The 144,179-nt window shown below is 31.1% G+C and overlaps 13 protein-coding genes and 1 non-coding gene across 22 annotated transcripts; 8 read left to right on the plus strand and 6 right to left on the minus strand.

Annotated features, from left to right (window-relative positions):
* Positions 1–8,013: 8,013 nt before the first annotated feature.
* Positions 8,014–11,810, minus strand: LOC114183652 (basic leucine zipper 61-like). Of its 2 annotated transcripts, XM_028070741.1 has the most exons (5): positions 11,621–11,810; positions 10,820–11,527; positions 10,164–10,254; positions 9,702–9,828; positions 8,014–8,896 (listed from the first exon to the last, which is right to left on the minus strand). In XM_028070741.1, the coding sequence occupies exons 2-5, from the start codon at positions 11,434–11,436 to the stop codon at positions 8,748–8,750; spliced, it is 984 nt and encodes a 327-aa protein (XP_027926542.1). In that variant the 5' UTR covers positions 11,437–11,527; positions 11,621–11,810; the 3' UTR covers positions 8,014–8,747. The 2 variants fall into 2 exon arrangements, with proteins under 2 accessions (XP_027926542.1, XP_027926541.1); XM_028070740.1 differs by lacking the exon at positions 11,621–11,810 and having other exon boundaries at positions 10,820–11,614.
* Positions 11,811–24,747: 12,937 nt separating this feature from the next.
* On the minus strand, positions 24,748–30,098 carry LOC114185499 (pentatricopeptide repeat-containing protein At1g06270-like). 6 transcript variants are annotated; one of them, XM_028073250.1, is made up of 5 exons: positions 29,804–30,098; positions 27,837–28,980; positions 27,665–27,725; positions 26,861–26,986; positions 24,748–26,010 (listed from the first exon to the last, which is right to left on the minus strand). In XM_028073250.1, exon 5 carries the CDS (start codon positions 25,954–25,956, stop codon positions 24,928–24,930), a length of 1,029 nt encoding a protein of 342 aa, XP_027929051.1. In that variant the 5' UTR covers positions 25,957–26,010; positions 26,861–26,986; positions 27,665–27,725; positions 27,837–28,980; positions 29,804–30,098; the 3' UTR covers positions 24,748–24,927. The 6 variants fall into 6 exon arrangements, with proteins under 6 accessions (XP_027929051.1, XP_027929053.1, XP_027929049.1 ...); XM_028073252.1 differs by lacking the exons at positions 27,665–27,725; positions 27,837–28,980 and adding an exon at positions 27,119–27,157; XM_028073248.1 differs by lacking the exon at positions 27,837–28,980.
* Positions 30,099–32,200: 2,102 nt separating this feature from the next.
* On the minus strand, positions 32,201–43,321 carry LOC114184832 (shikimate O-hydroxycinnamoyltransferase-like). The gene is made up of 3 exons (XM_028072171.1): positions 43,169–43,321; positions 33,131–33,535; positions 32,201–33,055 (listed from the first exon to the last, which is right to left on the minus strand). Exons 2-3 carry the CDS (start codon positions 33,527–33,529, stop codon positions 32,201–32,203), a joined length of 1,254 nt encoding a protein of 417 aa, XP_027927972.1. The 5' UTR covers positions 33,530–33,535; positions 43,169–43,321.
* A 6,514-nt stretch (positions 43,322–49,835) lies between these two features.
* LOC114185326 (rac-like GTP-binding protein RAC2) lies at positions 49,836–52,410 on the plus strand. The gene is made up of 7 exons (XM_028072987.1): positions 49,836–50,279; positions 50,372–50,459; positions 50,649–50,758; positions 50,916–50,979; positions 51,087–51,151; positions 51,275–51,340; positions 52,065–52,410. Exons 1-7 carry the CDS (start codon positions 50,181–50,183, stop codon positions 52,161–52,163), a joined length of 591 nt encoding a protein of 196 aa, XP_027928788.1. The 5' UTR covers positions 49,836–50,180; the 3' UTR covers positions 52,164–52,410.
* A 1,268-nt stretch (positions 52,411–53,678) lies between these two features.
* On the plus strand, positions 53,679–53,751 carry TRNAR-CCU. The gene has a single exon. It is a non-coding gene; the product is annotated as a tRNA-Arg (tRNA).
* Positions 53,752–57,038: 3,287 nt separating this feature from the next.
* LOC114185324 (ras-related protein RABA1f-like) lies at positions 57,039–59,024 on the plus strand. Its single transcript, XM_028072986.1, has 2 exons — positions 57,039–57,393; positions 58,433–59,024. The coding sequence occupies exons 1-2, from the start codon at positions 57,182–57,184 to the stop codon at positions 58,869–58,871; spliced, it is 651 nt and encodes a 216-aa protein (XP_027928787.1). The 5' UTR covers positions 57,039–57,181; the 3' UTR covers positions 58,872–59,024.
* Positions 59,025–66,005: 6,981 nt separating this feature from the next.
* On the minus strand, positions 66,006–68,141 carry LOC114183022 (proline-rich receptor-like protein kinase PERK10). Its single transcript, XM_028069853.1, has 2 exons — positions 67,440–68,141; positions 66,006–66,458 (listed from the first exon to the last, which is right to left on the minus strand). Coding segments are annotated over exons 1-2 (597 nt in total). The 5' UTR covers positions 68,036–68,141; the 3' UTR covers positions 66,006–66,457.
* A 9,594-nt stretch (positions 68,142–77,735) lies between these two features.
* Positions 77,736–79,090, plus strand: LOC114185015 (fasciclin-like arabinogalactan protein 9). Its single transcript, XM_028072491.1, has one exon. It carries the CDS (start codon positions 78,146–78,148, stop codon positions 78,884–78,886), a length of 741 nt encoding a protein of 246 aa, XP_027928292.1. The 5' UTR covers positions 77,736–78,145; the 3' UTR covers positions 78,887–79,090.
* Positions 79,091–79,625: 535 nt separating this feature from the next.
* On the plus strand, positions 79,626–83,653 carry LOC114185013 (prohibitin-1, mitochondrial). Its single transcript, XM_028072490.1, has 6 exons — positions 79,626–79,887; positions 80,157–80,341; positions 80,577–80,693; positions 82,150–82,320; positions 82,672–82,884; positions 83,260–83,653. Exons 2-6 carry the CDS (start codon positions 80,165–80,167, stop codon positions 83,449–83,451), a joined length of 870 nt encoding a protein of 289 aa, XP_027928291.1. The 5' UTR covers positions 79,626–79,887; positions 80,157–80,164; the 3' UTR covers positions 83,452–83,653.
* Positions 83,654–95,926: 12,273 nt separating this feature from the next.
* LOC114184019 (glutaredoxin-C9-like) lies at positions 95,927–96,729 on the plus strand. The gene has a single exon (XM_028071245.1). It carries the CDS (start codon positions 96,106–96,108, stop codon positions 96,532–96,534), a length of 429 nt encoding a protein of 142 aa, XP_027927046.1. The 5' UTR covers positions 95,927–96,105; the 3' UTR covers positions 96,535–96,729.
* Positions 96,730–111,644: 14,915 nt separating this feature from the next.
* Positions 111,645–115,322, plus strand: LOC114186108 (zinc finger protein MAGPIE). The gene is given in 4 exon segments (XM_028074133.1): positions 111,645–112,271; positions 112,441–112,837; positions 113,845–114,655; positions 114,657–115,322. Coding segments are annotated over 4 exon segments (1,374 nt in total). The 5' UTR covers positions 111,645–112,150; the 3' UTR covers positions 114,702–115,322.
* Positions 115,323–120,844: 5,522 nt separating this feature from the next.
* On the plus strand, positions 120,845–123,468 carry LOC114185618 (protein N-lysine methyltransferase METTL21A). 3 transcript variants are annotated; one of them, XM_028073459.1, is made up of 2 exons: positions 120,845–121,631; positions 122,686–123,468. In XM_028073459.1, exon 1 carries the CDS (start codon positions 120,937–120,939, stop codon positions 121,627–121,629), a length of 693 nt encoding a protein of 230 aa, XP_027929260.1. In that variant the 5' UTR covers positions 120,845–120,936; the 3' UTR covers positions 121,630–121,631; positions 122,686–123,468. The 3 variants fall into 3 exon arrangements, with proteins under 3 accessions (XP_027929260.1, XP_027929259.1, XP_027929258.1); XM_028073458.1 differs by having other exon boundaries at positions 120,846–121,625; XM_028073457.1 differs by having other exon boundaries at positions 120,847–121,608.
* Positions 123,469–123,662: 194 nt separating this feature from the next.
* LOC114185617 (NAC domain-containing protein 73-like) lies at positions 123,663–125,898 on the minus strand. The gene is made up of 3 exons (XM_028073456.1): positions 125,443–125,898; positions 125,023–125,215; positions 123,663–124,650 (listed from the first exon to the last, which is right to left on the minus strand). The coding sequence occupies exons 1-3, from the start codon at positions 125,554–125,556 to the stop codon at positions 124,118–124,120; spliced, it is 840 nt and encodes a 279-aa protein (XP_027929257.1). The 5' UTR covers positions 125,557–125,898; the 3' UTR covers positions 123,663–124,117.
* A 4,918-nt stretch (positions 125,899–130,816) lies between these two features.
* Positions 130,817–134,516, minus strand: LOC114183892 (receptor-like protein kinase HSL1). The gene is made up of 2 exons (XM_028071064.1): positions 131,567–134,516; positions 130,817–131,462 (listed from the first exon to the last, which is right to left on the minus strand). The coding sequence occupies exons 1-2, from the start codon at positions 134,172–134,174 to the stop codon at positions 131,068–131,070; spliced, it is 3,003 nt and encodes a 1,000-aa protein (XP_027926865.1). The 5' UTR covers positions 134,175–134,516; the 3' UTR covers positions 130,817–131,067.
* Positions 134,517–144,179: the final 9,663 nt, after the last annotated feature.

Genomic DNA, 144,179 nt, shown 5'->3' on the forward strand with positions numbered 1-144,179 from the left:
AATCAAGACTACAGAGGTGTGTAGCGTTGTCTACTATAGAGGCAAAGTTCATTGCTATTACTGAAGCATGCAAGGAGTTATTATGGTTGAAGAAATTCTTGCAGGAGCTTGGTTTTAGGCAAGATAACTATTCATTGTTCGTTGATAGCCAAAGTGCTATCCATCTTGGTAAGAATCCAACTTTTCATTCTAGATCCAAACATATTGATGTGAGGTATCATTGGATACGTGATGCTTTGGATGCTAAGTTGTTGGAGTTGGAAAAGGTTCATACAGATGATAATGGTGCTGATATGATGACTAAAGCATTGCCAAGAGGAAAGTTTGAAGTTTGTTGTGAGATCGCTGGTTTGGCGGTTATCTCCACATAGTTGTGAGGGGGAGATTTGTTGGGTATTGGGCTCCCTTCCTATGTGGAGAAAATGCCCAAAATTTGAGAAGCCCATGTCTCACTTAACCTAGTGGAGAGGAGACTATAAAAAGAGAGAGGCAGAACAATAGAGTCAGAACACACTGAAAGCCCTAACACATAGAGGGAGAGGGAAAATTCTGTTCACGTTTTTCATAGAGCTGTCGCAGTAAATTTGGCGCTGCGGATTCGTTCACCGTTGGATCGGGCTGAAATTTTTACAGTAGGTTCGGAACTCATTGCTCTTCATTCTGACCGGTCGGATCTTTGATACGAGGTCTGAGTTGGGAGATATTAATTTCGCACTGCAGCAGTAATTTGTAGAGGTTTTCCCCTCTTGTTCTTCTCTATTTGAAAGCTTTGTTGCTTTGTTATTTGGTTGGGTGTTAGCACTAATTTGTGCTATTGATTGAGACTCTTTTGTACTCTTGTTGATCATAGTGGAACTATTTCTTTGGTCTGGACGACTCGTGGTTTTTACCCTTGATTTGAGGGGTTTTCCACGTTAAAAATCTTGGTGCCTTTATTTGTGCTTTTGGTGATTTATTATTGTTGCTCTTTGATTATTGCTCCTCATAGATTCTTGCAAGTTAGGGAAAATTATATCCGCTGCATTCTCTGGTATATTATTTGTTGTTGTTTTCCCCATCAACCCTATCACATGAGTGGATGTGTTCTTATCATGTATATAACTTTTTTGTGGTGAAACTTAGAAAATGTAGTATGACAGATGCATACTCATCTAATTCAACATAGTTGTCGACAATATTTTTCAATGCATATAATATTGATGTCAATGTTGATGATATGAGATGTAACTAGTTGGATGAAAGTCAAACATTTGATTCTAATATATCTTGAATGAATGAATTGATTATATATTCATAAAATTGTATGGATGAGATATGAATGAATTGTGAAAATATATTGAATTCCTTGCTAGAACTGGAACCGCATGAAAGAAAAAAAAAAGAGGGAGGTGGCGGGCCAATCCCCCAGTCTAATAGCCTGCCCATTGGCGGGACGGGTGAAACTGTTCAATCTGCTAGCTTGCCAATTGAGGGGCAAATAACGGGTCGGGCCAAAATGGACCAGGCTGACTCATTTTGACAAGCCTAGTTAAAATGAGGTTCTATGACCTAGTTTATGGTGTGAAAAAGAATTATGTTTGATAGGTCATATAGATTCACCCTATCACATGAGTGGATGTGTTCTTATCATGTATATAACTTTTTTGCGGTGAAACTTAGAAAATGTAGTATGACAGATGCATACTCATCTAATTCAACATAATTGCCGACAATATTTTTCAATGCATATAATATTGATGTCAATGTCGATGATATGAGATGTAACGTAACTAATTGGATGAAAGTCAAACATTTGATTCTGATATATCTTGAATGAATGAATTGATTATATATTCATAAAATTGTATGGATGAGATAGGAATGAATTGTGAAAATATATTTATATGACTTAGATATATGCATGCATGTTATCCTATTTGGGTACCTATGTTTTTTTTTCTTTTTCTAGAGGATATTTTAGGAGAAAAATCTTAGTAGAAATACCTAACAAAAGGGAAAAACATTATTTTTTTTGTATTTATTTAATTTTTTTCTGGAGCTATTTATAAATTGTAATTTCTCTAAGAAAAATTATTTTATGAAGATTTTAAAGGACAATGTGAAATACACATACAAATATATGTTTGTATTTATGTATGTATGTGCACATGTGTATATTTGTGTGTGTTCGAACCTGCATTTTTATTTATCTTGTGGTAATTTGCTTTATGAAGACTTTAAAGGATAATGTGAAACACACACAAGTATTTGTATGTATGTGCATAAGTGTATATTTGTGTGTATGCTCACATACATGCTTATTTATCATGTGGTAATTAATAGTATTGTAATGGTTTCGAGGCTGTTACACATGCAACTAGATTTTTTTATTATTAATGTCTATCATAATTCTTTGGTCAATTTCTTCAACATTTTTTATCAACTATATCAATGTTATTTTTTTAATAGTTTGTTAGGCTTTTTCTTAATTAATGTCTATCATAGTCGAGTTCTTGAATTCTTTTTGAGAAAATTTTCGGTTAACACTAAGATTGAGTTTTAGTGGGGGAATCCTTCGACAGACATCGATCAAAAGATTAATAATAAAAAAAAAGCCTAAACATGTTATAAAAATAACTCTAGTTGATAATCTACATAATTAATTATGATTGACATCAACTAAAAGCTATATCAATCGATACTAACCGAAAAAAAAAAACTTTGTCAGTGGTAATTAACAATTTTTTACTAACTTCATTGAAAAATAACATTAATCAAGATAAACTAAGAAATAATTTTCATCAATATTGATATATTGAATTATTAAAAGTTATTTAATATTTAAATAATTAATGTATTTAAATCTAATGAAAATATTTTATCTAAATAAAAAAATAAAACTCATAAATTTAAATTATATTATTTAATTAACATATTTATAAAAAATGGTTTAGAATGAGATTAATTCAAATTTAATATTTTAAAAATGATAACATTCTTTACTCAAACACAAAATTAAGTTTTGTTTGTTCAAGTACCAAATTCGGATTGGAGCTTATTTGGATTGTTTCATTTCATTTATTTGGTGAGAAATGAAAGAACGATTTCGAGAGCCCACTGCTTTTTCCGCTCCTCCATAAAAGAGATTCAAGATTCAAATAATGGAAAGATAGGTGAAAAAAAAATCTAAAATATTTTATTTTAATTCTACAAAATTTGCATATGTCATTCTTCTCCGTTGAAATTCATCTCCTTTGTCTCCAATAAGGATGACAACGAGGCCCGGGTATCAAAGTTTTATCTCATCCCATTCCCACCGGGTAATGGGTATGATATCGTACCCATACCCGTACCCGTTTCCTTACTACTTCAATATAAATTTTAATTAATTTTTATAAAATAATAAAAAATTACGGTAAAAGAAACATAATATTATCGAATATTCAATATTAGGAGGAGGATGATTGTTTCTTCGATATCAAATACTTTGAAATAAATTATAATTGTTTATATTTTAGATTGGAATACCAAATAAAATTTTATGAGAACTAAAACATTTATTAAATTTGCAAACTGCAAACATTAATGAAACCTAGTTGATAAAATTTAAAAAAAAAATTAAAAATTTAAAGGAAAACAAATATTGAAATTAAAATATATTTTAAATGTTTGTTTACTTCAATTTTTTTAAATTCTAATGAATCTATTTTTTTATACACTAATAAAAATGATAATACATCACTTAATCAAAATAACACAAATAATAAATAATAAACATAATAAAATAAATTTAACATGATTATTGTATCTTTTGAACTCCAATATATGTTGGATGGTGATAAAAAAATATTCATGACAATTACATTAAATTTTGATATTGTAGTAAATAAAAGTTATTTATACAATTATAGTGAAAAATTACAGTATGATTGATATAATGAGTTAGAAAATAAAAAATAATTAGATAAAATATACTGAAATAATATTCTACATGATGAAAATAAACAACAAATAAAAATATTAAAAAATTAACAAATGTATGTCTTAAAAACAATTTGAGAAACTATTGAAAGAAATTATACAAAGGAAAAAGAATTTATAATTAAGGGTATGATAAGATGAAAAATACCTTAGACATCTAAGAACACTTTTCAAATATCAACATATATACTCAATGGTTGAAAAATAATTGTTTTAGCGAAACAAAAGAGTTCTTCGAATAAAACAAAAATTAATAAAAATAAGTAAAGAGTTTTTTTTTATATTACCTAGTAAATGAAATATTTATTCTGTTAAACACTTAACACTTAAATTGAGAGTATTAAACATACTCATGTGAAAAGAGAATATACAATAAATAAAAATATTAAAAATAATAGAAATATTCAAATACGAGACATAAATAAAATTTAATTAACATACATCATTTTAACATAATTACATAAATATTATGATAAGATGAAAAATATATTGGAGATGCGAATGAGTTTCATGACAAACCAAATAATTAGAAGAAATAAAAAATTGAAAATATATATATATATAGGCGGGGACGAGTATTATGGCGGGGATATGTAGATACCCATAACCATCCCCATACCCAATTTAAAAAGTAGGAGATTCCCCATACTCATACCCATACCCAGTCAATACGGAGATTTTTCGTCAAAACGGGGACGCGTTCGGACAATACCCACGGGGACGGGTTCATTTGCCATCTCTAGTCATCAATTATGTTGAAACGTGTGTGTTTCTTCTTCTTTCTTCTCTTGATATAGAATGGAAAATAGCGTTCAACGGAAATGTGGAAAGAAATTGTATAAATAACAGATTTTCTACTGTTTGAATAATTTTAGCAATTAAAGAAATAAAATTACAGTACTTGGATCGCGTTTTCGTCAATGTACATAGAATTAGACTATGCCAAACGAGTGGATGATTTTGGGATCATGTTAAATTAACACATGCTCATGTTTTTGCTGTAGCTGCATGGTAGCTACATAAAGAAAAAGCAAATGCTGTATATCTAACTTTTTCACCATGAAATCTTAAGCATGTAATACAACATATTATTTGTGTCATTTTCTTACTACAGTTAAAGAAACACGGAATTTCGCTATCTGGGAATACAACCACCATTCTTCAAAATCGTGGACTTCAGAACATGTAAAAAAAGAGTCTATTTTGCTTTTCTGATAGCTTCAACGAGAAAAGAACACAGTTGAGGCCCATTTTCTGTATCAGACGAAAACTGTACAGTGCCTAAGACTCTCTAAGCAATTCAACATGGATCTTGCTCATTGATATTGAGTACTAAGTGTATGACAAAATGACTGAGTCAAAGATAAAAAACTTTCTCACAAATATTCTTTTCAAAATCATCTCTAGTTTAAGACACGGGTGAATATAAAACAGTTACTTAATCACTACAAGACACAGGTCACTATAATCGATTCTTTCTGTTAGGATAATATAAATATTTAAAAGTTTCGTATTGAATAGAATAAAAAAATTATAATACATGAAAAAAATTCAAACACTAAACCTTAAACTTACTTTATAAACTTAATAATAGGGTATGGTAAATGTGTTCTAAAAATGTATGATAACGATTTCTAAATCATTTTTCTCAATTACAAAATCAGAATTGTAAAATGGTTTTGAATACTATAATTTGGGAGTTGTGGACCTAATGAATCTCGATCTATGAACTAATCCATTTATAAGAAAAATCTATATACTTATTTTTTTTCAAAATTCTCTTCAAATATGAGTTTCCACATCTTACAAAGACTTTGACATTAATTCTAACTCAACTTTAAATCAATAAGTTTATAGATTCTTTTCCTTACATATTACTCACCCATTCATATCCATCTAATGTGAATTTTTCGATCATACTTTTTTCATAATTTCTTCATTAAGTGTGAGTCTCAACACATTGCAAAATTTTCAAGTATCAAGAATAAGATTTATAAACTCATTTCAAGTATTGAGTTTGAAGTGACATTAAGTTTCTGGTATGGCTTCAATCCTTTTTATTGGATATAAATGTTTTCGATTCAGCACGCTATAAATTGATCAGAAAACAGTCAAACTCACAAACAAGGACCACCCTTTAGTTGGCCACCACCCCCATATACTAGTAAAACTACTACTATTCATAAAAACTGCAAGTGTGGATGGTTTTAAAACTTTCAGGACAAGACTAACAGTTGGGGGTTGAGGTTGAGCGAGTGAAATTGATCACTCAATCTTTCTACTGCTGGAAACAAATTTATATTTGAACACTGAAATGGTAGAGAGAGAGAGAGAGAGATTAGAAAAGAAAAATATAGATATGGTAGATGTAATAATGAATACTAGAAGTAGAGGGTGATGTTGTAGTTGTTTGATGAAGTTTGAGGCATGCATATGGGTTTGTCTTGTGGTTGTGGCACTTGAGTAGGATCCTTTGGTAGAACAGTAAAGTAGATGGTAGAATAGTAAATGATGAGATGTAGAGATCAAACACCAACAGTGGTTAAGCATGTTCACAGACACCTAATTGGTTTAATTTTAAAAGTTATGGCACATGGACTTGAATTCACTGAGTGGACCATTTGTAATTTCATGACAGCCAAAAGGTCACACTCATGCCATTACAAATGTCATAACATACAAGCCAAAAAGAAAATAGTCCATGTCAATTCCTTATAAATATGCATTCAATCTACTTCTAGGGAAGACACTTTGTACATTTTGCATTTGGACTCTGCATCAACTCCCCCCTATATGCATCTTATTGCTTTCCTATTCCTGGAAAAAATATCCTGCTTCAACTAGATTCCTCTTGTTGGATTAGCTTAAAATAGCCTCCATTAATGTGACATCATACAAATTTATTCTACAAATCTAATTTCTTCCAATTTCTTACTCAGTTAGGTCTCTTTTTGACAAAATGAGTCAATTCAACTCACACATAACTTACACTAGTTTAAATTAAAAATGAACTAGTTCAATCAGATCCACTTTTCGATTTACCACGGGTTAGTGGATTAATGAGTCAAACGAATAAAAACATATTGAGTTGACCCATTATTTTATGGCAGTATAATCGAAGTATTCATCTATTTTATCAAACATTATTATATAGTTGTTGAAAATTATAGTAACGTACATGACTTGACAATAAATAAATTAAATATTCAAACTATTAAAATAATATTGAACATTATTATTATAGTATTTAAAAAGATCAAATTATCGCCTTACACAATTAAATGTAGTGAATGATTATAATAAAAGAACTTGTAAAATAATGGTAAAAAAAATAGTAAAGAATTGTTGTTGGTAGGTTGTAGATTAACTCACATTCAATTCAATTTAAATTTGTTTAACTAAGAGTTATGTAAATTGGTCTTATTTCATCAATACTTAAATTAAATTTATTCTATCCGATCTAATTCAAACATGTGGTAAATAAAAAAGACTCACGGATTAAAATACTTTTTATGAGTAAATTTATTATCTTAGATTTTTAGATTAAAAATAATATCAATCTCTTATGATTTAAACTTAGATCATATTTAAGATCATATTTATATAAAAATTCTTCTTAATCAATCATTCAAGACCGGTAAATGATATCAAATGTGTTGGTGAGAGACGTAGAATATTTATTTTCAATATCCTTTGCAAGATATATTAGCAAGAGCAACTTTGGATTCTTTCTCTATCAAAATGTATGGTACGATTTTTAATATTTGAGCAAAATAACATCAAGTACACTTTAGCTATTCATGGATTTGATATGCACAGGGGTTTTACACAAGTACATTGAGTAGTATATAAATAAAGAATACCGATAAATCTCTTATATTAAGATTTTGAGTTAATCACTCACCCATTGCAAATTAAGACTTTCCCTTTATTTTCTCGTTAGAGTCCACACATCACAGTAATAAAACAAAGAAAGTACAAAAGAAAAAGGAGAAAAGGTATATCTTTGCAAATATAGAAAAAGAGGTAAGAAACAAGAGAATAGGAAACGGATAAAAAACATTGTGAGATTGAGATATCATACATGCACTTTCTCCAATGCAATTGAACGTCATTCAATTTCATAACACAAAGTTGTGAAACAGTGAAAACAGAAAAAACTACACTATTATTATATATACAGGGCAAATTGTGTGAAATGACTATTTATTTACATTTTGGGTTTCTGAAATTAATTATGTGAAATAATAAAAATGATTACAAAATATAGAAAGTACAGAGCCAAACCAGAAAAAACCATCGAAAGACTTGACTTTTTCACAGATACACCTTCATTAATTTGATGCATCCATGGGCAGTGGTGTTTGTTTTCCAACATGCATTGAAAAACATGAAGCAAAATAGAAAAGAATGATAGAGAAGAAATAAAGAAGTGAAAGAATGTGAAGATATACCACACTCCTATCTATCAAGTTAAAGCAGACAGACACAACTGTTTCTTGGACCCTTTGTTTTGATGCCACTGCTGCACATGTGGTTCCCCTGCATTCTAATCATGCAAGCTTTCAGTGGTCCCCTTCTTTTAAAGTAAACACATCACGTGCCTGCGCTGTTTCACACCACAACCCTACCACCACTCACTCCACTTCATCAACTCACTAATAAAAATTCTCACCATTCAACTCAATGCACGTTACAACCACAACAACAAAATTTTTTAACCTTTCCTTTCTCCCATGCATCTCTCATCCACTCTCATCTCATTAACTACACAGTTACCATCTTCTTCAAACGTTCAGAACTTGTATTTCCTTTTCTGTTGGTAATGGCAATGGCAATGGAGGTGACTCTGCTGCATTTTCCATCTTCTTCAGCCTCTGTTGCTCATAAACTTGCCTCAGTCTCTCTATCTCCCTCTTCAGTGCCTCTTGATGAGCTGCATTTGTATCATTACTTTCAATCATAAACAATTTTAACTACTTCCACACCTCACACATGATCACACACAGACTTAAATACGCGTGCACACAAAAAGTTTTCGCTAAAATCAATATAACTCTGCACTTTCATAATTGGTCTTTTTCTGGCAACTACATTAAAATAATTACTTCTCTCTCACAGTTACATTCTGAAAACAAATGTTCTTTTTTTCCTATTTGTGGTTTTAGAACATAACAAATCAACCAACACAAAGTTATACGATAAGTTGATATTGATTTCCATCTTTTAGAAACTAAATATCCCTATTTATGTGTATCTTTCTCGAACCAAATTGATGACATATATTTTCAGAAACCAGAACTGCAGTTTACTAGTGATGATGATATATAGAGGTAGTGTTTCTCTTTATATCTTTCTATTTAAACCACACTGTTTTACATTTTTCTTTGTTTCTCTCTCTTGGTATTAAATACAGTTTAGTGATTACCAAACTTTTCAGAGAAAAGAGAGAGAGAAAATAAGAGCACATGAGGTTAGGTTCAGTTGGCAAAATGAGCTTCTTTGTGGACAAATACACTTTTCCAAAGTATGAGGAATTTTTATTTCACTTACATGGAAAAAGTAAATGGAGGGTACATTGGATCAGACAAATAGCATGGATTCTAAATGCCATAAAGTGCTAATTAATGACTCCATCAACCTCATCTTAACAGGGTTATTAGTTATGTCATCCATTAAACAAAATTAATAAAAATTAAACTTAAAATTAAATGATCTTTTAATTAATTAAAGAAAATTACCATCTTTAAAGATCTTGTCTTGAGCAAGGGCTGCGATTCTTTGCTTGAGAGCACTATTGTCCACATTTAGAAGCAAACGCTGGTGATCCAAAAATGCAACCCTTGGAGACAGCACTGAAATTTCAGCCTTCATTTGTCAACGGATTGGGAAAAGGTCAATATTTTATCTTCAACAATGCTATTTCAACCACATGTATTCAGAAATACTATTCATAACAATAGAAAAATATGAAATAAAATAAGTGGTAGGTGATGAAAACAATTAAGAAAAAAGTGAATTTTAAATATTGAAGAAAAATTATGTTATATATTATTATGGCATACAAAAATTAACTTGAAAAAATAATTATTTATTGTGGCTATTAAGGAAAAAAACAAAGATTTTTTTTTATAAAAGCAAAGATTTTTTTTATCAGCACAAAGCAAAGATTTATTGTAGTCACATCACGTTACGACCCAAACCTGTAATGAAGTTGCACTTCTCTCAAGCTCTGATATGTATTGCAGCTTCCTCACTCGCGATCTTTGTGCAGATTGTCTATTAGCCAAGATTCTGATGCAAGACGACAATTAGAGACAGAACTCAAAAAATACAAAAATTCTTATTCATGGTTCATTTTCAGTTTCAGTTTCCGAAAAAGAATGAAACAATTTGCAGAAGCCAATAGAAAAAAAAAACACCGTGTAAGTCTCATTTATCCACTTTTTCTTTTACGTTTCTCCTATCTCTTTCTTTTATTTTTTCATCATATATTTTTTTTCTTCTTCCTTCACCCATCCACCTCAAAATTAGAATAGACATTCATCATCTTCTTTCAAGAAAAAACTGGTTGACATCTCTTTAGATATATACTCCAGAAGAAAATAATAAAAAAGAAATAAATAATTGATATGATTGGTTGTACAATACATCTAAAGGAGGAAAATAATACGGGAGATGATAACAAGTTTGATTCTTTGATTCCTATCTGGGTGGTGAAGGACTAATTACTCTGAGAATGATTCTGGTAACATGAAGTTCACTAAATTTCTCTAAGAAAAACACTGAAATTCTATGTAATGGTTTGAAACTGGAGCAAGAAAAAAATATGAATGCTTAAAATCAGTAGTAGACGTACCTTTTGACTCTCTTGGGGTCAGTAATTTTCTCATTGGAAGAAGAAGTGTTGGTGTCATTTGGAGGCTGCGCAATTTCCTGCATGCACTGGCTTTCAACCTCATCTGCTTCATTTTTGAATTGGTGGCGGTGCTCCTCTTCCTCCTTCTGCACCTTCCTCTCCTTCCGGCAGCTCTCTTTCTCATCGTGGAAGAAGTTCTGATCGGAAGGGCTAGAAGGGTTGGAAGAGGACAAGGTAGTTGGTGGTGGCAAGGGGACCCCAGAGAGCACTACTTCATCGGTGAACATGGACATGAATTGTTCATCATCGAACCTGTCAAACTCATTCCCATTGCCGTTATTATTGTTGTGGTTGTTGTTCTCGCCACACCTCATTGGCGCGTCCAAGTAGGTGATGGAGTCGCTCACCGACCGCCTGTGAGCGCCGCGCCGGGCGGAGGAGAAGTCGAGGAACTCGTCCACCCAAGAAGGGTTTTGATTTTGATGATGCTGATAATGGCCTGTGTTGGCGGTGGTGGTGTCGTTGTTAAGAGGTGGCAATGGCATCTTCTGGTGCTGAGAAGAGAAGTCCGGCCAACTTGGTGAGAGGTTTGGGATCTTTGGAGGTAATTGCGCCATTTGAAACACACACACACACAGAGACACCGAATCAGAAAGTGTTAGTGCAGATTAACCTCGGATGTTAATGTTGTTGCAGTTGGACATGTCCCTGTGTGAAAAATACGCACATTATTGTATCTGTAATATTGCATATGGCATGCAGAGAGAGAAGAGATGAAAGAAATGAGAGGCTTTAACACACCCCTTTTATAAATATATATATGCATGTTCCCAGCAAGCACAGGGGAATGTTGTTAGAGGTGAGAAAGGCACACGAACAAAAAACAACACAATCATGGACTTTCTTAATATCTTCTCCTTTTGAGAAAAAAGAAAAAGAAAAAAAAAAGGTATAATTTTGAATAGTTGTATTTTGTTCTGGGGTTTAAAAATCGGAAAAAAATCTCTGGGGTATCTGTATCTATGTGTTTGTGCAGTGGGGTCACATGGGGATGGGAAGGGATTGGACAGCTATGAACAGCTGGGAAGAGGGGTTGGGTTTCAACGGTGTTACTGGAAAGTCGCCACTGGATTAATAAGTAGTGGGAATCAGCCACCACGTGCCCTTGTGTCCGTCTTTTTAGTGGATGCCCTTATTTTTCTTTATCTTTCACAACCAAATTTTTATTTCTTTCACTTCATCAATATCAAACTTCTGATTGCATGTGTTTAAGAAATACAATGGTGGAGGATGATGTTCTTATAATAATATAGTTTCTTTCTTTCAAATTTGGGCTTTAGAACATTCCAGCACACTAATTTTAACCATTCCATCATCGTGATGACACTGCAATTAGCAACATCGTAAATATTAAGGAATGGAAAAAGAAAGAGTCCAACAATGGTCAAAAACATAGTTGACCATATTTAGGTGCATTTTGAAAAGAGAAAAAAAATTATCTGAAATTAGAGTTTTGTGCAGGTTAAAATGGAAAATGAGAAGAGATATAGGATTTGATTGTTTGAATGGTGATAAATTTGAAAAGATATTGTCTTAGACAAAAGGTAAGACATTGTGATATCTTTATCTGATAGAAGAAGAAAGAAAGGCCATGTGCATGGGATTATTGTATAATGGTGTAGTGGTTATGCATGGGGTGCAACGTGTCTCATTAATCATTTCGTTAAAAGGTAGAGATAGCACAGTAATTAAGATAAGAAAAATTGTTTGGAGAGAGAGAGAGAGAGAAGGATCATGTTATGTTATGCTCCCATGTGAATTCTTTGCACGCACTATATATGCTTTCTTTGCTTTGTCCCCAAACCATTCCCACATGTAGGGTATATGCCTCTTATCTCTCAGTGTCTATTTCTTTCTAGGTACCTTCTCCCATCGGAATTAATTAATCTAGTTTTTAATTAATTACAAAGTATTTCACAAAGCTCAAACATGATTAGGACCATCTTAATATGGATGAACTTTATATAATTAATACAATCTATATACTTCTTTATTAGGCCTTGCCTTCCCCTCCTACTACTTTAATCATTATCCCAATCCTATACTATTATTTTGTTCTTGTTCATACCCCACCCTACAAATTAATACTATATACCTACAACTTATAATAATAGGCTTCACACATGCATTTATGCCCTTAACCACTTCATAGCATTGCAATTCAAGCTAAATGATAAAGATAACAAAGATGTACACTAACAAATTTATTGCATCGTAACAGGTTTGGTATTAAATTACCTTATGTTAGTATGTTTTGTTAATTAAATTAAAGTCTATAATATATAGTATGACACAATTATATAGATATTACTAAGATTTTGTTGGCATATATTAAAAATTGATATGTACTATAAATGTATCCATTGTTAATGTAATACGTTAGATTATGATTACTCAAATAATACTAGTAATAATAAAAATATGAAATGATTTAATAATAATTATTAAATAAATAATAATACTAAGACATATATATAAAACAATGAATATTAATCAGATATCAATAATTATAATAACAATAAGAGATAAAAAATAGATGAGAAAAAGAGTAGAAATATCTTGGGTTGAGGCAGGACGTATAGCGTTATCCTTAGAGAGAAACATCCCTATTGCACAGGGCAATAAATACACAATACACAATCATATGTGTTTTAAATCATATGCGTCTCTCTCCCAAGATACAACACCCGTTAGATCGATCGAGTGCAGCGAAGGATCTCCGAACCTTATGAACACCATTGTCTTAAAGATAATATAGAGAAGGAAAGAATAACACTTTTAAGAAAAACTCTAGTATTTGTTGTTTCTGTTGTTTTGTTGTTGTTGTATCTTTCCCCATGCACCTAGGTGGTATTTATAGGTAGAAAAGGAAGACAAAGAAGTAAATTGTAATAAGAATATAGCTGTTAAACATAAAAAACATTAATCCATAAATTAAAGGTCTATAAAAACATGAGTAACAGTAAGTTTTTTATTTTTATTATTTATTTTTTAAATTATATTAAAATATTTCTAACAATCCCCCACATAATTTAAAAAAATAAAATAAAACAAAAAAAGTATTATCTTTTAAAACAAAATATTGTAGTTCAGCGTAAGGAACCTTCCGGGTCTGACCCTTACACCTAATGCTTATGAACTTCCACCCAATAAAATGCAAAGACTTAATTGCCTTGAGCTACATCCCCTGTGACCGGGTTTTAGTAAATAACACATATAATATCAATGTTCATTATAGATTCTAATCAGTGGGTGCACGTTACAACCTTGTGCATATATCTTGTTTCATGAGTGTCACTTAGAGACTTGCCCATGTCTCACAATGGCGGCCCCACCATCACACTCACTAGGTAAACCCTCAAAGGGTGGTTTGTGACTCACACCCCTACAATAATTGTCATTGGATTTATTAAGAGGTATTTTATAAAATAATGCACATACCTCAATCATTGGGTTTATTAAGAGGTATTTTATAAAATAAGCATAATAATGCACATACCTCAACCTAATTATTGCCACAATTTATAGTATACCTCGTCATAGGAATGAGACATAAAGAACAACTTTTTAACATATTTCCATGATAGGACACCTTCATCCAAGGTTAAAACATAACCATAACACTAGTGCAGAAATTGATTTTTACCTCGCCTTATATGCCTCGGTTACCCAGGAACCGAAGCATATAATGGCACGGTGGCATTTTTGCAATTTCAGACAACTTTTATGTCTCGGTTCAGCTTAACCCGAAGCAAAAGAGAGGTATATGTTTCGGTTCGCCAAAAACTGGTGCGAAAGGAGGCTCATATGCTTCGGTTACACAGACCCGAAGCCAAAAACCCACTAGCCGTTACCTCTTTGGCCTCGGGTGGGTTTGAACGGTGTCAAATAGGGCTATATGCCTCGGTTCAATTAATAATCGAGGCCATATGGTTTAATTAGGGCACCAAATTCCTGAGCCCCCTTTCTCTTCTTCTTCCCTGCGCCCCTCTCTGCAATAATACCTTTTCTCTTCTCCCTCCGGCATGGCTGTTCCAGGCGCAGTGGTGATGGTTGGATGCGCTGCTGCCGGTACTTCTTCTTCTCCTGTGATGTGGCTGTGCGACGGAGATGGTGGAGTTGCAATGGCTAGTGCAGGTTCCATGGCTCGTTGACGCTGTTGTTACAGGTTGTGTGTCGCGGCGCAATGAACCTTTGCGTGAGCGTTAATGGTGCAGATCAGTGTTGGAGCGTTGCGGAGAATGCATCTTGCTCTCGCTGTTGCAATGGAGGTGTTGGTCGCAGTTGCAGATCTGCGCAGCGTTGATGATGGTTCGAATCTGGCTCGCGTGCAAGCAATGGATCTGTGTTGATGGTGAATGTTGCAGGTGCTGCCTTGGTGGTTACAGGTCCAAACGGTGTTGTTGTTGTTACGGAACATAGGTTGTTGTTGCGGTGCCGGAACTCGCGGTCACGGTGGTGCTGCTGAGCATGACGCGGTGGCTTCCATGGAGGTTGGCCATGGTTATGGTTCGTTGTAGGTGGCGCGGTGGCTAACAACGAACATATGCAGATCTGGTTCGCTCATGGCACTTGCTCGAGCATGGTGCATATGCATGGAAGAAGATGGTTGTGGCTGCTGCGTTTCGCCGGCGAGGATAGTTGGTGGGCGAGGAAGCTTCGCGTTTCCGCTGCTGAAACTCACGGTGGTGATGGGTGACGACGCTGCAGTTGCGTTCGTGTGCGAGGAAGATGGTGGCACTGGTACGTTTTAGTTGCAGGTGAGATGGCTTTGTTGCGTTAATGTGAAGCTGGTTGGATGTGTTGCAGGTGCAGGCGCGCGTCGCACAGTTGATGGAGGTGCAGCTGCGGCTGTTCCTGATCCAATGGTTACACTGCTGCAATGGCTTCCTGGTGCGTTTTCCAGCGCTCTAGTTCGTGGTGCAGTTTTACTATATGGCTTCGGTTCTATTTTGACCCGAGGCAAAAATGGAACACTATGGCTCTGGTTCATTTAGAACCGAGGCATAAAAGGAACTCTATGGTTTCGGGTAACAACTGAGGCCAAAAGGGGTGCCTTTTGGCCTCATCCCAATATGCCTCGATTCCAGACCCGAGGCAAAATGAGGAAAATAACCGGGGCAAAAAGCCCTTACTGCACTAGTGTAACCAGTTGTTGGTTTTGTGTCACCATAATCAATATCCAATTTACATTATCCTTCAATCATCTCAAGAAATTTGACATATTGTCATAACTCGGAAAAACACAAATAATATTATCACTAGATGGCAAAACAGTACTAGAGGTATCACAAACAAATTTAGATAATTTATCATTTAAAAGAAACACCTCTAGATACTTATCGATATAAATAACCAAAGATTTTCTTTTCTCATTAAAAGGTATATTAACCTTTACAAGACACCCCCACATTTTGAAATATTTTAAATGTGGTTCTTTTTTCTTTCATAACTCATAACAAGTTTTATCACAATATTTTGTGTTCAAAATATGATAAGTAGGATATAAAATTTCATTAATATAATGTTAGGTAAGCTAGAACTTGAAGCATAACATTTACCATATCAAACAAAAGCAGTTTTCTTTCTTTCTTTCTTTCGCTGCACTGTCATATTAACACCATACACTATATGAAGATGTTACATAATGAATAATACCATGAGTTTCACACAGAACAGTCATTTATAAAGACATGTATCATCACTTCTCTATTTAATTAATTTTGTACCTCAAAATTTTATAATTTGAATGATCTCTAACCAGAATTTCTCAACAATTATAATAATAGCATTTTATATAGCATAGCTTTCAACATTTGTAATAATCAAAGAAAAAGTTACTAAATATTTTATTACAAGAAAAAAAAAGCACTTAACTCAAACAAGCCATCACAAGTATATCATTTACATACCAAAACACATGTCTTGAATTAATAATTTATTGTAATAAAAAACTACTTCATAACATTGTTGAGTAGTAAGGAAGTTTCTAAATTCAGAAACATGAAAAAATCCTTTTTATTCATAAATCTGATAATTTATTAGTCATTTTTTTTTCATATAAATATCAAGCTAATTTTTTTCCTTTGCAAATGCAAAGTTTAGTTCAAGTGTTTTCCATAATACAATAGTTTTAGTATGACAAATTATTTGATAATTGTTTTCATACAAAACAGTTAAAATATATTCATGATATGGAACATCTTTATCAATGGTAAGAGTAGATAATATTAAAGCATAAATTAATATAACAGCAAAAACATTAGCTTTAGACATCACAAAAAATTATTCAACAAGCAAGAAATTCATTTATCCATAATTTCATTTATTGTTACCAATAGAAGTAACCCCAATTGTACACATAAATTTTTAGGTTTAGTTGAAATTGATTTAATTATAACCATAACAAACACTTTAGTTAATAAAATGTGTTTTCAGTCTTCAGATCTATATTATTTTTAATTTTAGAAATGAATACAAACGAGTAATCAAAAATAGAACTAACAAAAAATTTTCTCTCTAAGAATGTTAGAAAATGATTACTCAAATAATACTAGTAATAATAAAAATATAAAATGATTTAATAATAATTATTAAATCAATAATAATACTGAGACATATATATAAAACAATGAATATTAATCAGAGATCAACAATTATAATAACAATAAGAGATAAAAAATAGTTGAGGAAAGAAGTAGAAATATCCTGGGTTGAGGCACGCATAGCACTATCCTTAGAGAGAAAAGGCCCCTATACTACACAGGGCAATACAAATACACAATCGATCGAGTGCAGCGAAGGATCTCCGAACCTTATGGACACCACTGTCTTAAAGATAATATAGAGAAGAAAGGAATAACACTTTTAAGAAAAAACTCTAGTGTTTATTGTTTCGGTTGTTGTTGTGTCTTTCCCCATACACCTAGGTAGTATTTATAGGTAGAGAAGGGAGACAAATAAGTAAATTGTAATAATAATATAGTCGTTAACCATCAAAAACATTAACCCATAAATTAAAGGTCTATAAAAACATATGTAACAGTAAATTTTTTATTTTAATTATTTATTTTTAAATTATATTAAAATATTTCTAACATAATATTCATATTAAAAATTTGATTATATATTAGATAAAACTACAGTGATACAAGTAATCCTAACATCTAACGTTGTTCCATCGAATAACTTTCTCTGTATTGATATAGTTAGTTCATCTTTATTTTATCAAAACAATTAAATTTGTAAGGATTAATAATATTGCAAGCAAGGTTACTAAAAATTCTCGTATTACATGAGATTGTTTTTGCAAATTTGTTAAAAATATTTACAGGAAAATATTTTTTTTTGTTATTTTTTTAAAAAATCTTAATTGACAAGTAATTTTTTCGTAAATAATTATTTCCTATAAAATTATAAAATTTATAAATATTTCCTACAAAATTTGTTGTGAGAAGTATTTTATACAAAATATTTTGCAAAAAAAATAATTGGCAACAATTTTTTGTAAATTTTTTTCATAACAAAATTTATAAGTATTTCTTAAAAGAAAAAAACTTAAAACAAAATTGACAGGAAATATATGTTTTTTTAAGTAGTGCAAGATTAAAAAATAAAAATAGATCGTTCAAAATTGAGTTAAAATTTAAGTTTTATTAGAAGTTAAAATTTGCATTTAAAAATAATAATAATAATAATAGTACAAGTTTGATTCTCTATTTAGTTAAATTATTACTTCTCTATTTTTTCTTCTATAGCTGATCAAATTCTGTTAAATTATGATTTTAATTTGGTCAGTTTAGTATTTAATAAAAATTTAATATTTAGGTGATAGCATGCAAATAAAAATACCTATTTATGTACAAGAGAACCTAACACTGTGTTTGGATATCTGGGTGAATTCTGTTTCCATATTTTGTGTTTTACAAATCATCAACCCAGAAAAGTTTTAATTATTCAAGATTTTATTACTGTATATTTTTATATGGAATTATTTTGGTCAACTAACGTAAAATTATGTCATTACATTATTTTACACCAAAATGTTAATGTACATATATAATGTTTGTGAATATAATAATATATTTTACATATACGTAAACAATTTTTTAAGGTAGACTTTCATTGAAATTAAACCATATGTTTTCATGTATCTACCCTATGTATCAACACTTGCAATTGTATTGTATGAAATTTAACTGCGATAGTTATATTCCTTCCATACTCCACTTTAATCATTACAATAAAATATAAATTTCAAATATTAGTGTCAACTAAAGTGTAACGTTATATTAAAATCCGTTAAGTTATTACGTTAACTTTTTACAATAAAAAGTCAAGAAAATGTAAAATCATTTTTAAATTTTTGTATTAAATAAACATTTGTGTTACCATGAGTTTAACACCTACTAACTCAAATAAATATTAAAATTAAATAAGATTAATATTGATTTAATAAACGTTAATTTTATTTATTTTTAATATTTATATTTATTTAAATTAGTGTTGACGTAACAAATGATAATTAAAATAAATAAGTTAGTGTTAGGGATGACAAATAAATATCTTCCTAAATATTAACCGAAGAGATAACAAATAAATTTGTATTAATTGAACTCATGTGTGTTCGAATTAACCCAAAACCTGTCATCAATTTGCACATAGAACATGCAAATACAATTCAAAATATTAAATGATCCCAAATTATTATAAACTAACTCTAACTATAATTGGCATCTAGACAAAAAAATATTTTGTCCACGCTTGTTGAACATAAGCTAGTACTTTTGAATTCATTAGACTCGGGTTATTAATTTTACAAAAGTTAGTTGAAGTTAATATTAGTACATACGAAATTTATTTGAAGTTAAAATTAGTACATATGAAAGTTAGCATATTATCTCATGCTTACCACTTTGATAACCGTCTTGCACGATTGTTTCCATCCATTGTTTATGTAATAGCCACACATATTCCCTGTTTGTTTATTACACTACACTCATAGCCACACTCATAACTTATTATCACCATTTTTAACCTTACAACGTGACAAACCACACTTAAGACAACTTCTTAAGTCTGCAAACTCTTTTTTATATAAAATACATTCATTAGGACATACATGAATATTTGATATTTCATACCTATTAGACAAAGTATCTTCTTTGCTTCATACAGTATATTACTTTTAGGAAGCATTTCCTTCAACAATTAAAGCAATTCTATGAAGCTTTTATTAGTCCACCCATTCAATGTCTTCAAATTTTTTCAACCTTAACACGATTGATAATCGTGTAAAATTAGTTGAACTAAGATATAACGAGGTCTTTACATCGGTAATCATAATTTCATATACAGCTTCAGCAAAGATTTGTACTCCAACATCACAAATCATGTCCACTAATGTATCGTTCATTGTCCAATCAACATATTCATGTGTTTCAGTCACACTTGAATGTTTACGAATTCACCATGTCACATCCATATTGTATAATTCTTCAAAAATTCATCCCACAAAAGATGTTCTCTAATTTCGACAGAAACTAATCTTCATCATTCAAGCAATTCACACATGAACACCTCATCCTTACTTTGTTTTGTACACTACCAGTATTACGTTGAGCGAACTGTAAAAACTCTTCAACCCCGCTTTCGTAATCATGACTTAAACGCGATAAATTAATCCAACTTTGATTCATCTATGTTCTGTAGATAGTGACGAAATTAGTTTGCAATCCATGCATGAAAATCTCACTTTTTCTCATAAAAGGTATGGTCATATCCCATTGAAGACTCAACACAATTATTGTCAATACAACCTCCATTACGTTTAAATAAAGTTTACATTGTCTAAAATTTGAAAAGTACTAGAGAACTCATTGTAATCTAAGGATCGCTCAATGTTTACCAACAGTCAAACACCTTCGGACTCAATCCAAACACATTTAACAATTCAAATTACAAAATAAAATGGATAAATAATAAATACTAATTAAATTAAATAAACTAAGTATTCATACAAAATGCCACAAGATTAAGAAATAAAGCATTTATAAAAACAACTCAATAAACTTATTTTATCTAATTTAATAAGGTTAAATATGTTTTTAGTCTCTAAACTTTAATCCAAAATTGGAATTCATCTTTGTCTAAAACTTCACTACATTTTGGTCCTAAACTTTAAAAATGAATGAATATAGTCCTTTTAACCTAGTTACGTTAATTTTTTTGACATGTTGAATGCATTTCATAATAGTATTGGAGTTGTTTACTTCGTTTGACACATTCTTAGTTCAATAGCAGCTGGGAAATGGGCTTGAAACCTCAAAAAAAAGTTAGCATAATTAGGTTAAAAAGAATATATTAATTCATTTTTAAAGTTTAGGGACCAAAATGTATTGAAGTTTCGAACATAGTCAAATTCCAATTTTGGGTCCATGTTTAGGGACTAAAAACATATTTAATCTAATTTAATACTACTACATTTTATAAAAAAAAAATTAAATCAAATAAAAATTAAAAAATCAAAAACTAACCTAGAAGGAGAATACCATAGAGAAGAAAGTGAGATTCACGACTCTATGGAGTGTTCCTTTGCGTCACGAAATGGCAAGCAAAGAGGGCTTGGAGAGGCGACGTCGGCGGCAGAAAGAAGGGGCGTAAATGAATGAAACATGAAGCCTAAAGGTGACGTCTAAAACCGATCAAGAACAGCCTCGAAAAGTGGCGTAGGAAGCAAAAACAACGACCAAGAACAACAAGGAAAAGCGGTGATGCAAGGAGCAAAAACAACGATAAAGAGCAGCCACGAAAAGCGGTGGTGCGCTAGAAAAATGGTAGTAGTGGCGCGGCGAACATCGGCATCAAAGGCCTACCAAGGATGAAAATGAACAGCCAGCATGAGACAAAATTGATGATGGTCCGATGAAGAACAACGACATCCAAAATTAAATTGGTTGTGCTAGGAGAGTTGCACCGACAACGGTGAGCGAAGAAGACAAAACTATTCATGCACAGGCAAGTGAAAAGTGAATCCTTCTTTAGCCTTGGCATGTATTTTTTGATAGGTTTTTACCGTAAATATCGTTATTTAATTGTCAAAAACTTTATAATGACGGTTTAACATCAAACCATCATCAATTTTCATATTTTCAATGACAAAGCTTAGACTAGTGTGCATTATTTGGCAATTTATGGTATATAGCAAAAGAATAGAAATTGTTGTTATAAAGTTCGCTTTAATTGCAAAACTGCCCTGCATTTTATTTCACTACGCCACCTCATTATCCATTGTCAATTCTTGTTGTCATTTGAATATTATATATATATATATAGATAGATGGATAGATATAATATATACTTTCTTTCTTTTCTTCTGATTGTTTGACTTTTTATCAAGGACGATCCTTTTAAAGGACCGAAGGGAGCCACGGCTCCCACGTTTTCTTTTTTATTTTTTTATCTATATATATTTTAAAAATACATTTTTAATTTATTTTATTATTTATATTAATTTAATTTAGAAAAGTCTTTTAGAATTTGAAAACTACGTTTTCTTCCTCTTCTCTTATTTTTTGTTTCCTTTATTTGGTTTTTTTCTTTTCCATATCTTTCTTTCTTACTTCTTCTTTCTATCTTAATTTTCACCCTCAATCTCTCATTATTTTCAAAATCAAATTGCACTAAGGCGAAATTAATGAGTTAAGAAATATTTTAGATCAAACAATTTCTTCTTTTTAGTAAATGTATTTTTTACCCATTTTTTAATTAGAAGCAATATGTTTTCCTCTTGTATGTGGTTTTTCTACATTATAGGCATATCTTTATTTGTTACAGATTGTTGGAAGTCCCACATCTACTAGAGATAAGGACAATTATCTATATATAAGTGGGGGTCAAACCTCACCTTACAAGCCGATTATGTGGGGTTGAGTTAGGCTTAAACTTCACTACTAACACAGATAATAAAATCATGATCAAATTATTCTTTGTGCAAATGGAGCTTTAGTTCTAATTCAATTATTGAAGATTTTAAGTCATTGAAAGAGCGTATAGCAGCACTCTTACTAAAGGTAATTTTCTCTTTTTTTAATATATTATTATTGATGTTAAATTTTATGTTTCACTTTCATATATATTAGTCATTTTTGTTAGATTCTATTATTATGTATGTTTGTTTTGAGCAAAGAAAATGATGAGAGAAAATGAAAAAAAAAAATTAATTAGAAAAAAAAATTTATAAATAAAAAATATAACTTGACCCCCTTAATTTTTTGTTCAAGTTCCGTCACTGCTTACTATAAAACTCAATCACATCTTCAATATACATTTCCTCTTAACACAACAATTGTGCAGTTATGTTCAAATGATGTATAACATCTCAATTTTTTTTATGTTGCACATTTGAATATTTCTACTCCTTTTTAATATTTTTATTTATTGTGTTTCTTTTCTGACATGAGAATGTCTAACTTTTAATTCAAGTGTTCAATAGTTTAAACCCTTCATTTGCTAGATAATATGAAATAAAAAATCTTCTTTACTCCTCTTATTATTAAATTTTTGTTTCATTTGAATAGCCTTTTTGTTTTGGTAAAACAATTTTCATTATTTATCAACAATTCAACTAGATTAATATTTGAAAATTTTTCTTATTTTTCATCTTATTATACTCTTAATTATACATTTTTTTATGCGATTTTATTTAATGCTCTATCAAATTGTTTCTAAGACACACATTTGATTATTTTTATTTATTTTTTAATATTTTTATTTTCTATTTATTTTTATCATGTAGAATATTATATATTTATGTTTTTTATATAATTATTTTTATTTTCTAATTAATTGTGCAATGTTATAAAGAAATTTTTACTATAATATAATAATTTAATGTGATTGATATGAATTTTTTTTATCACTATCTAACATATATTGAAGTTCAAAAGATCATAGATACATGATAAATTTAAATTATTATTAGTTTAATCTTACTTTGTATGATTTTGATCAAGTAGTTAATTTTAACTTTTAATCATGTATGAGAAAAGATATTTCCTTAGAATTTAAAAAATGAAAGTAAAGAGACAATTTAATTTTTTTTAATTTGAACATCTATTTTTCATTTATAATTTTTTAAAAATATTTTTAAATTTTATCATCTAGATTTCATTTCTTTATAAATATTTAATAATGTATACCTCCTTTTAATATTGAATATTTGATAATATTATCTTTTCATGATCAGAATATTTTACTATTTTATAAAAATTAATTAATTGATATTACAAGAAAACGAGTACGGACATATATACATGTTACTCGATAGAAATGAGGATAAAACAAAAACTTAATATGAATCACATATTTTTAATATTTAATTTTATTTAAGTTAACATCGTCAACGCTAAGTTATATCTTAATTCTAAATTCGTATGCATTCTTCACGATTAATATGAACCATATATTATTTTAAATTTAAAACTTATAGATTTAGATATGACAAATCTCCTCACCCATAATTTTCATATATATATATATATATATATATATATATATATATATATATATATATATATATATATATATCATTTATATTCATCCTCCTTCTCATCTTTTTTGTCAATACTCATCTTCATCCAAAAAAATCTCTTTCATCTATACTATTTTTTTTTCTATCCACACATATCTTTAATTTACATTTATTCCATCATCTCCTTCATCTAAATTTCTCTTCTTCTCTTCTTCATCTACACTTATCTTTTTCATCAATTATATTTTTTCTATCGTTTTTCACTCAATTTTTTGTTCATATTTTTTTTTCATTCACATTCTTCTCATTATTTTTTATTTTTTTTCACGTTATAATGTTTTTATGAAATCATCGGTTAATTCAAATAAATATTAAAAATAAATAAGGTAGTGTCAGCTGACGCTAACCTTAACAATTAATATGAATGGTAGGACACCCTAATAAAAAAGTCACAAGTCTTAGCATGTCACCCCATCGGCATTAAGCATTGTACTTGCCCCTCCAAATAATTTAACAACTAAGATTTAAGTGCTGCAAATCTATGTCTCATAGCACAAGCTATCTTCCACTCCTTGATACTGGCCAAACCTTCAATAATCTTCTGTCTGACCCTTATATATGGTACAAACCCTCTTTCTGTCATCCCTGTTGCAACCTTTGCAGCCAAAACATACTCACATTTCTCCAAACACCCTTCAATCACTAACTCATAACTTTCAAATCCGACAGAGTTACCCTCTTTCTCCATGAATTCAATCATCTCAACAGCATTCCATATTTCCCTGTTTGCCCGTAATGCTGCCAACAATTTCACCAGTGTTCCCTGCCCTGGGGTTAAACCATATTGCACCACCATTTGCTTCATCAAATCATGTGCCTCAGTAGTCTTTCTCACTCGGCTCATGGCACCAATTACAGTGCCATAACTATTTGAATCTGGTATACATCCAGCCCCTCCCATGCCCCTAAGGACTTTAACGGCTTCCACTAGTTGGTCAACAGCACAGAGAGATGATAATAGATAATTACAAGTCCCACAGTCAGGAGTATATCCAATTGTTTGCATCTGAAGTAAAATATCAGCAACAGATTGGGAGAGGCATCGCCTCTCCAACCAAGCCGATGAGAGGAGAACACGAGTCTGAGAAACCGGAAGGCAACCAGACCGTAGAGTTCGTTGTAGGACAGCAAGTGCAAGGGGGAAAGGATGAGAGCTTTGAAGAGTGTAAGAAAGAAGATAGGAATAAGCTAGTTGAGGCTTGGAACGTGGTCTGATAGGTATAAAAGATTGCAAAATTTCATCAATAATTTGCACTCGTAAGTTATGAGGAAATGAAGAAAAGAAAGAGAAAGGATTTGAATTTTGGCACGACTCCAAGGAAATGAAAAGGTCAGGAATTTTAACATAGTTTTTCGCTTCTACTTCCTCTCTTACAGCATGCTCAAGCTTTTGCAATGAAGACACTGAGCGAGCTGAAGGACATCGGCTCAAAAAAGGCCGGAAATGAAGAAGAAATTTATGCTGAACCGTTGCTCCTATTACCATTCTTGATCAGCTAATATTGTATTGGAGCGCCTTCTGGCATGAGAGAAATGAAACCTGAGGAAATTTGCAGAAAATAACTTAGTGCATTAATAGGGCAAAAGGGTGTGAGAAAAAAAAATTGATAGATATGGCCACGCATTCACAAAATAAAATATAAATATCTTTTTCTGTATGCTTTACAGAGAGGTTCCTTCACACGGGGGACATGAAATAAGGTTTCACTAGAAACTACCAACTGAACGTTACCAGTGGTTAAAGAAAGAAGTGAAATGATTAAATCACGAAATTGTGGCACGCCAAGCAGTAGATCATGACCAAAAAGACAACACATCGGCGTATCAATGTATAGAATCCAAATTGAAATTAACAGATATAAACATACAATGCAACGATTAACAATAAACATATAACTAGGTTCAAACATTATGATGCAAACAATGCAAAATGAGTAGGGAATCAAAATACCTCTCCTTGGAACATGCAACTGAAATAAACTACCCAAATGTAACTATATCAGACAACCATAAAGTATTTAAGGGTGTTGCCAAATTGAGATGCAAATTGTGGTGTTATGCTGGACTGTGGTGCAAACGGAAGTTGAGGTGGATTACTAGGCCTTGGAGTATGGGTATGCCCTGGAGTATGAGTAATTCATTTTCCTTAAAATTTCCTAAGACTTTTCAATGCTTACTGCTGGTGAAACCCATGGTGACCTTTTCAATGCAAACTATTGTAACCGCAAAACCACTTAAAATACAATAGACAAATGAAAAGTGATGAGAAAAATAGAAGGGGAAACACATGCAAATAGCCCAAATTCAAAAAAACTCTCGATATCTTTATTAATGAGCCTATCAACATCAAAATCTACACCCAAATCAAATAGTTTTTTTATTCAACTTACTTGGGCAAGATGGATGAAGCGCAGGTGGACACAATGTAGATGGTGGTTGGCCACTTCTACTTTGGGTAGGAGCTGAAACTTGGTCATTAGTCTTCTTCATGGATATTTTCTTCATCGTCAGGAATTCTATAAACAATAACATTATTACAAGTCAATTCACATTCATTAAATCATGATTAACTAATATAATTCATGCATAACTAATATGGATGATAACGTAAACAAAACTAATATAGAAATGTTTAATTCCAATATGACCTTGTTAATGGTATATTCCCTTCTCCATCTGGTATACTCCTATTTTTTCACAAGCAAAATAAATAAAATTGGATTAATTGCTATTTTGTTCATGAGAGGATTTTTTCTACAAAAATCATTACGTCTTTTATTAGTTCCAATTATCAACCTGCTTAAACTACCAATTTCTTCACAGGCAAGGAATGTCTTACAAGCATAGCAAGTTAGATGTGTGCGACTTATATGCACCAACTTAAAAGACTATCATGAGATTATATGTAGATAACGAGATTGGAACAAGTTTCTTTGTAAATTTGATTGATAAAAGCTGAGAATACTGAGTTGTTAGAATATTTGTTGGTTGCTGTAAATATCTCCTTTAATTAATTGTTCATTATATACATAATTAGGCTCAAATATTTTCCTGATTATGTATGACTCTTTCCATAATTTTTGGGATCTACCTTGTCTTAGTCTATTTATATAATTACAAGCCTAACTTGCTGACTCTCAAGCATGTTTTTCCCTCAATTCTAAGTCTCTAATTTCTGTACCAAGTTAACTTACGTAAAAAATCACGTCGGATGAGCCATAAGAGCTTAGCAGGTTCAAATGCAACATCTTGACCCTATAAAATGTCCAAACATTCAAATATAAATCAATTTATCAATGACAAAGTTTGCTTTATAAAAATACAAACAAAGGAATATTAGATAACAACTCTAAGGCCTTGGCTTACCTTCACATTTTTCAACACACCGGGGTTGCGAATTTAGGATGAGCAAAATTTGCAAATTAAACAAACAAGTTAGTAACTATGACTTAACCCCAAAAGAAGTTGTTTTACAAAGCAATATTAAAGGGACAGGGAGAGCAGCATTGATAATTCAAGATAAAATTATTAATAACAACTTAACAAGCAAAAAGTTTATCAAGATGTAGAACTCCCATAAAATTCTTCAGCTAGCTCAACCGCAAAAGAGAGTCTAGAGATGTCAGCTTTACTTATCTTAACACACAAAATTAAAATTTCAGTCTAACCTAAAATTGAAGAGTTCAAGACTATTCAATTTCTAACAAGTTGAAACTTGATATCAGAAAATTTTCTTTAAAAGAAAACTGATCTGTGTTCAATGGTTCAAAGACAAAAAGCAAACCATAATTTGTTACAAATTTAGAATTGCAAATACCAGGTATATTTATTCTGCCCACATTGGACTAAGGTAATTTGTAGATGAAAGTGGACCAAAAAATGGGTGAACAGAGATACCTCGTTAGAAGTCACAAAACCGGAACCCAAGAAGGAAGGAGAGAATGACACCTCTCTTTCTCTCTCTCTCTGGTATTTCAAAGTGTTTCACTCTTGTACTTAAATGTACATTGCCCAAAGTTCTAACTAACATATTATCAATATAGTTCTCAACACATTGGCTATATATTCAAAATAACAGCTGATATTTGGGAATTGGGTAATTTCTAGCTTTAGTTTTTATTAGGTGTCTAGAAATTCTAGCAAATCTACTGAAGTCTAAACAGTGTAAAGCCCTAAAAATAACCAATCTAGCACATCATAGGAGTATTTATAATATTAGAAACAGTCATCAAATTATTAACAGTGAGGTAAGTTGTCTACTATTCTGTCTTTCACAAATTATTTAATGAGCGCACATGCTTCAATTTCATGGGTTTCCAAATCCTTTCTCCAACCCATACTCAGTATCCTCGCTTTAAAAGCATCCCTTATACCAACTCTTTTGTGCATTTTACATTACAAGATAAACACCAGCCAAAAACAAGAAATTGGGAGATGACAGCAATTACTAACCGTCTTAGGAAAATTATATATAAGTACAGAACTCAAGACAGTTACCAGAGCAAATATGCTGCAAACGAAAATACAAAAGAAATCCAATAAAAAAAAATCAACATACCATTCAACACAGAAAACAGCATGCATGCCAAAAAGCAATTACCGATCATCATATACATTGGACTTCCCCACACTTTCAAATCCTTCGGTGTCAAGGTAAAAGACAGAAGTTCTTACTCCATTAATATTTAGGCACAGAATAAGGTATATGTACACATAATATGATACTGTTTTTCATTCATTATTGAATTTGAATCATGATTTGCACTGTCTTATTATATGCACAGAATAAGGTACATGTCACATTTATGTATTACTAATAATAATCCAGTGACTCCTCAATTTGTAGAAGAAGCTATATAAAATGGTCATAATTCAAACACACTACCTCTTGGCTATGGATTGAAACAAGGGCTTTCAGTTGGGCTCACCTAAATAATGCATGATTATGTCCATGTAAAACATCAAGAAACCATAATTGTAAAGATATACAAAAGGCACAGTTTGTTTCAAATAAAAATGTTCGCTATTATGAACTATATAGAATATGCCTTCAGAAAAAAAAAAAAAAAAAAAAAAAACTAACTGGCTATACGAGAAATAAAACTAACTGGCTATACAAGAAAAGCAAGAACACCCCTGGTAAGCATCAACGAAATGTTATATAAAGCATCTCAATATTGATGCGAAATCAAAACTCATTAAGTATCTACTCGAAGTCACACCAATCTATTATTATTTCCTTTATGTATTTTTGGTGACAAATGAAATTAAAAAATACAATCCCTAACAGTGGTTCTAAACGAAATTCATCCAAATGGAGAAGAAAACCTAACCTTCGTATTGAAGAAAACGAAATTGAATTCCGGCCTCCGCAATGATCGAGTTTAACGATGTAGTGGATCCAGCGCCTCCGCAGTGGCCGGCCTCCCAATGCAACGATGCAGAGCAGGTACAGCAGTGCGATGTCGGTGCAGCGGAGCGGTTCCACCGATGCAGTCCAGGTCCGATGCGATGCAAGTCTGGTGCGGTGGCGATGGAGTTAAGTGCGACGAGATTCCTACGACAAAGATACTAAGGTTTAAGGGAAAACAAACAAATGGAAGAGAGAAAAATAAAATAAAACAGTTTAAATTGTCATTCTATATGGCGATTAATATAAGTTTGGTTCTTAAGTTTTGTTATATCTCAGTTCTTTTTTTTTTTAATATTTAATTTAATTTTTATTATGTTAAAGTCAATATTATTATGGGTTAATTTTTAATTTTTTTAATTTTAATTTTTTTTAATTTTTTTACATGTGTCACTTTGTATTTGTGTTATGTGTCAAAATGATTAAATTTTATTTTTATATTTGTTTTTAATTTCAATTTAATTTCAATTTGTGTAAAAAATAAAACAATATTATCTCTCTTTAAATTAATACTCTATTTATTTTTTTATAAATTTTATAGTAATATTTTAACTAAAATTAGCGTGTTTATTAAATAATTCTAGAAATATTTTAAATTATCTTTAAACTATATACAAAGTATTAAACTTTCGTTTTGTTTTGAATGTGAGATTTAGTTTCTAATTTTATGTGTGACAAATTATTTAACTTTTAATTTTCACTAAGTTTGTGTAATATAATTATAAATTTGACATTAGGTTTAATTATTCGGATGATACTCGCTTTAGTACATGTATGTCAATCTGGTATCCGCTTTTAAAAAAATGTCAATTGCATTCTAACTTTTGAAAAAGTACTTCAATTAGGTCTCTTACAAACGGAGTTGACTAACACCGTTAGTCAACGTGCCACGTGTCACTCTGTGATTTTTTTTATTTTTTTTAAAAAAATTGAAATTTTTTGAAATTTTTTGAAAAAAATAAAAATAAAAATGTCATGTGTCAGGTTCTGTGTGTGACACGTGACATTACTTGACAAATACAAGAACCAGAAAAATAATTTAACCTAAAATAAAACAAAATTAATCTTTTAATTATTTTGTAATTATTTGATTAAAAATATTTAAAAAATATTTAATTACATATATTTACTGAAGTTTTAAATAAACCTAGACTAATTTCATGAGGTTTAGAAATAAATCTTTGGTACTTAACCAAGGTTTTTAACAACCTCTGTTACTTAATTTTATTGTTGGGGATATTTTAACTTCTGATAAATAACCCCGTTAAATCCAAATCTTTTTGTAGTGAGGGTGTGAGAAAAAAAATAAAAGGAGGGAAATTATCTTTTGACAAACAAAATTTTGACAAATTAACAAAGTTTCTAAAAGTAGAATTAAAGTTGATTAATTTTTTATTTTTTAATTAGAATAAAATAAAAATCGATAGATATGGCCAAGCATTCACAAAATAAAATATAAATATATTTTTCTGTATGCTTGACAGAGAGGTTCCTTTACACGGGGACATGAATCGAGGTTTCAGTAGAAACTACCAACTGAACATTACCAGTAGTTAAAGAAAGAAGTGAAATGATTAAATCACAAAATTGTGGCACACCAAGCAGTAGATCATGACCAAAAAGACAACACATCTGCGTATCAATGTATAGAATTAATTGAAATTAACATAAACATACAATACAACTGTTTTTCAATCAAGATTTATGCTCTCAATAAGCAAATTATATAACTTGATGAAAGTAAGATTAGATCAGCAGAGAAAAATTCATGCTTTACAAATTTATGTCACTCAAGGCTTCGAATAACGAATGACATTGCAGAATCAGATTCAAAGGTAGAAGCTTGAAATAATCGATAAGAATTATGTGATAAACAAAGAGGAACTTAAGGGTTCCTTTGCATCAATTGAACTGACAATTGTAATGTCCTCGACAATCATTTTGATGAAATGCCTAACACCAAGCTATCTTTAGTATGCCTATTTCAAAAATGTTTAAAAAAAGAAAGACAATTAGCTCCAGCAGAATACATTCGTGAAACAAAGTTGTTTTCATAACTGACTAGAGAATTTATTACATCTTCCTGCAAGTGGTTGGAGTAGAGATTTGATTACATCTTCCTGCAAGCGGTTATTTTTAAAACAAGATGCTCACTTATTCAAGACAATTATATAAATAGTTGCTGATTTAAAACCAAAAGAAATCCACAAAGAATACTAAAGGAAGGCGTGCGTCGACAAAGATAGGAAGCGAGAATTGGAGAAGGGTAGAAGCTGATATCGAACCCCTCATATGTCATAAAAGAATTGTTGAAACAACTTCATATATGATGTGGCGGTAGGGCGATTGCCAAATACAAAGTGCCATCATTTTCTGAGCTTGGAATTATGATTGCTAGACCCTCGTGTGCAATCCAACCAGGTCTCATGAAGATTGGTCTCCCCCAACCAAAGTCAGCATCATAGATTGGAAACTTAGCCCAGCTATTGATACCAACATTTGGAGTCCCAAAAGTATGAGGTCCACGAACAAGAGCACTTAGATCAGGCTGTAGCTGTAGATAGTCAAGAGCCGACCTCAAATATGGGTTGTCCATTCTCATAATTGCATTATGGATTTTGTTTGCAGCATAGCATGTAGGTTTCGACAACAGATCTCCAACCAGTGCTGTGGGAATGGTGGAGAAGATGACATTGCCAAGGTAACCAGGAGGAAGAGCAGGTTCCAGCCTTGACCTTCCATCAATTGGAATATACAGTCTCGTTTCCTCCTCATCAGGAAGCCCTCTTGCTCTGCACACACTTCTCCATATATGTGCTGCCAACATCTCATAACTGCTATACTTCATTGTGTTGCCATCTTCTTTGTATTTGCCCTTCAGGATGTTGACATGCTCACCACTCACTTTTAGAATAGAAGCAACCACATCGGTGTTGGTGGTGGTGGTGGTGTTAATGCGGGGTCGTGAGAGCTGGTATTCGTGGTGAGGAAAAGCTGGTTGAGGTGGCTCCCTGGCACGAAGTAAGGTCCTGTCAATAAATGGAGGAACAGAAATGTCAATGCCACGAGCCACATCGGACCATGCATTGATGAAGTGAAGACTCGATGCTCCATCTACTACATGGTGCTGTATACCGACTCCTAACGACACCCCTCCACATTTGAAATATGTTACCTGAATCCATGCAGTGCAGTGCGGTAAATATGAGTTTTATGTTATCCTTGAATAAGAGAAAGAAAAGGCACGCACCTGTAATACCACTATCGGATATGTTTCGATGCCGGCACAATAATCCACCGCGGGAATAAGGTTGCGATGGTGAAAGGTGTGAATGAAGTTGTCCATGGCAACGGTGGCATGAGCCTCGACGAAAAGTACACCCTGACCGTCACAATAAATCTCCACACGGTGGTCTTCACCGTGACGGAGACGGGCGGCCATTGGGTTAAAAAGGACGAGGGTCTTACTCAGAGCTTGTTTCAGAATGTTGGCGTTGAAGAAATTGGAAGCCCCGTTTGGTTTGTAGAAATAGACGGTGGGAAGGTGGTAATTCCCCACCAGCAAATCTAAGTCTGAGTTCCACAACACCTTTCGCGGTGTCGCCTCCGCGGGTTGCACCATTATCGACTCCTCCACACTGATCGTCATCAGTTTCTGCTTACAACTATATGGCACCTTTATCATGAAAAAACATGCATATGATAGCCGTAACATCTCTGTCTAAAATTATCATAATTCAATCAACAAAAAATGATATTCTAACATAAAATTCGAACTCAATTTTGACATGGGGACGTGACACCCTTTTTTTCTTTTATTTTTATTTTTTTTAAATCAAACAGAACCCATGATCACGTGCGTAGAGGTTATGTGCTGTAAACAGACGTGGAGAGAGAAAGTAACACAAAATGCAAAATTTGGTAGTTTTGGTGAGAGAGGGAGAGGAAGGCGTTGCCGGAGAACAGGTGTCTGACCAGAACTCATCAACGGCGTAGTATTCAGGGTTAGTGCTATTTTCAGAAGACGACCACTAGGGCTTCCACAAATCGAAGACTTCCGGCACACAACAACGAGCACGGTGGGTAGAAACCTTTTTCTGGCCTTAATGTATTTGTTAATCGTTGATTTTTTAATAACCGCTTATATGGCAGAAACTGTGCGATTTGAATTCCGTTTTACTTATCTGTAGGGTTTCCCAATCATGGAATCATGTATTGAGGTTTTGGTTGAGTAAAGTGAACTTTCCAGTTGGGTGTATTGGTGCTTTTGATTTTATCAGTGTACAAAATAGGGCAGTTTGGATGTTGAAATAATTGATTGAGGTGGTCAAATAATTGTTCATTTAATGTATATAATATTTGTGAAATTCGTAACATTATGATTTTTTACAGATATGTATTTTCGTCATTGCTGTAAAGCGAAGTTCATTGGTGCTTTGAACGAAAAGTTAACTATGGCACAAAAGGAGTATATTGCAAGCACCCCGTTTTGGTGGTTTCCGATGTTAAAACAATCATTGAAGATAAGTAGAAACGTTTTATCTCAGTTATGTATTAAATGGGTTGAAAGAAGGGGTGGTTTTGATGTTGGTGGTGAAGTGGTGGACTTTAGTTTATTAGACGTTTGTTTAGGGTTAGGATTGAGGGTGGTCGGAGAAAAAATTGATTTAAATAGGAAGTTGTGGAGAGTGAGACGTGGAATACTTTTGGGCATCAAAGAGTTGATGTTAAATTGATATATAATTTTTTGATGAAATTTGATGATGATGTTGGTAATGTTGAATTATTTTGCAAGCTATATGTTGTGTTAGGAATATCAGAGGTTCAAGAGTGTTGCCACAAAAACACCATATTCTGTTTATGGAAAGAAGAAGTTGAAATCACTACAAATTGGTTGATTTTGTTAATTTGAAAACACCATTGCTATTTAATTTTGAGTTATTTAAGAATGTTTGTTATGGATTGATTTTACAGGACAAAGTATGTCCATGATTCTGTTATGTGTTTTTGTGTTTGAAAATGTATGTTGCAGGTTTTTAGATGTTTTGCATTTATTTTGCGCAGCAGTAATATTTTTTTGTTTTTTGTGGGTGGTAGAACCAAATTATATAACACAACACCCCACTTCATTTCCCTTCACCCCTCATTTTGCTGTGAGATAAAAAATATGTAATAGAAGTCCTTAGTGAATGTTGTGGGGAATTAAATTTTGGAGGCCAAGAATTATGATCCATATAAAGTTGACTTTCAGCAGTTTGTTGTTGGCACGTATTTGTCATTGCTTAAGCAGATTGGGGCTGTTCACTTGAACCAGAATATATAACAGCACTCCCCAATTTGAGTACTTGTACTCCCCACTTGATAACGTAATTGATACTTTTAAGAACATTTTATTTCCTACATAAAATAAAAGTTGTTATTAAAACTGTTTTTCGCATTTTGGATTGGTCATAATAAAATTAAAAATTTAATTGCTTAACATAATTCAGAAATTTAAGATGGTTATTAAAGTTTTTACTGTGAACCAGAATATATAACACCAGTCCCCATTTTGGATAGTTTTATTCCCCACTTTGTAACGTTGTTGAAAGTTTAAAGAACATTTTATTTCCTTCCAAAAATAAAATGTTATTAAAAATGTTATTTTAAATTTCAATTGGTTGTAATTAAAAATAAAAAATTTAATTGCTTAACAAAATTCAGAAATTTAAGATGGTTATTAAACCTGGTACTGTGAACCAGAATATATAACATCACTCCCCATTTGGGATACTTTTACTCCTCACTAGGGATGTCAACGGGGCGGGTAGGGTACGGGTAGTAGCTCCCTCGTACCCTACCCGCTGGATAAATATTCGCCCCGTACTTGTACCCATATCCGTCGGGTATCCGTTATGCGGGTACCCGTCTATTTTTTTATATCCGCGGGTATCCACGGGTACCCGCGGATATTTACAAAAATATTTAAAAAAATAAATATTTAACCATAATTAGTTCTTAGATCAACTAGTCCCCTTTCTCCGATTAATTCTTAAAAAACAAACAAATAAAAAATCACTATCAATTTATATTGTAGTTTATTTTTGAATAAAATATTAAAGAAATTACTAACTTCATCAATGTCTATCTCTTGCAACATTGTATAAAGTTTCATGGTTGTCCAATTTTAATCTAGAAGAGCCTTAAAACATAAGAAGTTCAGTAAAAATTTCTAACAATCACTTAATTAAAATATCTAAGTAAAAGTGTTAATTTCTTTACCTTCCATATTGGTCCATAACCAGTCTTAGAGACACATCAATGCCTCCACAATATATGGAAGTAATTTACTCATTTGTGGGGTAAGAATCTGACCACCATTATTGAATGAAGACAATATATATATATATATATATATATATATATATATATATATATATATATATATATATATATATATATATATATACATATATATATATATATATATATAAGGGTAAAGTTTAGCGGGTACGGGTATCCACGGGTATGGATACTATGATACCCGTACCCGCCCCATTAACATGCGGGTATCAAAAATACCCATACCCGCGGGTAGCGGTTATCCATTTTTAATATCCATTTACTATCCGTTGCGGGTTTTATCTGCAGATACCCGCGGGTACGGATTTTTTTGACATCCATACTCCCCACTTTGTAACGTTGTTGAAAGTTTAAAGATAATTTTATTTCCTTCAAAAATTCAAATGATATTAAAACTGTTATTCTAAATTTAAATCGGTCATAATTTAAAATAAAAATTTAATTGCTTAACAAAATTCAGAAATTTTAGATGGTTATTAAACCTGGTACTGTGAACCAGAATATATAATATCACTCCCCATTTTGGAAACTTTTACTCCCCACTTTGTAACGTAATTGAAAGTTTAAAGAACATTTAATTTCCTTCCAAAATTAAAATGATATTTAAACTGTTATTCTAAATTTAAATCGGTCATAATTTAAAATAAAAAATTTAATTGCTTAACAAAATTCAGAAATTTTAGATGGTTATTAAACTTGGTACGGTGAACCAGAATATATAACACCACTCCCCATTTTGGAAACTTTTACTCCCCACTTTGTAACGTCATTGAAAGTTTAAAGAACATTTAATTTCCTTTCAAAATTAAAATGATATTAAAACTGTTATTCTAAATTTAAATCGGTCATAATTTAAAATAAAAAATTTAATTGCTTAACAAAATTCAGAAATTTTAGATGGTTATTAAACCTGGTACGATGAACCAGAATATATACCACCACTCCCCATTTGGGAAACCTTTACTCTCCACTTTGTAACGTAATTGAAAGTTTAAAGAACATTTAATTTCCTTCCAAAATTAAAATGATATTAAAACTGTTATTCTAAATTTAAATCGGTTATAATTTAAAATAAAAAATTTAATTGCTTAACAAAATTCAGAAAGTTTAGATGGTTATTAAACTTGGTACCGTGAACCAGAATATATACCACCACTCCCCATTTGGGAAACTTTTACTCCCCACTTTGTAACGTAATTGAAAGTTTAAAGAACATTTAATTTCCTTCCAAAATTAAAATGATATTAAAATTGTTATTCTAAATTTAAATCGGTCATAATTTAAAATAAAAAATTTAATTGCTTAACAAAATTCAGAAATTTTAGATGGTTATTAAACCTGGTACGGTGAACCAGAATATATATCACCACTCCCCATTTGGGAAACTTTTACTCCCCACTTTGTAACGTAATTGAAAGTTTAAAGAACATTTTATTTCCTTCGAAAATTAAAATGATATTAAAACTGTTATTCTAAATTTAAATTGGTCATAATTTAAAATAAAAAATTTAATTGCTTAACAAAATTCAGAAATTTTAGATGGTTATGTGAACCAGAATATATACCATCACTCCCCATTTGGGATACTTTTACTCCCCACTTTGTAACGTAATTGATGGTTCTACTACCCCTTTAAAGTTCATCTTTCTAACCAGGAAATAAAATTTACTTAGTTTCATAGTGTTCATTGCTTGAGAACACAAACACTAGGAGACGAAAACCAAAATATTCATGACCACTCCACATCAAATTATTCTTGACGCCTCAGATAGGACATAATTTGTGGTACTGTTGTTATTTTTGTTTTCCTCTTAATTCATGATTGCCCACATCCTAATGATTTTGCACCTAATGTGTTGGTCATATTAGTATCTAATAATTCACAACTATCCGCACATTCAAACATGAAACAGATGTTTATTACAATAGGAGGTGCACAACACTATGGTTGCAATAGGAGGTGCACCTTCTCATCAGATTGTCCTTTACCCGCCATCCTTTCCTATTTTACAACTGAAAACATTTAACCTTCAATGACATAGTATCAAATAATTACACAAACCAAATAAAATTCCAAAAATAACAAACAATAACAACAATATCAAACACCAAAGCCCATCCCCTGAAACATAAAAAATTCCTATTTTCCATATCTAACCATAACTTAGTAACATTCGGCCACCCAAAATTAAAAAACCCCCAAATGTGCTGCTTTGAAAATTTTGGTGTTGTCCAAAGGCACAACATTGTCAAACACCACTACATGCCACTACAAAATCAAGACTACAAAACCACACCACAATGCAAACCAGAATATACCAACGACTCTGTCAAACAATGTTGCACCAAACTCGAAAATAAATGAAACGTTTTTCCCCCAAAGATTAAACCTTTTCGATTGGTGAAGAAAAAAACACGAACCTTACACTAAAACGGTGTTGTGGAACGGCTTCCGGTAGGTTGGTTGTCGTTGCCGTCGACTCGCTTCCACTGGATTCGATCCCCTCCACTATCGTCGCTGTCGCAGGTGTGTCCTCTCACAGTGACCGCCTCCCGCCTCGCTTCTGTAACACCACAACTTCTCTGTCTCGGCTTCCTCCGACTATCTCAGTCTCTCTCGGCCGTTCCGCCGACTTCCTCACGCTGGCTTCACCTTTCCACACACTTAATCACCCTGTCTCCGCCTTTCCTTTGAGTTGCTCACGCTGTCGCTGCCTTTCCGTCGACTTTCTCACGCTGTTTCCACCTCTCCTCCGACTTGCAGAAACTGTCTCCACTTCCTCCGACTTTCTCCCTCCCTGTCTCACGAACACTCTACAAATTTTGCATTTTGTGTTACTTTCTCTCTCCACGTCTGTTTACAGCACATAACCTCCGCGCACGTGACCATGGGTTCTGTTTGATTAAAAAAAAGTAAAAATAAAAGAAAAAAAGGGTGCCACGTCACCCATGCCAAAATTGAATTCGAATTTTATGTTCGAATATCATTTTCGTTCAATCAATGCTCTACCAACTTCAACTTTCAACCTACTTTCTATGCTAGTGAGACTGATATAATATATATATATATATATATATATATATATATATATATATATATATATATATATATATATATATATATATATATATATATATATATATATATATATATATATATATATATATATATATATATATATATATATATATACACTTTGTGTTCAAATTTTGTTATTTTATTTTTATTTTTAATTATTATTTTATAAATTAATTATTTTATAAATAATTTATTTTTAATCGTTATTTTAAAAATATCTTTTTGTCTTTAATAATTATTTTAAAAATTTCTTTTGTATTCATATTTTATTTTTCTATTTTTATATTTATGAACTATTTTAAAAATTAATTAGATACTTTTTATTAATCTTAACTCAAATTTCTATGAAAATTAAAAAATACAAACACATAAACATGATAGCGTTTGTGTTTTCAATAGTTTATTTTAAGTTATTTTTTGTTCCTTTGGTATTGTTGAACTCATTCCTATTTTGATGGAAAATTTTTACATTAACAAGTTATACCCAACTTTTTCAAGAATTTTGTAATTGGGCATGGGATGGGATGTATATATCCATCTTGTACTCGTTTCCATATCCGTAAAAGTTCTCGTATTCGTTTAAATTATTAAAATAATTATAATTTATTAAATAATTTTATATATATATATAATTTTAATATAATTGCACAAAAGATTGTAATAAGAAGAAAAATACCTTGGAGATTGGAGATACGATTGAAATTCATAACATGCTAAACAATGAGTAGATAAAAAATACAAAGTATGTAATATAATATATATATATATATATATATATATATATATATATATATATCAATTAAATGTTTTTTATTTCTCACATTTGTATTCTTTTTTAATATTTTTATTTATTATATATTTATTTTTCATATGAGAATGTTTAACAGTGTCATTTTAAATGTTTGATAGCATAAACCTTTCATTTTATTATCTCTCAATTATTCAACTAGGTTGATATTTGAAAATTTTTCTCAGATCTTTAAGGTCTTTTTCATCTTATCATACCTCTAACAATACATTTGTCTTCTTTTTGTGCAATTTAGTTCAAAGGTCTGTCAAATTGTTTCCATCTGATATTTTTTTAATATTTTTATTTGTTGTTTATGTTTATAATGTAAATTTTTGTTTTGATGTTTTTATATAATTATTTCTATAGTAATTTTATTGTTGTATAAATAAATTTTATTTACTATGATATCATAATTTAATGTAATTGTCATGAATTTTTTTATCATCGTTAGACATATATTGAAGTTCAAAAGATGAAAAATCTATATTAAATTGTAATTATGAAATATTAATTTTAATCTCTTTTTTTTAGATTTTTATTAAGTGATGTATTATAATTTTTATTAGTATTAGAATTTAAAAATTGAAATAAAAATACATTTAAAATAATTTTTAATTTAAATATTTATTTAAGAAAAATACTTTTAAATTTTATCAATTAAGTAACATCGTTTGCAAATTTAAAAAATATTTTCATTCTCATAAAATTTTATTTAGTATTTTAATTTAAAATAATTATAATTTATTTATAAATATTTAATATTAATAAAAAAATACCATCCTTTGAAAAAAAAAATTTGGTAACTTTTTATTATTTCAATACCTATCTACGAATATCATAATTCAATCAATGCTCTCATCAACTTCAACTTCCTAATGGTATGAGTTATTTATGATCTCCTTTATGTCACAGTTTTTTTATTTGATTTTACATAACAAATGATACTAGAAATTGTAATGATTATCTCAAGTAGATATAATAAAAAGTTATTTTAATCATTATTGTTCGTCCATATATTTATGGAGAGGACATTATTACTTTTTACACCTAATAAATTTTACATGAATTTTATATATACGTTTTTATCTTAGATTTTTTTTTCTAGTGGTCACTAATTTTTTTTATTTCATTCATTTTGATATTTTTTATCATGTTTCGATTTAATTTAGTTTTTCGATTATTTAAAAAATTCAATTCGACCCTTTTGACGTTAACACTCTATGTCATATGTCAAGTTGGTGCAATTTTTAATTTTTCTTAAAATATATAAATTGTTTAGTGTTAAATTATAGTTATGTCATATCACAATGATAGTAAATATTTTCAATTTAGTCTTCTATTTAATTTTTTAATTCAATTTAGTCTTTTTATTCTTTAAAACGATCCAATTGATCTTCTCTTATTTCAGAATAAATTAGTAATTAAGCTCAATTACAACTTATAAATATATATATATATATATATATATATGTTAAAATAATTTTTTTAAATTTTTACATCAAATTACTTCACCTAAATATTCAAATAATTTTATTTTAATTTTTACACTTATAAAAAGTAAAATAATTTGAATATTTAGGTATAGTGATTTGAAAATTCAAAAAATTATTATTTTAACATGTATATATAAATTGTAATTAAGTTTATTTACTAATTTGGTATCAAATTAGAAAAGACAAAATTTAATCATTTTAAAAATACGAGAACTAAAATAAATAAAAAGTCTAAATAGATGACTAATTTGAGGACAACCACTACCATTACCACATATCACTACTGTGTAACCTCACACATGAAAGTTTATATATTTAAAAAATAAAAATAAAATAAAGGTTAAAATACATTTTTTGTCACAATTTTCGTCAAGTTTTGTCAAATAAGTCTTAACTTTGGTTTTGTGTTCAAATAGATCTCAATTTTCGTTAATTTTGTTCAATTGGGTCATTTTTTGCCAACACAGTTTAAATTATTATCGGTCATGAACAGTGACTACCACGTGTCACTTTGATATAAATTATAATTGTTTACATTTTATATTAGAATACCAAATAAAATTTCATGAGAACCAAAATATTTATTAAATTTGCAAAGTGCAAATATTAATGAAACCTAGTTGATAAAATTTAAAAATATTTTTAAAAAAATTTAAAGAAAAATAAAATATTCAAATTAAAATATATTTTAAATGTTTGTTTACTTCAATTTTTTAAATTCTAATGAATCTCTTCTTTTATACACTAATAAAAATGATAATACATCACTTAATCAAAATGACACCAATAACAAATAATAAACATAATAATAAAATTTTAACATAAATATTGTATCGTTTAAACTCCAATATATGTTGGATGGTGATAAAAAAATATTTATGGCAATTACATTAAATTTTGATATTGTAATAAATAAAATTTATACAATTATAGTAAAAAAAAATTACAGTATGCTTGATGTAATAAATTAGAAAATAAAAAATAATTAGATAAAATATACCTAAATAGTATTCTACATGATGAAAATAAACAACAAATAAAAGTATTAAAAAATTATCAAATGTGTGTCTTAGAAACAATTTGAGAAACTATTGAAAGAAATCGTACAAAAGAAAACAAATGTATAATTAAGGGTATAATAAGATGAAAAATATCTTAGACATCTAAGAACAGTTTTCAAATATCAACATATATATTCAATGGTTGAGAAATAATTGTTTTAGTGAAACAAAATAATTCTTCAAATGAAACAAAAATTAATAAAAATAAATAAATATTTTTTATATTATCTAGTAAATAAAATTGTGTGTGTGATATATTAAGTAAAACAGCAAAAACATTTTCCCTAAAAGGCAAGATTGGTTACATAGATCACATAATGCTGCTGCTGGACTTCATTAAAGACCACATTTTCAGAGATATTATTTTTGGCCAACTAAACCCCAGCTCCCAACCAAACATTTAATCTAAACCCAAGTAAAACAATGGATTATGAACAGAACAAGATCACATAACATATAAGAACATTTCAAAAGAATTAAGAAATGAAAAATTGATGAATTGGAAACGTAAATGAGTGCTCACCTTATGCGGTAGATCCTGCAGCGTTTGAAGAATCGACAGACAGAAGAAATAAACGAACCATTTGACTCCTTAGTGGTCCGTTCAAGACTTGCACTTTCTTCTCGATGGAATGGGTTTCTGGAAGGGGCACAATTTGTGGGGGCGAGGCTAGATTCAAGCTAATTTATTGTCAAAACATAATTTTCCTTTAATAATTTGATTTCCATTAAATCCATTATCCTAACAAATATTCAACCTAGAGTCTCAATCAGTCTTTGAGCTTATTGCCTCAATCGTGGTTGAATTTAACACCACACAATCCTCTTATTGTAGTTGAATTATTGATGAAATTTTTTTCTAAGATTAACTAAGCAACATCTGATATTGGTCAAGTCACTTAAAAGCTGTTGTCCTTTATGTTCTTTCAAATATGCTCTAATTTTCTTTTTGTCGTTTATAATAACAGTAATAACAACTGTCCTTAATAGTTTTATTTTTTATTTCTTATCTGGATTCCTGTAATTATATAGGTTGTTGATTGTTAAACTTTTAGTGGCTGTTTGTGTTACTTTATAATGACTGTCTTGGAAGTAATCATAGAGGCATGTTCTTGAAACGAGGCAAATTAGCAAGCTTTATTATTTGCTATCATTTGTCTAATCGAGAACAAAAAGTGTGATACTTTTTTGTAAATGGAGAAATTACTAATACCAAAAAAACACAACTAAATGTAAAATTTATAAGAAATGTTAAATTTATTATAATAATTATTAATCGTGAATCACGTCAATTTTGATAAAATAAGACCTCACAAATGACTATAAACATGGTACTAAAAACTCAAGATAAATATATCGTAATTTACCTGTAGCTGAATTTAGCTTTGTTTATTTGATTTATACAGACAGTTTTTCTCTTTCAATATATTGTAGTGAAAGTAATCTTTTAAATATTCGTTTACTAAAATACTTTTTCAATGTGCCACTTTTGTTAGTGTGTGAAAGAATTAGTAGTGAATCATTGGACCTATAAAACAAGCATGTTACTATACATAAAACACAAATTCAATAGAATTTCGAATTTTGCATATATCTGTTTACAAACTTACATGAAACATTGAATCTTCTGTAGAAAAGGTCTCCATTCAATAATGTCAATGAAGTTAAAACTTATTATTCTTTACAAGGTTAGATAACCTGTTACACAACTATCATGAAACTGGGTTGATTAGCACACTTGTTTCCAAGTATATAGTTATTCTCAAATGTGAAATTGGATCACTTACCTCAGAAAGACAAATTCATGAGTATATTTTTTTGTTTTCCTTATTCTAGGGTTTTTTATTTCTATAACTGTATAACAGTTATTATAGGAAAATGATATATTAACAACTGATTTTTAACAACTTCTCTCACTATCTGACATAAGAGTGATTTTTCATTATTATTTTTTTCACAATTCCACGTTAGATACTTGAGTAAAGAGAGAAAGGGAGGTTGATGGAGTGATAGAAGTGAGAGAAGCAAGGAGAGAGAACGAAGTGGAAGTGGTGAGAGAAGTGGAGAGTAGTGTGTGGTTTCTCCTTCCCCCAAGTTTTTTCTTCCTCCATCTTCGAAGTCTATTGTTCGTCACCCCTCTAATTTTCTTCTTCCTCCATGCTCGTAGTTTTCTTCTTCCTTCATTCTCCAAGTTTGTTGTTCCTCCGTTTTTGAAGATATTTCCGGACTAGGTTCGTCATTTCCCTTTTGGTGGAGCAGAAAAAGTTTTGAGTTTACCCACTACAACAAATTTTTTGTATTCGTTGATGTTTGTGGAAATGAGGCATTTTTGTTTCTGTTTTTGGTTAATATGTGATAAAGTTTGGATTTTTTTTTAAAACAATGTTGTTCAAGAGCGGATTGATGAGGCATGATTGGTGTTTTTCGTTCTGTCGTGGTCTACATTGGTGAAGAGGTAAGCAAAGTCATTGTTGAAGCCAACCCATTGGTGGGTGGTGTAGTAACGAAAACAGACTTTACGTAATATAAAATGTTTATTTATGGTTGCAGGTGGAGCTGCAAAAATTTAGGCAATACTACATTTGTGATTGGGGTCTGGATCCACAAAATATTCACCGCAACGCTGTTCTTTTCGCCATTCAGTACAACACATTTGAATTCCCAACACTAGATTGATACATTTAGAACATCAGATGTTGTAAATGACACACTGTTTTTTAATCATTAAGTTCATTAATTACTGTATAGGCCATGCAATTTAAATATTAACAGCTTTTGATGGATGTTCAACTGTTTTGCAATATTTGTTGAAACCCAAGAGCGAATAAATGTTAAACTTTGCTTCAGTTATTGAAATTATGCCCATAAATTTAATATGGATTATTAAAAATTTCCAGTTTATGTGTGAAGCAGGGGCTTCGTAAGTGCGAACCTGAATTTTTTTGCATAACTTTGTTATCCCTCACTGTGGTTTGCGTATTAGCCATTACGTTTTTAGAATTTAACATGTCTGCATCATGGTTGAAGTGTGTTGGAATAAGGTGTACCTATTTAAAGAAATGGTTTTGTCGGTCGTTATCCCAAATGTAAGTGCAAAGCAATGAGTTAGGTTCTGCTAACCTACGCTGAATGATTTGAACAAAACCTTTTCCCTGGTTGAGTTTGATTATAAGTATCCTTCTGGACAGACCCCTTGGTGGCATCAATAATTTATAAAGTTTCTTAATTAAGTGACGTTAGAGGAAGTTTTAACGATAAATTTTGCAAATTGTTTTAAAGTTATTGAATATGAAAAACCTTCAGCTTAAGTGCAAAGTTGTGTTACTGTAAGTGCAAAACTAAACTTTTATGCATTACATTGTTTTCCCTCACCCATATAAAAGTAGTAGCCCTTAAATTTTAAGAATTTAACACGTTTGGTTCGTGGATGAGGTGAGTTGATATAACATGAACCCATTTCAATAGGTGGTGGTGTGACAAGTGATCCAGGATTTAAGTGTCAACTCAGGAGTCCCCTTCTGCTAACCTGCGTTATATGATTTGAAAAAAATGTTTCCACTTGTTGGCTTGGATGATAAGTATCTCGTTTGGTGGTGTGAGTAAATTATACACTTCATTAATAAAGTTAACTCACACCAATTGATAAGACATAATGTTTATAAATTTTGCAAATTGTTTTTAATTTATTGGATATGAAAAACTTCCAGTTTAAGTGCAAAATTGTGTTATCGTAAGTGCGAACCTATATTTTTTTGCGAAACATTATTTTCCCTCACCCATATAAAAGTAGTAGCCCTTAAATTTTGAGAATTTAACATGTTTGGTTCGTGGATGAGGTGGGTTGGTATAATATGAACCCATTTCAATAGGTGGTGGTGTGACAATTGATCCAAAATTTAAGTGCCAACCCAGGAGTCCCTTTCTGCTATCCTGTGTTATATGATTTGAACAAAATGTTTTCACTTGTTGGCTTGGATGATAAGTATCCCGTTTGATGGCGTGAGTAAATTATACACTTCATTAATAAAGTTAACTCACACCAATTGATAAGAAATAATGTTTATAAATTTTGCAGATTGTTTTTAATTTATTGGATATGAAAAACTTTCAGTTTAAGTGCAAAATTGTGTTATCGTAAGTGCGAACCTGTATTATCGTAGGTGGTGGTGTGACAAGTGATCCAGGATTTAAGTGTCAACCCAGGAGTCCCCTTCTGCTAACCTGCGTTATATGATTTGAAAAAAATGTTTCCACTTGTTGGCTTGGATGATAAGTATCTCGTTTGGTGGTGTGAGTAAATTATACACTTCATTAATAAAGTTAACTCACACCAATTGATAAAACATAATGTTTATAAATTTTGCAAATTGTTTTTAATTTATTGGATATGAAAAGCTTCCAGTTTAAGTGCAAAATTGTGTTATCGTAAGTGCGAACCTATATTTTTTTGCGAAACATTATTTTCCCTCACCCATATAAAAGTAGTAGCCCTTAAATTTTGAGAATTTAACATGTTTGGTTCGTGGATGAGGTAGGTTGGTATAATTTGAACCCATTTCAATAGGTGGTGGTGTGACAATTGATCCAAAATTTAAGTGCCAACCTAGGAGTCCCTTTCTGCTATCCTGAGTTATATGATTTGAACAAAATGTTTTCACTTGTTGGCTTGGATGATAAGTATCCCGTTTGATGGCGTGAGTAAATTATACACTTCATTAATAAAGTTAACTCACACCAATTGATAAGAAATAATGTTTATAAATTTTGCAGATTGTTTTTAATTTATTGGATATGAAAAACTTCCAATTTAAGTGCAAAGTTGTATTATCGTAAGTGCGAACCTGTAATTTTCTGCGAAACATTATTTTCTCTCACCCACATAAAACTAGTAGCCCTTAAATTTTGAGAATTTAACATGTTTTATTCGTGGATGAAGTGAGTTGGTATAACATGAACCCATTTCAATAGGTGGTGGTGTGACAAGAGATCAAGAATTTAAGTGCCAACCCAGGAGTCTCATTCTACTAACCTGCATTATATGATTTGAACAAAATGTTTTCACTTGTTGGCTTGGATGATAAGTATCCCGTTTGGTGGCGTGAGTAAATTATACACTTCATTAATAAAGTTAACTCACACCATTTGATAAGAAATAATGTTTATAAATTTTGCAAATTGTTTTTAATTTATTGGATATGAAAAACTTAGTTTAAGTGCAAAATTGTGTTATCATAAGTGCGAACCTATACTTTTTTGTGAACCAAAATTTAGGTCCACAGTAATTAATGAACTTAATTATTAAAAAACAGCGTGTCATTTACAACATCTGATGTTCTAAATGTATCAAGGGTTGGGAATTCAAATGTGTTGTACTGAATGGCGAAAAGAACAGCGTCGCGATGAATATTTTGTGGATCCAGAACCCAATCACAAATGTAGTATTGCCTAAATTGTTGCAGCTCTGCCTGCAACCATAAATAAACATTTTATATTACGTAAAATCTGTTTTCATTACCACACCACCCACCAATGGGTTGGCTTCAACAATGACTTTGCTTACTTCTTCACCAATGTAGACTACAACAGAACGAAAAACACCAATCCTGCCTCATCAATCCGCTCTTGAACAACACTGTTTAAAAAAAAAATCCAAACTTTATCATATATTAACCAAAAACCAAAACAAAAATGCCTGCTTTCCACAAACATCAATGAATACAAAAAATTTGTTGCAGTAGGTAAACTGAAAACTTGCTCCAAAAGGAAAATGACGAACCCAATCCAAAAATATCTTCTAAAACGAAAGAACAACAAACTTGGAGAATGAAAGAAGAAGAAAACTAAGGGCATAGAGGTAGAAGAAAATTAGAGGGGTGACGAACAATAAACTTCGAAAATGGAGGAAGAAAAAACTTGGAGGAAGGAGGAAGAAAAAACTTAGGGAGAAGGAAAAACCATAAACTGCTCTCTACTTCTCTCACCACTTCCACTCCGCTCTCTCTCCTTACTTCTCCTTACTTCTCTTACTTCTGTCACTCCATCAACCTCCCTTTTTGTCTCCACTCAAACATCCAAAGTGGAATTGTGAAAAAAAAACATTAAAAATTAAAAAATCATTGTCACGTCAGGTAGTAAGAATCAGTTGTTAATATATAATTTTCCTTTATTATACCGCCAAAACTCTACTATATTTGAATCTAATAAGAACTCTGTATAACGGTTTACAGACTAATGATTCCAAATATTGCTTCGCAGATTGAAAGCTTAAATTTTCAGCTGGGACATGATTTGTCCCTTTTTATTATGGCATGAGATACATTAAAAAGTAATGTAGCTACCTTGCAAAAAGAGGGTTGAACTAAGCTTTTTTCATACTAAATCATCATGTTAAGCCCTGGTTATTGGAGCTGTTGTCTAGATTAAGGAAACTCTCTATTAACATGATGATGCATTCAACATGTTAAAGCTAACTTCAAGTGAAAATGAACCAGAAGAGCAAAAATCCTTCTGATTTTATGTCTTAGCAGTGATAGGAATCCTTCTCTTTTATTTTGCAAAAGAAAAGAAAAATCACAGTTGCTTACAGATGAATGAAATCACAGTTGGTGCTCAATTATACTGTGCTGAGTTACATATTACTAATGCATACATAGAATTATTAAAAGTCAAAAAGTTTGCTTTGCTGATGAAAATAAGAACACGTTGGTGGGTCTTCAATAACACTAACCACCCAATAAAGATGTGGAAAGATCCACCACAGCCAAGAACAGAACGTTGATTCATCATTTGATCAGTGTCAAGGTGACTTGGAAAATCAATAATTTTTTCCATGAACTATAGTGTCAAACTCATCCACCCACTTCCACTTTCAGTTTTTACCATCTACTTTCTTTTTCACCAATTGTAATTAATGATTCTCATTTGGAGCATTAGTTAGTTCTGGTGTAGCCATTACCCCAGCAGTGGCTATGTTTTTTTGTTCTTCACAATAAAATATTTATCAGCTTTATTAACTATTCATGTGTCCAAAACATGACCAACAACTTTTAATGAAGTTTTTTTATTGTAAGTACGTTTTTTTATCTTGGAAAACATGAGTGCATTCCATTCAGACTAACGTAATGTTGATAATGAATGCTTATGTTCTAAATACTAATTATTCTCTCTCTCCCTTGTACAATACTTAACCAACAAACACCACTACTGCACCAAACAACTCTTTTTGCTGCTCTGGCCTTCCCCTTAAAGAAACAGAAAGCCAAATGCAATAATGGACAAGATAAAAGAGGGTCACTAAAGTTGGTGCTGAGGGACTTAGCTTATTAAATGCTGATCATCCCCTCCATTTCTTTTCAAAATTCAAATTGACCCTTCTGACCTTCTCACCCCTCTTTCCAACCATCAAGCTTCTTCTCTTCATTGTTTCATTTTTATTTCCAATTCTTCAACTGAAAGAAGCTCAGGAGCTGAAAATCATGACAGCAACAGAATGCTAAAGATGTGATGTGAGGTGAGGAAACCACAGGAACTTGAAAATGAGTACTGCAAGATTCATCAAGTGTGTTACTGTGGGAGATGGAGCTGTGGGAAAGACCTGTATGCTCATCTCTTACACCAGCAACACCTTTCCCACGGTATGCAATGCATGATTTTTAGCTGTTTCAATGTGCTGTGCTTAGTCAATAAAAAAGTTCACTTTTTTCTTTCTGCCAAAAAAAAAAACCAGGACTATGTGCCTACAGTTTTTGACAACTTCAGTGCAAATGTGGTGGTTGATGGAAGCACAATTAATCTGGGATTATGGGACACTGCTGGTATGTAACAAAACTGCTAGTTACTACATCACTAAGCAGTTGTATACTTGTACTGTATTAATGTGCAGAGTGGTGAAAAGAAGGTTTTGTTCACTAAAACTAGATATTGTTGAGATTAAACTTCTTAATTCCTGATATAGCTACTGTTTTTCCATCCCTTACTCATTTATTGTAGCTTCATAAATTCAGGACAGGAGGACTACAACAGGCTTAGGCCTTTGAGCTATAGAGGAGCTGATGTTTTTTTGCTGGCATTTTCCCTCCTCAGTAGAGCCAGCTATGAAAATATCTCTAAGAAGGTTCTTCTTCTGCAAGCCTCTTATTTCTCCCTCTGTGATGACACATTCACACATACTGATATTACACAAAGACACATAACATCTCACATGTGTGTCTGAACTGTGATATGGTATAATTCTTGCCAATAGAATCTAACACTAGGCCCATTTTATGCAGTGGATTCCTGAGCTGAGACATTATGCCCCAACTGTGCCAATTGTACTTGTGGGAACCAAACTTGGTATCAGCTAATAAATACTATGAAAATTAATTCATATTTTGGTATTATTTAAGCTTTCATCTGTGCAATCATCTGTTAGTTAAGGTGATCTTATAATTTTACTGCAGACTTGAGGGAAGACAGGCAGTATTTGATTGATCATCCTGCAGCCACACCTATAACTACTGTCCAGGCAAGTCACTCAAGTTCTATGTTCTAACAAAGACCATTTTCTTGTCTGTGGCACAGAATTTTTGTTTCTTTTTTTTTTCTGGTTTTGTTTTCAGTGCACCTGAATGCTGTAAATGTTTAGCAGGGAGAAGAGCTGAAGAAGGCGATCGGTGCTGCTGTGTACATAGAATGCAGCTCAAAGACTCAGCAGGTTCTGATTTTTCAGTGCTTATAGATAGACAAAATTTTAGATACATTCTAAGCAAATTGCATTAAAAGGGTCCTATTGGAGATTCAATATGAAATTGTACCAAGTTGTTTAACTTATGGGGTAATCGATTAAGTTATACTAGGGAGATTGTTATAGCAGAACATGTACCAATTATAGTTTCAATATTAACCACATTAGGTTATACAAGACCAATTTGTCCACACACAGCAATTATTTTTGCCACTTTTGCACCATCTAACCAGGGACAAATATCTAGTTATCAACATGCACTATGTAACTAATGGAGATAAAACTAGGTTTTAACATATATATGTATAGGCTTAAACGGTAGAAAAGTGGTTCCACAAACAAAATAGTAACAACTTCTTTTTAATAGATCATTTAACCTAAAAAAGTCTCTATCAATAATAAAATGTATATATATACAGTGCAGACATTTTTTTAACGCAACTGTATAGTAACCATAGCACTTTAGTCATTTTGCTGCAGATGTCAGACCACTCTTGTGAATTATTTTTGTTTTTTAAAATTTGTTTGTGAAATAGCTTTCTCCGAGACATTGAATTTGGTAAACAATACACAGCATCATTTGTCTGATAGTGTATGACATTATTAAAGTTAATTAATAATCTATCAACTTGTGCAACATGCTTGAAAGTACATAATTTTAGCCTGATTTGATGTCTATGCTGCAATATTTCAGAATGTGAAGGCTGTGTTTGATGCTGCAATCAAGGTTGTTTTGCAGCCACCAAAGCCGAAGAAAAAACGAAAGAAGAACAGATCCTGCGTTTTCCTTTAATTGGAATACATGTTTGATTTGCATCTGTAACATTCGTGTAACCTTCTCTTAAGTTTTCCTTTCTTCTCTTTCTGCATTGACCTTTTGAAACATATGTATTCCACACTCTACCCTCTTTCCATTTTCTCATATATTTTCTTGTTGGTGGATCCAAATGATGTTCCAATGCACTCTACATATACAAAATTGTACTCATTTAAAGATAAATTTTGTGATGAGAGGAGTATAATAATAGCATTAATCATCACTTCTGTGTCGCTCAACTTGTTTGTTTTTCTTAACACTGTTCTCTCTTCTAACTTATGGTTAAACTTTCTATCATGACTGTTCTTACCCGAATCAATTGTGGATTTTTAAACTGGTGATAAAATCCAAATGGTGGTTTGAATGAGCAAATATCTCTTTTACTTTATTTAGTCAAATTAGACTGTTGAACCGTATTCTTTTAGTATATTTGTGAAACTGGGTAGTTGCAATGACACGTTTGTCGTTAATTGTTAATCAAGTCCTTCACGAGCTGCAACAAACATAGTTTTGTACTAGCTGCAATAAGCATAGTTTTGTACTAGCTTTGTCATTTATGTTTAACTGGGACCAAAAAGTTTAGCAGGTAGAATCATTGTTGATTTTCAAGTCTGAATTCACATAAAAAGCAATAACATCATGTGAAGTTATTGCTGTGATTGTTCCTTCTTAGTTATTCAGTTATCTATATTGAGGGAGGACCAGGTGCAAGAAAAGTCTACTTTGGTCTGGTTGGCATTGGAGTCTTCTACATCCTACATTAATTCATCATCAAAAGCTTACTTATTTAGGTACTCAAATGTCTATTACTTCTCCCATCTTCATCATTCTTGTTCCCCACAAAAAGCAACCTCAATCACCAACTTATTTCACAACACATCAAAATGCAAGAGAATAATACATGCACACCAACTTGAAAACAATCCAACTTTTATTTTATCAACATTATCATCATTATTTTATGTTCTATCATTCTATTGTGAGATACAATATTCATATCACAAAATTAAATTACAAGTATGCCCCTCAAAATTTTAAATTATTATTTAATTTATTATTATTTATAATTTTTGTGTATTACGAATTAAACCGTCTTTAATGTCTTTGAAGGCATATAGGTAACTTTCTAGTTTATTCATAAAATATTGACATTAGAATATCTATATAGATTTATCTATCTTCCGCTTAATTTTTTTATGGATGATGTCAACTAACAAATTTGTTGTCACTTTGTGAAATCAAATTGAGATTAAAATATCAAATGATGTCTCACTTAATGTATCACATAAAAAAACTAACTCTTTTACAAAATATCTATGAAAGGCAAATCTTAAGTGCTCTAAGCTACTAATTTTTTAAATGTTGACATATGCAGAATGAGTGGTGAAATATATTTTAAAACTGCATCATTATTTTTCATTTTCCCGTATTTCTCATTTATTTTACATAATAAAATATATATTTTTCTTGAACGAGAAGCATAACGTACAAGCGCCTGTAGCTCAGTGGATAGAGCGTCTGTTTCCTAAGCAGAAAGTCTTAGGTTCGACCCCTACCTGGCGCGATGATTTTTGGGGTTTTTAAATTGATTGTATTTAATAATTTTATTTTATTAACATATATATTTTGGATTACTTAGCGGATCACATAAGTACTATTGAATATGTTGGTACGTAATTAAATTATTTAAACATATTAAAATATATTTTCATCCACTTAAATAAAAAATGATTTAGCGAAAAAGATAAAAAATATTATAATAACTTTTACGTCTTAAAGAATCAGTCTCTGATAAATATCATTGGTGTAAACCAAAAGAATAAGCAGATAAATGTTGTTCTCTCTGGCTGGATCAACGTTGCGGAAAAGTGATTGTGACGAACTTGGATTTCAACTTGGAAGCAGTTTTTTGTGACACAACAATGGCTTAGCTAAGCTTTCTTTTTCGTCATGAATGTGAAATGAAAATGGTGAATATTTTATGATGAATCAACACCGTAGAATAGTAGTATTTGGAATTCAAAAGTTACGACCAATTCATGAAAGAAAAGTATATTAGTAATATTATACGGTCAGATGGGTGAAGTTTCTCCTTTTACGCGTAACAAAATGTTGAGAAGCTTTATATATTTACTGAAAAAAGTATCTTCATGTAGTATTAAAATAATATTTTTATTTTTCATTTAGTTCTTCTTTTGGTGACAGTTAAAAATTATGTATAATTGTGTTACTAAACAGAATAACAAAATTTTATAAATCATATCGAATCTATTATCATTAAAGCGGATATTTTTTTTCAGTTTTAACATGAAGTGAAAATATTAACTTTAATGAGTGGGATAATTTTTTGAACTAGTGAAATTCATGAAATTGGACTAAAAGAAGTAAAAATCGATATACATATAAATTTAAATCATTATATTTTAAAAAAATAACAGTATTTTAAAACTTGGACTAGTTATTGACCTGATCAGAAGTATGAGATAGTAAATTAATAATTATCTCAGTATTTTAGGAGAAATAAAAAAATATTAGCAATTGCGGAAGTGATTAATAACTATTACATTAGTTTAAACTTATTAACTAATCTAAATATGTAAATTAATTTTAGTTTAAGAAAAAAAATTATTTTATCCTTCTCTCTTAAAACTATTTATGAAATTGTTTAACTAAAGCTACTTCGAAGATGAAAAATTGAGAGGCATGTCCTTATTCCATACATATTTATCAATTTGTATATACTATATTAATTAATAAAAAGTAATTATTTATGTGCCTTGAACTTTCGAGAACTCTCCCCTGGTCTTTTCAATCAATATAATTAATTAATTATATTCTTAGACTTAATAATTTAATGCACTCTAACTTCTAAATGTTGTTATTTATTAGCATTTTAGTGAGACTGGTTTAAAAAAAATAAAAAATTACAATGACAGGTGAATAATTAATTGAATTCATGACCTTAAAGGGTCATATTAGTATTTTCTTTTCAAGCATCAACTTTAATTCGTCTATTTTTTAACCTTAAAATTAGAGTCAAAAGATTAATTATACTTTCAAATAATCTGATATTTACAAAAAGATATGATGCACAAATACGATATGTGTATCAAATACGACACGTATCTGATATATTGATATGTTCATGTTTAAAATAATATGATATGATACGTGATAGATATGTTATATATAAATATTAAAAAGTGTACAATAATTTTTTAAAAGTATAATAATTATATAATTGTTATTGTGTGAATCTAAATTTTTTTAATAGAGACAAATTATTTTGATAGCAAAACCTGATATCTAATGTTAGTGACCAATTTAGAAACCAATTCGTAATTGAAATTATTTTAATTATCAATTTAAAGACCAATTATAATTTTTTGAAACTATTTTAGTTGTCAATTTAGTTATTGTACAGTGACTAATTATTTTTTATCACTAAAATTGGTTACTATTCAAAACTTTTTCTTGTAGTGTAATACGATTTTATAAATTAGATACTTCATTGATAAATATTGATAAAGTATTGAACACGATACATGTCACACATAAATACGTAACTCAAGTTGAAGTATCATGCATCATAAACAAAAAGGTAAGTGAAATAATTATTTTTAATTTTTAAATTTTTAGTAAATGATATAGAGACTAAAAGAATGGTTACATTGGTCTGTTTATAACCTCTATCTAGTCCACTAAAACGTAATGTCAGGACAATCTCAAAGTAGAGGTTTGTGAGTTTGTCCATTGGTTCAATTATAATAATAATATTATTATTATTATTATTATTATTATTATTATATACTAAAGTTATATTTAATTATATAATTTTTTTCTATTTCTTAATTAGTACCTCTAGTTTGTATTGACATTAAAAACATGTTTAATCACGTGAATACTTTTTATCTCTTAATTAATACTTCTAGAATTATGATTTGAGGGAATTTTTATTTTTACATGCTAAACTATTCAATTGTCATTATATCTTGTAAATGTTCAAAATGTAAATTGCAATTTATATCTCTATTATATCTCCATTAAATACTTATATCCTTCAAACAACACACTACGGAATTTATAATTACTTTTTTTAATTATAGTATTTTATATTAATTTTAAAATTATACATATTAATATAAAACTATATGTAATAGGATTTGGGAGTCAGCCAACCATTTAATGGTACGAGCCTTCATGATATGAAGAAGCAACAAAGAACAACAATCTTTTCATCCAGGAAAGAAAATTCTATTCTCCATTAATTAAAAAAAAAAAACATAATTAAGTAACTTGTGTATTATACAAGGACGTAAATTAATGTTACTTATTTTTCAAAAACTATTGTTATATATACTCAATAATCTTACATTATTTAGAAACTTTAAGTTAAAGATAATTTAAATATATTATGTTTTTAAAAGTAAAATCATAACTGAACTCTGAATTTTAAACACACTTTAACAATATTATCTAAACTAACATTAACGCTATTTGCAAGTATTCATAGAAAAAAATTGACAAATAGATAGTCTAATAATAATCTTATAATAGAAATTTTACAGATGAATTAATGAATTAAATGTTTTCATACAGTCCATTTCTTTCGTTACTGATAAAAATAAAACAGTCTATTTCTTTAATTTAAGTAAAATATTTAGCAACAAAAATAATATGGTGAAAGGTAATAATAATAATAATTATATTATTATAATATTGAAGAAAAACGTAGGAAAGTAGGAGAAGAGTCATTTTGAATACTTCTCCCTCCAACAGCCAAAGCCTACCTTCCTTCCTCGTACACGCTACACATACACCTCTCTCTCTCTCTCTCTCTCTCTCTCTCTCTCTCTCTCTCTCTCTCTCTCCATCCGTGTCTGCTATAACCACAATGTTTAGCAATTTGCAACATATAATAAACTCACCCATTTACTCTCTCAACCCAATTTCCTTTCTTTCACCATCCATTGCTTTTCCTTCACCCAAACTCAATGGGTGCCGACGAAGACTATGACTACTTGTTCAAGCTCGTCCTCATCGGTGATTCTGCCGTTGGAAAGTCCAACCTCTTGTCCCGATTCACGCGAAACGAGTTCAGCTTGGAGACCAAATCCACAATCGGCGTCGAATTCGCCACCCGCAGCGTCCCCGTCGATAGCAAACTCGTCAAGGCACAAATCTGGGACACCGCCGGTCAAGAAAGGTCTCACCTTTTTCGCTTTCTCCATATGCATGTCATTCTTGCTTTAATTTAACCTTCTTGGGTTCTCTTAGTTTTGCATTTGAATCGTCGGATCTTTGTGGGGTTCTTGATTTTGATCCTCATGATCAGGTCACTGATCGAAGAACTGATGCCTGATTTCACTATCCTCATGATCAGGTCACTGATCGAAGAACTGATGCCTGATTTCACTGTGTTCTGTAATATACGGTTGCTGGTTGGCTAGGGAAGGTTTTCAAGACATCAAAAAAGTAATAGTTTGTTCAATTTGTCAGGTTTCTTTGTCGGACAGGATCTGTGTAGTTGTTCTATCTAGGAAACATGCGTAGATTTGGATTGGGATCACGTGCCTCTTTCTTTACCTTTTCAATTCAAAAATAACACCTTTTCTCCGGAATGGGTGGAGACAAATTTGCTCGTATTCACAACTCACATTTCTAACATGTATTACAATGCTGATTTATCTTGATGAAATATTAAGCATCCGATCTTGATCCAACAATTCTAAAATTGCCAGATGGGTGAATGCGTGCAAAATACTCTGCAAAAGTCCAGAATGACAGTATTTTCTCAATGAAAAGGAGACAAGTGATTTGATTTCCACGTGTTGTTAATCTTTGTAAATAAAATCTATGTTGAAATGAAGAGATGCAGAGTTCTCTGTCATTGACCAGTTAAATATTACTAAGTCAGTCCTAAGGTCATACCAAATTTTGATAAATCTTATTTAGAAGCTCGATCCTGTTCCAATTTGATCAAATACATAATTAAGTGATTCTTACTATCATGAAGTGCGATTTAACAAAACATTCTTTGGTTTATTTTCATCTGCCAAAAGAATACTGCAATTGAATCTTGGTCAACACATTGTACTAAAGTCTTATACTGATAAACTTGCAATGCCTTTTTCTTTTCCTGAACCCTATAGTTATAAGTCTTAGTAATTCCTAAATGCATACCAACTATGATTTCTGAGAGGTGAATGAAAACTGAACTTCTTTTTCTGTTTACCTTACCACAGATATCGTGCTATTACAAGTGCATATTACCGAGGAGCAGTTGGTGCTTTGGTTGTGTACGATGTAACTCGACACGTGACGTTTGAGAACGTGGAGAGATGGTTGAAGGAGCTTCGGGATCACACAGAAGCCTATGTTGTGGTGATGTTGGTGGGAAACAAAGCAGATCTTCGACATTTGCGTGCAGTGTCTACTGAAGAAGCCAAAGAATTTGCAGAAAAAGAGAAGATATTCTTCATGGAAACCTCTGCGCTTGAGTCCTTGAATGTGGACAGTGCTTTCGTAGAAGTGCTGACTCAGATATACAATGTTGTGAGTAGGAAAACCCTTGACACAGTGGATGGCTCTCATTCAACATCCTTGCCCAAAGGGGAAACCATTGTTGTTGGAATCAAAGATGATGTCTCAGCTGTTAAAAAAAGTGGATGCTGTTCCACATAGTTTGTTTGAGATACAAAAGGTGTTGATTATGCAGTATAACATGATGTTGTGTCCATCCATTGTTTTATTTTGTTCAATTTTTGGTTGCTCATATATACTATTCACCTCAACAGCCCTTCATTTTGGTCATAATACAGGTTTTCTATATTCAAATTTCTGCCTTTTTCTGTCTTGTATTATCTGGACATGATGATTGATAAAGAAAACAGAGTTGCATGATAAAAGAACAGTAACATAACAGGTTTAAAATGTTTGATAGTCCTTGAAAATTTGGTGAGTTTTAATTTTGGTTTTTAATGTTTATGGTTGATAAAAGTAAAAGAAAGTAAGAAAGTATTTTAATATATTTTTTAATGTTTATGGTGAGTTGCCAGATTTTTTATTTGTTTTTAGTTTGGACTTTGTTTTAAACTTTTTTATACTTTATTTTCATTATTTGTATTTCTTTCTTGAGAACATCAAGGTAGAATCTAAGTGTTGTAATAAAATAAGGGTGGAAAGATTGGGTCCAACTCAAATTTGGCATCTCCTATTGTTTGTATTTTTAAATAAGCATTAGTGTATCATATAATATAATAACTAAATTTAAATGGCTAATATAATAATAAGTTCAATATAATAAATAAAAGGAGTTATAAAAGTATGCATAACATCCAATATATTAAATAAAAGTAATAAAAGCTAAACGAAGCATAACATATAACTGTAAATTTTGATTCTGTAGTTCTGAACATTATTTATTGATGTACTCGTTATTAGTTTAATTCATTTGATTTGATGATGTGATTTAAAAAATTAAATTATAAAAAATGGAATTGAAACTTTTAATTATAAAAGTTAAGGAGTTTTTATGAAATAATTGAATAATTTAATCATAAAATTATTTTCATCAGAGTTATTATTAAATGTGATAATATCAATCCATTTAGTCAAAATATTCGTAGTTGAGTCTCCTTGTGTGAATACTCATACAATCAACATCAACCACGCTATTGCAACCAAAATTAGTTTCTGACCAAGTAGATGAAAGCTCATTCCAATACTAAATAAAATATCAAATCCTTATTTTAAAATATACATTCACCTCCTTTATAATATTAATAAAGTAAAAATTATAACTTTTATTTTATTTAAATAAACCTGGATTAAAATTGTATAATAATATAGTAATAAACAAATATTATTCTTATTTTCATATGAAAAGAAAGTATAATTGCAAAAAATAAAATAGAATATCAAATAAATAATAATAATATTTTACTAATTTAAAATTATGAGGATAAGAGTACGAAAAATATGTACATATTCATCATCATATTTGTACTTATTTAAAAATGTAGGTATTATTCATAATTATACTCACATCTTATCTATACGAGTATTCTTTATTAATATTGAAACAAATTTAGACAATATACATAAATATAAGTTTATTTGATTCATAATCATTTTATTAAAAATATAAATGAGGTAAGTGAATATTTGTTGTAATGTAGACGGGGAGTGTATGTAATTTAAAGGAAGGTAAGTTTAATTTTCCTTTTTTTTTAACATGAAGATGAAAAGCAAAGAGAAGGGAAATAAAGAAGGAAGAAGAATGATATTTCAAGAAAATTGTTATCTAAGTCTCACTTTCTATGTATCTCATAGGATACAAATTTGCTTTCTTTTTCTAAGTTGATTTATCTATTGTTGGAATATTTTCTAATATCATTAATAAACTATTTCTTCTTCTTCTTATTGAAGTAGGACATCTTTCCCTTTAATTTAGGACAACAATTATTTTTTTCTTCTCTTGTTTGCTTGAATCTCCAATTTTATATGCATCTGTTTTTGTTGAATTTGAACACATTTGTGATCTTTGTTCTAAAGATGAACTTCATGAATCCTCAAAATACTTAAAAGTCCTTCATCCTATATTAATATCTTAAGTTACATGTCCTTACGGTTTTTTGGTTCTGTGATTATTTAAAAGATATTTTTTCACTGTTTATATTATTATTATTATTATTATTATTATTATTATTATGTCATGGTTAATGATTATTATTAATATTATTTTCTTATAAATTTTGACACATGATTCCACGATAATATATAACGTATTTCAAATACCCATATAAATATATATATATATATATATTATAATATTTTATATATTTTTTATTTATATCATTTGGTACATATTATACTTTCTACATTAGGAAAGGAAAAAAATATTATTTATTTACAATTTTTTCTCATATATTAGTCTTCAAGTATTTGGAGGAAAGGGGTTATGGATGAGATTCACTTGGATTAAAGAGGGTAATAGAATTTTCCAAAATGACATAGAATTATTCATGCATTTGTTTGTCATGTATTTCCCGAGAAGACCGCCATGATGTCGATGAAAATCGAATCAAGCATATCAGAAGCGGCCATTAATGATGAGATTATAAAAAAAATTCATACAATCTTTTCTTGAATAACATTTTATTCATTTAAATCCTTAAGATAATGTCTCCACTACAAATTAATTTAACTTGAGGGAATATAACAGATAGTAGATAATCCGATAGAATTGATGTGAAAATTCATACACATAAATTAAAGTGAAATAGATAAGAATAATAAATCAATAAATATATATCATATATATATATATATATAATAACTATTCTTAATTATAATAATAAAAAAAATGTTCCGTGTAAATATATACAAGTTCATTTAAAATATTATAGTTACATGTTTACGTATTTAGTTATAAGTAAAAGCATTATTTAGTTTAGATTTTTTTTAATATATATATATAAATTAAATTATCATAAATAATAATATATAACTCCAGTATATATATTTTCCATATTACAAATATACATATATACATATATTAAATTTAAGCCTCATAAATATTAACAAAAAAAAATAAAATTAAAGTACTCCATTTAATAAAAATAGCATGAAATAAATAAGAGAAGAAATAAGATCGGATTAGAGACATCTCACTCATTAGTAAAAATAAGTACAAGAAAGATATACCATGGTAAATATCTCATTTCTCATACTTTAGAGATTGTAAGGGATAAGTGTACGTTTTCCTTCTTTATACTCTCGCATTGTCAGGCTCTTTTCTTGTTAATTATGTCTTCTCTATTTTTATTTTTCACTTCACTACATTACTTTGTTTCACTCTCTATGTCTTCTTCTCTATTTTTTTTTTCCTTTAGCCGTTTGAACCAATGCTATTTATAAGCATCTTAATCTATACATACATGTATAAATACACTTTTTCATTCAATTTCTTTGGATTTTGGTTAGATTTAGTTTATCTCCATCTTGGAATTTCTATAGAAAGTTTTTAAACATTTAATGTAACTGACACTTTGTATTTAAATTTTATTCTTTGTCCTTCTTTGTGACTAAGCGAAATAGTAGAAGCTATGATTATTTTCTCTACATCTTAAATTTCAACATATCGAAAAGATAAAACCTAATAAAAGTCTCACACACACACACATACACACACACACACACACACACACACACACACACACACACACACACACACACACACACACACACACACACACACACACACACACACACACACACACACATATATATATATATATATATATATATATATATATATTAAACAATAAAATTTATAAATAATGTGATTGTAATGAATTGTATATTATTGCATTATAAAATTTATGGATGTTAGAGGTTCCCACACATTGAATATGTCATTTGTTCGAACCTCAATTTGTTTGAAATAACATCATTAGGATTAATTACTATATTTGAAATATTGTTGACTTTAAAACTTAGAGTTTTTTCACCATTTTGTTCTTAAAAAACATGTAAGGGGATTAATGAAAGACTTTATTTAAATTATCTTTGATTTGTGTTCTGAATAATGTGAAACTATTGAGATACCAAAACATTATCCAAGATCTTCAAGTTGATTTGAGCCTGAGAGAAGATGTGTTGTAAGACTTCCAATTTATTGAGTAGAACCTACATTCTCCAAAGCATGTTGTTTAGAGTTTCATCCTTCATCGTGGCGAAGCTTTCATATATATTCAATGGTGAGAGTGACAATTTTTATGAATCGAACATTTTCATTTCCTTAATAGTTGTACGTATGAAGTATCATAGTTATTTCCTTAATAATTGATACGTATGGAGTATCATAGTTGTTTTCAACTTACACACCTTTTTATCTATTTTTAGATAAAGCATGTAATATTTGAATTTTGTTTTTTAACTACATGAATTATAGTCTTCTTGTAACTATTATGGATCAGGTTTCAATATAATAATACTACTTTTTCTTATTATGTTCCATAAATTATAATTTGTGAGTTTAATGTATATATTCACTTTATTCATCCACTAGGAATAATCCTCTCATATAACATGGATATGTGAGTGAGGCTTCTTCTTAACTATGATGTATCCTTTTTAAATTGTTATACTAGATATTTTCCTCTCTTGCAATTTGAACATCTTATCACTTAGTCTCCTTTGATAAAATATTTTAAAACGTTTTTAAAACCTTTTTTATTTCTCAAATAAGTTATTATTTGTTCTATAAAAATTGAGCATAATTATGAGAAAATATCAAACAACAATACAAATAATATTAAATACTCATTGATAATATATAAAATAGTATTAGCATTATCAAGTAATATTGTTTGATTTTTTCTTTTAAAAATATCATTTAAGTTGTATAAAGTTACCTTTTCGCTCTTGTGATCGAAAATTTGACACATTTAAGGAAAATGTTTTATTTATTTTTTGTTTATACTAAAAATCTAAATGGTAAAATTCACAACACCAAAAATCAATGACAAGCTGTCTAATTAAGTAAAAGAAGTATGCATTTAGTTCGATGCTAAATTATGTTAACATTCATTCATTTCACACCACTACACCATTTAAAATTAGAGAAACCTCTCCTAGAGATATAAAATGATATAAAATTAAAATAAATCAAATTCACAAAAAATGCAAAAGTTTAAAATGTTGTAATAAAACTTAAATCAAATCTAAACTTTGTAGATATTTAACTAACAAACTATTTTTATATTAATTATGGGTGTTGAAATTAGGGAAGATAAAATGAGCTAGGTCTCACCGGCCAACCCATCAACTTGAAGAATAAAGGGTCAAGACAAATATTTTAACATGTTAACTCGTATAAGTTTGACCCACTAACCACTACTAGAAGTTTTCATATTAAATGAGATTTTTTCTTGCAAATTTATTAAAAAAAAATATAAGAAAAGACTTTTTCTATCATTATTTTTAAGAATTTTAATTAGCAAGTAATTTCTTTGTGGGTAATCATTTCCTACAAAATTATAAAATTTATAAGTATTTCCTATAAAGTTTGTTGCAAAAAGTGTTTTATACAAAATATTTTGCAAGAAAATTAGTAGCAATTTTTTACAAATTTTTTTTCAAAACAAAATTTGTAAGTACTTCCTACAAAATTTGTAAGTACTTTCTACGAAAAATTTTCAAAACAAAGAATTGGCAGGAAATATGAGTTCTTTTAATAATGAAACTTGTCAACCTGTTGAACCTTCGAGTTAATCTAGTCCAACTGCGACTTATGTTATAATAAAAGATCGTTATGTTGTGTAATATTGTTGTGTGTTTATTGTGTTGCTCCATCCCTAGTTATGTTGTTGTTGCTCTCATCTCACCCTCAAAGGCAAAAGTGTTTCCACAACCACAATTCCTCGACAAACTACTCACAAGACACATCACCAATCATCATGCACCTCACACGAGTTCACCTTATTTAGTTTTGTCATCATCAATCTCTGTGTCGTCCTCCTTGACGACATCATCTGTCAATGGATATGTTAATAAATTCTCCCTATGGTTTTAATTTAGGAATTAGGGTTGAAAATTGGAGAGTTTGGAAATTATGAAAGATTATTGAACAACCTCATTTAATTTCAATACGCCTTGATTGAGTTGTAGCTTAGGTCAATGGTTCTACGTTTCAAATTTCATTTTAATTTAAATGAGCTACGCTTCTTAGTGTTGTTTTATAAAAAATGCTTTGTCAATGGGGTTTTAGAGATGAAGCTATCATATGAAGAACAAATGCAAAAATAAAAATAAATAAATAAAAATAAAAATTAGTGAACCAATCCGTCAACTTATCCAATAACGAAAAAGGTTCAATCTTTTTACCCATTTTGTGAAGTTAGACTTGTCCGATCCTATCTAAATTTGATGTACTAGTAGCAGGACCAAAACGGGTCCAACAAACCATTTTTGTACCCTTAGTTGAAATCAAATAATGAAGAGGCAACTATGCTGAAAATTTAGAGGACTTGTTTTCATTAAATTTAATTTTAAATATAACTATCTCATATCAAAGTTATATTTAAAAATGATGAAATAATGGAGAAAACAATTGTTAATAATATAACATGGTATGATCACGGAGGATGACAAATTTTAGTATGTGAACCAGGGGATCAGGTGCATGCATGCACCCTAAAAAAAGTTATTTTTAAACTGTTTATGTCCCGATCACACCACGTTTACCAATGTGTTGGTGCATGAGGATAGGTGTCTATCTATTTCAATATTTTACTCATCATAAATAAAACAAGCTAAACCTACTTCAGAATAAATCAAAACAACTTCATTAAGATAATACCAAAAGTTGCGTGTAAAAATAATATTTTATATTTATAGTTGGATAATCATCACTCGGTACTACGTGACGTCAGGATTTTGTTAGAATGCAAAAGACAAAAAAGTCTTCAGAAACTCAAACAGCACTTTGGTTGACAAAGATTAACAATGTTGATGAAAATGGCAGACAATTGGACGGCTAAAAAAAATGGCAATGACTTCTGACAATGACCACACGATTTTACAATATAAAAAATGCAATGACATACTAAGGAAACAATCAACATCATAAAAAATAATTGTGGGCTTCATCTACAATTTTCCAACTTAAAATGCAGCAGCAGCAGTGTCTGTTTAATCTATTATACGATCACCTATGGTTTAGGTACACTTTTCCAGCTTTCACTATGTTTAACCTTGGGTGAAAATTTTCATATGTAAAGCATTTATGGGAACTTATAAAACAAGGTAGTGTGTGTAACTAATGAATGAACGGGCCTTGGCTGAAATAACATTCAATCTGAAATAAGTACAACACAACAGTAAAAAACAATGGGACCTCCTCTAGAACATATGCTCAAAGTACAGAAGGCATGTCTTTCAAAACAGTAAGAAGAAAAAAAGTTTAGCCAGGAATTGAAAATATGTGTATAAATTCTCCACTCTATTGGCATGTGTTAAAGAGGGCCAAACACCAACAGAAGAACTTGGGTGTTAAAAGCCTACAAATTTGGCTATTGTTTGGGATGTTATGTGTTGAAAATCTGCAACCTGGTCAGTTTTCGTCTTCGGTGATTTGAGATGCCTTGTGAAAATTGATGTCAGTTCCAGAGAGACAAAGTGCACTGAATTGGTATAGAGAACGCGTCTCTGTAGCAAAATGTGTTCGTCTTCGTCCTCGGAAAAGAATTCAACTTCATAACCATTCTGCACAAAACACATTTTTGTCAAAGCCACGCACAAACTGACTAAACATTGAATATCACACTCCATGCACACTATGACCAACAAAGTCCACAGTTTGTCGTACTACTAGGATACCCTTTTACCTATTATGGACAAAAATATTAAATGAAAAGTTGAAGATAGCAAATTGAGAAGATAATCTAGCTACCCAATTCATTTACTCAAAGTAAAATGTAGATATGGAAAGTTTAGATGGTGTAAATTAACCGTACAGACAAATTGATCATAAACCCGTTATCTATATGCACCATGATCAGTATAATACCAATACGTTGTTCCTTAAAAAATATGCTCAACTCCTGTACGATGAAGAACCAGAGGGTAAAAAGTAAACAAGCAGTTCATAATAATATAAACGACTTTGGTTCTTCTTCTAAACCCTTTCTATTACTTCGTCACCATAAGATGCACAACAAAACTTATTAGATTATTATAGAACCTTTAGAAAACTAATTGCTTAATTCATCTTATCCGCTACCTACCAATTGAAAATTAATTAAAAACAGGACGTAAAACAGTTTTACTACAATGTTCACCGTTAAGATGTAAAACTTTATTAAAGATTTGTCGACAAGAAACTTTTGTAAGCATTCAAGAACAAAAAGAAGAGAGTTATTTTATAAATTAAAATTAGTTTGCATGAGTTAAAAATCAGATTTTGCAAACCGATAAGAAATAGCTTTTACAAATTAACACACATAAACTTTAATTTAAGGAGAAAATGCTTCCATTTTTCTCCTAATCACCTTCATCCAAACTCTGAAAAGGCCGAGCAAAGCATGTAATAATCCAATCATTCATACACAGTCCAAGTACACAAAATTGAACAATATTGTCAATGGCGTTGGTGATGCCTACCATCACAAAACGACAACGCTCAAACCCAAAGCAATTGATAAATAAAGAATAAAAAAGAACAAACAAGCAGCGACGTTAACATACCATCCACTGGAATTGGGCCGACTCCCGCGGCCCATGATCCCCGCATCCTGCTGCCCACCCCTCCTCATCCTCTCATGTCCACCCCCGGACTTGGGCCGCCCGTTGGGCCGAAGCGAGCCGGGCCCAGGTGGGGTCTCCTCCCTGGGCACGAACCCAGGCCGGAGGTGTGGCGGCACGAACTTGTTGGTCTTGGGCGGCGGCGAGGGCAAGTCCTTGTTGTCGTGGTTGATAACAGGGAGAGACGAGAGCGAGGAAGCGGTGCCAGTTCGACCGAGGGGGCGGAGCGAGATCGCGTCCGGTGGCGGTTCCGACTGGTCGTGGGTTTGGTGGATCGGATTGGGTAGCGGTTGGTGGTGGGGTTGGGGTTGGGGTTGTGGGGTGGGAGGCGTGACGGGTTTGGGGGTGGGACGGGTCAAGACGAGGATGCGGCCATGGGCTTTGTTGGGGCCGGAGACGGAGGAATAGGAGGCGGAGGAGTAGGAGGAAGAGGAGGGGGAAACGGAATGAGAAGGGTTCCTATTATGAGGGTTGGTGGCTGTGGTTTTGTCGTAGATGTGGTTGAAGTTAATAGAGGCGTACTTGTTGTTTTTTGCCATCCACCGCCTTCCACAGAGCACAACAGATCGAAAATGGCTTCCGCGAGATGCAAGAGACGAAAATGAAAATGAAAATGAAATGCATGTTATGTTCTGCCAACGCAGATTCTCTTCTCCTTAAACATTTGGGCCTTCTCTCTTTACTACTTTTACCTCTAATAAACCATCTGGGCCACTATAAGCCCAATATCGTGTCTGTCCAGCCCAGCCCATATCAATACTTTGTTGTAACTAATCCCTTAACAAAAGATTTAACACTCGACAAAATGTTATAAGCTGCTAGCGAATTGCTGGAAATTAACACCATTTACACTTTCTTGAGTGGAATATTTGTATGAATTGTAGTATTTTTATTTATACACGGACAATATATTTTTCTTACCCATCTCGTTTTATCTAGATTGTTATATATATATATATATATATATATATATATATATATATATATATATATATATATATGTGTGTGTGTGTGTGTGAGAGAGAGAGGGAGAGAGAGAACCTAAAAGATGGTCTAAGAATAGTGGTAGTTTATTTAAAAATATGATACTATAATATTTTAATAATGAAATGTTGAAATCAAATATAGATTTTTTATTAACATAGATACTATTAACAATAGTTTATGAGATTGTTTATCTTTTGAATGGTTAATCCTTCACAACGTGCTTTATCTATCTTAGCAAACGAAGTATATGCAAGACAACTCTCATATGTTGGAAATGTATGAAGTTAAGTAAGGGAAGATTTATGGGTAGATACTAACCCAATAAGAATAGAGAATTATCAGACTAAATGTCTTATATGAAAGATAATCAATCAACTGAAATTTTTGAGAAATGTTAGGACATGTGATGCAACTAGAAGTTATAAGAGGACTTGAGGAAATCTTATTGTCTTCTTTTTGTTTATTAGTAAATTTTCGAGCTAAAACTTTTTTATTAAGAAAATGTAAAAATTTAGAAAATAGTTTAAGAGTAATTATGTTTTTTATATATAAAATATGACACTAAAATATTTTAGATTTAATTATGTCTTTGATTCCCATTTTGGAGTCAAAATCTCAATTTGGTACCCATATTTTTAAAAATCTCATTTTGGTCCCCTTTTTTGTTAAAAAGTCTCAAATATGTCATTTATGTTAAGTCTAGCGTTAAATGGAGTGCCACATGTCAGTTTCCCGATTTTTTGAATTTTTTTTAAAATTTTTTTAAATAAAAAAAATTTGCCACGTGTCAAGCTGTCGTCGTGCCACATGACAATGACAGAGTGATGTGGCAATGATAATGCCAAATGTCAGTATTATGCCAGATGTCATTTTCTCCGTCTCAATTTGGTTCATGTATTCTAATTTTCGTCTCAATTTAGTCTGTATTTTTGTAAAAATAGTACAATTTTGTTCCTCTCCAAATTGAAACAAAAATTAATATTTATATAAATGTTATACAAATATTTTTATTAAATTTGATATTTTTATTCAAATTGATATTTTTATTATATATTTTTAACATAGCTAAGTTTATTTAAAATTGTATTTCACATTCAACTTTACTTAAAATTGTTTTCAAATTTTAAATTTATATGTTTTTTATTGTTACATGAACTAGTTAATTTATGAATTTTTTCCTATTAACATTATTTTCTATTAACAACTTTAAAACAATTTTAAATAAAGTTCAATGTAAAATATTAATTAAATGAACTTAATTTGGTTTAAAATATTTACTTGAAATATCAATTTTGATAGAAATATTTGTGTACATTTATATAGAAATTAAATTTGATTTCAATTTGGAGATGGACAAAATTGTTAATTTTTACAAAAGTTGTGACTAAATTAAGACAAAAATTAAAATAAAGGGACCAAATTGATAAATTGGAAATCAACTAAGTGACACGTGTCATTGTCACGTGGGACGATAACGGCTTGACACGTGACAATTTTTTTAATTTTTTTAAAATAATTCAAAAAAAATAAAAAATAAAAAATAAATAAGAAAAAAGTCAAAAAATTCAAGAACTAACACGTGATATTTTCTCTGACGGATGTCTAGCCAAACTTAAAAAAAAAAAAAGACAAATATGAGACTTTTTAACAGAAAAAAAAAGGAGCAAATTGAAATCAAAATGGAGATAAAAAACGTAATTAAACTAATATTTTAATAATAAAAAATTAAAAGTATAAATAGATATTTTATTAACATAAGTTTCTCTTGGACACGGTGTCAGAAGCTTTCTGTTGGCCAATAACGACCAAGTTGTTGGATACACAGAAAAGACACGTTCCTTTACTGGACACCCTGAATCCAATATGTATTTGCCACAAAATCAGGATGAATAAAAAAATTAAAAAATAAAGGAAATCAGTAAGAAAATCTTCAATATCTCCGATTAAAAGAAAATAAAATAAAAATCAGAAAATAAAACTTTTCGCATATTTCAATATCCCATTTTAGAATAAATTAGTTTATAAATTAGAGTATGATGATGCACAAGAATAACAGATAAGAAAAACATAAGAAAGAAACATTTTTTTTTACCGTAGAATAGTAGTTAGAAGTTCTTAAGAGAAGACGCAGTGTAAGTGGAAACAAAGAAACTCGTGACTTGGAAGAAGCTTTCTAGATGACAGAAGACGCAGTTGCAGAAAGAAAAAGCAACAAGACGCAAAGAAGAAGAAAGAAAGTCTCTAGAGGAGTGGAGAAGGAAGCAGCTGAAAAGGTGCCTTTAAACCATTTTTATAATTTAAATTTGAATATCCATAAAGGTTTTTCATTTAAAAACAACTTATATTATATTATTAAAAAAATTATGAACCTTGATTATAATATCTTCATTGTAGATCTGAACCTTTTCGTTAAATTTTTTTTTTCCTAATCACATTCTTACGAAACAACTTTTACATGTTTTTTATTTGAATTATAAAAAAACATCAAAATGAAAATCCAAGACAAATTTTCATCTTCACGCTTAGTTTCCATCTCTTTAGCTTTTTCTTACTTTACCTTAAATATATATAACAAATTAGTAAAATCATCATCAAGGCATTGGCGTTTCTTAATTTCTTTATTTTCTTTCTTTTTAGCTCTTTCTTACAACTCATCAACTATAAGCTACCAAAGAGAAACAAATTGTCTAGTTATACTGGTTAAGATGCTTTGATGCTCAAATAGTTAAATGTTTTAAACAATTCAAATATAACCTCATATAATTTTGAAGAAAAGTATATTTCACTTCAACATAAAGAAATCAACATAAAGTATAGTTTTATGGATTTTTTTGTTGTTGCTTGCATTAGAGTAATTTGGTTCGGTCCCATGGGATCATCAAACCTCAATCTTCGCAACAGACTCAAATACAATCAAAGCTAGCTTCCCCCTACCACAAACCATTTTTTCATGTTATGGCAATCATCATCACTCTTCCTAACCCTTAAAAGCTAACCACATATAATTAGTCCTCAAATAGAGAGAATTCATTAACTTACTGATAACATTTATGATTGTTAAGAGACAAGTTTGAAAAGGTTTTAACTACTCAAACATTGTACCATGATTTCTAGTATTTTAGGAACTACTTATACAATTTCATTATTCTAAGGATATGTTTAATAAATCTTTCCAAAAACATTAAACTTCTAGTTTATTTCCTGAGTGCACTGCACATTCAGTCTGGTATACTTTTAAAATAGTTGTCATTAAATTTGATAAATTGATTACAAAGGACAAATTGTAGTTAGATAAATGTAAAAATTTCTTATATTGTTGAGTATTTCATTTGAATTCTTAAATTATTTATGCAGAAGTTGTATAGTTGTTAAGAATACGTTTTATAACATTGAACTTAATGGTATGCAAATGATGAAACAGAATATGTAGATAGCTTGTGTTGGTGCCAAGGGATGTTGTTGCAAAATTCATTCATAAAGAAAACTCTATAACATTTATTTCTCATGATTACAAAAACTAGAGAAAATTAAAAGTTAAACATCTTCGTTATGCAAAGAAAATTTCACTGTACTGAATTGGAAATAGACAAAGAAGATAGGAAAGCATAAAGATGCTATCATCAACAATTGTGAAATTGCAATAGATATGAGTTTGATTTAGATGTCAAGAAAATTTCTAATTCTTCACTGATTTAGGCATTAATATAATTGATGTTTATTAATAACCATATTTTACTGTGTTCTTTCAAACAAGGAGTGAATTTTATAACAATCAATATATTTCTAATTATAAAAACTTTCTTAACCATTATTAGATCACTAGCTTAATTAGTCTCCATAAATTTGGTTTCATTCAAAATCAATGAGTCATCAATTACAAATGAAATGAAACGTGTACTTAATATCACTCTCAAAATATGGACAAAATAATTTGCGCCAAGAGACACACTCAACACTACATGCTAGTTTTAATCATAAGGCACTTGCGTAACAAATTTGTAGTTCACTAATTCTCTCTTCAAAGCACATGCCTTCTCCAATCGTACAATATGCACATCATTCTCCAATTGGATACTAACATATTTGTGTTGTTCTCTTTCTTTGCAACCTCATTGTTCGTCTTGAAGGTTCACACTAAAGAACCTAATAATAACAAAAAACAAATTGATCTTACATTAAGAAAGAAAAGATACAATAACACATTGAACAATATACATTCAGATTTATGAAAAAATAGGGTTTCATACCTTATGAAATTGGGAGTCAAGGTTTTTTCATGTTAACCAAAGAGACTAACGCGTAAATGGTATCATTTCTATTGTGTAATTGTTTTCAACCTCTGCGAGATGTAGCATAAAAGGAAATCTTCACAAGAAATGGGACCAAGTCACTTTTTGGAAGAAGAGACGATGTAAATTTTAATATATGAAATTTGAAAAAGGCAATGAAAGTTAACATGTGCGATGAGAGACTAAGTATACAAATGTAAATTTCAAATTTCTTACGATTTTTTATTTGCAAGAAAAATAATAACTAACCTATATCTAGATAATTTCATAATTAATATCAATGATTATCTATAAAATATGTTTTGTAAGAAATTTTTTATTTTGAAAAAATATTAACAAAAATATGTGTGTGCAAAAATATTTCAAAAGAAAAATCTATATATTTATTTACAAATTTATATCAATAAAAAAATTTGCAAAAAATCATTTAAAAATCTTACATTTTTTTGTGATCTTTTATTAGTAAGAAAAAATGACATAATTATATAAATGAAAAATTTGCAAGTAAGTATGGCAAGTATTAAGAATAGTTTTTTAGACAAATAATTTTACACAAGAAAAATCGCAAAATCGCATGTAATTTTAACAATATTGTTTTCTTACGAAAATGCTGCATAAATATTTATCGAATATTATTTTGCATGAAAATATATTTTCTGTAAAAATATTTTAACAGTAAAATCTGCATGTAATAAATAATTCTTTAGTAATATATATACTCATCCATGATCAATTTTTATTTGTAGTCCACTTTTTGGCCCAACCTCCATAATTGTATCTCTCATGTGTTTATTAATGAAATTCTTGTCTTTTATCTTACCATATCTGGTTAATTAGAAAACATTAGTTCACCCTTAATGATAGCCAAAAAAAAATTGTGAGTGGTTTTATTTGAGAATCACTCCACCTATTACTAACAATTGTCACACTTTTTTATTTCACGAGTTTTTTATACATTGCAAAATGATATTTTACTTTACCTATTTCTTTTCAAAGCAAATGACTTATGAAGTTATTATATGTTGGCAGGAGATATTACCAAGACTATAAGTATCAATAACATGAAATTATGTAGTCCTATGATACGAGCTTCGTGCTAAATGAAATCACATTAATGAAGAATAAAATATCTTCTCAATTTCACAATTAAAAATACCTTAACTATTGAAAGAAGCTCGTAAAGAACTATTAGTTTTTTTGTTAACAATTTGTTTGATTTCCTTTGACACATACATATGATAAATTCTTTTTCTCTTTGAATTTTCTAGTTTCAATGATGTTTTATTGTATAATTTTTTAATTTTAACAAATTTTGACATGTCACGTTGAAAATTTTTTAACCGTTAATGTAATTTTTAACAAATAAGCTCTTAGGTAAGATCCATGGAATAAAAAATCATCAAAACCGCAATTCCGCAATTGATCATATTATTTCCAGGAGTTTTTTCTTTAAGCTGTGAAACATAAATGTACAAATATTTTGTTTCATCTTCTTATATATATTCATCTTAATTTCCTATAACAAATAAAACAACATTTAAAAAAGTTACTTAAATATAAAAATCAAATAAGTTAATCTAATAAAAACTAATTTATTTAGATATAAAAAATAAAACATATGGAAACTTAAATAATAATTATAATAATATATTATATATTTTTAAAATAGTATTAAATTATTATACTATGTTATGTTTTATTTTTTAATTTCAGTAAAAAACATTTTAAGATTTATTTTTTTAAGTAAAATTTTAATTTGTCTTTTTATAATTTTTATGCACAATACTACCTAATTTATCATTTAAAAAATATATTCAAATTATAAAATTTATAATTTTATGTTTGTAATTTAAAAATAAAATAAAGTAAAATAAAAATATATGATTCAAACAAAACACACACAACATATTAATAATTATATAATAAATCATATTTAAATTTAAATTTGAAAAAGTTATGATTAAAATTTTAAATTCAAATAAAAATAAATGTAAAATTATTTTTAATACAAAGATTCAGAATTCGATAAAATATTAAATTATTAATATAATAAAAAAAGTTATTATCATTAAATAAAATCATTTAAATTTTTTAAATAAAATTCATGTGTCCATGTTATACTTTAGTTTATGTATTGAAATTTAAAATTAAAACATTATGTCGCTTTTTTGGTTTTTCCAGAGTTTTCTTTTCCCTTTTCCTCTTTCTTCTTCTTTCTTTTCTTTGTTTTATAACTCTACAATTGGATGGAAGCAACTTATTATTATTTTTTCACTGTGCTGCTAACACTACAGGCAATTGCAAGTGAAATTCATTCATTTTTATTTCTTTTTCTTTTTTTTATAAAATTTTTATTTCTTCTTTGTTATTCTTGAAAGATTTATATAGTATATGTAAATTATACATTCGTGTGTGGTTTTCATACGAGACATATGTCCACGATTATGTCATCTATAAAGTTCTCCTAAACATGAACGTGTCCTTTTGGTGTGTCCAAGAATAGAGTTATACGTTTCAACGTCATTAGTTACACATAATACAACAAAATTTAATGTTAAAAAATGACCGATAACAATTTTGTAATTAAAACGAAGAAAATGACGTTTGTCCCCTCTATTGACATCTAATGTTTGTTTGACGTTGGCCTCTCTATCCTCAATGTTATTTGTAATCGACCCTTCTATACTCTGACGTTATTGGATGTCTATTCCAAAGACATCCGACATGAAATTGTTTTAAAATTTCAATACAAACAATGGGAGTCTCATTTGTCTTCATTGTTCTTTCAGGCTTTCTCTTCCTAGGTGAACTTGTGACAACGACGGTGATGAATAATGAGGTAAGTTTTAGTTCATTTAAACTCAAATGTAAATTGTTTTGTTGTCTTGGTTGGGGTTTTATTTTTCGTTTTCGCTGGATGGATTTTGTGCATTACTGCGTTTTCAAGGCTCTAAGACTCTCTTTAGCGGTGGTGACAAGACCTTAAGGTCATGAATAATCACTTTCGTTTCATGTACTTTAAAAATTAATACTAAATGTTGTTGAAATTTTATCAATTTTTTTATGTTAGACTTCTTTGTGTACATGTTAGCAAATTATGAAAAATATTTTTTTTACAAATGGGTAAGACGTAAGACTTCAACTTGTGAGAGTTAAAAATTTGAGATTAATTTGTTACAAACAAAATTTAAAACAGAAAAAACAATATTTAATGTTTGTTACTGCACTAATATATGTTAAATGATGTCGATTAACAGACATTAAATACTGCACAATTCTTGTTTGAAGTGACACAAACATAAATTTAACATCACTTGTATATCACTTATGTAACGTCGGACTTTCCCCTAATGTGAAAGTTAAAAATAAAAAGTATTAAAAATCATTTTTGTGTTAATGATATGACCTAAAAACGATATATTTAAGAGTGTATCCGATACATATCCATAATGCATCTAAAGGGGAGTAACGTGACCCCAAAATGTGTTGGGGCTTCATAGTTTGCAATTCTTGCTTTGCTTATTCTAATGATGGAGATAACTTCACATTTTACTTTTCTCTTAACATGTTATAATTTGTCACTTCAAGAATAAAATAATTTAATTAACATATCTTCAAAGAAATTGAAAAATTAATTTATCGATTTAAAAATACATAAAATAAGATGAAGCTTGAAAAAAAAAAAAAACGAAAATGCATCTTCTACGTTTGATTATAATTAACCAAAATGAGTAGTGTAGTGAGTAGAAGAACACATGTTAGTTAATGAAGCTGACAAAATCAGATTCTGGAATTATTATTCCAAAGTTCTTCTTCAAGCTATAAGTTAAGTCCATGGTACAAGACCCAAAGTTCAGCATATTTAATACCAAAAGCTGCTAAAAAATTCCCAACGTGGTCCACAGCCAGCTATGTTGTAATATAAAATAAAAGTATTCAATTAACACCATATTTATATAACTAACCATGATGCTTAATTAGTTACGTTTCTAATGCAAATCAATAATTATCTCAATTCTTAATAAGAAAGAAAACAGTATAAACAGTTCCCGACGGAGTTGGGCTTATGCTTCTTCATCAACAAGAAGAATATACAACATTTGGCGACAATATTCATTATGTGAATGAATTGTGGTGGTACTGAAATGTGAATTGATGTAGAATATTGACTATGGGATACAAGAAAACAACATAGAGTGATGGACATGGGCGTATTATAAAGTGGCTGAAGTGACTGCGTAGCTTAATCACATTTCTCATCACTGTATTTCTGACAATGATACTCACTCAATCATCCATAATAATGTCTTCAAACTGATTATTTAGTGTTTAATGTTGTCCCACGTGTTGTGTCTAAATATGCCAGCCTGTCAAACACTCTTTTACAACTGTTGCTTGTCCATACGATGTATATTCTTCAACGCCCATTATACACACATAATCATTTCATCATCAATTATTTCCACCATTTACACGATCAACAATTCTTTTTATACATAAATAAACCATTTTGTTTTTGTAATTTATGTTTTCTACCTTCTTTTCTTCGCTGCTACATCCACCAACGAGTGTGTGAATATCAACACGCCAAACCAAAGGTAGGTGGAAAAAGAAAGTAACAAGAAAGAAATTCGGTTTATGGTATTGTATATTGAAATTAGGTTTTTACCTTTTACAACAAACCTTTCGGGATTGTATTAATTAGGTTTGACATTATCTAAAATTGCAAATTGCAATTCATTTAAGCTACTTTATGCTTGACCACGTATTCCCATAATTGCAGCCACGTTAAATTTCATTTCTTATTGTACAATTTGACATCAGCCGTTTCCTTTTCATAACAAATAGACCATTCTCCTCTTCTCTGGTTCGTCTCTGTCTCTCCATGTCCTACATAAAATTAAAATCGTGTCTCCCCTGTCTAAATAAAAAAACAGAGTGGTAACACCGAATGCGTGATCCAAGAAATCAGAGCTAAGCTTCTAAACTACTGCGTTGAGTTTTGCAATGGGAAACATTAGGTTTGACTCGATCTTCTTCCTGAAAAATTAATCTCGGTGAATCAATTTCGGTTTCATTCTTTAATGTTGTTTCTCTTTCCTAACAAGAGACGATTCTTCACAAGGTGTCCCCTTCATACATCGTTCTCCATGTCCTACTACCTTCCCTTTAACTTTTTGTGCATTTTCTGGTTCTCATTTGTCAACTAAGCCATTTCTTATCGCGATTTGCAAGCCACGAGCCAGCTCATGCCAACAAAGTCTCAACAACCACACACCAACGCCAAAACCAAATAAAAACCCTTCCATTCTCCACACACTACCACCACACAGTTTCTTTTTCTCTTTTCTTCCCACTCTCTATCTACTCAACATGGCGTTCACCTCTCTCACTCTCATTCTCTTCAGTTCATTCTGCTTGATTCTTCGGGCCCAAGCCCAAGCCCAAGCCCCGGCGCCTTCCTCCGGCGCGGTGGACCTCGTTGCCATCCTCCAAAAGGGTGGCCAATACACAACCCTTATCCGTCTTTTGAATGAGTCGCAGCAACTAACCCAAATCCAGAGTCAACTCAAGTCAAACTCGCAAGGGTTCACTCTTTTCGCGCCCACCGACAACGCTTTCCAGAACCTCAAATCTGGGGCTCTCAACGGTCTCACTGATGAGCAGAAAGTGCAGCTCGTTCTCTACCACGTCACTCCCAAGTACTACTCTCTCTCTGATCTCTTGACCGTCAGCAACCCCGTCAGAACTCAAGCCTCCGGCAGTGAAGGCTCGTGGGGGCTCAACTTCACCGGCCAAGGGAACCAGGTCAACGTCTCCACCGGCGTCGTGGAAACGCAGGTCAACAACGCGCTCAGGCAGCAGTTTCCTCTGGCGGTTTACCAGGTGGACAAGGTGCTGTTGCCGGCAGAGCTCTTCGGAGAGAAGTCCCCCGCGGCGGCTCCGTCTCCGAAGTCTCCGAAAAGCAGCCCTGAAACTCCGAGCGTTGGGAAGGCCGGTGGCGCTCCTTCTCCCTCCGGAGACGCGCAGAATGATAATGGCGCGGCAGGGAGGAATGTGGGATTTGGAGTTATCCTTGGAGTTGGGTTATTCTGCATGGGAGTTCTCTCTTGAGAAAACTTCGCTCTGCATGTGTCGTGTTCTTCGTCTTTTCTTTCTGAATCCGTCTCTTTTCTCTTCTACGGGCAAAAGAAACTGTGTTGGGATTGATTGAGTTTCACCCTCATTCTTTGTATTTAATGTTTCTTTCTTTCCTTACATAAATTTCATGCTTGTTTTATACTTCTCCACTCTCAGAATAACATTTTCTTTTATAAATATTCCAACCTTTTTTCTTTCATCAATATCTAAATACTATATATTATGAGTAATAAGGTTTAATCATGTTAAAAAGTTATTATTTTAAAGAATTGCTTTGAATTACACTTGATGTACGAGCAAATAAACAAACATCTATTTTTATTACTTAGCTTATTATTCTCTCCATTATGTATGTATAGCACGAATAGATTTTAAAGGAAATAAATAACACATGCTAAATTAGTTTTTGCTTGCCACAAGTGGAAAGTCTGGGGCTAAGTATAAATAGTTGTATAATATAAAAGACTAACTAGCAAAAAACAAAAAAAAAAAATTACGTAATTTTTTTCCTTCGCTACATGTTTCCTTCTTACAATTACACGTCTCTATCATTTCAAGAACTTTCTCTTTCAAGGAATGTGTTTTGATTAAAAAATCAGTTAAATAATATTTTATTACAAATTATAATAATGTGTCTGGGCAATATATTTTCCTATAACTTTTTATATTAATTTTTAACAATTTACTCATTATTTTGAATAATTGTAATTATCAATATTTGTTGTAATATATTGAAGGTAACAAAGGATATCTCTTAGTTGCAAAAGTATTATTTTTGTTCCTTGGGCTTATGTGATCCGCAGCCCAATAAGCCCAAGCCAATTGGTTCCATCTCTCACTTGCGTCGTCAGAACCGTTTGCGTTTGGTATTCTTTTCTTGTAGGAAAAGTTTAAAAACCTCCACACAAACCCTACATAAACCCCACGATTACCGCAAACCCTTCACTCTCATCGGCGTTCATCGGAATTTCAAGGTATATTGTTTTCCATTTCTCCGGGAGAGTGTAGTTGCACAATCTAGCTTGAGTTCTTTCTCGATCAACTTGATTTTTCAATTCTATTTTTCTCTCAATTTTTAAGAATTTTCATATAATTCGATTAATTTTTTTCTCTCGATAATCATTTCCCTTTCGTTTCTTGTTTTTAAGCTCATTGATATTTGGATCCAGCAGTTCTCTCTTCTTTCCTCTGATATACCCGACTGTTCTTGATGTTCTTTGCATTTGCATTTCTGTTGAATTAGGTAAAAAGATGAATATGAAGAACATGAAAATTCCAAATGTTCCGAGTGGTGGCGCGGCCTCTGCGCTGCTGAAGCTTGGGGTTATCGGTGGAATTGGTTTGTATGCAGCTGCTAATAGTCTCTACAATGTTGAAGGAGGGCACCGAGCTATTGTTTTCAACCGTCTAGTTGGTGTCAAAGACGAGGTTACTGTTTTCCCCGTATTGTATAAAATGAACTCGAAAATTGTCACGGTTTGCTATTTACTGCATTTTAGTGCTTCGTGATAGTTAGTTTGTTGCCTGAATATGATTGTTGCATTCCAGCTGTTGTGGTTGATGTTATTCAAAAGAGTAATCTACCATCTCATTTGAAGTGTTGGCAATTTTTAAGTTAAGTTTTGGTGTTGGTCATGAAATTGGTTTGTTGGTTAATATGCAGGTCTATCCTGAAGGGACTCATTTTGTAATTCCCTGGTTTGAGAGGCCAGTCATCTATGATGTCCGTGCTCGACCCCATCTAGTTGAGAGTACATCTGGGAGTCGTGATCTACAGATGGTAAATACGTTTTGCTAAGATTTGTGTGTTGTTACAGAGTTGTGGTTTTTGTATCACATAAAGAAGTCTGATCTATTTCAGATTATGTTCTTGTGAATGAAATTCATTTAAGCATCTTTCTGACTTTTGACCCTTAATTCCTTTTTTTGATGGAGGTTTTCATGTATGGACATTATCGTGTCCTGTTAAATACATTATTGTAGCTGGATCGTATTGTATTAGTAATATTGTCATCTGAGATTTGTTCAACTATGTTTAACCGTTGACATGATTGCCACAAACATGAAACGACTATTATCATGTTATAAAAAGTACATTCATATTTGTTTATTTTACTTTTCTAGACATGTTACTTTATATAGGAATTTGGACGCCAAATTGTACTTCAATATTAGATTGGGGAAGCAATAGGTTTTGCATGGGTGCTGGTTACAAGGTTCTCTTTTGGTGCATTAAATTAGTTTCTGGATGTGAAGTTTTACCATGCCAAGTTCAACTTATATGATTTAATAATGATAATAATATGGATATGTTGGAATATTGTTTATTTCATCTAGTTGAATACATTCTAAACTAGTGGCCTAGCATTGGGGCTTAGAGAGAAATGGTAGAGTTATCTGTGATGGAATCACTACACAAACACATAATACGTAGCGTACCATATCATTACACAGATATGGGCTCAAGGCCATATATTAAAATACATCTAACACTTTCTTTCAAGCTGGAGCATATAAATCATATGCACTAAACTTGTTTGGTATATAATCAATTCTTGGACCCATAATGATTTGGTAAAGACATTTACCAATTGATCATTGGAATTAACAAATTGAGAAATAAAATCCTTTTTTGGATGAAGTGACAGTCAATCTAAATATATTTGATTATCATAGAATACTGGATTTTAGCCAATATGAAGGACAGTTTGGTCATCACAAATGAGAGTCATCTGTGTAAAGTGAGACACGGATGATAAACATCTATCTCATTTTCATGTAGATTTAGAGCCTAACAGGCGCTTTCTAATCTGAAATGATGCAAAGTAGGTTTTCTTAATTTCCCATTTGGTGTTTAAAATCATTTATTTCTGAATTTCAAAAATATTAGACATTTGAGCATTGGCTTTCAAATCTAAATACCTTATGCAAATGCTTTGTTGGTATCCCATACACTAGTCCCCAATTTTCCTTTTCAGGCTTAGCCTTTGTTTCCGATGGGTGAAGGTATCTGTGGTGATACACTTTTCATCATTATGTACATAATGTCCTTTTTCCTACTGTCCTGGTCTACTCCCCTTTTTAGATCCCCTGTGAATGATAGGATGTTGGATGTTTCACTTAACACTTTATAGCTAATGATTTTCCAGAAACCAATTTCAATAACTATGTTTTTAAAATATTTAACTATACAATATTGACCTTTTCTTCTTGTATTGCACATACATGTTATACAGGTGAAAATTGGACTTCGAGTTCTTACTCGCCCTTTGCCTGAACAATTACCTACAGTTTATCGGACCCTTGGCGAGAATTTTAATGAAAGGGTTTTGCCTTCAATCATACATGAAACTTTGAAAGCTGTGGTTGCCCAATACAATGCCAGCCAGCTAATTACTCAGCGAGAGGTAAGGCACAAACCTTGTCCATATGATGCACGAAAGCTCTGATATATATATTTTAATAGATTGCTAGTTGCTGACATGGTGGAAAAATATGAATTTCTTTTTTGCAATGGATACATGTTAATGATTTGTCTATTGAAACATGTTAAAAAGAAACCATTTTATCATTACTCAATAGCAGAATGTGTATGTTTTTAAAATCAAATTTTAGGATGGTTTGTTAACATTAGTCACGTCCTTCCCAATTTCTTCATTTTTCACTTAATGTTTTCTCATTCGAGTTGACATATTTAGTTATAGCACATGGAGAGTGTGTTTAAACTTTAATATTCAAACCGACCTTAATCTTTGTAGGTTGTTAGTCGGGAGATCCGGAAAATTCTGACGGAGAGAGCAGCTAACTTCAACATTGTCCTTGATGATGTGTCAATTACTGCTTTGACTTTTGGCAAGGAGTTTACTGCTGCAATTGAAGCTAAGCAGGTGGCTGCACAAGAAGCTGAGAGGGCTAAATTTGTTGTGGAAAAAGCGGAGCAAGACAAGAAGAGTGCTGTAATTAGAGCTCAGGTGATGACAAGTTATTAATGCTTAGATTAGATACAGTTATTCTTTTGATGCTCAGAAGAAGTTGCTTCATTTTTTATATTTCTAATGAAAGGTAACTCCTGTAATCCAGTCCCCAAGGAAAAAAATACACAAGGAGAAAATTGACCTACTGTATATTATGGAAAATGTGTTATATTGTGGGTAAACTATATTGCCATTATTCGGATTAGGTCTTCTTGATACCAAATGATCCGTTCATAAATCTGCCTGTTAAGTTTAAGTGAGTTTAAATTTAGTATATATAGTATGCTGTTGACAGTTGTCCTTATTGGATCACTTTTTGCTTCGTAAGTATTCAGTTCTTCCTGACCTTCGTTACGAACCTTCAATGAACAGGGTGAAGCAAAAAGTGCCCAACTGATTGGACAAGCTATTGCCAACAATCCAGCATTTATCACACTGAGGAAGATAGAAGCTGCAAGAGAGATTGCACATACCATATCAAACGCGGCAAACAAAGTTTTCTTGAATTCAGATGATCTGTTGTTGAATCTTCAAGAGATGAGTTTGGAGCCAAGCAAAAAGTGAGTCGGATAGCATGTTTTGTTTCTTATCTTTAGCTCATAAAAGATGAATTCCAGGATGCATTTCTTGATATTTTTAGCAAATTCGACTGTAGATGGTTTCATCAGACAAGTGAATGTTAACCCTTTAAACACGAGATTAATTGAGATCCTATCGAATGCTTCGCATTACAATAATGAAATAATTTCAGTTAGAGTTCGCATCATGATTTTATTTTGTTGCCTGTAATAAGTTTGGTTGTCTTAGTTTTGTTTTGGTTAAATTATTCATTTGGTCCTAATTTTCGTAAGTAAATTTGAATTTGGTTCTCGGTCCTAATTTTCGTAAGTAAATTTGAATTTGGTTCTCAAATTTTTAAAAGTGTTACTTAGGTTGTTAATTTTGATAATTTTTGATAATTTGTATCAATGAAGTCTTGTTCATTTAAATGGGAGAAACAGTGTTAAAAGTGTTAAAAACATAGTGACGTAAGGATATAAAAGTGAACTGAATAGTGAAGTGGCTAAGAAAATGATGTACATGTGGAATTACAAATGCCGTAATAAATCATTAATGTTCTTTCTGCCTTATACATGTTCTACAACCCTTGCAACAATTTTATTCATGTTCTACAACCAACACTTACTACCTGCTTTTCTTGTAAAATTAGGCTCATGAATATCCCAATTAACCAGAAATTTCGGCGGTTGTTTAGTCTAGGTGATAAGTTACAGCATCTATCCATTACTCCTAGGATATGAAATTTATAGGGTTCAATTACTCATACTACATTTTTCATCAATAATCACAGATCATGCATCGTGTCTTAAGAGATTCTTGGCAAAACTAATAATAATGTTTGACAGCAGAGTGCGGCTAAATTCCTATGAAACTAATGCTTTTCATGGGTGAGAGGAAAAGAGAAATAGAAAGGAGGGGAAAATCGGACAATGATGTATTCCCTTATGCTCAGTAGAAAAATAAATATAGAAACGGAAAAAAAAAGGAGAAAGTTGACTGTTAGAAACAAAAATTCAAATTATTCTTTACTTTCGTTTTCTCTTCAATCCATATTTCAAAATGTTCTTTCTGCCTTCATTTTTCTCTCTAAACGAACAAAGGGTAAATAAGGCAATGCCATTGTCATTAAAATGCAGTCAATGAGAAGAGGACAGACATTTTAAAAGCACCAAAGTAATATAATTAAACAAACAAGTTAACAGCTAGCCAGAGGAATAAATATCCAACAACCACCGGATCATCAACAGAACGACTTATAAAATTAAGGCATGTAATTGGAACATATGCAAATGCAATCAACAGTTGCTTCATAATCCACAATAATCCATAAATTCGCAAGGGATCTTCTGAGTTCAATCAAAAATTGAACCACCCACATATAAGCATTCCTACCAAATAACTGACAACAGATATAACACCAGAAGGTATAAAATCATGGACTCATCACAAAACTGTTATGTTGCAACGATGAGTAACATGGGTGGAGGGGGTAATGAAAACACATTCCACCAAGAACGCAATTCCACTACCAACACTGATTCCAGATGTTCGAACGCGAACTTTCCACCAATGTGATTCCAGGAACTCGCAATTCTTCTGCAAACCCCTCATTCCCCGGTCGACGAAGTGTATTGCAAACCCTAATTCCATTTTATTATATATTAAATATAAAGCATTACGGCTTTTATTCGTCATTAATGATTTATTATAGCATTTGTAATTCCACATGTACATCATTTAATGTGCCACTTCATTGTTCAGTTCACTTTCATATCTCCACGTTATTGTGCTCTTAACATCGTTTCTCCCATTTAAACGAAAGAGACTTCATTGATACAGAATATCAAAATTAGGGACCTAAGTAACACTTTTAAAAATCAAGGGACCAAATTCAAATTTACTTACGAAAATTAAGACCAGATGAATAATTTAACCTTTTGTTTTTTTCTTGATATGCCCAACCTAGAATAAAATTAAATAATTTTAAGATAAGTATTAAAAGTTCTGGGATTTATAGTGTTGTGGGATTATCAAAGTGAGATTTTTGATAAGTCTGGAGAGATTACAAGAAAGATTTTACGCGGATCGTTGGAATTCCAATAGATTTTGACTTAAAGGGAGGAAATACTGCCCATGTTAATTACTAGTTGGACTTTATTTTTCCTAATAATTAGGTAAAGCATTTTGAATAAAAATGGTTTAGTTCCGCTTCTTCTTTTTTATAACGTTTTTAATTAATTTATTAATTTTTATAAATTAATTATAATAAAATGTTTTATGTGCGTGATATAAGTGAAAACATAATATCATATAATAATATTTTGTTTTTCTTTTTAGTTACATGGTATAAACATTCTTATTGAATTTTTTCATATATTATCCAAATAATCATTAATTATATAGATGTGTTTAATCTACTTATCAAAACGAGAAATGTATTTGTTTGATGTTGGTTTTATAAATAGAAATAGGGGAATCAGATTGTTAAGAAATTCCTTCTTAGCTTTATAAATATTAGACCATCAACTTATTTCCTACTTAGAATATATACTTATAATTACATGAAAAAGTTTTTTAGATTGTTCAACTTTTAGCAAAGATGTCAAATCAATCATACTATTATTGTTCGAGATGAAGTAAAAGAGAAAAGAAAAACAACGGAAAAAATTTGCAAAGCCCAATTTTGTTTTTGAGTATATGGGCTCAGCGTTAATGAGAAGGGGCCATATCCAGCTCCCTTGTCTCCAGGAGTTCCCTAGCTACCCTTTTATTTTCCATTCTGTCTCATTTTTCAAGAACAACTCATTTACCTTCTCTTCTTTTCTCAATTTTTTCAAACAAAAGTTATGTCAGGACTTGAACTACATTCTCCTACAAGCTTGCTAAACGCTTTGTCTCTACGTAAGTCCACCTATAACCTCTAACCTCTGCTTCATTTCCGTTCTCACCTATGAAGCCCAGACACGGACACAGACACGAACACGACAAGGACACAGGAAAACGTCTAAATTGAAAGAATGACGGACACGGACATGACTATACTTTATGAAAATTAATATTTATATAAAAAACAATCTACCAATTATACTTTATGATCTAATAGAAATCAAGATAAATAATTATAAAAGAAACAAAATCTAGCAAAAGAAAAACAAAAAAAAAAATATGTAAATCATGTTTGTTCATCTTGATAGAAAAATACTTCTAATTCATCAAGAGATAGACTAGCAATCTGAAAAATTCTGTTGTCTTCTAATGAGAAGTCATCTCCTCTAATATTCCATAATCTGAAGAATTTCATTGTCTTTAATTTTTATTTTTGATATAAAGTAATTTATTTATATTTATTTGAAATACAGGACATGTACCAAGTAAAAAATATTAATTATATAATCATTTCAAAATACTAATTAAAAATAATTTATTATATAAAATAACTAAATTATTAAATTAATCAGAATATGATTATGTTTTCTTTTCATTTTTTTCTTTCACCTAACTTTTCCTTTCCTATCTTCTATCTTCTTTTCCTTGTGAATTTATTTTGCCTGCAACGTAAACAGTGGCAATTCTGCAACGGCATCCACGGTGGCAACTCTGCAACAGCGGCCACGTTCCACCCGTTCCACCTTTTTGCAGCACCACAAACGTGTCTTTTTCGCATCCAGAGAGAAGGCCGTGTCCGGCAAAAAAAAAGCGTCCAACACCGCGTCGTGTGCGCTTTCGGCAAGTGTCCGTGTTCGGTGCGCCTTCGACACCATGTCAGAGCTTCCTAGGTTCTCACTGTTCCAAAGCTTTGTTCCCATGTTGTTCTCTGTCTTGGTCTCACTTTCGCCTCATTTGGTCCTATTTTCTAGCTCCGTAAGCTGTACCCGTGCAGTGGTGCTCTTCTTTTGGGGTTTGTTCTTTGGTTAGCCTATGTTAAGGTAAGGGAAGCAAGGGCTTTAAAACCCTTTTTTAGTGTCTTGCATGTTTTTAGTTTCGAATCGTGCTTAAAATGATGGTTTGATGTTCGTGGTTGTGTTTTTTTTTTTGTTTGGGATTTTGGGTTTTTACATGCTGAAACCAATAAAAATCTACTATTTTAGCTTAAACGAGAATTTTTAGCTTAAGCGAGATCAGTCTAGCGTAAGCGAGAATTTCTAGCTTAAGTGAGAATAGCAGAATTTCTCTTTATTCTCTGTTCAAATTTTAACTTAAGCAAGATCAGTTTAGCTTAAGCGAGGTCGATTTAGCTTAAGCCAAAAATTTTAGATTAAGCGAGATCACTATAGCTTAAGCGAGAATTGCTATTGAATTTTAATTCTTTACTTAACTTGTGATTGACTGAGTTAATGTTAAAAATATGATGTATGAAGCTATGCATGAATGATGTGACATTTTTGACCTGTACTTGATGTTTTTAGCTTGGGATGATAATTATTCTGAGATACCATGTGGAATGTTAACGGTAAAAGAGTTTCAAGGAAAATTCTTGGTGATGGTGTGATTAGTGTATGCCTTGACATAAGAGATGTCTAGATAAGGAAGATATTCTAAACTCTAATTCACTCACACTCACGTAAAGTAGAGTGATTATGTGGTGAGAGTGACAGAAGATCCTAGTCTTGAGAGGTGTTTGAGCCTGAGACATATTGGGATTAACCTTGTGATTGATTGGGTGATAACCCCTTGCGACTAGGTTTTGCAGAGTTTAAAAATCAAATGCAGGTGAATACTTCCTTAGAATTCTATATCAAGCGCATAATTCGGATATTGCGTCAAGAGTCGGTTGGGTGTTTAATTGAGTGAAAACTTTGTGAGTTAATGTTTCTTGTCTCCATGTATGTGTTTCTTGAGTGATGTACTTATGTAACTACATTTACGTATAAAGTCTTAAATACACTAACTTACCCTTCTTTCTTTCTGTGTTTGTTTCCTTATTGTTTTTCCTTTTTGCAATAATCGCCAAATGTTGGTATGAGTAGATGTGAAAACTATTGGCGATCACCCTGGGATGGAGATGCTGTTGTGTAGGTTGACCACGTCTTGGATTTGACTCACTGTTGAGCTCCTTTTGAAATACTATTTTATTTGTAATTCATTGCTCTGTGAGAGACCTTTTGTCAAACTGTTTCATGTATAGATTTTGTTCATGTTAGAAATATTTTAATATAATTTAAAAAAATAAATAATTAAAAAAAACTTACTGTTACTAAAGTTTTTATAGACTTTTAATTTATGGGTTAATGATTTTTATGGCTAACGACTATATTCTTATTACTATTTACTCCTTTGTCTCATTTTGCTACCTATAAATACAACCTAGGTGCATGGGGAAGAATACAACAACAACAGAGACAACAAACACCAGAGTCTTTCTTAAAAGTGTTATTCTTTTTTTTCTTCTCTATATTATCTTTAAGACAATGATGTTCATAAGGTTTGGAGATCCTTCGCTGCACTCGATCGATCTGACGGATTGTTGTATCTTGGGAGAGAAACGCATATGATTTGAAACACATATGATTGTGTATTTGTTTAGCCATGTGCAGTAGGGGCATTTTCTCTCTAAGGATAGCGCTATGCGTGCCTCAACCCAGGATATTTCTACTCCTTACCTTTTATTTTTATTTGTTATTGTTATTATAATTGTTGATCTCTTATTAATATTCATTGTTTTATATATTGTCTTAGCATTATTATTGATTTAATAATTATTATTATATCATTTTATATTTTTATTATTATTAGTATTATTTGAGTAATCTTTTTCTAACATTCTTAGAGAAAAAAATTATTTTGTTATTTCTATTTTTTGATTACTAGTTTGTATTCAATTCTAAAATTAAAAACAATATAAAGTTGAAGACTGCAAACCACATTTTGTGAACTAATGTGTTTCTTATGGTTATAATTAAATCAGTTTCAACAAAACCTAAAAATTGATGTGTATAATTGTTTCTATTTCTATTGATAACAATAAATGAAATTATGGATAAATAAAATTCATGCTCATTGAATAATTTTTTGTGATGTCTATAGCTCATGCTTATGTTGTTATATTATTTTATGCTTTAATATTGTCTATTCTTACCATTGATAAAGATGTTATATATCATGTTATATATTGAGAAATTTTGGTTAGAGACCATTCAAATTATAAAATTTTGAGGTACAAAGTTAATTAAATAGAGAAGTGATGATACATATCTTTATAAATGAGTGTTTTTGTGTGAAACTCATGGTATTATTCATTAAGTAACATCTTTATATAGTGTATGTTGTTAATATAATGGTGTAGTGAAAGAAAGAAAGAGAGAAAAAAAATGATTTTTTTGATATGGTAAATGTTATGCTTCAAGTTCTAGTTTGTCTTTGCCAATAAAATTATATAGGGTGGAACTTTATATTCAGCTTACCGTATCTTGAACACAAAAGGTTGTGATAAAACTTTTTATGAGTTATGACAGAAAAAAGAACCACATTTAAAATATTTCAAAGTGTGGGGGTGTCTTGTAAAGGTTAATATACCTTTTGATAAGAAAAAAATCTTTGGTTATTTACACTGATAAATATTTAGAGATGTTTTCTTCAAATAATAAATTGACTAAATTTGTTTATGATACCTTGAGAACTATTTTGCCATCTAGTGTAATATTATTTGTGTTTCTTATATTATGGCAATATGTCCAATTTCTTGAGATGATAATATAGATTGGATATAGATTCTAGTGACACAAGATCACCTATTGGTTATGGTTATGTTTAACCTTGGATGAAGGTGTCCTATCATGAAAATATGTTAAGAAGTTGTTGTCATGATCTACTATGCAAGCATAAATTATTCCTTTTTCCAATGCATCTTAACAATCAAATTGTTATATTTAAAGTTCCTAGTAAAAATTTCAATGAAATTGACATATTAGAATGAGAGACAAATGTATTAGAAACTTAATTACTCATGGTTATCTCTCTTGACTTTGTCAGGTCAAAAAGAAATATTGTAGATCTGCTTATCAAAAGGTTGATGCATCAACAACAAGTATTTGAGTCGTCGAGGGAAATGAGATTATAGCCCATAAATTAGTTGCAACAATGGACACTCATCTCCACATGAATGGCGATCCCATGGAATGGAGTTCAATGGGTAACAACGAAGTTGTTGTTGACTAAAGTATACCAAATAATTTGATTAAATTTTATGTCTCATTCCTATGGCGAGGTGTACTATAAATTGTGACAATAATAAGGTTGAGGTATGCGCATTATTATGCTTATTTTATAAAATACCTCTTAATAAACCCAATGACAATTATTGTTGGGGTGTGAGTCACAAACCACCCTTTAAGGGTTTACCTAGTGAGTGTGATGGTGAGACCGCCATTGTGAGACCTGGGTAAGTCTCTAAGTGACACTCATGAAACAAGATACATGCGCAAGGTCGTAAGGTGCACCCACTGACTAGAACTATAATGAACACCGATATTGTATGTGTTATTTACTAAAACCTGGTCATAGGAGATGTAGTTCAAGACAATCAAGTCTCTGCATTTTCTCAGGTGGAAGTTTATAAGCACTAGGTGTAAGGGTCAATAAGCACTAGGTGTAAGGGTCAGACCCAGAAGGCTCCTTACACTGAACTACAATATTTTGTTTTTAAAAGATAATATATTTTGTTTTATTTTATTTTTTTAAATTATGTGGGAGATTGTTAGAAATATTTTAATATAATTTTAAAAAAATAATTAAAATAAAAAACTTACTGTTACTGAAGTTTTTATAGACCTTTAATTGATGGGTTAATGGTTTTTATGGCTAATGGCTATATTCTTATTATAATTTACTCATTTGTCTCCTTTTGCTACCTATAAATATCACCTAGGTGCATGAGGAAGAATACAACAACAACAGAGACAACAAACACTATAGTCGTTCTTAAAAGTGTTATTCTTTTTTTTTTCTATATTATCTTTAAGACAGTGGTGTTCATAAGGTTTGGAGATCCTTCGCTGCACTCGATCGATCTGACGAGTTATTTATCTTGGGAGAGAAACACATATGATTTGAAACACATATGATTGTGTATTTGTTTAGCTATGTGCAGTAGGGGCATTTTCTATCTAAGGATAGCGCTATGCGTGTCTCAACCTAGGATATTTCTACTCCTTACCTTTTATTTTTATTTATTATTGTTATTATAATTGTTGATCTCTGATTAATATTCATTGTTTTATATATTGTCTTAGTATTATTATTGATTTAATAATAATTATTATATCATTTTATATTTTTATTATTATTAGTATTATTTGAGTAATCTTTTTTCTAACAGTTCATGGCATTGTGTTGTGTCTTTGAGTTTTCCTTTCAATATATTATGAATAACTGTAATAGTTGATTTCTGTATACTTACTTTTGGTGCTCTATTTTATATTATAATCATGCGACATTTTATTTATTAAAATTTTTCTATTAAAATGGGATGACACAAAATTGGTCGTGGTTATAAATCAAAAAGTGTTAAAAAAAAAGAGACGTGAATCTAATATCAATTATTTCTTCTTTTTATTTGAAAGAATAGACTATTTTAATTCATTCATCGATAATAACTTCATCATGATTTAAGCCACTTTGTAATAATATATCGTTTTCCAAATGAGTTAAATATATTTTTGTTGTTAAATTATTATAAAAAAATATGTTCTTGTTTGCAAATTAAATTATGAAGTATTTAATTTTTGTACTTTATTAAAGTAATGTAAAAAATATATTTAGCAAATGATATAATTTATTTAGTTGAAAATCTAGATATGAATATAAGTCTCATATTCAATATGAATGAAAAAGTTGAGAAATAGAACACATAAATTCATTGTCTTATTTGAGTTACTTACAATTGAATTTTCTTTATTTCTTAAATAATTTGTTTGATGAAATAATTCAAATATCTCAGATTTCAATTTTCTTATTTGGATAAAGTAATTTAATATCTACTTTAAGACAAACTCAACTCTATTCTTGAACCCGAGTTGAATTAGATTGACATTCGATCCAAAATGACTCGTCTTGACTTTTGGTCTGAATCGACTCTTGACAATTTGAGTCGATTAAACCCAACCTTTAGCATGGGTCGACTTGGCTCGTCCTTGGCACTAGTTGATGTGCCTCAACCTTAAGCCCGGACCAACCTGACTTCACCTTCAACAAGGATAAACTCGACTCCACCTTTAGCATAAGTCGACTGACTCCACCTATGACACTTTCAAACATACCAAAAAACTCATAATTTTAATAGTCAACTGTAAATAAATGTGCGTCGAGTAAATTGGATTCATTGAGAGATGTATGAAAAACATGGAATTCAAATCCTTGAGAAACAAGACTATAATATAATTTCTATATATAATTTTTTGGAAAATAAATTTTACATAATTTTCATAAAATATAAACACGAAATGCTCTATAATTTAGTTTAAAAACAACACAAACTTTTATAACAATTAAAAGAAAACATTTTTTGCGCTTATAAAAAACCGGATCTATAATTTAGTTTAATAACAACACAAATTTTCATAATAATTTAGAATTTAAAAAAAAAAATCACCCATTATATATTATAAACTCATATTTCTAATCAAAATCTCGAACATGAACTCTTTTATTACTATATAACATGTGGTTGTAACAGTGTTAAGTTGCGATTTGTTAATTGATAAAGAATCCATGTCAATGCGATTACGATTACTAAAGAAATAAAATGATAAAAACCTGATGCAGTAGCTTCTTCATTTGTTTGATCCATTGCATATTCAACCCAAAACGTCACCAAGAAAGTTTGAATTATTTTTTGTTGTTTCAAGGTCTCCATGTATGGGCAAATTAGCCAATTGGCAATTTATTTGATATGATCGATAATGTTCCGCGTCATGCTTTGACGTATATTCAATTTAATTGCTATATTCTGTGCCATGTGGCTTTCAGATTTACGTCTTAAATATTCTGCCTACCAAAAAATGAGCAACTCGTGGTTTCGGCTTAACGCACCGCGTCATTGCTATCGTAATGAAAGCTATCGTGATCTAATTTCAACCATTTTTTCCACAAAATCTATACATATCAAAAAATTTTATTATTTTTTTACAACTTCAATTCAACTTAAACATCATTTCGAATATATTATGATATTAGCTAAACCTTATTAAAAATTTAATAGAATAATTATAAAACGATACGTAAAATCGTCATTTTCATTTAATTTTAATCAATGATTATATATTAAACATCGATGAGGTCAAATCGGATTCAGTATCATTAGCCTAAAATTAATACTTTTTAATTTTTATATCTGATAAATTAAATTATGGGATTAGTTAGATTGCGGTCTCAGATTGTTTTTTTTTCTTAATCTTATATTTCAATTTAAATAAATAAAATAAATATATCAAATCTTTAAAAAAAAACAAGATAACTTTATTATTTACTTTTGTAATAAACCATAATTTATATAATTTATTATTCGTTTTTAATGAAAAAAAATATTATTAAAATTTAAGCTTATATTAAAACTATCTCTTTATTTGTTTTTAACAAATCTGATTTTGTTTTTAAACTTGATAGGTGGGGCCATGGGCAAATATTCCAACGCAGCAATGACGTAATGAATGTGTAAGTTTGGCCGCTGACGTGGCAATCCACTACAGGCTAAGATTCTTTGTTAATTAACGACATGGTGACGTGAGAACATGTCACAGTGTTATCCTAGCCATGGATGCTGACGATGCTGACGTCACAGTCCCTCATCCTATTCCAGTCAGTTCTTTTTCCCGTCAACGACACTACGCAACACAACTTCTCATTAACATTTTTATAAAAAAAATCTTAAAAACTTTATCGACAATTCGAAAATAATAATTTAAAAACATTATACAACAAAACTCCTACAAATTAACTTAGGGCTCACAGGAAAATTCATTTCCGGTTTTATTCCTTTTCTTTTTCCCTTCTTAATTATAGAAAGATTTATTCAATCATATTCATAAAAAAAAACTAACAAAAAATACATCTCTATTTTGTATATAACATTATAAATATCTGAAATTACACAGAAACTAAATATAAAATTACGACCGTGTGGAATAATAAACAGTTTCCATACTCCTTTTTTTTTTTCTTCTTTTTTTTTTACGTTCTTTTGGAATCTTCGTTTTTTCAACAAAGCATTAGTTGAATTCATACTTAGAAGAACACATGTAGCGATAAAGACTTCAACTTATAACTTGTATCATTTTCTCTATGCTACTTTAACTGTTCATATCTTATTTTTTAATCACTTTAAAATTATTAATAAAATAATAATATTATGCTTATAGTATTTTTAGTTGTTTATCGTGAATATGTTTTTTTCAATTTTTATTTTAATCAATCCATGCACTATTTATATTATTTATTATATGAATTTTAACATTAAACTTTAACATATTTTAACGATTAAACTGAAGAACATAATAAAAGTAGGAGATGTACTTTAGTATATTTTACTTCAAATTTGATGGTATACAAAATGTTATGCGCAATATGTTATAATCGAAACTATAGGCCTATAAATAAATATTTTAAGAGTTTAAAATTGAACTATAAATGTATCAAAATATTTTTTCAATAAAAATAGTTAATTTTTATTAATACTAAAATATCATATAAATATGTCTATTTATAATATTTCACATTTATAGATCACTTACCGAACAATTTTTTCAAAGGCTCGTACTTTAATACATTAACCAAACAACTTTCGGCTATTTTTAAATGGCTATTTTTTTTTTCAAATATAACCACTTTACTTAAAGTAATAGATCAGAAAATAAAATTAAAAGATGCTATAAAAACTCATAATGAAGCTATATATTAACACATAACATTAAGATATTATATATATATATATATATATATATATATATATATATATATATATATATATATATATATATATATATATATATATATATGGATTAAAAGCAATTTTTCATATTAAATTATACAACTAACGTTCTGGGGTGGGTCTTTAGCATTTGCCCACAAATTGAAAATAAAAATGTCAGGAACGTTTTTCACAAGATTAACAAACTCTTATTTCTAGAAGTAAAATTAAATACAATGTTCATGACCCGATATAGAAAACAAAAACCTAACACACCATTTAAATCACGCAAGTCGTCACTAAAGTGGAGTTCAAAATTTGAACTCTACATGCTCCTTAAACAAATTCTTTTCCACCATGTGTATACTGTCCAATCCCAACGATTGAGTCAGATTTAAAATTAAATTTTGATTATTTTTCTTAATCAACAAAAAAAAATCATAATAATGTTAATGAATTGATTAGGGATCGAGGGTGATGATAAATTTGGATTAAGGAGTAAAATCAGGATTAGAGAGAAGCAGGAAAAGTTGGGCGCCGTCCAAATGAATAGGTAGAGAGAATGCAAAGAGAGGATGAAGAAGTGACATAATGTAGAACGTCAGAGAGAACAGGGTGACCGAATACCACGTACGCCGCGTGACTTAGACATGTTTTGTTGACGTAACCACTAATGACTCTTTCAAATTGTTGATGTGAGCAGCACTGATATTAATTCTTCCACACCCTTCTCTTCTCTTCCAACAACCTTCAACGCAATGCATCAAGCGATTCCCTTCAGATCATGGCGCCCTCTCCACAACCCACTCCCATTAATTACACATTCCCACAACGATCCTTCTTCATCGCCCAAACAGGAACCCATGCTCCTCAACATGGTCTGGGAGAACGCCGTTACGGTCGTTGGGAGGAGAGGCTGCTGCATGAGCCACGTCGTCAACCGTTTGCTTCTCGGTCTCGGTGTTAACCCTGCCGTTTATGAGGTCGAGGAGAACGATGAAGCCGCTGTCGCCACTCAATTGGAAGCTACGGTTCGGAGAGAAGGGGTCGAACCGCAGGGGAACCTGCAGTTTCCTGCGGTTTTCATCGGTGGAAAGCTGTTTGGAGGGTTGGATAGAATCATGGCCACTCATATTTCTGGTGAATTGGTTCCTATTCTCAAACAGGCTGGGGCTTTGTGGCTATGATATCACTTTCTTATTCTTTTCTGCACTATGATTTTCCATTTTTTTTTCTTCATCCTGTTTCATTGTTACTCTTCTTCTTTGTAATTTTCCTGAAAGATGATTAAGAATATATAATCACTTTCTTCAGATTTTAGGGATGCTATTTTGATCATGATATGTCATGAATTCTAATCAAAAACATAAAATGGGAAATCACTTTCTGTTTTATTTATTTATTTGGTTTACACTGTTTGGAACAGGAAAGGTTTTAGGAAAAAGGAATTTGTTAGTTTAGGAGCAATTCTTGGGTCTACACAATTTGCCCTATAATCTTCGCACATATTTAGTAAACTTTTCACCGCTCATCAACTTTAAAAGATGAATTAAAATTAAAGGGATTTTTTTTTTTTTTATATTTTTACACTAAACTCTTTTTTTTCTGTATCATTCTTCACGCTTGTCTTTTTATTTGTGGGTTTCATTTTCGATGCGACTAATATTTTGAGAAATTGTTAATTTTTAAGATTAAAATTTTGAGAATTTATTAATTTTTAAAAGTAACTAAAATGATAATGTATTTTTTCCGTGATATCTATCATTTTCAACCTTCATTTGTTTTCTTCTTAAGTTTTTTTTATATTATCTCTTCTATTCTAATATTTTATATCAAGTCATCACTCTATAGTCACAATAGAGGAAAATGAAAACTGAAACATTTTTACTCATAAAATTAATTATTATTTAAAAAAATTCTTATAATATATAAATTTAGAGTATTGTAATAGTTTTTGTCTTTGCCTGTTACAATAATTGGAATTCAATGTGTTTTATGAGAGCTAAAGAAAACACTGCATATAATACTTTAATTAATAGTACAAAATTGTGACTGTTGGTACCTGTAAAATATATTTCACCATTTCCAATCACAATTACGTGAAAAGATCACTTTACATCCCAAATAAAAAAATGTTAGCTGAATACTGAAAAAAAAAAAAAACTCATCAAGTGAAGCATTTAATTCTTTGTCTATCTTGTGAAGTTTCCGTTGAAGGCGTCCAAGAATAAAACTGCTGCAGAATAAAAATATATAAATTAAAATACTTAAAAAAAAGGCTGTACGATAAAATACTAAATTAATAAAATTGACAACATGAACTTCTAAGAGAAAATCTAAATAAATATAGTTTGATTTTGAAGACTTATCAAGAGATGTATGATTCATGAACATTGAAATTTAGAGGACAAAATTTGTTTTCATTTGTATTCTTTACTTCACAATGACACTTAACAAAAAAATACTACATGCTAAAAGGTTTTGTGACCTCTAACTTTTTTTAGTAATAACATGTTGGTTACCTTTCTCGTCAAAGATATTATTTAGGATATTAAAATATTGGATTAAATATATTTTTGTCCCTTAATTTTCAGTGAATTTTAGAATTAGTCAATTTCGAAACTTTGGATCAATTTAGTCTTTCATCTTTCGAGATATGTAAATTTAGTCCTTTTAATCAAATTTTTGTTAGTTTTATTTGATGTTTCATACGCATTTCAGAATTGTGTTTGAGTTGTGTATACTCTTTGACACATTTTTGCTTTAATGTTAAGTTAAACACTATTATGAAACACGCTTGAAATGTCGAATAAACTTAACAAAATTTGATTAAAATGACTAAATTCATGCATTTCGAAAGATGAAAGACTAAATTGATTCAAAGTTTCGAAAGAAACTAATTCCAAAATTCACTGAAAGTTAAGAGACCATAAACATATTTAACCCTAAAATATTTAGTCTTTACAAGAAAAAGATTAAAAACTTTAAATACTCGTTTGGAATCAAATTTTTCTCATGAATTTCATCACTTAAATTCAATTTCAGGTCGTTGAGATAATCATTCATAGGATATGAAGTAAGTCTTAATGACTTGTTGAATTTCTTTACCTTCTTGATTTCCCAAAACTAAATTCAACTTTTAGGTTGTTGATAGTCCTTCATATGATGATATGAAGTAAATCCTCTTTGAGTTTCTTTATCTTCTTCTTCACTTTCCAAAATTAGAGTATATAATTTCAAAATAACAAAAGATACATAAAAGGATAGCATCATTGCCATTATAACCAGAATTATTCTTTGAAATATTCATTTGTGTATGCGATCATAAATCATGGACCTTGCATTCTTTTTCACCATATTTTCAAGAAGTAATTATTAAGTATTCTTAAAATAACTTTAACATTGAAACTCCCAAAGCATACTACAAATCAAATTAATTTACACAAATATAATAAATCATTCACATGAAAGAGTGCAAATACATTACTTACGAGAATTCATTGTGGATCTTTGGATGAATTAATTCATTGGGAAAACACAACACTAATGAAACCTAAGTCGAACTCGTATAAAATATTGATATCACTTTCAATCGAAAATCTTAAGATAACGAGTTTATAAGTTTTCATTTTCATATGGTGCTAAACTTTTTCATACTTACACTTGAATTACTAACATTCTCCTCTCAAAATATTTTTTTAGAAAGATCTTATGACTATATATCATAGAAGCATGTTTTAAAGTTTCACTACTATTATAATTAGTGAATGTGTGCTTGAGCAATCCCTAACGACCTAAACATTTTAACAATCACTACATTTTATGCAATTATCTGAAACTTATTGGATTTAAGAGCACCAAAATGAGGAGTATTTTTAACAACATGCCACAAAACATAATCTATGACACGTTTGTGGCCTTATCTCTCTAATTGCCTTGGCCATGGTTGCATCTTTGTAATTACATATATTGTCTTTAATTTTTGGTTTGTCATACTTTCTAAGAACACTTTCATAAGACAATAAAGTACAACCAAAATCCTCTAGTGTTTTCCTTACAAACTCAAAAAACGATTAAAATTGAGTTGCACGAAGAAGAAGCGTGGGTAGTAAATACAAAAGTATTTATGATTGGTGAGGTGGTGGTTGTAAAATAAATTATGAATCACGTTTGGCAAACATATCTTCCGTGGTCACGTTGTGTTTGTCTCATTATTGAGTCCTGTTTGTGAGAGAAAAATAAGGAAACATAAAGTGTTACGCAAACTCAAGTTTTATTAACGGTGGCTTTAGAATTTACACAATGAGTGGATCCAGTTGCGTGTCACCTTTTTCAACTCTCTTCATCGCCGACATTGGAAAATGCACATTTCACGTTAGGCACTAACTGTAACCACAATCAAAATCCATGGCTAATTCTCACGTGTACATTTTATTTAGGAGCAATAAAATATTTTAATGTAGCTTCCTTTGTTTATTTAAGTAACATAAATTCCACGTATAACATTCTTTATGATTAATGTATACCAACTGTATCAAGTTAGGTTTTCCTTCAATTAACACCAAAAGTTGTATCAAGTGACTTCAAGCAGACTCAACTAAAACTTTAATCCATTGAATTAATTTGATTTTCAAAACAGATTTTGGTCAAATTTGTGGTGTTTGAAACGTGATTTAAAACAGAACAGAAAAAAAGAGGATAACGTTATGGGTGTAAATTAAAATTAATGTTTTTTTTTTTTGTATTTGAAGGTCTATTTGAAGTTAAATTTGTAAATATGGATCTGTTAATTTTTTTTTTTGCCAAATAGGGTCAAGTCGTTAGAGTGGAAGACGATATTACAGGTGAAATTGTCCTCCACTAAGCCGATTTCTTTCTTTTTTTTTTCGAAAAAACAATGTTGTCCTTACAGAAGACAATTCACTTTTCAAATAACAGAAACTGTCCTCTGTAAGGATGACATTGCTTTTTCGAACAAAGAAAAAAGAAACCGGTTTGGTGGGTGGAGGACGACTTCACCTGTAATGTCGTCCTCCACCCTAACGACTTAACCAAATTTTGAAAAAAATATTCAATGAATCCTATTTTACAATTTTGTGATCAAAATAAATAAAAAAAACTAAAATTAAACATGGATTAGAAAAATGAAATTAAAATATTATATTATTAGATTCCATTTTATTTATATTTCACACAAACAAAAATAATTAAAATATTCCATATCAAATAGTCTCTGCCTTCATTTTAAACAAAGTTATGAACAAAAAATATATGAGGGTATATGAAATAAATGAATTTTAATTTTGGCTTCCGTGTTTTTTTTAAAAATTTTAAATTATATATTTTTCTCTTATTAAATAAATTTTAGTTTTAATTTACGCAGCTCCACAACCATGAACTACTATTTTTGGTGCGTTGGTACTAAAAACATCATCAATAGTTCAGGGTCCGAAACCATTTAAGGTGTTGGGTGTTTGGAGTAAAGTGAATGGTTTTAATGAAACAGTAAAAGCAATGTGGAATACATACACAAAAACATTTCTATAACAATGGTGATTACTTGAGGCAGAAGAAGCTTCTTTTGTTTTTAAGTTTCTCTTTCATAAAAAAGAATAATGTATTTTATTATTATATTTAAATGTTAAATTTTTAGCAATCGATGTCATAAATAATATTGGGCCATACATTGTTCTCAAATAAACATTTCGACGCCCGAAAGTTTATGGGCCTATTGCTTTATGTAACGACCCTATTGCTTAACATGTGAGCCTATTTTGGAATGAGAATTTTTTTTTTTCCTGAACTTCTGTAATTTCTAGCAGTAACCCACAATTTTTAAAATAACTATTTTACCTTTTCTAAAAGTGATTCCCGGATTACTTGTTCTAAAAATCTTCTGGAACAATTTTTCTGAGAATTTTGAAACATGATTTTCAAAACAGAATTTCGGAATAAAATATTTAAAATAAGATTTTTAGAATGAGATTTCTAGAACAAACTTTTCATAACACATATTTAGAATGACGCAACAAAAGTGATAATGATGCAACAAACGGTAGCGTGGAGTAGTGAGAAGGTTTTTTACTCTTTTATGGTACTGTGGAGGTGCAGTTAGTAATAACGGGGAAGGAGGAAGAATAAACCATGAAAATTACCCATAGTTCCATGCCTTTATTATATTGGGTTATGATTGACTACTCTTAAAAAAAATAAAAACATTATTTTCAATATTTGATTATAAAATAGAAGTTTTGGATTCTTGCAAAGAGTTTGATAAGAAATGTAATAAGTAATATGTTTATTTTATCTTGATTTCTAAACTGGAACATGAATTTTATTCTATTATTCATTCTCTTTAAATAACTAAACTATAATAATCAAATCCAAAGTAATTGACAAAAATAAAAAGAAATAGACAGATTATTACATAATTTAGCATGTGGGGTCGCAGTTATCTTAAAGACAAAGCATAATAATAGTAATTAATTAAAGGGTAGCATGAATTTAGAGGTTAAGGTAGAGAACAAAGAACCCTTTTTATACGCATACACTTTTGTGTACGAAAACGTGTTTGCGATTGATTAACTATTGCAAATTATGATTGATGGCTCGCAAGGTAGTTTTGTAACTTTGTCTTTTTCTCTCTTCACCCATCCAATTTTTTTTTCCAATAATTCATTATTATTTTCTTCTCATATATTCAACCATTGTTCTTTTATCCATAGTGCAACTTCAAATTGGTTGTGCCCATATAATTCTTGATGCTGACCTTCCCTCAAAACACATCACACACAAGATAGTGACCTTTTCTTTACCCTAATAATACAACATCAATGGATTTTCTTCACTAAAAAATTTCTGGTTTGGGCATTATTTGATCTCTCTCTCTACCTTTTTCTGTATTAAAGGGCATTGTTAATAGCTAATGCATGCTTGATTCACCTAAAAGAAAAGAGAGATATAGAGAATACTATGCTAGTGCTGTGGGGTGCTTCTTTTTATATATTTTTTTCCTCAATACTTTAGTTTTGCTTTTGAATAAGAAAGAGAATCCTTCTAATCTTGTTATGTTACATGGCAATTCATAGTTGGTCGATTGAGGTTGTAGTGCTCGTCAATTCCATTTCCATGAGGACAAAGTGCTTGCCTCTTCACCCTCTTACCATTTTCACTCATGCAATAACTCTTGAGCAACTAATTTCTTTTATTATTACTATTCAAATTCATCTGTGGAGTAGGGGCACCCTATGCCTTATATCATTTAAACTTTGATGTCTGTATCATCAAAGTAAATTTTCTGAGAAGATACAACACGAATAAGACCTGAGTCAAATCACATAAAAGAATAACACCATCTTTAATAAAAAATCTTAAGACAATGAGTTTGTAGATCTTTTATCTTATATGATGTTATTTTATCGATCAAATTTAGACTCACTTTTAAACTTCCAACAAATTTTTATTTAAGAGTTTACACCCATACATTTAACATCTAAGAAAAAAATCGACAAATTGAGTGAGTCCATTATTAATTCCTTTGTTATGAGATTTACTTTCTATGGAGGTGTGTTTGTGTTTCTTCCTCGTGCTTATTTGTTAATGTTGCAATACAAGTGTTGCTCCCATTAACTGATAGCTACATCATTTAAAATGGTTTTTTTCATTTTGACCAAAAAGTTAGCAATAATGATGCAGAAAGCTAGCATACCTCAGCACTCAACATCAACGTGAAAGGGAGAACACCGCGATACGCAAGCATTTACACCAAATTGATTGCATGATATCTATCTATGACTAAAATGCTTAAAGTATCACATTTTTATCTTTAGATATTTCTTTTCATTGTTTTATATTCCAAACATTAAATTAGTGGAGTTTTAACTTTGCTTGTTATTTCATAAATCTACAACATTCAGAAGTTTATAGAATTCGCTGGCATGTTTTAATGAATTATCTATTTTGTGAGCATATAACTCATTTGCATATTTTTTTTCTTCTGTAATTAACTCTTTTGATTATTTTTAAATTAAAAATATCTTAATTTTATTGGATTTTCATGTAGATCATAGAGAAATTTGGTTCTGAAGTTAAAGTGAACATTTTGCTGTGCTAGCGTTAATATAGATACATCCTTTGAGCAAATATGTAGTTATATTGAAACAAAATGTGAAAATTTTAGGAAAAAATTATCAAACAGAGACATTGAGCATATAAAGTGGTAGAAGACGAAAATTTGTGATTAGACTCTGTGGGTCACTGTCTCGCAATCCATATTGGTCGCACAACGATCTTGAGTGATGACACAATTTCAAATTCTCCAGAAATTTCTTTGACCTGAAAGTGATGAAGAAGATTATTGAGAATCATAAAAGTGGAAGCAATTCCTTTTTTCTTTAGATTTTTTTTTTCTTTTTAGATGTTGAATTCATTTTTAATGTTTTTCCATGATAAACCCTCGTTAGGACATTGAATGATAATATAAAGACTTAAATATATATTTGGTCCCTATTTTTGTTGATTTTATTCAATTTGGTCCCTATTTTCGTTTTATCATCAATTAGGTCCTCATTTTTGTCAAATTGTGGTCAATTTGATCCTTTTCCCTAACGGTGTTTAAATAGTTAACGTTTGAACAGTACATCAGCTCCTGGTTTTTTTGATTTTTTTAAATTTTTTTTAAATTTTTTTTAAATTTTTTTTAAATTTTTTTAAATTTTTTTAAATTTTTTTTTAATTTCAAAAAAAGTGACCACGTGTCAAGTCACAATTGTGTCACGTGTCAGTTTCTGATAGTATTATTTTTTTTGTTCAATTTAGTTCCTATATTCGTTATTTTTGTTTAATTTAGTCCCAGTTTTTGTTAAAATAAAACCATTTAATTTTTAAAATTGACATTATTATTACTTATTTTTTAAATTTAATTATAAATTATAATATTTAATTATTAATTGAATATAATTTTTAGATTCAATTGTTAAATAAAATATAATTATTTAAATATAATTAAAATATAATTATTAAAATTTTAAAAATATATATTAACATTTGTAAAATTTACATTTAAATTTAAAATATTTAATATTTTTATTGCATTTTAGATATTAAAATCTAAAATATTTTATATGTAAATGTTAATTTTACAAATATTAATTTATTTTTCTAAAATATTTTGAATATTTAAAACATTTTTATATATCAATTTTAAAAATATTTTAGAATATAAATATTAGAAAAAAAATTAATAATTACATTCTTATAATATTTTAAATAATTATATTATATTTAGAAATTAAATATAAGAATTTATTCAATATATAATTAAATTTAATAATTTATAATATAATTTAAAAAATAATAAATTTAAAGGTCACTTTTAGAAAAGATATTAATATAATTTGTATAAAAGATATTAAATTTAGTGTCAATTTGAAAATGACAAAATTGATTTATTTTAATAAAAATTGGGACTGAATTGAACAAAAATAACGAATATAGGACTAAATTGAACAAAAAAAATAATACTACCACAAACTGATACGTGGCACTAGCATTTACACGTGGCACAATCGTGACTTGACACGTGGACAATTTTTTTGAAATTAAAAAAATTAAAAAAAAATTAAAAAAAAATTAAAAAAAAATTAAAAAAATTAAAAAAAAAATCAAAAAAACCAGGAGCTGACACGTGGCATGTACTGTTCAAAAACGTTAACTATTTAAACACCGTTAGTGAAAAGGACCAAATTGACCACAATTTGACGAAAATGAGGACCTAATTGAACATAAAACGAAAATAGGGACCAAATGTATATTTAAGCCTAATCTAAATATTGCAATTGAAAATTTCTGTAGACTATTTATGTTTAATATATAACCATATAAAGTGAGTTTAGGAATAAGATACATTGGGTGAATTTTTTTATACCTGATGCTTGTTGATTTTTTTCTCACCAACAAGGATATTCTTCTTTCAAGTCATGATGTTGTAATTTTAAATACGGGTTCGAGTTGGGTTGGGTTGAAAAAAATTCATTTTTTTTAAAAATGGGTTGAACTCAACCCGGTTTACTAATCTACAAGTTAAACTGGTTCGAACCGGATTGAAGGTGAGTTGACTCACTTACCCCACCAACATTTTTTTTAAATTTTTTTTTTAATTTTTTTTAATAATTATTTACTACTGCTAATTATATATATTCACAATCTCATATTTTTAAATGCTAGAATGTTGCTCAATGATATTTGAATAGTTTAAATGTTTAATTAATTTGATTGTCAAGTTATATATGTTGATATTTTAATCTTTAACTATAATCTTTATAGTAAACTACTCAAACAACTTGTCTTAAAACAAATTTTTCTAAATTAACATGACAAAAATGCGTAGTTTTATGTTATTTATATTTTGTTGAATAACATGACAGAAAATGTGTAATATTAGCCATGTTTACTTGGACTATATGGATACTTTCTTGGAAACGATTCATCATATATTGGTGGTGAGCATGATGAAGACATTGGTTGTTTATTTTATTATGATTGTCATCTCATGGGTTGTTTAAAAAATTATTTAAATATTTGAATACTTAACAATAAAGAAATAAGTAATTTTTTTATGTGGGTTGACCCACTTAACTCACCAATCCCTGGTGGGTTGGGTCGGGTTACAAAATTTCTGGCTCACCCTAAAATGAACCGGGTTAGATTCGTTCATTTTTAACCCAGCTCGTGTGCCGGGTTGGCTCACTTTGACATATCTATTCATAAGAGTACATTTAAAAACTAAAATACACATAAAATTAAAATCGAAAAAAAAAACTTCTAATATTTTAAGTGGCTTCCATGGATAGATAATTTGATTGAATAATATCATACACTGACTTTAAATTTATTGAAATAATATAGTTAGGGAAGAATAAAAATGTATTTAAATTGTTTTTGAATTTCTAGTTAATATTCTAGAATATTTAAGTTTTAATTTACAACCAATTATAATTTTTTTATTCATAATAAAAATTATTTTAGATACAAATAATTTTTAGTTTATAAATTGATATTTGAATTAATTATTATTGTAATTAATTAGTTTTTATCTGTAAAATTGGTTGTTATTTAATGATTTTTTTGAAGTGTAAATTATGTTAGTTATAAAATTATAAAATCAGTATATTATTTATATCATTGTACAATATGTCAAATTTCTATAATTTAAATAGTAAAATTATTTAAAATGTATCATTTAATATTTGTTATTGATAGTGAAGAGAAAAAGAGGAAAGGTCTTTATAATAGCTTCTGGGAAGTTATTTTATATGTTTTTTATTATTTCAGAAACTTTCTTTTATATTGATTTTTTTTATTATTAATAAATATTTACATGAGATACTAAGGTGCCTTAACCTTGTAGATGACTAATCATTGTACTAAGTGATTAAGGAATTTGAAATATTCAAAATATTAGTCCTCAAATTTGAGTTAAATCCATGAAGTGTGTATCAACAAAAGAACTAAAAATATACTTTTCAACATATGTGGATATATGTGGTATAACCGTCTTTGTGATTGTTGGAACTTCTAATGAGCTCATAAAGACAATTGATTGCTTAAAAAAATTTGAGATGAAAGATATTGGAAGGACAAAGTTTTGTTTGAAATTAGAAATTGAGTATTTAGATAAAGGTCTTTTTTTACATCAAGAGACTTATATAATGAAGGTGCTTAAAAGGTTCTAAATGGACAAGGCACATCTATTATGCACTCCGATGGTAATAAGTCTGTTAGGTGTTGATAAAGGCTCCTTTAGACCTCAAGAAAATGATGAACAACTTCTTGGTCCAAAAGTATCATATCTTAGTGTTTATGCAAATGCATGTTATTTATCAAATCCTCACAATGTCACAATGGTTGATCACAAACAAGATATTTGTTCACATGTGATAGCATAATGATTTCATGGCGGTATGTGAAACAAACCATAACAATAACATCATCACATCATGCAGAATTTTAGCACTATATGATGTAAGTCGTGAATGTGCTTGGTTAAGGTCTATAATTCAACATGTGAGACACACTTGTTGTCTATCCTCGAGAAAAATGGAAAACAACCATTTATGAAGATAACCTGCATTGTTTAATTGAGAGGGTTCCAAAAGATTCGTTCATTTGAAAATATGACAGATCTATTTACAAAGTCTTTACCAAGAAGAACATTTGAGCAATTGGTTCATAAGATTGTAGTTCATCATCTTAAAGTAGTGAGTTTACATAAAGGGAGAAAATTAGAATATATGATGAATAATAGTGTATTAAAACTACAAAATGTTTCTTTTTCCTTCACTAGGTTTTTATCCCAAAGGGTTTCTTCTAATAAGATTTTTTAAGGAGACACATTCTATTATCAATGAACACCCAATGAAGAAGTATTATGAATTAATGATCGTCCATTGATTGATTGATTCATTTGCTATAATTAATCATGTGATTAATTAATCTTTATGAGGTTTAAATATTTGTATTATCTATTTTTATTGAAAATTGGAATTAGTTCCTCTTCAAAACTTTTATCTAATTTAGTTTCCCAACTCTAGAAATGTGTGAATTTAATTTTTTTAACCAAATTTTGTTAAATTTATTTGACATTTTAAACGCGTTTCATGATAACATTTGAGTTGTCTATACCTTTTGACATATTTCTACTTCAATATTATTCGAGAAACATGTTTTAAAATATCACTTTCCTTTTCACATTGTTGTTTGTGCATGTTGCTCGATCTGTTATATATTCCTTTAAAAGCCTCAATTAATTTTTTTTTTATCATGTCCGGTCTTTGATTATACATATTTTATAAATTGAAACAAAAATAAAGAAACTAATATTGAAGATCACGTTGAAATAGCAGCATCTTTTATCCTATAATAATCTTTCAATGGCACCATAATTGAATTGACAACCACACACTTGTATTGAATCATTATTTATCGTTTTTGTAGTGACATTTGAGAATTGATTGGTTATTGGTTCTCTCTATGTCTGACCCTTTTTACTCAACTAAAAGGAAAAGTGAAGAAAAGTGGAATTATAACTAACAAATATTACAAAGCTGGCACACTCTAGTCTATATAGATAATGTTTGCAGCCAAACATAAATTCCATGAAATGATTGTAGCTATATGTTTATGGAATTAATATTGAAGTCATAATTGTAGCGTGTGCAGCTGCTAAACACTAATCATTGCAATTTTTTCTTCAGTAATTGTTCTTGACACTTCCACTAATGCGTATACAAAGAGCATATGTCATGACACAGAAAAGTCGAATTCGTTAGACATTGCGTCCATGATATTTATTATAAGCACAGTAGTCTCTTTATGCAGCAAACACATTTGAGACAACATATAGTGGCTGAGTTGTTTTGCTTTTACTGTAACTTTGATGTTCCTTTTCTGATATCTGTGATAAGAAAGAAAATGACGAAACTTAGCTATGTACGTGTTCATTCATTCATTCATTCATTCTTGAAGAAACATATGCACTGTTGCAATTATGCATTACAAAGAAACCGTGCATATCCTTTGATAAAGTGAAGTACAAATTGCAAATCCAAAAGGGAATATTCATGTCAAGTGCTGTTCTTTCATTGTGTCCGTAAAGTTGATTTGGTTAAAATGCAATAAGATCTTGTAGCATATATCATGTATATTTGTCCAGCGATTGATATATAAAATAAAATAGAGCAATATTAAAGAAAAGGAATACCAATTGCTGAATGGTAAAAGGCAAATATTCTCCAGCTTTTGATAATCAAAAGCATGTGGGTTTCTGTAATGGAATCCCAGATCTAAATCTGTTCTACTTTCGACCAATCATTCCAATTTAATTAAGCTCAATCTACTAGTTGAAAATTCAGAATTATTTATAATATTATCCTTTGTGTAACTCGAGTTTGAAACTGGTTTTTTAGAAATTAAACATATAAGTGTGTGTAACTTATTTGAATATCGGAATGATATAGAAATTAATTTGCGATCAAGCTCAATTTTTCCAGAAGAAGTAATGGATCTACATTTTATAACTGGTGAAATTAAAGGTACAACAAATATCGACATGTATCAAAAGTTTTATCAACTAAAGATAAGATGATTTTAGATTATACAGAAGTGAGTATAAATTTCATCTTACTTTGTAGAATTAAAACATGTTTAAAGTTCATTTTTTAACTATTTTTTTTCTGGTTTTACTTAAATTGCCCAAATGAATTCCAGACTAACATGTGGTTAACTTTCAGTTTGTGGGAGAAGAAGACAAAGAAAGAAATGAAGACATCCTTGGTGACAACAATTTGCTTTTCCCTAAATTCATATATATGGTTTGAATTTGAAATGTCTGTTTCCAAGCATGTCAAGAGGTTGTGGCAATGCAACTGGCAGGGTGGAGTTGTGGAGTTTGAATAGGAATCTCACAAGGCATTGAAAGTTGCAGCCTTTGGGGAGAGTGTTGGAGGGGAGAGAATATTCTAATGCCAAAAGAGTTCAACAGCTAAACTCCAAAATTTTATTTTAAACAATGTTAGAAAGGAAAAACATCATTAGATTATGATTAAGGATTAGCAAAGTAGCAGGAAAAGTCAGCCCACAAGGAGACGCCTACTCACATTTCCAAAAATTCACTGCCTTTGTCAGCTGGCTGTCTTCTAACATATTCTCTTTCATATTAATCTTAGTATTTACTCAAACTTAATCTACCCCACATCACTCATTAAGTAATATTATTATGCTATAATCATTCATTAAGTAAATCAGTTCAATTTTCTAACCCCAGGATAAAAAATGTCACAAAAAATAAACAGTAATTTAACAGTAACACCAAGCTTTAATCAGCAGTATTTCCTAGATTAGGTTATATCATATTCAAGCAAGTCTAAAGAAAATCATACACATATTACCCTGGAAAATCATGACGTTGAGGTTAAGCAAACTTCTTATACTCTCATCTACTTTTCTTTTTTTTTTCTGTGGGGAACATTCTGGCTTCATTCTCTGAAGACCTTACAGAAGCATATACCTCAGATACTATATATTATTACTGGGAAATTTATACTGATAAGACAGATAACATGAACAATATTATTCCCCAGGTTAAACATTTTCACCAAAACACAACTTTATTTAAAAGAAAAGGAACCTATATATACACGCAAAGATGTTGAGAAAAAGTTAAAAAGTAAACGACCTACCATCCAAAAAATGGAGGGTGTATGGTAAAAGGTTCGCTATACATCGATCTACCACTCAAAATTTGACCACCCAATTGACATCTTCATAGACCTTCAACTTGTGTTAAGAAATCAAAAGCATGTTTGACTGCCAGTTGCATCATCATCACGGTGTGATGATAGCTGGAAATAATTATTGTTTATGAACTGATAAATATAATAGTAATAATAATATTAATAAAAACAATGAACAAGAGTTCGTTTGATGTGCATAAAAGCCAAGTGGCTACAACCCTGTCAATGTACGTGAGACATGGTCATGTTGTCTTTGGACGATTATTCCCTTTTATGTTTTTTTTTCGTCTTTTGCTTTGGCTTAACCTTGCTTCAAAGTTTGGTGAAAATACAGACACACGTGCATGGCTGTTTACTAATAAGAGTAAGAATGCCAAAGCAATTAACAAGCTGCTTAATGAATCATGTATAGGTATTCAAACATTTTACAAGATTTTGGCATGTATATATATATCAATCTTCCTTGAGGAAATGACCTGAACTTTCACTTTGAGTATGCTGCAGAAGACCCTTAAGATTTTGCTTTTTGGGGAAAACAAAGATTAAGGAAGGCGTTTGGCTTTTCTTTTTCTAGTCACACTCAAACGAGACACAATGATTTTCACTTTTTGAAAGAAACAGCGTTTTGCTTTGATTTAAATGGTTGCAAGTGGAGTATTACAAGTTGAAACGTTAATATTCGAGCAAAAGGAAACAGTTTTCCCATAGACGACACTTCGTTACATATGATTGTAGCACTACACTAGCTATGTGGATAATAGCATATTTCTTTATTCTGGTATTTCATGTAGAGTTGGACAATCTATCCTCAAAGCAAAGCTACACTATTCTAGAGTAGGAAGCAAAGGTTTCTGAGGTCATGGCAGAAAAAAAGAAAGCCACAGATGATACATATATGTTAATATTAGGCGTGAAATATGACATATCTGTGAAATATTATTACAAACTTTAGATTTATTGGAAAACATAAAAAGGGTTATTCACTGCTGTTTAATTATCTGTAAACTCAGAATAAAAAAGTGATTGAATTGAATGAGAAAGGATTTGAAAAATGAGAAAACAAAAAGTAACAAATTATGGGATAATCATTTCCAAATGAAGATAACTTTCTTGGGAGCTCATCATATGTGTCATCATACACCTTTGCCTCATCTCCTGTTCTGTGTATATTTTTCTGACTGACCCCCACCTTCCCTTTCTTTTTCCTTTCCATTTCTCTCTCCTCGTTTGCTTTTACGCCCCCCATAGCATCTTAGTTTTTTATTCCACCTAAAAAGTAGATAATTAAATTGACTGCAACAGAGAGAAAGAGAGGGACAGAGAGATCCCATCTACCATATATCAGTTCATGTTGTTTAGGGTTGGAACCATATAATTAACAAGCCTAGCTAAGCTACCCCATTTCCTCACCTTTTCTCCTAATTCAAACACTAATATACTTCCTCCCACCTCACTACCTCTAACTGTTTCCAAACTCAGTCAAACTTAGGATTCAAGAAACACCTTACCTAAGATGCTACAAAACATGGATGATGGAGAAATTTCAAATGCTTTCCCTCTTCAGAACCCATCAACTGCTGCATCTAACCAACCTCCTGTTTTGAAGAGGAAGAGAAACCTCCCTGGAAATCCAGGCAAGTTTCTTGATTCTTATCATTTTCATCATCTTTGTTGCAATTCTCTGTCTTTCTGTGTTTCTACCTTTTCTCATCATCATGGGTATATTCAAAGTTGATTGCTTTTTTCTGCAAAAGAAAGCAATGGGTTTGTTGTGTGAGTTAATGAATAATCTTCTGTGCACAGATCCTGAAGCTGAGGTCATAGCCTTATCACCCAAGACCCTGATGGCCACAAACAGATTCGTGTGTGAAATTTGTCTCAAGGGTTTCCAAAGGGACCAAAACCTTCAACTCCATCGACGAGGGCACAACCTTCCTTGGAAGCTGAAGCAGAGATCAAGCAAAGAAGTAAGGAAGAGAGTTTATGTGTGTCCAGAGAAGACTTGTGTCCACCACCACCCTTCAAGGGCTCTGGGAGACTTAACTGGGATTAAGAAGCACTTCTGCAGAAAGCACGGTGAGAAGAAGTGGAAGTGCGAGAAGTGCTCAAAGCGTTATGCTGTGCAGTCAGATTGGAAAGCTCACTCAAAAACATGTGGTACCAGAGAATACAAATGTGACTGTGGCACTATCTTTTCACGGTACGTAGTTATCTCTATCTTTATTTCGTGGATCACAAACTGTTACGAGTTTTCAATCTCATACTAATCAAATTTTTTTGTAAAAGTGGTAAGTTGTCTAGTGGTATATATGTATGAAAAAAAAAACGAAAGAAAAGAAACAGCAATTACTATCCTTATCTTTGTGACAGAAGAAAGAGCATCGCTTTCTTCATGCAATAGTGGTGAGTTGAAACCCGAAAAAGATATACATAGATAAAATGAATCATGACGCTGAAGCCTTTAAACTGTATCTATGATATCTTTGTCTGACTCCTCCGTGTGCTTCTGCGTGTCTGCTGTCTATTTTGCTTTTTTAGGAGTAGTAAAAGGAGAAATGAGTCTTAGTGCAGTGAAAAGAGCTTGAAAGAACCCACACTTGCAAGGTTTATTACCTTTTGGCAAATATCTTAAACGACAAAATTTCTAAGCTTAGCTAGTTTGGAATTATCATAGATTATCTAATGTGATTATGAAATTGTTTTAATATCAAAGACTTATCTGGGGAGTGGAGTTATGAACCCTATATGTTATAGGGGTTGAACTTGTCCCTAATTGTTTTTTGTCTCCTTTCTCTTGTTCCCATTAAAAGGTGAAACGTAAAACATTATTAAAAAAGATAAAACTCTCTTGCTTATTGGTGTTACTACTCTTGTAAATAATTTATTTTCATAAGCTAACCGTTACAAGTCCTAATGCTGGAGCCTTGCTGCAGAAGTTCTTAACAAGAAATAAAATTTTACTATATAATCATGCCTTGAGCCTTCTTGCATGTTTGCTTTAATTTATTTAAGATAAATAATCGATGAACACAAGTCCTAAGAGATACCTAGAGAGAGTAGATAAAGGAAACAATGAAGTGTAATAATATTAAGGAATACATAAATATCCATCACATTGTAACATTTTCAGAAAGTTATATATATTTTTCCAATGTCATTTCTTGTAATTAATTAATTTACTGTTTGTCACCGATTTTGGTGGAGCAGGAGGGATAGTTTCATCACTCACAGGGCTTTCTGCGATGCCTTAGCAGAAGAAACAGCTAGGGTGAACGCAGCATCAAACATTAGCAACTACAGCATCATGCAAAACCCTCTAGGTTCAAATATGGCAACCCATTTTTCATCGTTTTATAAGCCAAATTCGTGCCCCGAGGAACCAGTCCCATGTAACCAAACATCTAAGGGGCTATCCCTTTGGATGAGTCAAACATCTCAGGCTCATCAAACAATTGCTAACAACAACTTGCATGAGTTTCATCAACTTGGGTCTGCCACAAGCCCAACCTCAATTTATGGTGGAAATCCACTTGCACCTTGCTCAATTCCACCACCCTCTAATTACCAACTAAATTGGGTGTTTGGAAATAAAGTGTCCCCCAATGGAAGCCAAGAGCTAAGTAGCACTGCTTCACTTCCACTAGTGAACAATATTGTTAAGGATAACCCAAACCTGCAACTCATAAGTGTTCCTTCCTTGTATAGTTCACAACACCAATCCCATCAAACAACCTCAGCGAACATGTCAGCCACAGCTTTGTTGCAAAAAGCTGCACAAATTGGGACAACTTCATCGGACCCATCATTATTCCTCGGGAGCATAGGTTTGAAATGCAACAGTCCAGGCCAAGATGGGAACAAATTTTGTGGTATGTACGGTTCAAGTTCTGTGCTCACAGGTCATGAGGGAGAGAATAATTATTCCGGTGATTTGTCACAAATGCCCCCTACAAAACGACGGCACGTACAGAATGAAGAGAGTGCATGGGGACAAACTAGGGATTTTCTTGGTGTTGGTGGTGCCAACCATTTACCACCCTTCATCAACCAACGGATGGACTTAATTTGATGTGGTAAAGTTTGTCCAAATGTGAAGCCTTTTAGTTTCTTCTTTTCTTTCCTTTTTTTTTTTAATTTTCTGAGAACATAATAAATGGGGATGGTGGATGAGGTTGAAAAATAAGAATATAAATGTGTTGAAACTTTGCAAGGAGGAAAAGGTGGGGTTGATGAAGGGTGAAAAAGTTGGTATAAAAAAAAAAAAAAAAACTATTGAAGGGGTGAAAGATGAGAAGAGAAGAGAGATCCATGCATATTCTTTTGAATCCTGAAAGTTAACCCTTTTTTAAAATGGGTGGCTTTAGTTTTTGATAAAGGAGAGGGAGTGTTTGTGGAGTAGTGGGGGCAAAGGATAGAACCGCTTTTGAACTCCATTATTGCTCAGTTTCATCTCCATTGTGGACTCAAAAGAGAATTTCCAATCACCAAAAAGCATGATTCTATAGTACAAATAGGCTTTTAGCCTCTTCATTATTATAAAATATATAACCTCATGTACCCTTTCATTCCATCAACAAATCATGCACAAATGTAATATACCTATATATCTCTTTTCTATCAATGTCAAAATCCAAATTCTAAAAATAAAATAAAACCACACCCCAATTAACAAGGAGGCCATTGTATAGAGAATGAGGTTAAAATATATTTATATATGTTCTTCATCTAGGGCTTTCAACTTACACAAAATATAAAGTGGTCCCCACATTTTATAAGAGGCTGTTGATAAAGATCGACCTTTCGAGTTTGATTCTTCACCCGTTTCTATGTGTGTCGTAAAATGTTGATAATAAAATAAATATCATTTTTTAATTGCAATGTTAAGGCCGAGAAGAATCCTCAGATGGGAGAAACACGGTAATGGATCTGGATCTTTATAAATAAAGATAATTAGTTAAAAGGAAAATTTTCATTGAAAATGATAACCAGATTTAAAATAATAATAATAATAATGTCATTCATAAAATTCAAAGATATTTCGCGTTATAGTGGCTTTTTTTTTTTTCATAAAAGACCTAGTCCTGATTCTTTTGGTTTTCCTTTCTTCCTATTCATCTCTTTTCGTGCATTAAGCAGTGCTGCTTTTTCATTACCTTCGTTTGGGTGGTAAACCCATAATTGAGTGTTTACTTAACATAATTCTTTTCTCATTGTATGTAAAGAAATGCAAGGCGCGTGATTAGGGGGTGTAGTATTTTTTGGTGTACAACTTTTAGAATCAAACTCACTTATTAATAAGTAAGGCATCAAGATGAATTCAATTTCACAAAATCGACTTAGACTTTTTTTGTGCATTAAAAGAAATCTCACAAAAACCGGCTTGGAAGGTAAGGTTTGCACCCACATATATATATATATACACTTTAAATTGGGATGAGGTTTGCACACTCTAAATATAAATACTCTAACGAGATGTTAAAGGGTGGAATTTAAGCCTAACTCAACCTCACAAGCCGGCTTATTAGGTGAAGTGTGTAGCCACTTATATCCTATGAAATTGTCTTATTTTTAGTCGATGTGGGACTTCTAATAAGTTCCATTCATAAATTTATTTTTTTTTCTTTTTGTGTAAATCTTAACCGACAATCCAATGGTTGATTCTAAATTATAATTGCAATTTTATCGTAATTCTTGACAAGGTGACAAAATGACGAACAACCATAGTTCATGCAATGCTAGGTTTGCATTATTTGACTATGTAAGATGGGAAATAAAATAGAAGAAAAGAAAAAGAGGGAGAAAAGTATAAAGAAAGCATTTTGTTGAGTTTTGACTGCCGCACTGACCACGTTGATTTTGTTTTTACTTTTTGTCACACGATGACGATGACGTACGCGGTGGGGTTGGAGAAGTGAATTGTGAAATGGATGTTGAAAGATTATATGCCACAATTCCCTTTAATTGCAACGTAGCAGATGATTAAGGATTTGACTGGCTTGGATAATCATAAAGTTTAACATGTTAAATGATAATTGCCATGCATATGAGTGTAGTTGTAAGATCTTCTCCTGCCACGTATTGCATATTGCTTTCTTCTGATCTGACAACACAATCGTTATTTAGTCTCCTACGAACACCACATTTTCATCACACATCATCAGTGACACAACACAAAGTTCAGATTTTTTAGGTTTACCGAAAAAATAAAAGGAAAAAATTTAAGGTTTCTGAGTCGGAACGCAAGTACTAAGGAGACACGTGTAGGACTAAATCTGCTTTTTCCCTGCCATATCTACTGTGTTCTATGTTTCGACAAATTTATATGATAACGTAAGGGTTCGTTTTGGTTCCAGAATAAAAGTTGTTTGCATCAAAGATATAGCTGAATGATTTTTAAATTCCTTTCAAAAAGTAAGTTGAAAATTAATGTTCATTCACTTAGAACATGTTAAAAAATGGCGAGTCTTAAAGTTGGAGACAAGACACTTCACTATAGTATGTATGACCTGATATAATTTAAGAGAGTCACCTATTTGGTGAATGTGATTGATCAAAGGTGTTTTCAATTGGATAATCTATGCTAATTCTAAAAGGTGTGTGCTCACTTTATCATGTTCGGTCAATTTATCGAAATGGTAGAAAATCCTATATACCTAAAATAACTTGAAACATCTCGTAAGTCTTTCATATCACAACTGTCCCTGAAATATATAAAATCACATCATCATCATATATTAATTTCTGTATTTTACAAACGTAAATGGGTGCAAGTGTAATAGAACTTTAGTTTTTTCAACAATTGATCTACACCTAATTAATCCAAGATACTTTATTCCTTCACCTCCATGATATTTTCTACACCCTTAAGTATTTTTTAAATGTCACAATTGACCTTTAATTATTTGACCAACTGTATTAAATTCTTTTTAAAATTAAAAACTTCACCTTCTCTTTCCTATTTAATGAAAACAAATTCACCCTCACACTTAATTGTAGCTTTGTGGTCACTTTTGAGTTCAGATTTTCTACTATTCTTTTTATGGTGTTTTTTGCTGAGCATTAAAAATATACTGTGTTGGTATTTTAAATATTTTTTTAATATATTTTAAAACATAAAAAATAGAGGTAATCAATGTATTATAGAGACACAATAGAGAGACAACACAAAAAAAAACCAGCAAAGAATCCAAATTCAGTCACTCCCACATCCCACCAACCCTCACACTCCTCCCTCAGTCTCCTCTATTGTGCTTCACTCAGACACGTAGTGTTCATTCTCCCTACCTTGCTCTCTCCTCTCTTCTTCTTCTCCTTTGCGTTATTCCCCAAGCCACCATTCAGATATAACAGATAATATTTTTCTTCTTCTGTGTTTGTGTTTTATCTGCCAAGTGTTTTGCCTACCATGTTTACAAATTATTTAAAATGTTTTAGTTTTTGTAATATTTGACAAATCCATTAATTAGGAAATGGGAAATTAAAACCATCAGTCAACTTTCGTAAGCCAAAAAATATCGGAAGTGAACTTTCGTAAGGGAAAAAAATATTGGAAGTGGACTTATGTAAGGGAAAAAAACGTATCGAAACCATCACTGGAAGTCGACTTTCATAAGGTTAGCATATGCACCGCATGTCAACTTCGATAAAGTAAATCTCATATGTGGACAACGTTCAGGAAGTGGGCCTTTGTGAAATGTGAAATATTGGACTTTCGATGAAGGGTGCTTTCTAATGTCAACGTCGGATGAAATGTACTTACAAATGTGGACTTCCGTGGAGGTTTGATTTTCGGTGTGGACTTCTAGTTGTTTTAATTATATTTTTGGTTTATTATTTAAAATTTTATTATTTTTAAGATTTCTGAAATATTTTATTTATATTTTTTATTTTAATTGTTATTTTTCTAGTGTTTTTATGTTGTAATTTTTAATTGTAGTTAATTATAATTTTAATATGTTTTTGAATTTGTTTATTATAGACATGACTAGGACAATATGAGCATTTATACCTCATGGTGAAAGTTCTTCACATTTTGAGGCTTTTTGGGTAGGAGCCTAGAGTAGACCTACGAATCTGCTCGTAAAAGAGGTGAGAGTCGTCACGGAGAAGCTAGTCCATCAGCAGCTCCTGCTGATATTCATGAGGAGCAGGAGAATATTATCCAGCATAAGGAGATTGTTTCGGACAAGGACCACCATGATTTAGGAGGATTTCCTAGAGGACCTAGGGATATTTCTCTATTGACTAGCTATGTTGATCATGTTGCATGTGTTATTCGGGATGGTCAAGTTAGTATAGTACTTTAATCATTTTTTTTTGCTTAAATTCGTGGATGAATTTAAAAAATTTCTACAATGCTTTTTATTAAGACCGAGTGGACATGAAGTTGGTGTCTCATGGCCAGAGGCGGAACATAATGTTGACTGAGGGGAGCCGGAGCCACGACTCCCCTAACGTTTATTTTTTTATATATATTTTTAAAAAATATATTTATTTATAATAATTTAGTTTAGAAAAACCTTTTCTAAATTTAAAAATCATATTTTCCCTTTTTATTATAATTTATTTTACTTCTTTATTTGTTTTTTTTTTTGTGTTGCCATCTCTTTCTCTTTTTTTATTTCCATCTCAATTCTCATCATCAATTTTTATTATTTTCAAAATCAAATTGCACCAGGAAAAAGTTGAGAAGCTAAGGAATATTTTGGATTGAACAATTTCTTCTTTTGAATAAGTTCATTTTTTACCCTTTTTTTTAAGCAATATGTTTTCTTCTTGTATGTGATTTTTCTATGCTCTAGGCATATCTCTATCTGTTAGAGATCATAAAATAATGCTCTAATTATTGATTAAACTCTTCTTTGTGTATATAGAGCTATTTTAGGCTTTGAAGTTGTGTAAGGGAATAACAATATTAGGAATTTCTAAAGTAAGGGAAGGTAAATCATCTATAAGTTATTAGTTTTCTTAGAATATTGAGTCTTGGTTTTAAGATTTAATTTGGGATATTCATAACTTAATATTTTTCTAAATAGGGGAGAGGTGACAAATTTATATTAGAAAAATTATGATAAAAAGTAAAAAAATTGATTCTTTTTTTCAAGTGGAAGGGTTGTGATAAAGATGAAAAAAGTACATCTATGTCATATAAACTTGAGAAACTTTATGAGAATCCAAAAATTAAAGAAAATGAAAAATAACTCTCTAAGGTTCCTAAAGTTATATATAATGAATTTGAAAATAATTTAGAACGTGATCCCGAGAAGGTAACTTTTGCTTTATTTTTTTAATATATTATTTTTAATGATAAACTTTATGCTACTCTTTCATATATATTATTGTCATATTTTTTGGATTCTATTGTTATGAGTGCTTGTTTTGAATAGAGAGAATGATGTGAGGAAATGAAAAAAAATATTAACTAGAAAAAATAATTTATATATAACAAATATAATTTGTTCCCCCTAAAATTGTTGTTCAAGTTCCGCCACTACCCATGGCAAACAACACAATTCTTTAACCGGAAGTTGACTTTCGACAACAACACAATTTTGGATCTCCACTTCTATAAGCAAGTCTCTTCAACGTAACTCGACATCCGAAAATATCTTAAACTGAAAGTCGACATCTGTTAATTATATTACTGGACATCCACTTCCAAAAGCATGGGAACATGGACGAAAATCCATATCTGAGAGTGTCTCAAACCGGAAGTCGACATCCAGTTGAGGACATTTCCGGATGTCAACTTTCAGAAGTGTAGGAATTTATTTTTATTTGTTTTCCAGAAGTTGATATTCGGTATATTTGTGAATCGGACATTAACCTCCGCAAAAGGTTAAAAACCCACATTTTGATTTCTTTGCAATTTTTTTTTTCATTTTACCAACTCATATATATATATATATATATATATATATATATATTTAAGATTCTTCCGTGAAAGTGAATGGCAAAGTAGAGACAATTTGGAGGTGCAACACGTTAGTCATATAGCCACCACTATCGGTTATTATGTTTGTTCAAGCAACCACTCCTAGTAATTTCATAATTACTTAATTATTGTTTTTACCAAATCCACTTTTAAATTTTCATTTATTTTTTGAAGGGCATAAATGGAAGAGTAAAAAACTTTTGGGGTGCAGGACAAAACCTCTTAATCCAGCCCATTTTGTTTTTTAAAGAGTAGACCCATGGAACATTTCAGAACCCAACTACTTCTCAAAGCCCACAGCCCAAAACAAACAATAATCCGACATCTTGCGTTGCGTCGTGTTGGAATCGAAACTTGAGAGAAGAATGAAGTTCACAGACTCGCCGGTGATCGAGCTTCCGGTGAATGGCGCCGTTCTGTCGCTGCAGCAAGACAACGGTTCCATGCACGTGGGAACCTCCGTGTGGCCCTGCTCCCTCGTCCTCGTAAAATTCATGGAGCGCTGGGCCTCACCCTCCGACAACAACCCGTACGCCCGTGTGCTGGACTTCGGAGGCAAACGGGCTGTGGAGCTGGGCACGGGCTGCGGCGTGGCGGGGATGGGCCTGTTCTTATTGGGCCTGACGGACCTGGTCCTCACGGATATCGCGCCCGTGATGCCGGCCCTGAAGCGCAACCTGAAGGTGAACAAGCCCATCCTCCGCAAGAACCTGAAACACTCCGTTCTTTACTGGAACAACGCGCAGCAGATCGCTGCCCTCAACCCTCCCTTCGACTTCGTCGTCGCAACCGACGTCGTTTACATTCGCGAGTCCGTCCCGTCTTTGGTTTCCGCCATGGAAGCCCTAGTCTCCGACGACGGCGTCGTTTTGCTCGGCTACCAGCTTAGGGCACCCGAAGCACACGAGCTTTTCTGGGAACTGTGCGACAAAGCCTTCCACATCGAGAAAGTCCCACACGAGCATTTGCATCCAGATTATGCTTACGAGGAGGCCGATGTTTTTCTGTTGAGGAAGAAAAGGAGAAGCTGTGAGCGAGTGAGTGAGAGTGATGGGTAATTGTATGAGCATTCTCAAAATTGATTTTGAAATAATGTGAATAATGTTTTTTGTATTTTATTATGAAAATTGAGTGTAAATATTTGATCCCAAAAGTTATCACAAAAACTATTTTTGCCTATATTTAGTTAGTTAGTATTTTTAACGTGATTGTGAAAAATTCAACTAAAATTGCACACACACTTTATCCCACATCTCAAGTGACAACACTTCAGTGATTCACTATATTAAACTGGTATATAATGGTTTGTGTAAATTGAGTTAGAATGAAAAGGTTATTTTGTTGGGATTATTTCATAATGAATGGACAATGAAAAACACTTTAGGATAGCTGCATTTGAACGATGCTGGTTGTTTAAATGGCTAAATCGTTGTTTGTTAGTTTCGTTTGGTACAAATTGGGGTTACCAACCGCACCTTATTTTGTGATGATTTCATCAATCAATTGATTTGTCGTTCTGTTGACTGAATATTAGAATCGTGGAAGAGGTTAATTTTGTGTCGGGGTGAAAGATTTTAGCTATTTGCGTTCCTTAGTTTTTGAAGGTTTTGTTCATACAAAACTGATCACTGAATGGAAGAACTTGATAGCATGTTGAGTTGTTGACTACTTTGTGGGCGTATTTGTATGAGACACAAACTTTTGGGAAGAAAAGCAACGCAAATAATATCTTTCAGGGGAGGACATTTTATGTATATTCAGTCTTTGGCATTGATGGGTGGATCATTTGATTTGTTTTGATAGGTTTATTTTTGCTCTTGTTTTGATTCTGATTATGTATCAAGATAAAGACAGTCATTCAGGAGAATATAAGAATCATCTGATGCTAGGTGAATACTGATTAAGTGTGTATTTTCTTATTTTCATCTTACTGATACTTCAGAATAAAAATGTTATATTTGTTGAAAGTTAGTCCGTAGACAACTAGTATATGAAGTCTGTCAAGCCCATTTCTGAGTGTTTGTTGCAAATCTTCTCTCCTTTTTGCTTTCCTCTTTGCATGTTATCTTGACGAATTTAAGAAACTTATTGTGGACATGGATTCTTGTTAACAGGGTGTGATGGAATGTGGTTCGCCCTGGTGTTTATGCCAATCCTCAAAATGATTGTCAACAAGAGATCTTGAATACTTGTGAGGCGTGCTTGCTGCTGTAAACGTCTTTGTTTTTCTTAGATATAGGCTCCCTTGTGATACTGAAAAGAAAGTAGTGAATGGGGGCGATTAAATGATAGTAAAGCCAGTTGCATAATTTTAGTTCTCTTATCATATTTAACCTTCTTTTTACACATTAGTGTTTGTATTATGGTATATGTTTCATGTGTGAGAAGGAGTGTGCAACCTGGTCTGTGATACACTGTCTTAAATGAATGACTTTGCAAATCGTGAGCAAACACAAATTTCTTACTGTTGAAGATACCATGGCTCTGCAAGACTAGGTATGGTGGGTTAAAGTTAGTATTGACGCAATATTCTACTATTTTATTTTGGTACAAACTAGCTAGCTACCATAGGAACACATCTCAAGAACGTGACGGATGGTCTGTCGCCGACTAAAAAAGCAAGACCAACAAGACACCTGGATGAAGCGAAACTGACTAGTCATGTGTGTACTTTGCTCTTTCTGTACAGAAAGATGATTTTGGTTTCAAGCATCATCGAATATAATTATAGTTAATCCACTCACACAGTTGTTCTGCCTACCGTTGAGTCATTTTCATTAGGCATTGTCTCTTTTCAACACTTCCTCAATTGGTTCTTGAAGTTGTTGACATTCTTTTATTTGCACTTCGCGATTTGGTAAATAATATTGAAGGGCTCTATAGTGAGATTAGAGAAACTTATTTACATTTTTCGTAGTAATGCTATTATTTTGATAACTGGTTATATTTTTTACTAGATGGATGCTTAAATGTGCTGTGAGCTATATTATTCATATCTTTCTTTTATACCATACTGTTTAATTTTTTTCCCTTCTCTCATATCTGTATTCTCTTCTCACCATGTTCATAAAAGTAACATGTACACGCAATAAGAGTATAATTTCCCGAATCATATACATAAAACAAAACTCACAGTAAAAAACGCACCAGACGGAGTATGTGGTTCAAGGCTTTAGGGTAAAGGTCATGTTTGTACAGATTGATGGTTAGTATTTACCCAAGTATAGGAAAATTCAGATATGTTTTCGTGTCACTGCACAAAGCATGATAGCAGCTAACCTCCAAAAATTGTAAAAGAATAAAAGAAAGTAAACAAAGTTACAGCCAAATAGTTTTGGCTTTCTGTTTACTTTGGTCTCCTCACCCTGCTTTTTCCTTCCTCAATTGAAGTATCTGATCACTAGCTTTCGGATGAAGCAGTTTCTCCTTATTCTGTTCCCCCCTTTTCCCTCCTAACTGTACTTATAGTTGGTTATTAACTTATTTCTTCAATGCAGAATACAATTGTAATGTTCCTTCTCCTTCCATGAATTTCCACCACTTATTTCAAGGAATGAAAGTAGCACCATCATGAACAGGGAAGTGGGTGACTAGTTGTGCACTGCTAGGCCTATGCTGGTCCCCTTGCTCAAAGGATACAAACGAATTATTGTAGAATTCAATAAACCCAGTGCTTTTATGATTAGTTACCTCATGCACACTTTCACCGTTTAGTTTAGCAGAATACGAGTCTTTCATGAGTGAACCACATTGTCTAGGCTGTGTCTGATAGAAAACTTTGGAGACCACCAACTCCCCTTCCTTCTCCTCTTCATTATTGCCAAGGTGGTACTGATGCATCACCCAGTTTGTCTTCTCAGGCTTTCTTTGTTTTCTGTAGTTGGTGTAAAGCACAAGAATTTTCTTGTACCCTTTTAACTTGCCACTGATGTAGACTGGCCTAGTCTTACCTGTTTTGTGCCACCGTGTCTCACTGCCATCAGCATCCGTATGCACCTTTCTCCTTTTCCTTGTTCCTGTCGTGTATGCTTTCGAAGGCCTGTGAAAGAAATGTCGGATCAACCCATCTTTGCCAACTCCTGCAGTAGAGTTCATCAAAACATTAAGATGTTAAATTACATCAAAGTTATGAAGACCTTTCTTGTGCCAGATCATGGAACAGAAACAGTAGTAAACGCAAGGTTTGGTTGCACGCATTTTTCCCACAATAAAATAGAAGTAGTTGTAAAATGGATAACATGATGTTGTCAATGGTCACATCTTCTGCACAAAAGTGTGAATTCAGCAAAGGTCATGCTTTCTCAGTTTGAAGTTGCTGAAGTTTAAAGGAAACAAACATATCTAACCATATATCTTAAGGAACTATATGCAAAAATAATATTCTTAATATTGTTGAATGAGTGAGAGAAAAATGGAAATGAATAATCACAAAGTGGCTTGTATTAAATTACCTGGTAACTTCTCTGGATGGGTGCAGCAGATTCCATTCTCCCCTTCAAGAGTAGGGATGAACTCATCGATTAACGGATGCAGCTTGTGAATGTCAGAACGCACTTTAGCTTCCAAATGCTCAAGAATCTCTTGATCTGTAGGATCAAACTTTACTCCAGCTGGAAGTCCAGGCAAGTCATGAATTCCAGCAGCCTAAACATCAACACCAGAACATTTATATCTATTATTGAAATGAAAGGCCAATAAAACAGTAAGTATCAAATACTGTGCATATATATAATGCTGATTAGAAAACAATATAAAAGTGTGTATATTGTATCAGATTCAAACTCAAGTAGAAAAGACAGAAAAGGATGATGATGATGATGATGATGATGATGAGTATGCATGGAGTAATGAAGGAGTTAATTAATGTGAACCTGCTCCTGGCATTTGACATGATGACCACATGTAGGACATGTTCTGATGAAGTTATCTTTGTGCCTCTCCACGATGACGGTGTGGTTGTTTTCAGGGTAACTGCACTGAGTCATTTCCTTGTTATATATCCTCTTTTCACCCTCATTCCATTGCTGGTTATGTTCTTCACTTATGCAGTTCTAAAAGAAATGGAACAAGGATGAACTGAGGAAGAGTGAGAGAAAGGTTGAGCCAAGAAGAGATGAATTTAAAGTAGTAATAATTAAATAGAAGGGGAAAAGAAAATGTTGTCTCTTCTAAAGGTTGCTCCCCTCATGCCAGATTTTGTTGAGGGTTGGGAAGGAATGAAATTCTCCCTCACTTTTTTTTGCATGAGAGAATATATTGCAGTCTAGGAGAGAGCTATACCTAAAAATTCTAAATATAGAGAGTGGAACTGAAATAAGTAATGGGGTTAGTTGCAGAGAGGAATGAAAAAAATAATATATAAAAAAAGATTGCTTTGATCTCAAGTTTTGCTTTGCTTTGTATACTTGTATGAAAACTTGTAGAGGAATAAATGTAGATTTTTATCCTTTATAAGTCTGACTAAAGGTAGCTTTGGATTTAATTAAAAATAAAAGAAAAGGAGTTTTAAGATGGAAAGAAAGAAGTGATATATAAGGGTAGAAGAGAGAGTTGAGTGGGATTTGGGCAACCTAATGTAAGCACAGAGCCAGAACTTAGGTCCGATGTCACCCTGGAGTATAGATAAAGTTTAAAATATTAATACCTCAAAACTAAGAACAAAATTGAAAAAAAAAAAAAAAACATTTTTGAGCCAACCATAACTCCATTCCTTCACGTAGACTTCTCATGCATACCAAGAATCTCTCTCTCAATCTACCTTCAAAGGCTTAGCCCTCAACATCATTGATAGTTTCAGCACACTATCTTTTGCCATCTGTTGATGTTTATGTACTTGTTCAAGGAAATGAAAAACAATAAATATATTTCAAGCATCATCTACCAAATCTTATCTACACCTGATGATGCACTTAAAAACTCTAATCTTTTTTTTTATTAACCACGTAATGGAATAGAAAAGATCAACACTGAATTAAGTGTCAACAAAATTATACGAAAATTTGTAATTTTTATCAGAAAAATTGCATAAAGATAAAAAGGTTTGAACTATACGATGAATTTATTTTTGTTATTTTTTCTATTTATTATTCTCAAGATAATAATATAAGAGAAATTATTTTTGAAGATCAATTATATTAAAAAATCTCATTTAAATATATAATTATACTCAAATTTTCCTATTCGGAATTGCTCATTGTACACTACAAGTAGAAACATTAGTAGAACGTGTATCATGAGTATAGCCAAATGGGACCTATGAACATAAAACAAGAATCTTATTATCAATCTTTGGCTTTATTTACCAAAGTTGGCCAAGAGAAGTAAGAAAATCATTGCCATGCAAAATTACAGACCTATTTATCCTTCATTAAATAAATGTGGATAATTAGAGAATATATGTGAGAAATCAAATGAAGGGTATAAAGATTATTTGATTAAATAATTTATCAAACTGGAAAGGGTAAAAGGATTGGACAATGATACTCTTAATTCAGTGTTGGTCTTTTCTATTATGTTACTTTTTTTTTTTCTTTTTGCTTTATTATCTTTTCTTAATTAATTATCAGTTATATGACACCTAATGATTAGCAATTCAGTTGGATTTTATATTCTCTATCTTTGTGGCTTTTAGTTACACTGATGATAAGGGAGACCCTAAGCCCAAAGACACTTGCTGAAACAAGGTACACAGGAAGAATATTTTGGGTTTCAGTATCATGCTTAAAAAAATGTATATTTAAATTTTATAAACTTAACGTGTCTATTAATTATTTCACTTTTTTATTTGTTTTTCTTTGCTTTTTGTTTTCTCTTAATGTACTAAATAGAAAGTACTACATTATATTAGTTTATGGAAAAGATTCAGTTTAAAATAAAAACGGTGATAAACCAGTTTCAATCTGTTTAATTGTTGGACCTTTTGAAGATTCATTCCTGCACCCTCACAATTATTAAATTCATCTTCAAAATATTAGGAAAATATTTAAATATCTTACACTATTGTACCTCCTCACACCACAACACTTCTATTACACCGCTGATGCAAACAAAAGAAGTAAAGAGAAAATACAAAGAAAAGAAAATTCTGAAAAACGTTTTTTAAATATATTTTATGTTTTGCAAAGTTTTCTTTTCTGAACATATATCATGTAAGAGTATTTTAAAAAATTCGTTCCAGAACATATTATATATTTCAAAAAATTGTTTCAGAATATATTTTAATGTATTGAAAATTTTATTCCAAAATTCTGTTCTAGAAATTTTGTTCTGAAATACATAAACTGCAAGTCACTTTTAAGGAGATACAATGTCATTTTGAAAACTTTGAGCGTGGGTGAAGAAATTATGGGGCTGCAGGAAGTAGAAGCCCCACAAGGAATGAAAACTGAAGAAGGGAGGCCCATTAGTTGAAACCATAAAGTTAAACCCAATATTCATTTACGGTTATTTATCCCATCGCATAATATTTATCTTTGCATAATTTGACCGTAGTATATTTATTTATAATAATATATAAAGAGATATTTTTTTTATTCATATTTTGTTATTCTAATTTTATCTTTAAGTATTATTTTAAAAATTAATCAATTTATAAATAGTTTATTTCTAATCATTATTCTAAAAAATTATTTTGTCTTTAACCATTTTAAAAACTTCTTTTTGTATACATTTTTTTTTATCTTTAATAACTATTTTAAAAGTTAATTAAATATTTCTTATCGATCTTAATTCAATTTTTTATGAAAATTAAAAATGCGAATACACAGGTGTTATCATATTTGTGATCTCGCTAGTTTAAATAAGATTGTTTTACGCACCATTTGAAAGGAATTGCAAAATGGGTCAATTCAACCTATTTTGGCCCGTCCTCCATTTTGGCTCGTAAAATATGGGCTAGGTTGACTCGTCCCACAGTCAAAAACAAAGGTTTACTTTCCTGGTCCGCCCCATCATGCGGGCTGACTCGTATTTATAATGAGCAAAATAAAAACTTTGTTCATAATAATTTATATTCATTTCCTATCGAAATAATTCCATTTACTCTAACTAATCAAAGACTAGAAATAATAGCAACAAATATTATAGCTAAATTACAATAGCAACATGTCACATTACAAGACAGATACAAATTTGTTAATCTAAAAATATATAAAAAAATATTCCATATTTAAGAACTAAAATCATTATCTTATATACAATGATTATAATAATAATAATAATAATAATAATAATAATAATAATAAAAATAAACTTACAGAAACAACGGGATGAATGATATGAGAATTGGAAAAAAAATAATTTTAATTTTGTAAACGAGTCAGTTCGTCCCTCCCCGCCTTTAACTTGTGTGAAATGTGGTTCTGTGCAGACCAACGAATTCAACATCACAACCCATCCCACATTTTTTCTGCAAACATGCAAACCAACTCGCTTGGCTGCTCCAAATTATCATTCTTATATCCGTAATCATAGAATTATTAATTCCATATTAACTATACAAAAAGATAAACCATTTTCGTAAATTCTGAAATAATTGATCCGAAACATTTTTTTTTATTTCAGACTCAATAATTAGGAATAAAGATTTTTTTTATTTAAAATTAGATTGTTTAAAAGAAATTAAGGAAATACCACAAGAAAGTATAGGACTATGAGAGAGAATGAAGCTATATTTAAAGTTTATTAAAATAAATTATGGGACTAAAACTGTTAGAATGGAAAAAGTTTTGACTCATGACATTAAGCACCAAAATGGATCCATTAGATAAATTACTACAAGATGAATTATTTTTGCCTCAAAACCTTTTTCATTATCATTAGGGAGACATTTGAAGCTAATTATAGTCAATAAAGTTAAACCTGCTCAGGTAGAAAAAAATTCATCCCAAACACCAAAACTGACTTTTTCAGTCAAACAAAAAAAAAAAAACTCACCAAATCAATTATGGTAAGGTATGACTTATGCCCAAACCTTATTATTATAACCAGTTCATTCAATATAAAAATATTACAGTTATCAAGAACAAATTTATTCACGCTAATTAAATGTTACATATATAATCATGAAATCTTTTCAATAAGCAAAAATCCATTCAATATAAAAATATCACAAGAACAAATTTTGTTTGCATTAATTAAATGTTACATCACTAATGTATTTGTAAGTTTAAAAGTTGAATGGATATTATAAAATTTCTCTATTGAAATAATATGACATGACAACGAATTTCGATTTAATTAAATTTTAAACTTTTTTTATAAATTTTGTATTTTTAATTGAGTAATAATTTTTTTTTATTATTGAGTATTTAATATTTTTATATTTTTTTCATGAAGTCTTTGATATTTATTTACTTTTTAACATGAAGATGTAATTATTATTTTGTTTCATCATTTTTGTTATATGTATACACAGATTAAGAAATATATTTTTTTATTATTTATATAAAATAATATTATAGATATTATAACATTATGAATTATTTCTATTATTTCTTATTTAAAACATGTTGGATAAAATGGAACTTGTTCTCATAATAAATATTACAATCAACATGAAAGTGATAATGACTACCTAACACTTTTTTTTTACTATTTCCATTAGAAACAACAACCCTTTTATCATATAAATATTCTACAACAATAAATAAATAAAATCTTTGCCAATAACTAATAATAATATTAAATATAAATTGAAATATAAATATCATATCTTTAAATTAAATTTTATAAGACTTTTGCATCATAAAAAATACACATCAAATCTAAAAAATGAAGTGAAATTCTTTAATAAATAAAACGGTTTTATGTTATCATCATTGCTCCATTAGTCATTTTCAAAGTTAATCTTACCCTAAACAAGGAAAAATATATCCCAACACATTAAATTTGAGATTTCATTTGGTTAGATCTCTATCAAAAGGTTGGCAAATCATTCAATCTACCAAAAAACCTCTGTTTGATTATCTGTCGGTGATTAAAATCTATTCAAACTCATGAAATCAAAAAGTAACTTCATTGAACAGAAGCTTCATCAAATTTTGTGATTTCTAATAAGCTTTAATCAGGATATATTCAAAGAATGTGATAGAGAATATGTTTGTAATATTTTTCTTAACTTTTTGTAGAGAAGTATTGATATCATCTGCAGACTCAAGTGACAGAGCCATTGATGAGTATCCCAACAGAAGTTAATGAACAGGCAAAGCAACTAGATATGGAGGGATAAAGATTGGCACAAGGCAATTTCCTGAAAATATATTATATTACATTTTAATGCAAAGTAGAACATAATATATAATCTAGTGAGAATTTCATTATATCATTTTTAGCTGGAATTAAAGACGATTTATAAGATTGAAACTGGAGAGTTATTGGCCTTTCTTACAATTGCTGTTTCAAGAACTATTGCCTAAGCAAGAACTAAGTTTTAAGTAGCAATTTACCAAAGCTGAAGAGAAAATTGCAGCTGATTACTTTGATTTTCAGAATGTAGCTCAAACTAAACTTCCCTGATGATCATTATCAGAGGGCACTTCCTGAAAATAAGGAGAGAGTTTTCCACTTAAGGATTTGGGAAGAACTGGTGCAGTTACTTCCTTCAGCATTTTCACCACTCTACGCATTGAAGGACGAGTTATAGGAAGAGAAGTAGTGCAAAGAAGCCCCACGCTTAGTACCTTTCTCATTTCTTCCCTATATTCACCATCCAAACTTGGATCAATCACTTCATCTTGTCCTTTCTGATCCATTGTGGAGTAAACCCATTTCACTAGATCCTTTTCCCCATACTCTGGATCAAGAGGGGGCTTCCCAGTTACCAACTCCAAAATCACCACACCAAAACTATATATGTCACTCTTTTCATTCACCCGAAGAGTATAAGCATATTCTGCATCAAATTCAACCACCAAATCCCATTAAATCTATGCAGATGGTTAACTGTCACATAAGTTTTATGATACAAGTTTAAGATTTAAGGTTTAAGTTTTGTACCTGGTGCAATGTAACCATAAGATCCAGCAATCACAGACATAGATTGTGCACCTTGGTTGGCTCCATTCACGATTTTGGCAACTCCAAAATCTGCTACTTTTGCTCCAAATTCATCATCTAGCAAGATATTGCTAGATTTGACATCCCTATGGACAATAGGGGGCACACAATCATGATGCAGATATGAGAGCCCTTCAGCAGCATCGATTGCGATTTTATATCTGGTGGGCCAATCCAACAAGCCTTTCTTGCTACTGTGCAACAAATCAGCTAGACTCCCATTTGGCATGTACTCATAAACCAAGAGCTTGCTGTCTTTACTGTTGCAGCAACACCATAATCTCACGATATTCTTGTGCCGAATCTTGCCCAGTGTTTCGACCTCAACTTCAAACCCATCCTTCTCAGAATCAACAGATCCATTTCCCATGTTTGGTGCTCCGAACAATTTCTTCACAGCCACCACCTCACCATTGCTCAGGGCCACTTTGTAAACCTTCCCAGATGCTCCACTCCCTATGACATTGTCCTCGCTTAGCAGTTTAACAACCTCGAACTCACTGAACCCCAGCTTGTGAAACGACCTCCACTTTGAAATCTGAAACCCCTTTTTCATCTTCTTGAAATTCCGGAATTTGAAGTAGAACCAAGACACCCCGACAATTAGCACAATCCCAGCAAGCACAAATATGAACCGGAAAATCCACACATATTTCCTGCCCTTACCCTCATTCTCATTCAAGCTTGGACACAGACCAGAGAGAGAACTACACAGCCCCGGATTCCCGAGAAAACTGTTTCTATAATACTCGTTGGCATAAAGAGGAGGAATCTCCCCAGAAAACTGATTGTTCGACAAGTTCAACAAGTTCAGCTTCATATTCTGCAGCTCAATTGGAATCAGACCAGATAACCGATTATTAGAAAGATCAAGATACTTAAGCACAGGTAAGTCCAATAACTCCTTAGGAATACTCCCATCCAATCTATTATTCGCCAAATCAAGTTCATTGAGCGTCTTCCAACCACCAACACTAGCAGGAATCTCTCCAAAAAGCTGATTGTCGCTGAGGACCAGCCTATCCAACTGACTCAACCCAACCACACTTGTCGGAATCCGGCCAGTAAGATTATTATTATTAGCAACAAACACTCCAAGATTAACCAATTCACCAATCCCCTCGGGAATCGACCCAGAAAAATTATTTCCTGAAATTAACAAAATTGAAAGGCTCCGCGCCCCGGAAATCCCATTAGCAATCGACCCAGAAAGAGAGTTCTCAACAAGCTCCAACAAATTCAAATGGGGCAAACCCCATAACCCCCCCGGCACAACCCCAGAAAGGTTATTGTTCCTAAGCCGAACCCTTCTCAAACTCTTGCATTCCCCGAGACTTTCGGGGATCCTCCCGGAAAACGTATTGTAAATCAAAATCAGCTCCTCCAACGCTCCTCCGCCGCACAACCCCGCCGGAATCTCGCCGGAGAATCGATTAAAGGAAACGTCGAAACTCTTCAACTTTGAGTTTCCACCCAACCCGCTGGGCAACGACCCAGAGAGTGAGTTGTTGAACAACTTCAACTCGTACAAGTTGTCCGAATTCACTATACTCTCCGGCAAAGTACCCTCGAGTTTATTAGCGTACAGGTTCAGCGACCCGAGTTTCTTCAACCCGCACAACTCGTCCGGAATCGTCCCGGTCAACTCGTTCGTGGAGGCATCGAACCTTTCCAAGTTAGCAAGGTTTGCGAACGCGGCGCGTGGCAACGCACCGGAGAGCGCGTTCTCGTAGAGTTCGATTTGTACAATGCTGCGCAAACCCGACACGAGTTGTTCAGGTATGTTTCCGACGAGGTTGTTTATGGACAAGTCGAGGTTTGTGAGCTTCGTCAAGTTTCCTAGAGAAGGAGGAATGGGGCCTACAAGGTTGCACCCTGCTAGCCAGAGCTCCTCGAGATTCGTGAGGTTCCCCAAAGAAGGAGGAATGTGACCTGCGTCAAAGTAAACGTTGTAAGCGAGATGAAGCTTTTGGAGCGTGGAAACGTTGCCCAGGAAAGAGGGAATGGTTCCGTTCAGGAGGTTGCTGACGAGGAAGAGGCTTCGGAGTTGGCGGAACTGGCCGAAGCTCGCAGGAATCTCGCCGGAGAAGTTGTTGGAGGAGAGGTCGAGGGTTTCGAGGGCGGGTAGGAAAGCGAGGGCGGAGGGGATGGGGCCGATGATGGCATTCTCGGAGAGGTCGAGCTTTCGGAGGGCGGCGCAGGCGGAGAAAGCGGCGTCGGGAAGGGTGCCGCCAAGGCTGTTGTTGGCCATGGAGAGGCTGGCGAGGGAGGGAAGGCGGCAGAGTGCGGCTTCCGGGAGGGGGCCGGAGAGCTGGAGGTTGTCGAAATTAAGGGAGGCGACGGCGCCGGTGGCGGCGTCGCATGTGACGGCGGTCCAGTTGCATGGGGTGGCGTCACGGTGGTTCCAATCGGAGAGGGCGTTTGTGGGGTCGGAGAGTTGGAGCTTGGCCTGGAGGAGGAAGAGACCGTCTTGGTTTAGAGAGAGAGTGGGGTTTAGAGAGAGAAAGAGAAGCAGAAACAAAAATAGTTGATGGCTACGGTGAAGCATGGTTGTTCTGGTATTGGCTATGGTGTGGGATAATGAGAGTTATATTCAGACGTAGAGAAAGTGAAGGAAGGAGGAAGAAACACAGCAACATATCAGTTCAAAACGTAGCATGGCTATGGATTGAGTTGTTATTTTGCTATATTTTGAGTTTAGTGTGAGTGAAAAAGGATGGATTCTTGGATCTCCTCTTCTGCTCTGTTCTTTCTTCCAAGGTTTCTTCTCGAGTCAAGATCAGAACTCTCTCTCTCTCTCTCTTTCTTGCATTTAAATTTAGCTCCAGAAAGATCCTATTCCTGTTGGAACTTTTTGTTCAAACATGTAGCAAACAGAATCTAAAATTTCAAAGATAGTACACTCACTTACCCAAGAAATAACTTGTTTATCTCTCAGAACAATATAATAAAAATCTTCATTAACATTAAATATTATATTTAGTTTTTAAACAAATACTATATTTCTTTCTTTCTACCAAGAAGTATACAGAATTACTATATACTACTTAATTAGTATTTCTCTCTAAAGGTAGAATGATGGTATTATATATTCAAATCAATTCGAAATATTATCTATTAGTCTGTAAAAAAGAATCTTAAAAAATGAAAACTATTAAAAGTATCAAAAACTACTTTAAAGTGTTATTAGTCTGTAAAAATGAAGTAGTTTTAATATTTTAACCACAACCTTAAAATGGGTTTGCCTTTTCTTAAAGGTTATGCTGTGCATGTTTGACTGAATTAAGTTAGGGACAGAGAATCATGAATGCCCAACTACAAAATGGAGAATAGGTGGCAATTATTTGTGTAGGATTAGATGAATGAGAGGGTAACAGGGATGACCATTGTGTTTGAGGATGTAAGATTTGGTCCACACCCAGAAAAAGATATGCAAGGACAAGTGTGTTGTTACTTTCATACATCTCTCGGTAAAGAACATCAAACTTACAGTTTTAGCTTTATATTATTTAGTAAAACCTTCAAAGAATTTCAACCTCAGGAATGCAAACATATATATACACGACACGTCTAAAGTAGAATATATTCACAAAACCAATACCTCCCATTCTTTGCTCTTTAGAAAAACAATTCCCTTTTTCCCTTTCTTTCTCTCCTTTTCTTTGTAACCATTGGTAGTTGGATATATTTTCTAACTTTGCAATATCAAATATTCAGATAATGATGATATGTAGGCATATTTTCCATGAAATTTTAGGTGGATTAGATTTTGTTCTCGGTTGATGCATTTTATAAATGAAAATATTCATTAAACTAATTTATTTATTTATGACTATCGTAGATAGACTCCTATGTGTTGTATAAAGAAAATTATCACTAGTACAAAAAATACATATTACATAAGTTATTTAGTAACAATTACATCGATTTTGGATCTGATGTAATAAATTTGATATTATATTCTTACAAGGATATAGTGATCTCAACACATCACTCATTGGTCTTATGTCTTTTTGTGCCTTTAGTTCTTTTTGACTCCAAATACTTACCTATTATTATACATGTAAAAAACACTTTAACATCCAAGTAAATTTTCAATTCGACCAATTACTATCAATCAATGCAAAAGTATGAATCACTTACCTCTTATCCAACTATATGTATTTATAGTGGTGATGGTGGGCCTTGGTTCATTCTTGAATTTGGTGCAGGCCCAATCTCTCTTATCATGCTTAGCTCGCATAATCATATAATTAAATCAATAATCACGTTTTTAATAATATTAGTTGAGATTTGATTTAGTTTGAATTCTACCAAGATCTATTTTTTGTGGTCAAGATATTTTATAGTTTTCGAAGGGAGTTGCCTACAAGTGCTGCTAAGTTTCAAAGTTCCTTCTTTGAGTTCATAGTCTTAATTTTAAGTTTTCGGCCTTCAAGTTCTTGGCCAATATTAGTTGTTGACTTAATTTTGTAGAAAAAAATGTTCTTCAGTAACTGTGTCATATAGTACAATATTTAATCTCATATTTTAGGTTAGAGTTGATATTTTATGAGTTTATTCATTATTTATTGATGTCAATGATTCACCTTAATATTGGCTCAAACAAGTAAAAAATATCTTGATAACAGTTTTAGATAAGTGTGTCCCATCGTGGCAAATGACGATACAAGTAAGGCACATTACTTTCGCTAGAGGGAGAATGTACCATTGTGAAAGGAATTAACACTTGAGAAAGAGATTGTTTGAAATTCAAGTGAGTTCAAATTCTGACATTGCAAAAAAATGAGCAAGACAAATAATGTATAAGGAGAAGGACTAACTATTCCAAGGTTATGGTTCTAAGTAGAAGGTGGTATCATAATTTTTTATATATGTTGTTCATGACTCATTAGTATTAATGGTGTCTCCCCTAAAAGAACCCAATGCATAAACCAGTGTAGAATGTTCTTATAAATATTATAGAAAAAGCTCATGTAGCAATTTTCACATTGATTGTGGAGAATAATTAATATGAAAAATGGCATTGGAGCCTTTTTAAGGGTATACTTCAAATTTAACCTACCACCACTACAAGAAATTCTTTATTTATTGAAAAAAACTTATCGACAAAAATAAATTTATTGATTGGTCTTTACTATCGACAAATATATAATGGTAAATTCCATTGAAAATTTCATCATTAATCTAGAATTGTTATTACCAACAGGTTTTTCGTCGTTAAAATGACGTTAAATTTTCTACTTTGAATTTTGACCATTTCGTGGTAAAATTTGTCACTAAATTTATCAAAAATTAGGCTTAATTAAAAAAAATATAAAGATTACTAATTAAGCCTTAAATATTTGGTGCCCAATTTATTGATGATTTACCAACAAAAGAACTTGTCAATAATCAAAATTTTATTTTACTGATAAAAAAAGTTGTTAGTAATAACAATTCTAGATTATCAATAAAAAATTTTAACGAAATTTACCAATAGTCAAAATCTATCGATAAACTTATTTTTTTCCATAACTAATTTATTTTAGTGTAACTTTCTTTCTCATTATCTATTTACATCACTTTATTATCATCTTTGTTCTAATTTTGAAAAGAGAATTATTGTGAGAATATGATTCAACACATTTTAAGCAAGTAAATTAATCAAACACTAACCTTGTGTTTGGATGGAGCATTTCAACAATGCTTAGAAATTGAAATGCTTTGTATTTGAATTGCTTGTAATTAAATTCCATTCATTTTTTAAATAACTTTGTTTGGATAAGGAAATTAGAATACCTGACATTTCAATTTCTTGTTTGGAAAAAAAATTGAATTTATTGTGAGATAAAATTGAATTTTAACAATATTTATTTTACGCTTAATTATGTTTTGAATTCATGATAAATTTGGAAACATGCTCAACAATCCAAATAGGTCAGGCAGACCCAACTACGCAACCGGATTGGTTAGACCCGACGACCCACCTGAGCTGGATCGACTGGAAAGCCCAAACAGGCTGGGTGGCCCGATGATCTAGAGGCCTGACGGCCCATAGTGCACGATTGTGCCGTCAAGTTCGTCAATATTCGGACCCGAACAGGCCCGACGATCAAGACGGGCCCGACGACCTGAACGGGCCCGAAGACATGGACGAGCCCGACAATCCGGACGGGTCCGAATACTCGGACAGGTTCGACGACCCGGACGGACCTGAAGACCTGGACGGGTCCGACGACTAGGATGGGCCCGAGGACCCGGACGACCCGACAACTCGGATGGGCCCAACGACTTGGACACGTCCGACGACCTAGAAGGGTCCGACAACTCGTACGGGCCAGTTCAAACCGTTAGGTTCGTCTGGATAGTTTGGCTCGTACGAGTCGTCGGGCCCGTTTGGATCGTCGGGACTGTTCGGTTCATTGGGCCCGTCCGGGTCATCGTTCCCGTCTGGGTCGTCGGGCCCGTTCGGGTCGTCGGGCCCATTCGGGTTGTCGGGCCCATTCGGGTTGTTGGGCTCGTTCAAGTCGTCGGGTCTGTCCGCGTTGTCCCGCACTTCCTGGTCGTCAGGTACGTCCGGGTCGTCGGGCTCATTCGGGTTGTCGGGCCCAATGATTTGGAAGGGCTAATTTGGGTCGTCATGCTCGTTTGGGTCGTCGGGTACATCCAGGTCTTCCGAGTCCATTCAGGTCGTCCGGGTCCATCCAGGTCGTCCGGGTTGTCTGGCCCGTCTAAGTCAAGCCCGTCCAGGTCATCAGGCCCTTTTGGGTCGTCAAACCTGTATGGGTCATTGGGCCCGTTTGGGTCGTCGACCTATCCGGTTCGTCGGGCCCGTCTGGGTCGTCGGGCATTTATGGGTCGTCGGGCCCGTCCAAGTCGTCGGGTCCGTCTGGGTCATTGAGTACGTCCGAGTCGCCGTGCCCGTTCGGATCGTCTAGAATGTGAGGTTGAGTGAGAAGAATTTCAAATTTCACCTATTTTGAGGGTATTTGAATTTGTACTAATTTAGCTAATTGAAATCCATCAAAAAAAATGCTTGGATTTGAAATGCTTTTTAATTTTTTTATACAAACAAAACATTTCATTAAAAAAAATATAAATTCTTAAAAAAAAATGAATTGCTTCGTTAAAATATTTTATCAAACAAACTCTAAAGTTTCATTTGTTGCATTTCATTAGATGCGAAATTTACTAGATGATAAGTTGTAATATAAATTATTGTCTAAATTTTGATCATCGATATTAATATGGTATCACTACAATTTTATTCTAGTTGAGATTTTATTGATTGTGTTGCCTGTATTGGTCCTTCCTTGATTTCTATGCTCAATATCCTAGTTAAAATGTATTTTGTACTTTTATACTCGAATAGAATACCAATTTATTAATTCTTTCTTCAATTAATAATATGTGATTTAATTCTCTTAATTAATTTCCGCAATTTTTTGTATTTATACTTTTAAATTTCAAATTTGTAGTTTAATTGTCGATTTTGCACAAGTTTAATTATTCATTTTATTTTGAACCAATTAAATCATAATCCTAACATATTAATCTAAGGTCTTATGAAAAATTAATTTATTAAACTAAAATGTAAAAGAAAAGTCAAATGTTCATAAAGCTAAATATTTAAACCGAAATTAGAGATTTCTGAATATAAGTCAAGAAAATGACTAAAATCTCATGTAAAAGAAATAAAGAGGATGAAGTTCCTTTTAACCAATTAATTATGCTATGCTTGTAAAATTAAGAAAGAAAATTTATCATTTTAAAAAAAAAGCTGTAACTATGGATTAAAATATGTAAGAAATAAAAGAAAATGGAATTGTGAAAATTTAAAGGATGGTTGGAAATACAGTAATCACCGAAAATGATTACGAAATTTGAGGCCATGGACAAAAGTGTAGACTCTGGGTCAACCACTAAGCCAAAAAATAATAATAAATAAATAAAGGGAGTAGTTGAAAATAATAGGGTTCTAATTTCTCTGTAGTTTGAACACTGAAATTTACAGGGACAGAGGTGTGGACGAATACTCAGAAGTTTGAAAAAAAAAATACATAGCTTTCTGTATCACAGAATGTCACTGTACAAGCGAACAACTTTCTGCCCTTCTTTTTTGACTCTTTTGGCCAAATTTATTAGTGCTTTTCTAATTTATTATTTTAAACTGTCAAATCATTTTTTAAGCTTAAAATCCATCTCAATCACCTTTTTATTTAAACACATTTAAATATTTATATCTATAGTCCAGTTATTTGCTGAACTTTTTCCCTCCAATATACCTTTTCCAAAGGATCCAATATAAGTTTACTTTTTCAGATAGATTTTTTTACTGAATCTCAGAAATTCTCAACTAGTCTTTTCTCAAATTATGGAAATCGAATTTTGAAAAAGAAAAAGAAAATATAAAGTTAAAACTAAAATTCAAAAATATAATGTAAAGTAATTAATTAAAAAGGTTTAGATTCAATTTTAAATGATTTTAGAGAAAAGAAAAAAACAATACAAATCAATTTAAAAATGAATATTCTTTTATTGGATTAAATATATTTTTCTCTTTAAATTTCAGTAAATTTTGAAATTAGTCTCTTTTAAAAAATTTTGATCAATTTAATTTTTATTTTTTAAAATACGTGAATTTAATTTTTTAAATCAAATTTTATTAAGTTTATCTGACGTTTCAAGCACATTTTGTGATAGTATTGGAATTATTTACACTGTTTGACACATTTTCGCTTCAATATTAACTCAAATATTATTCATAAAATGCGTTTAAAATGTCAAATAAACTTAACAAAATTTGGTAAGAATGACTAAATCCACATTTTTCTAAAGATGAAGAACTAAATTGGTATAAAATTTCGAAGAATGACTAATTTCAAAATTACTGAACTTGAGGGACCAAAAACATATTTAACCTTTCTTTATTTTATAATATTGTTATTGTGATATAATTTAAAATTAAATTTTTTATTATTGGTTTGATGTTATAAAGTTGATGATAAAAAATTAAAATGTTAACAACTACTCTTGGATTGAAATTAAAGTTTTAAAATGTTAAATTAACAAGTAATTTATAGTTCTAATAAAATAAAATTTTAATATAAAATTATTTATATATTTACTAAATTATAATAATAAATTTATGTAATAATATTTAGGGAAAATTTATATAAATAAAACTTGATAGTATCCTGTGACAATTAAAGGTGGAATGAGAAAATGTAGATGAAATTAATAGAACACGGAGATTTACAGGAGAAATTCAACAAGAATAATATATAGGGTAAATTTATATAATAAATTAATACTTCTATCTAAAATCATAAGAAAATGAATTTATAATATATTTTTTTACTTATTGTTTAACTTCTTTTATTTTTACTTAATGTGAACTTAAATTTATACTTGAAATTTATAAGAAATGGATGTTTCAATCTACTAAACCTTAATTATAACTTTGGTGCATATAGAAATCATTCTTATTTGTATTAATCTCTTAAAATTTAAACTCTTATCTCCTTCCTAACATGGATCAATATTATGAATGATTGGAGTAGAAGATGTTCATGCTATAACCAATAGATAATTGTTGGTGGACACTGTGGTCCCTACACATGGAATTTTACATTCCACTTCGATCATGTACCAAAGTTTCATCGGTCTAATGATATATATATCTAATCTATCATGTCATGTCATATAATTTGCGAATCTTAATTTTAGAACATTATCTCCTCGCACTCAAGACTTTATAATCAAGCAATGTGCCACTTCATTAATCTCTGCATCTGAAAAGATATAAGTACGGAAAATTATCTTTTATGATTAGTTTTTTTTTTTAATTTAGTTTCTCATTTATTTACATTTTGGACACATTTTTATTGTTTATGCTGTTTAATATATATTTTTATATTAATTTAAAAATATGTTTAAAATATTAAATAAATTAGTTAAATATGTGTTTTTTCTTCAATTTTTAGTAAAAATTGAAATTAGTTTCTTTTTGAAACTTTAATCCAATTTAGTTCCTTAACTTCAAAATTACGTGGATTTAGTCATTTTAACCAAATTCTTTTAAGTTTATTTGAAGTTTCAAATACGTTTCATGATAGTTTCTTAGCTAATATTGAAACAAAAATGTGTCAAATGGTGTAAACATCTCAAATGCTATCATGAAATGTGTTTGAAACGTTAAATTAATTTAACAAAATTTGCTTGAAATGACTAAATCCACACAATTCTCAAATTGAGAGACTAAATTAGGTCAAAATTTTGAGTAGGGACTAATTCTAATTTTCACTGAAAGTTAAAAAACTAAAACCATATTTAACTTAAATAAATTTTATAAATTTTATAAAATAATTAAATTTATGTATTTTTAAAATTTAAGTTAAGAAACTAATTTTAATTTTCATTTAAAAAAACATATTTAAGTCTTTTTTATATACGTATGGTTCTAGACATAAACAAGATTTTCCATGTCGCTACTGTTAAAACATAGAGGTAGTGGAGGAGGTGTATGATTGAATTGAGTGTGGCATTGAGATGTTAGAAAGGTGGTTTGATAATTTTGCAGTGAATGATTGTCTGTCTGTATTGAATGATGAGAAACAAATTTAGAAAATATTAGTTGGGCATTCATCTTTTTGACTGGACTTTGTTGGCCAAAGTTAAAGTATGTGTTGAAAAATATGGCATATTAGGCACTCTAATGTCCTACTGTCACACTCCCTCATTGTGTTTCCCACTCACCTAATTCTCTCTTTTCGCCTCTTCCTGGGTGTGTGTGTGTGTAACACTATTCATTTGTGGGATAACTTTTAGATAGTTTTCTTAATGATTTGATGACATTAGTAAATGAGTTTGAACTTAGTACAACTAAGAAAAATCATTTCAATGTGATCCCATGGAATACGATCGGTTCTTATATTATTTTTAAAATCTAAAAAAAATAATTAATAGACTAAATTCTTTACAATATTCTGGGTGATTTAAGTATACATAACTTTTAATTTTGATATAAAAATATGATTTAATTATTCTTTTGATCTTTGTTTTTATTTAAAAAGGTTAAATTAGTCTTCCAGTTATTTTAAGTTTAAATTTGATCTCGATTTTTATAAAAAATATGCAATTTGGTCATTTTTGTTAAATTTTTTAAAGTAAATTAATGATTTTTTTTTTACCAAAAGTGGCACTATAGTTATATGAATTACATCAATAAAAAAAAATCTTGATTAACAACTGCAATCTTAATAAAAAATCTTTGATTTGTTTTAAGAAATTTAACGACAAGAACCACCTTCTATCAATTTTTTAAAAATCGAGATCAAATTAAAATAAAAAAAAATGGAGAATTAACTTGATATTTTTAGACAAAAACAATGACAAAAAAATAATTAAACCTAAAAACATTTATCAAGTAACTTTTAAAAGATAAAAATAACTATGATAATAGAACTTGGACACCATTTGATTTTTCTACACACATTTAACATGCACACAAGAAAATTTTAACATCATTATTAAATAAGTATTAGCATCGAATTTGTGTTACACAAAAATGAGACCTTAAGATCATGGTCCTAATTTCTTAAGGAGTGTTCGTTTCAATGGATTGCACTGTTCAAGTGAATTTGGGAGCACAAATTTCATGCAAAGAGCATGTTCCTTTCTTGCGATATACAGTGAAATGAGAGCGCGAATTTAGGGGATGGAGGGTTTAATCCATCTACCCAAAACTAAGGTGATTTGCGTATATTTCGTATAACATTACGAAATTGCCCCACTGTAACAACGGAAACAGATGTGGGGTGTGTGTGAATTGAATGCACCGATGTGTAGTGTGGGCTTGTGAGTAGTGCAGAGAAATGGGGTTGTGGTGGGTGGTGGGGGAGGAAGATGGTGGTCGTAGTGGGGTGTGGTGGGAGAGTAATGTCGTAGATGTGACAGAGGAACATGGTGGTGGAGATGGGCTCATGGAAGGATGTGCACCGGTTACATAACCAGTGCGGTGCATTGTGTGTGTGTGGCATCAATTACATAATCAGTACCTATGCAAAGAGGAGAGTGACATCGGTTATGTAACCAGTGTCGTGTGTGTTGTTGTTTTTTTAACTTTTTTTGTATAACTTTGTTTAAAATTTAATTATATAACTTTTTTTTCTAAATTTAATTGTATAAATTTTGTTACATTCATAAAAATATAATTTTTTTATTTTAAAATTTCATATAATTTTAATATTTTTTTTAATTCATATTATTTATTTGTAATTATTTTTATAACCTCAAATTACAAAATCATTCTTTTTTATTCATCAAGGGTATTTTGGTAACTTTATAATTATATCTATTTTAACAATTTATTTTATCTATCACATCAATCAAATTTTTTACTAACTTTCATACAACTTATCTCCAAATTCACTCACTTTATCCTCTAAATCTACTCAAAAAAACACACAAATTCATCCACTTAAATCCACACAAATCCATCTTCAGACTCTCCCCCAAATCTATACCACACATTCTTACTGTCAGATTTTAAAACCAACTCTAATTAGTA

The sequence above is a fragment of the Vigna unguiculata genome, chromosome 5 (genome assembly GCF_004118075.2).
Source record: "Vigna unguiculata cultivar IT97K-499-35 chromosome 5, ASM411807v1, whole genome shotgun sequence".
In the NCBI taxonomy this organism is placed as follows: domain Eukaryota; kingdom Viridiplantae; phylum Streptophyta; class Magnoliopsida; order Fabales; family Fabaceae; genus Vigna; species Vigna unguiculata.

Coding starts and splice junctions, on each gene's coding strand:
- LOC114183652 (XM_028070741.1), bottom strand. CDS start 11,436: ATGGCGCAATTACCTCCAAAGATCCCAAACCTCTCACCAAGTTGGCCG. Junction 9,829..10,163: donor GAAGTGCAACTTCATTACAG/GTTTGGGTCGTA, acceptor TGACAAATGAAG/GCTGAAATTTCAGTGCTGTC. Junction 8,897..9,701: donor AGACAAGATCTTTAAAGATG/GTAATTTTCTTT, acceptor ATACAAATGCAG/CTCATCAAGAGGCACTGAAG.
- LOC114185499 (XM_028073251.1), bottom strand. CDS start 25,956: ATGGTAATAGGAGCAACGGTTCAGCATAAATTTCTTCTTCATTTCCGG.
- LOC114184832 (XM_028072171.1), bottom strand. CDS start 33,529: ATGACGATCAGTGTGGAGGAGTCGATAATGGTGCAACCCGCGGAGGCG. Junction 33,056..33,130: donor ATCCGATAGTGGTATTACAG/GTGCGTGCCTTT, acceptor GCATGGATTCAG/GTAACATATTTCAAATGTGG.
- LOC114185326 (XM_028072987.1), top strand. CDS start 50,181: ATGAGTACTGCAAGATTCATCAAGTGTGTTACTGTGGGAGATGGAGCT. Junction 50,280..50,371: donor CCAGCAACACCTTTCCCACG/GTATGCAATGCA, acceptor AAAAAAAACCAG/GACTATGTGCCTACAGTTTT. Junction 51,152..51,274: donor CACCTATAACTACTGTCCAG/GCAAGTCACTCA, acceptor AATGTTTAGCAG/GGAGAAGAGCTGAAGAAGGC.
- LOC114185324 (XM_028072986.1), top strand. CDS start 57,182: ATGGGTGCCGACGAAGACTATGACTACTTGTTCAAGCTCGTCCTCATC. Junction 57,394..58,432: donor GACACCGCCGGTCAAGAAAG/GTCTCACCTTTT, acceptor ACCTTACCACAG/ATATCGTGCTATTACAAGTG.
- LOC114183022 (XM_028069853.1), bottom strand. CDS start 68,035: ATGGCAAAAAACAACAAGTACGCCTCTATTAACTTCAACCACATCTAC.
- LOC114185015 (XM_028072491.1), top strand. CDS start 78,146: ATGGCGTTCACCTCTCTCACTCTCATTCTCTTCAGTTCATTCTGCTTG.
- LOC114185013 (XM_028072490.1), top strand. CDS start 80,165: ATGAATATGAAGAACATGAAAATTCCAAATGTTCCGAGTGGTGGCGCG. Junction 80,694..82,149: donor GGAGTCGTGATCTACAGATG/GTAAATACGTTT, acceptor CATGTTATACAG/GTGAAAATTGGACTTCGAGT. Junction 82,321..82,671: donor AGCTAATTACTCAGCGAGAG/GTAAGGCACAAA, acceptor TAATCTTTGTAG/GTTGTTAGTCGGGAGATCCG.
- LOC114184019 (XM_028071245.1), top strand. CDS start 96,106: ATGCATCAAGCGATTCCCTTCAGATCATGGCGCCCTCTCCACAACCCA.
- LOC114185618 (XM_028073457.1), top strand. CDS start 120,937: ATGAAGTTCACAGACTCGCCGGTGATCGAGCTTCCGGTGAATGGCGCC. Junction 121,609..122,685: donor AAAGGAGAAGCTGTGAGCGA/GTGAGTGAGAGT, acceptor TCTTGTTAACAG/GGTGTGATGGAATGTGGTTC.
- LOC114185617 (XM_028073456.1), bottom strand. CDS start 125,556: ATGACTCAGTGCAGTTACCCTGAAAACAACCACACCGTCATCGTGGAG. Junction 125,216..125,442: donor ATGTCAAATGCCAGGAGCAG/GTTCACATTAAT, acceptor GTTGATGTTTAG/GCTGCTGGAATTCATGACTT. Junction 124,651..125,022: donor CCATCCAGAGAAGTTACCAG/GTAATTTAATAC, acceptor ACTCTACTGCAG/GAGTTGGCAAAGATGGGTTG.
- LOC114183892 (XM_028071064.1), bottom strand. CDS start 134,174: ATGCTTCACCGTAGCCATCAACTATTTTTGTTTCTGCTTCTCTTTCTC. Junction 131,463..131,566: donor TTATGGTTACATTGCACCAG/GTACAAAACTTA, acceptor AATTTGATGCAG/AATATGCTTATACTCTTCGG.